Below are 132,363 nucleotides of genomic sequence, written 5' to 3' on the forward strand. Positions count from 1 at the left end.
GTCTACAGAATGAGTACCAGGACAGCCAGGACTACACAGAGAAACCCTGTCTTGAAAAACAAAACAAAAAGACAGAGTTTCTCTGTGTACCCCTGGCTATTCTGGAACTTTGTGCAGACCAGGCTATGCTCAAACTCACAAGGATTCATGAGCCTCTGCCTTTTGAGTGCTGGGTTTAAAGGCACGTGTCACCACTACTCTGCTAAAACTATTTACTTTGATTTCACTTACATTTTTGTTCAACCGGGGGACAAAAGCAGAGAAGACAGGTGTATGGTGGGATTTGTGTGCCTGTCTCTTGAAAGGATCCCCGTGGCTAGCCCACAGACTCTTTGGGAATGCTTAGCTATCAGAACTGCTTGACTCTATGACCTTCAGTGCCTGTTCCCTCTGTACTTCTGGGAACAGGAGAGGTTATTTAAAAGCCAGCAGAGGCTGAGAGGGTATTTGGATTTAGTAGGGTCTAGTTGGTGTAAGGGTAGGGTCAGAGAGTAAGGTTAAGGAAGACCGTTGTTGCAGGAAGAAGGAGGGTTGTATAGGGCTAGAGAAGAAAAGAGATTGAGAAAACAAAACAGTTGAAAGTGAATTAAGCTAGCAGTGAGAAGACAGTTGGTGTCCATTAAGCCATGAGAAACTGAGCTGAGCCAGAGAAGATATTTTTAGAAGACAGTTAGGAAAATAACCCACAAAGAACCCACACAAACTGGCAAGAAGTTAAGAATAAAGTATGCTACACAGGTACAAAAATAAATTCTGTTTTGCAACTCAGAACTCATTGCTCAGTGTGAGTTTTGATACATTCAAGAAAAATTATGGCATACAAGACAGCTCAGTGGGATGATGGATTGCTGATGCTTGTCTTGAAAACGAGGTCATAGTTGAAGATGCCTGTCAGTGGACGTTTGCTTCAGTGTATACATTCCTGGCATATCCTACCTACAGATAAGTATTCTGAGTGAACTAGGAGAGAATATGAACGGAACTCTTTAAAAAAAAAGATTTATTTATTTATTTATTTATTTATTTATTTATTTATTATATGTAAGTACACGGTAGCTGTCTTCAGACACACCAGAAGAGGGAGTCAGATCTCATTAAAGATGGTTGTAAGCCACCATGTGGTTCCTGGGATTTGAACTCAAGAGCTTCAGAAGAGCAGTCAGTGCTCTTAACCACTGAGCCATCTCTCCAGTCCCCATGAACTGAACTCTTAAGAGATGTGGAGTATAGCCGGGTGTGGTGGCGCACGCCTTTAATCCCAGCACTTGGGAGGTAGAGGCAGGTGGATTTCTGAGTTCGAGGCCAGCCTGGTCTACAAAGTGAGTTCCAGGACAGCCAGGGCTATAACAGAGAAACCCTGTCTCGAAAAACCAAAAAAAAAAAAAAAAAAAAAGAAATGTGGAGTATATAAAAAAAAAAAAAAAATCAAGAGGAAGATTTAGTTTAAAATGATTCCTAGAGTAAATTGAAAAAAAAGAGCAAGAGATTTTTCAGTGGGGAGATTCAAAAGTTGTCATAATTATGTCTTTATTGCAAAGAGAGATAAAATAATAAAGGGTCCATAAGACAATTAAATTAGGGCTGGAGAGATGGCTCAGTGATTAATTGCACTGACTGCTCTTCAGAGGTCCTGAGCTCAATTCCCAGCAACCACATGGTGGTTCAGAACCATTTGTAATGGGATCTGATGCCCTCTTCTGGTGTGTGTTTGAGGACAGCTACAGTCTACTCATATAAATAATAATAAATAATATTTAAAGATAACCGAATTAAGTATCTTTCTTTGAGAAAGGGTTATTTTCAGGAATCCTTCTGTTTGCTTTTGTTTTTTGAGTCTGGGTTTCCCTGTGTAGCCCTAGCTGTTCGAGAACTTTCTCTTTAGATCAGACTGGTCTCCAACTCAGAGATCTGCCTGCCTCTGCCTCCCAAGTGCTGAGATTACCCCAGTTTATTTCCAGAAATCTTATATGTGACATGAGTGATCTTTATAGACCACAAAGAAATCACATGTGAAATTCTTTAAATAAAAATTTATGGACTTAAAACAAAAATTGCTTTTAGGTTGTTCCAATTTTCTGTTTTATTTTTTTCTCTTTTTACTACTTTGTTTGTGGGTTCTTCTCCTAACAATATCTTCTCTGGCTCAGGACAGCTTTTCCAGGCTAAACTGTTCGCCAATTGTCTTCTTTTCTAACTCTACTTTCTGATCCTACTCTTGTGTTTCCTGGAACCTCCCCAGTCCTACTCTTGTGGCACTCCCTCTTTGCCAGCTTCTGAGGTCTTTTTATATTCCTTCCTGTTCCCAGAATTCCTAGAGGCAACAGGCATTAAAGGACATCGTGTCCTTTAAAGAGCCAGACGCATAAATTGTACTACTTTTTCTTTCATTCATTTTGTATAACCCATTTAAAGTGGCCATTCTGAACGCCAAGGTTACTGTGAAATAGTTACATCAGCTCCTGTAGCCACCAAACCTATTTCAATGTCATTCACTTGCAACTTTAATTTTGGCCTCTGATACATAACAACACGTTTTCCAGTTCTTTCAAACCCTTCTGTTCTTTTTACTGGAGCAGTATGAAATGAATTATAAATTCTTGCTATCTCGCATAGGAGACACCCAGTCCTGGTATTTTATTTACAAGCTGTAAGCCTAGATTGGGCAGGTTTTGGGGCTGTTCTAACTTATATCCCAGCCATATGACCCTTGTTACTTGTTGTTCCTCCTGGCCACCTGCTCATGATCTATCTCCTCTCATGACAGCCTTCTCTTCCCTCCATCTCCTTTCTCCTTCTCATCTGGTCAGAGACCCCTTCACTCAATCCTCAAGTCCTGTCTTTCTCTCCCTATTGCCCAATTACAGGCTCTTACCTTTTATTAATCAGTTAACTTTAAATTGGGGAGCAGGGTTTACATAGCATCACTTGGTATATGTGAAGATCTCCTCCTCAGGGGCAACCAGATCTTGGGGTACAAAATTTAGCATATGAATATGTAGCAGCGCCAGACCCTAACCCCCCCCCCCCAACCCAAAGAGCAGCTTTGCTGTTGATATGCTGGGGGGATGGTTCTGTGCACCGTGCATTCAGATGCCGATTACTGTGCCCAGAGATCTGGTTTTCGTCTGGACATTGGTATTGTCAAGCATCTCCTGTCTCGATGCTGTGCGGGAAAATTGTTTTCACTCATCTCTGATTGGTTAATAGAGAGATGCTCAGCCAATAGCTGGGCAGGAAAGGAGGAGGCGGGACTTCTGATCCCAGTGAAAGGAGAAGATTCACAGTGAGCATGCAGCATGAGCAGGTCACCAGAGGAGCTGCCATGAGGATATATTAATGGAGCAGCAGTAGCCAGGGAAGACTAAGATGGCAAGTAACGAGACATGTGGCTGGGTAGGCAGCCATAGATGGATTAGAATAGATAGTTAGCTGCCCAGCTCTAGTGCAAGAAGCCTTTTGATAAATATAAAGTCTTGTATCTATTTGGGAGCTAGAGTGGGCATAGAAAATCCAGAATTAATTTTATTTATTTAATTTTTTTTTAGATTTATTTATTTATTATATGTAAGTACACTGTAGCTGTCTTCAGACACTCCAGAAGAGGGAGTCAGATCTCCTTATGGATGGTTGTGAGCCACCATGTGGTTGCTGGGATTTGAACTCCGAACCTTCGGAAGAGCAGTCGGGTGCTCTTACCCACTGAGCCATCTCACCAGCCCCAGAATTAATTTTATATTTGATGCCCCCCCAATATGGGGCAAACTTCCCCACTATTCCCTATACCCCACCCCACTGTGACCCCCAATATGCGGCTAGCCACAGCTGCAATAAAAGACTATGCAACAGTAGGAAAGATTTGGCGTGAGCTGGAAAACAGCAGCCCAGCCCAGGGTGTCAGGTGGGTCCTGGAAAACCAGGGGAACACAGATCAGACTTAGATGCCGGGCTAGACTGCCTCTTCCCTGTGAGTGAAAGGACAGGGTCACAGGAAGCACAAGCTAGGCACGCACACAGAGAACATGCAGAAAAAAATCTGAGCCGAACTTCTGCTCAGGTAAAAAATGTTCACATTTGTGATTAAATCATAAGAAAGAGTCTGGGTATAAAACATCACAGGCTGATATAGTTTGAAATTAATAAAATAAAAGTAAACAAAGAGTTAAATAATATTAAAAAGGATTCCCCAGAGGAAAAAGTTTAGAAAAAAATCAAATACAGAAGTATTAAGTTTAGAAAGCGGTAAGAGAGAAATAGATAAATGCACATAAAAAAAAAAGTCTTCAAAGGAAGAAGAAAGAAAATGAAAGTCTCTAAAGAAAAAAGATAAAATAGAAATGTTTTTAAAGATGCCTAGGTGCTAAAACAAACAAACAAAACTGAACATAGAAATACTGAATTTAGGCTGGGCGTGGTGGCGCACACCTTTTATCCCAGCACTCGGGAGGCAGAGGCAGGCAGATTTCTGAGTTCAAGGCCAACCTGGTCTACAGAGTGAGTTCCAGGACAGCCAGGGCTACACAGAGAAACCCTGTCTCGAAAAACCAAAAAAAAAAAAAAAAAAAAACCCAAACCAAAACAAAAATAAAACCTAAAACTTTCCATGGTAAAAAAAATGAAGAAACACAACAGAAGAGGGCACATGGATGCCACATAATTTTGTTTTGACTGTCAACCTAAAAATAATTATGTGTGCAGTGTGCCCTCCCTCAGCCTTGAGTGGGCTGAGTCAGACCTGTTTCTGCCACAATCCTTGCTCATCTAGGGTGGAGTCTTCTGACCTAGGTAAAGTCTATTGTGTGCCACATCTGCAGCTTCCTGCAAGAAGCTACCTGCTGAGCAGCTGAGCTTGTTTTCCTGATGAGATCCTGGCATAGTGGGGGATGTGTTCCCCTCCTTTAAAAATCAGACCCAGAATTAAAGTTGAGCCTTGATCAGAGAACTTTGTCTTGGCTCATTATTTCTCTCACCGTCCTTCCCATCCATCCCCAGCTTTCCTTTCAAGAACCCAGGAACCTGTGGCCGCTGGTGGCTACAGTACAGGAATGACTGCAATTTTATACATCCTCTTTGAGATAGATCAAAATAAAACAGACTTGGCAAAAGAGAAGACTGAAAATTGAATGCTAGAATTGAGGTAATAAAAAAGAAAGTAGAGGATTCTTTAAATCAGAATAAAGTATCTTGGAAGAATCGAAATAGGAACCCACAATGACAGGAAAAAAAAAAAAGGCGGGAGAGGATGGGGGTAGTTCCAGATGAGAAAAATCCACAAAGGCCCGAAGAATTGGAATGTTAACCAAGAGATACAATATACTGAGTTTTAAAAAAATGTGGATTCTGCCTAATGAAGTCACCTTAGCACAATGTCATACAATAGCATATGTTTCATTTTGTAGAGTTTGAAATTTTTAAATATGTACCCGTGTTACTATATGATACAATTGATATTCAAGATTTTGATAGGTTTTTGCCTTGAGTTCTGAAAAGACTGATTCTGAGACTGTACGTTTATTAGAGGTGATGGTTATCTTGGAAATGCCTTTACAGACTGAAGTGGATAATGCTTCGACATGAGTCCATTAGAATACAACAATATTTTAGACATTATGACATAAAGTATGTTACAGATATAACTTACAGTCCTACAGGTAAAGCAATTGTAAAGAGATCTAACAGAACTTTAAAGGAAATAGTCATAGAACAGAAGGGGGTATGGGATCTCCCAGTGATAGGTTAAATAAAATTTTATTGACTTTAAATGTTTAAATGTCACTAAGACAGATATCACAGTTGCTGAAAAACACTGAATTTTAGAAAGTATTGATGAATTAAATCAGCCTATATATACCTTAACTTCAGAATAGCGGGAAGGAAATATGTTGCATTGGGGAAGAGGTTTTGTCTTTGTTTCAACAGGAGAAAAAAAAGAAATGCATCCCATCAAAATTAGATTTGACTAGGGGGAGACCTCTGAAAATCCTGGCTACAGATATGAAGGAAGAATCCAAGAACAACAAGAAGTAACATGAATGCTGACCTAAAGTGGAAACTTCTAGTTTCTTTGGAAAGTCAGTTATGTCAAATGATGTTGTGCTGGGGCACACAGGTGAGAGGATATTTTGCTATAATAGACAAGTGAAAGGACATTTGATGAAGGGGTATAAATGTGACCCCACAGACAGTGGGAGACGGGCATCGGTTTGGTTTGCTCCACTTAACTATTCTTCACTAACAACAGGCATGTATTGGTTTGCCTTAGAGAACATTGTTGAGCTCCATTTGTGGTAATGCCACCATTGAGAGAGACTCACCAAAGAACTGCTAATGTGGGGATTGGGGGCTGGAGAGATGGCTCAGTGGTTAAGAGCACTGATTGCTCTTCTGAAGGTCCTGAGTTCAAATCCCAACAACCACGTGGTGGCTCACAACCATCAGTAACGAGATCTGGTGCCCTCTTCTGGAGTGTATAAAGACAGCTACAGTGTACTTACATATAATTAATAAATAAGTCTTTAAAACAAAACAAAACAAAACCCTGCTAATGTGGTTCCTGAGGCAGCTTGCTGCTGCTAAGGCCTCAGGCTGGTTGGTGAGCCTTGCAATTTCTTCAGGATTGATCTACAGCTGCTGGTTCATGCGTGGTGTCTGCCTTCCAAGAGGACAGCACTGCAGCTGCTGAGTCATAGTTGGTGTTTGCTACAGGACTGAATTGCTGAAAAAGATGGAGCTCGTCCCCAAAAAACTATTGCTAAACACGTCCAGTTCCCCCATATCCTAATAACTTTTCTCTTCTATTGCAGTTGGTGGGTGGTGGGCAAGAGGAGAGGTTGAACATTTAATAGGCTGCAAAAAAATTTATGCCTGCACGAATCCCTCTAGGGAACAGCTCTAGGGAGATCTGAAAATGTCTCCAGCCAGGACTTCAGCTAAGCATAGCCAGTAAATCTTGTTGGCTACAGATTCCTCAGGACTTATCAATGTCATTCTTTCAAATGGCATGAATAATCATTTATATTAGTTTGGCTCTACAGTCCAAACCAACTTGTAAAAAAAAAAAAAAAAAAAAGACAGACGCTTTATCTGCTCAAAGAGCAGAGAATCTCCTTTAGCTGATCTGTGCACACTGCATTTCATACACATGTTAATACAGCAATGTATATTACCTTTGAAAATTTAAATGTGCAGTCTCAGAGTCATCCTTTTCAGAATTCAAGGCAAAAGTCCATTGGAATTCTGAATATGTATCAATAGTATGATGTATCAATGTGTGTACACGTTTTAAATTTCCAATTACAAAATTTAAACATATAAGCTTTCATATGACATTGTTCTAAGGTGGTATCAAATATAATTTATACTCTTAATTTAGCATATAGACCTTCATTTAGACTGAAGCTTGATAACATTAATATAATATCTCGTCTATTAAGTAGGTTTATAGCTGCAGCCTCTTTGTCTAGCGTTTGAATAGGCTGCCATTCTGCAGTCTTGTCACAAGATAGTGCCGTAGGCTTTAGATTGACTTGGAGAGCTTTTATTTTGAACCAAAGGGTTCTCTGATCACTTTTCTTTTCTTTTTTTTTTTAAGATTCATTTATTTTATTTATATGAGTACACTGTAGCTTTCTTCAGACACACCAGAAGAAGGCATCAGATCCCATTACAGATAGTTGTGAGCCACCATGTGGTTGCTGGGAATTGAACTCAGGACCTCTGGGAGAGCAGTTGGTGCTCTTCACCACTGAGCCATCACTCCAGCCCCTCCGATCACTTTTCTATTGTCTCCACATTAACATTTATTTTTCCAGTCTATTCCTTCTCCAAGTCTATTATATCCTGATCTCTCTTTAAAAAGGATAAAAAAATTGTAATCATTACTGAAAATATAATTATTTGAATGCTGATAATTGTAACAAAATTATACAGTGTCCAAGTACCCTCTTCTAGTTTTCCTTATTAAAAATGTATTGATTTGGGCTGGTGAGATGGCTCAGTGGGTAAGAGCACCCGACTGCTCTTCCGAAGGTCAGGAGTTCAAATCCCAGCAACCACATGGTGGCTCACAACCATCTGTAACAAGATCTGACTCCCTCTTCTGGAGTGTCTGAGGACAGCTACAGTGTACTTACATATAGTAAATAAATAAATAAATCTTTAAAAAAAATGTATTGATTTGATGTATATGAGTATACTGAAGCTGTCTTCAGACACACCAGAAGAGGGCATTGGATTCCATTACAGTTGGTTGTGAGCCACCATGCAGTTGCTGGGAATTGAACTCAGGACCTCTGGAAGAGCAGTCAGTGCTCTTAACCACTGACCAATCAATCTCTCCAGCCCTGTTTTTTTTTTTTTTTTAAACATGGAAAATATTCCTTTTTAATCTTGCTCTTCTTATTTATTATTATATGTAAGTACACTGTAGTTTTCTTCAGATACACCAGAAGACAGTGTCAGATCTCATTAAGGATGGTTGTGAGCCACCACATGGTTGCTGGGATTTGAACTCAGGACCTTTGGAAGAGTCAGTGCTCTTAACCGCTGAGCCATCTCTCCAGCCCTAACCTCTCTCTCTTTTACAGAGATTTTATTATGCTCATTTATAGAACATTTTAACTTATTTTTTTCTCCTACCTTTCTAGATTCTATTTTATTTCTCTTCCATTTCCAAACTTAATATTTATCTCTGTATGTAAGCTTATACAAACTCTTACATTTTGGAATTGCTGTTCCACACCAGAGGCTGCCTGTGCTTGGGACTTCTGGATCTCAGCTTCCTGCACTGTTGCTCAGCAGCAGTGAGCACCATGCAGCCCCATCCTCTGACTCAAGCATGGCAGTTGGTGGCAGCTTCGGTCACTGCCAGCCTTGTACTCCACCTGGCTCCATGGTTGCACTTGCTGCATTCAGCCCGCTCACATTGGCTGGCAGCTCTGAGAAGTTTCTGGACTCAAGGCATTCCTTGGGCGGGCAGTGCTCCCCACTCACTGTGCCAGGCTGCCAGGCTATACCACAGGGTAGTCTCTTAAAGGAGCTGTGAGCACCAGGTCTTCATAAGAAACTGTGGTTGCTGTTGGGCGTGGTGGTGCATGCCTTTAATCTCAGCACTTGGAAGGCAGAGGCAGGCGGATTTCTGAGTTTGAGGCCAGCAGCCTGGTCTACAAAATGAGTTCCAGAACAGCCAGGGCTATACAGAGAAACCCTGTCTCAAAAAACCAAAAAATAAAAATTAAAAAAAAAAAAAGAAAGAAAAAAGAAACTGTAGTTGTTAGGGAAACATTTTTCCTGCCTTCCACCTTGGACTTCTAATACCTGAATTTTTAAAGTTTGGACTCTGTGCCAAATATTGGGCAGTAAATGTAATGGTGAACTGTTGGGCGTTGGTCTAGAACTGCTATGTATTCAAATGCTAGATAATGGCCCCCAAGATCTGATTGCCCCTGACAAGCAGAACCTTATATACAACAAGTGATACTACTTAAAAATATTGGTTAAGGGCTGGTGAGATGGCTCAGTGGGTAAGAGCACCCGACTGCTCTTCCGAAGGTCCAGTTTTGTTTTTTTTTTTTTTGGGTTTTTTTTTTTTTTTTTTGGTTTTTCGAGACAGGGTTTCTCTGTGTAGCCCTGGCTGTCCTGGCACTCACTTTGTAGACCAGGCTGGCCTCGAACTCAGAAATCCACCTGCCTCTGCCTCCCGAGTGCTGGGACTAAAGGCGTGCGCCACCACGCCCGGCTTAGGTCCAGAGTTCAAATCCCAGCAACCACATGGTGGCTCACAACCATCCATAACGAGATCTGACTCTCTCTTCTGGAGTGTCTGAAGACAGCTACAGTGTACTTACAGATAATAATAAATAAATAAATCTTTAAAAAAAATATTGGTTAAAATAAAGTGGCAAAATAGAAATAGGTGGTGTTTCATTTACTGGGCTGGGAGTTGAAGGTAGGGACCATGAGTGGAGGAGAGTGAAGGCGGTAAACAAGGAAGAAGATGGAGAAAACAGATCGCTATTAGATGTGCTGGACAGGGAGCACGTGCATTAGTAAAATGCCCCAGGCTGAAACAGCAAGTTTTGGGTCACTAAGTTGGGAAGTAGACAGTCTATGGAAAGGAATATAGTGTAGGGGCAATCCCCAGTGTGATGGATTGTGTATGACTGGCCAGGGAATGGCAGGACTAGAAAGTGTGTCACTGCTGGTGTGGGTTATAAGTTTCTCATTCTAGCTGCCTGGAGTCAGTGTTCTGCTAACAGCCTCCAGATGAGGAACTCTCAGCTTTTCCTGAACCATGCCTGCCTAGATGCTGCCATGTTCCTGCCTTGATGGTAACTTACTGAACCTATAAGCCAGTCCCAATTAAAAGTTCTTTTTAAGAGTTGCTCTGGTCATGGTATCTGTTCACAGCAGTAAAACCCTAAGACACCCAGTAATTGTGCAAAGCTAAACAAGTAAATCATAGTCTCAGTCTCAATCATTTGGCAGCTAGACAAGTGTTGCGGCCTGCCCGCAGTCCACAACACGAACGGTTCAACTGAGAATGGCAGTTCGAACTGAAAAGAGAGGAATCTAGACGGGGCGGAAGAAACAATGGAGCCAAGACAACAAACATTCTGATCAAGGCTCAATTTTACTATTTCCAGACACTCAGTTATAAAGGAAGGGGGAGGGAACCCAATATCCCGCCAAGTAACTCAGGGTCCAGTAGCAGGACGAACACGTGTGTGCCTCCAGGCAGCAAAGGCAGGTTCCAGCAGTAGGCGTGGCAGGACGAATGAGCAGTTAGCTCCACCCTTGAGCAAGCAAGTTCCAGGCTGGGGGAAGGGAGGCCACAGACAAGGATAGAGATAATTAATTTACAATGGGCCTTTTTATGTCCATGCTTGCTCCCAAATAATGACACGGAGTCCTTGGAGTCCTTTTTATTTATTAATGAATGTCGAGGTCTTAAGCTAGGCTTGTTCCCAACTAACTCATAACTCACTTATCTCATTCATACTAATCTAAGGTTTTCCATGTGGCTGGTTACCTCTCCTCAGTTTCATTACATTCGATCTTTTCCTCATCTTGATGGCAAATTTCACATGTCAATCCCTTTTCCAGAGTTCCTTTCTCTGTCCAAAAGGCTGACCTTATCATTCTGCCTTGTGCTACAGGTCTATATATTGCGTAGGCATATATTGTGTACTATGTAAAGATCATCTTTGCATTATTAAAATGCTGATTTCTCTGTCCCCCTATCTGGTTGCCATCCTTATTCTAAGAATCTCCTGTCTCATTGTTTTGTAAACATTACTCTCAATTATTCCCTTATTGGTCAATAAAGCTAGCTGATCAGGCAATGACTGAGCAGGGGAGATAATAGAGCTGGATTTCCTTCCTTCCAGGTGAGGGAGAAGGGAAAGGAAATGGGGAAGTCATGGGAGAGTCCAGGAGAGACCAGCAGAGAAAGCCATAAAATGCAGGTATCTCAGTGTTGTGGATGGCCTTGGTGGTTGATGCCTGTATTTTGATGTTAATTCCTAATTCCCAGGAAGGGTTGTTCCAGGAATGAGTACTACACTCAGGTGACTTCTTGTGAACCTTTCACCAATGAATAAAGGGACCAATCACTGGCCGAGCAGGCAGGACTTTCCGGTTGGACAAAGGAAGAGAGGAACAGGAGGGAGTTAGGGCTTTTTGGATGGGGATAGCGAGAGGGCAAGATGTAGCTACTAGTGTCTCCTGGCTTATACCAGAGGACTTAGATTTAATAAGGCTTAAAAGGTTAGGATTCTAGTTGTTGCGCCCAGCTATTGAGTTACCATTGATTCTGAACTAAGTTTGTGTGGCATTTTCCTTCACACTGGTTTGACTGGGTTCAAGAGAGAAAGGTAAGGCAGCAAAGTGTGAGTTTGCCCGATGTGCACCACAAAGGCTGTGGGGGTTTTGAAGCATGGGCTGGCATGGTAGTGACCAGCTAGTGGGAACTTACTGAACTGGGTGGAGATATTTCAGGAGCTCCGGGCCAGAGAATCTGCCAAGATGAGAACACCCCACTGGTGCCATGTGGCCTGCCAGTGCCCAGCATAGCACAGGTTATTATTAGTCTTTTTTAATATTTCCCCCAACATCTCAGGGATTTTGGCTAGGAGGTAGCCAGATTAACATAGAAGTTTAAAATAGATTAATACTGCTCAGTTGTGTTCTTAAAGTTTGTTAAATATAATGCCAGTCTCAATATTTGGAGGCTAACTGGGTTAAGATAAAAACTGCGACACTTACTTTTAAAGTCACATGGTTTTTATTTTAACCAATCAGAAGGTGCTTTAGGTATGCAAGGAATACAGAGCCCTATCTTTACACAGTATATAAAATCAGGACACTAACAGGTACCCAACAAGATTATTGGCTACAAAAAGGCATTCCTGGGGGGGGGGGATGGGGGACTTTTGGCATAGCATTGGAAATGTAAATGAAGAAAATACCTAATAAAAAAATTAAAAAAAAAAAGATAACAACAACAAAAGGCATTCCTATCTCAGCCCGTCTCAGAGCTGTCCCTATGTAGAGGGATCCGCATACATCTCACATGTTTTGTTGTTGTGCTTGGCTTGGTTCTTCATGTCTGCAGCCAAGATTTTCAGGAGGTCTTCCCTGGTCAAATTTAATCTTTATTAACTTTGAAGGAATCCACAGCATTTCATCTCATACACATGAAACACAGACATAACCTCTCCCCAGTGCAATACATTTCCTGACCTCCATTCGGAGATTACGACATTCATAGCCTGATAACTCAGCAGTACTTTCTAAAATCCAGGTTTTTTTCCCCCCCCTGCAGCTGTGCTACCTGATTGGCATTTAAAAGTTTTACCTCTTCTGTTCTATGAGCATTTCCTTTAAAGTGTAGTTATATCTTTTTACAATCACTTGACCTGCATGATTGTAAGTTATATCTGTAACATGTTTTATGCCATAATGTCTAAAAAATTGTTTTATTCTACTGGATACACATGGAGTATCATTAGTTTCAATCTACTAAGGCATCCCCAAGATAGCTATTATCTCTAATAAATGTGCAGTTTTGGAATAATCCTTTTCACAATTTAGGAAAGCCCCTTGAAGTCCTGAATACAAACCAACTGTATGCTGTGTTACCACATGTACATACTTTAAAACTTCAAACTCACAAAATGAGACATAACTTATTGTATGACATTGCTCTAATATGGCACTAAACATACTCTGTAGTCTTAATGTAGAATATTGCATCTCTATGAGCTGCCATTCTGCAGTCTCATCACAAGGTGGCACCACAGGTTTTAGATTGGATTCCTGACAATTTTTTTTATTCTGATCCAAAGGATTGTCTAATCTGTTCTATCCCTAGTGCTCAATTTTTCAGTCTCCTTATTTAATATGATCTTTCTTAAAACAATATATAAACATATAAAGAATATATAAAATTGCAATCATTACTAAAAAGGTAAGTATTTGTTTTTTGTTTTTTGGTTTGTTTTTTTTTTTTTTTTTTTCGAGACAGGGTTTCTCTGTATAGCCCTGGCTGTCCTGGAACTCACTCTGTAGACCAGGCTGGCCTCGAACTCAGAAATCCGCCTGCCTCTGCCTCCCGAGTGCTGGGATTAAAGGAGTGCGCCACCACACCCGGCTGAAGGTAAGTATTTGTATGATGATGATCAAAATAAAATAAAATGGAATCCAAGTGTCTTGTCATGGTAGTCATTTTTTAAAACAGAACATACATTTTTTAAAATCTCTGTAACTCTCTTCTTCCTTCATAGACGTCACTTCATGATTTTCAGACTTATACATTAATTGTTCAGAAAGTAGGGGCTTTTCAGTCCCACTGTGGATCTGTGAAATGTCCCATCTGCCCTTTTGTCACCTGGTTCTGCCTGGCTCTGCTTGGTCTAGCAGGCTTCCCTTGCCAGTTTTCCTGGACAACAGTTGGGAGCCACACCTACCTCCCCCACCTCAGGGTCACAGAGGTGCTGTTCTGTGGTTCACCAGCAGGCACTGGCCAGCTCTGGATGCTCTGACCCAGCTCTGCGCAGTTGCTTACCTGAGAGGTCTTGCACGGAGGCTCTGGTTCCCCACTTCTTTACCTCCTGCTCACAGGCTTCTACTAGTGACTTAGTGGCCCTCCCCTCTTAGGAAACTGCTTCTTCCCCACCTTCCCTCCAGAACTCTTCTCAGGCCCTAAGCTTGGATTTCTAGCCCCACATTCGATGCACCAGACTGTCTTGAACCACCACCAGCTTCCAATAATGACACAGAGAATTATTTTTATTTATGAAAACTTAGGCCTTATAGCTTAGTCTTGTTCCCAATTAGGTTGTACTAACCCACCTTTGCCATGTGGCTCATTATGTCTACTTCATTCTGGACAACTGTTCCTTCCTCCACGCCTGGCTGGCAAAACCTCCCACCCGATTCTTTCCCTGTCCCCCCTCTCTGCCCACTTTCCTCTCCTGCCTCAGCCATAGTCAGATCTTTATTAAATCAATCGATGAGAGGGTGCCTTAGACAGGAAAGGACGGACCCCACACACAAGTATACAAAAAGATTATTCCAACTACTATTGGAAATGCTGTTGATTTTGTGACTGAGTGCTGTGGGTTTAACTCTATCTGACCATCCTCCTGTTTTTCTTTCTTTTCCTTTTTGACTTGACTGCCTTTTGATACAGTTCTTTCCCTTCCTTCTACCTGGGGGAAACTTCCTCTCTCTGGTTCAGTCACTGGGAATGAATCTATTTGTTGTTTTCCTTATTTTTTTTTTTTTAAATACCGAGCTTCTTTAATTTCACCTTAATTTTTCCCCAGTTGCTCAGCTAGTATTTTATAAACAAAATATCCCGAAATGAGGAAAAACAGCAGCAGCAACATAAAAAGAGGATGGGGAGAGGGGAGGAGGAGATGATGACTAGGGCCTGCTGCAAAAAACCATGGGAAGGAAGCATGTCCCAGAAACAGCCCCAGCAAACCCCGTTGGCTTCTGAAACAAAGCATCTATCCGTTCCTCCTTTTCCCGGCTTCTGCTTTACTGTACTTGAAACCAAGCCTCCCATGCTGCCCTGCCACATTGGTGGCACTTGTCTCTTAATGTTTCTTTTTCCTACAAATTGCCCCACTTTGGTCACCAACTGTAGCTTTTATTGTTACTTTTTCTTTATTTACTACTTTGTGGGTTCTTCTGTCTCCTAACAATATCTTCTCTGTCTCAGCTATCATCAACTGTCTTCTTTTCTAACCCTACTCTCTGACCCTCTTCTTTTGTCTCCTGGAACCTCCTCAGCCCCACACCTGAATCTCACTCCCTTTCTGCCAGTCTCTGCAGGCTTTTTTTGTTATTTTTTTATGCCCTCCTGTTCCCAGAATTCCAAGATGCAACCAACACTAAAGGGCCAGACAAATAAAATGTTAAGCTACAAGACAGGGCTTGACCATCACAGACCTTTAATCCAGCCCTCAGCTGAAGGCAGGCAGGAGGCCAGGCTGGTTTAAATAGTTAATTCAAGGCCATCCAGGGTTACATACTGAGACCCTGTCTCAAGGGGGAAAAGTACTTTTGAGGAACACAGGCCAGATTAAAATTTAAAAGGTATAAAGAGAAACTCTACAAACCATATGGCTCCATTTCTTGGCAACCTAGCTCAGGTCTTTAGTTAGCATTGTTTTGTTTTCACTGAGCTGTGTGGGAACTGAACCTGATGAAGAGCCATTGCTCCAATGCTGTGTGCTCCAGCCCCAGGCCTTGCTTGTTGTAATTTCTGAGTAGGCCTCACCAAGTTGCCCAGACCTTGAGATTCTCCCATCTCAGCTTCTTGAGTATGGGGGATGCGGCCTGTTCCATCAGGACCTGTACACTAATTATTTTATTGAGACAAGGTGTATGTCTTGAACCTTAGCTTGCCCCAAACTATGTACAAAAAAACTTTAACTTCTGATTCTCTTTCCCCAACCTCCCAAGACAATGTGCCTTTATTTCTTCTGTTTCATTTATTTTTGACTCAAGCCAACTATATCTAATACTAATTTTCTTTTGGTGTATCAAGGTGACACATACCCTTTAATCTCAGAAATAGAGAGCCAGAGTCAGGCGGAACTCTTTGGAATTTGGGGTCAACCTGGTACACATATTGAGTTCCAGGCAGCCAGGGACACATAGAAAGACCTTGTCTCAAAACTTACAAATAAACAAAATTAAAACTTTCTTTGGTTTGTTTCACAGTCTCTTTTCTCACACTGGGAAATGCTCCAGCAACTGAGCTCTGTCCTCTGTCCTCTCCTGTGGCCGGCATAATGCTCCTGTGCAGTGTTTGAGGTTAGACCTGCATTATTCAAACGCTGATTTCTGTGCTCCCATATCTGCTTACAATCCTTATTCTGAGAATATCTTGTTTCAATGTTGTAAACCTAACTATTACTCCCCAGTTATTCCCTCACTGGTCAATAAAAAAGCTGATCAGCCAATGATTGAGCAGAGAAGAGGATAGGGCTGGCCTTTTTTTTTTTTTTTTTGAGTTTTTCAAGACAGGGCTTCTCTGTATAGCTCTGGCTGTCCTGGAACTCACTTTGTAGACCAGGCTGTCCTCAAACTCAGAAATCCGCCTGCCTCTGCGTCCCGAGTGCTGGGAGTAAAGCGTGCACCACCACGCCCGGCTTGGACTGGACTATTAAAATAAAAAATCTGTTGTCCCCTTAGCCCCTGCTCCCAGGATGATGACTAGAGACTTTTTTTTTTTAAAAAGATTTATTTATTGATTATATGTAAGTACACTGTAGCTGTCTTCAGACACACCAGAAGAGGGAGTCAGATCTCTTTAAGGATGGTTGTGAGCCACCATGTGGTTGCTGGGATTTGATCTCCGGACCTTTGGAAGAACAGTCGGGTGCTCTTACCCACTGAGCCATCTCACCAGCCCCGAGACTTATATTAATAAATGCCTTGAGCACAGGCTTTGGCTCATGCCCTGACTAGCTTGTAACTAATTTAATCCATTTAAACTATTCTATGTCTACCCTTTGGTTAGTTACCTCTTCAGTCCTGGCTTGCTTTTCTTCCAGTCTCCTCAGTGTCTCTCTCAAATGTCTTTAATGTCTCTGTGTCTCCTTTTATTCTCCATTTTTCTAGAATATTCTCTCTTCCTGCCATTGTCCTACCTTTTATTTTCTGTCTCAGCTCATAGGCCACTGGCTTTTTTATTGACAGGTGATTCTTTTTTTTTTTTTTTTTTTTTTTTTTGGTTTTTTGAGACAGGGTTTCTCTGTGTAACCCTGGCTGTCCTGGAACTCACTTTGTAGACCAGGCTGGCCTCGAACTCAGAAATCCGCCTGCCTCTGCCTCCCGAGTGCTGGGATTAAAGGCGTGCGCCACCACGCCCGGCTCGACAGGTGATTCTTTTAAGAGATTCTTTCCACACTGGACTTCCTCCTAGCCAGGGCAGAGGGTGGAGCAGGGAGAGAGTCCAAGAGAAAGCAGGAGAAAACAGCTTGAGCAGAGAAAGCCATAAAATACAAGTATTTCTGGGATTTTGGCTGGGAGGCAGCAAGATTAGCTTAGAGGATGAAAATAGAGTAAATACCACTCACTTGTTGTGCCATTAAAACTTGATAAATATAATAGTCCAGTATCAGTTATTTGGAAGCTAGCTGGGTAAGAGGAAAACTGTAACACTTATTAAAAAGCCACTAACACTATGTTACTGATTTTTCATTATATTTCGATGTATGCCTATGTACATGTATATGTGTGAGTATGTGTGTACCACGGCATACACAGGGAGATTAGAGGACAATTTTCAGAAGCTGTTGTCTCAGGTGACCAATCTCAGGTCATTAGGCTTGGCAGCAAGTACCTCTGCCCACAGTCATCTTTAAAGCCCTTGTATCTTTGTTACTGACAGCTCCTAGCATCCTTGAGACAAGGTCTCACAGTGTCCCTGACTGGCTTCAGCCTGCCTCTGCCTCTGGAGTGCTTGGATTAAAGGTATGTGTCATTTCACTACTGTAGCACTATGACCTTATGCAACTCCAGTGTCAGGGACACTTGTCTCTGCAGGCTCCAGGCACACATACACAAATGCAGGCAAACATTTTATATTTGCTATATACATAAAGCAAAAATAATTTTAAAAAACTGAAACAACTAGAGTAGGCAAAGTCTTCCCCATGAGGACAGAAGAGTGTCAATGAGGAGAAACCCTCTTGAAAACTGGTACACTAACTGTTGGAGAGAAGGATAGAGACACTTAGTTCTAGAAGCATACATGAGTGACTATGGCCCCGGAGTGTGTGTGAGCCACGTTCATCATATTATAAACTAATGGGTTTCTGCTGGTTGTGGTGCCTCACAGCTTTAATCCCAGCACTGTATAGGCAAAGGCAGGCTGATCTTTTTAGTTCAAGGCCAGGCTGCTCTACATAGTGATTATAGGACAGTTAAGGTTACAGAGTTTCTGAGTACATTTGAAAAAGAAAAAAGGCCCGGCGGAGGTGGCGCACGCCTTTAATCCCAGCACTTGGGAGGCAGAGGCAGGCGGATTTCTGAGTTCGAGGCCAGCCTGGTCTACAAAGTGAGTTCCAGGACAGCCAGGGCTATACAGAGAAACCCTGTCTCGAAAAACCAAAAAAAAAGAAAAAGAAAAAAGATGAGTTTTACCAAGACATACTGTATACTTTGCTCACAGTCATTTTCTCCTCATCCCTCTTCCTCCTCTCTTGTACACCAAAGTTCTATGATCAGGCTGTATTTATACTCAAATCTATATTATATTCAAATATTTGTTTGAATCTGACTTTTACAAAACACAATATTTTCCAGTGCCACTCATCTTCCTGCAAACGAGAGGATTGCATTTTTTTTTTTTGACGGAATAAAATCCCATTCCTGTTAGCCCTTCACCTGTTGATGGGCATTAGGCGAAGTCCAAAACGTAAATATTGTGACTAGTGCTACAACAAATGAACATGGATGCACAGGGATCTCCCTACTTGCTTTGATTCCTTTAGAGATCAGAAGAGACCTAGCTAGATCACTTTTAGATTTAAAAATATTTATGTGCATGTCTGTATGTGTACATATACTCAGGGGCCCTTAGAGGCCAGGAGGGTGCCAGATCCTCTGAAACTAGAACTGATGTCCAAAGTGTTCTAGAATTCAGTCTCTCAACTGCTGAGCCATCCCTTCAGTTCCTCTTAAGACAGTAATACACACACACACACACACACACACACACACACACAGTAGCACCTGAATCCCAGAACTCAGGAGGCTGAGGCAGGTGGATCACAACCTGGTTGTTGTCTCAAAAAACAAAAGCAAAAAAAATCAAACCAAACAATAACAACAACAACAAAAATCCTCTATACGGATTTTTTTTTTGGAGACAAAGATCTCTCCTACTGTAATCGCCATGAACATTCTCTTTCATTATAACATTACTGCACACCTTTAATCCCAGCACTTGGGAGGCAGAGGCAGGTGGATTTCTGAGTTCCAGGCCAGCCTGGTCTACAGAGTGAGTTCCAGGACAGCCAGGGCTACACAGAGAAACCCTTTCTCAACAACCAAAAAAAAAAAAAAAAAAAAAAAAAAAAAACCCCAAGAAACAACCCCTCTGCCCCTAAACCAGGTTTTCTGTGTAGCTTTGGTGGCTCTGAGCATTTCCCCAGCCTGCATGTCAGTTTTCTTGGTAACAGTCATTCTATCTTGGATAAGCTATTGACAAAGGACAAAGGTCTTGCTAATGTACAGCCCAGTCACCTGGAAGGATCAAGTTACCTCAAATTCATTCTTTTCCTTTCCTCTTTCTTTCCTTCTTCCCTCTTGTTTGAGGCAGGGTTTCTCTGTGTAGCCCTGGCTGTCCTGGAACTCATTCTGTAGACCAGGCTGGCCTTGACTCAGAGATCTGCCTGTTTCTGCCTCTGGAATTAAAGGTATGCACTACCACTAACTGGTGAAAACCTTCCTCTTTCTTTTAAATTCTCTTCCACACGACAACTTACTGACAGCTCCCCCACTTTTTTCCCCCACAATAAACAGTGAGAAAAGGGCTTTTTACTTTTGACTTTTTACGACTGGGTCTGGCTGGTCTGTTGCTCATTAAATAGGTCCAGTTTTGCCTCAAATCCCATCCTCCTGCATCTTGAAAGCTGGGATTACAAACCTTAGTGTGAGTAGCCACAAAACTTTTTACACATTGTATCTTTCCACTTGGATCCGGTTGTTACCCTATACCTCTATGTAACAACTTTCTCCAAGTCTTCTTCCACATTCCGAACCACACATTTTAGTCCACATCTTACCTAATCGGTTACACTTGATACTTGTAACAAGTTTCCTTGATACTTTTCTCTGTCTGCCTTCCTGTCTGTGCCTCCTCGCTGTCCTATTTTCTGCTTCCTTCCCTCATCTCACTCCTCGAATGCACACATCCTCCTCTTTAGGCCAGTTTTCTCTCTTATGGCTCCAAGAATATCCATACATGCGCAAGCACACTTTCAACTTTCTTGGTTTCAAACCACACTAATTCATATTTACTTGCCTAAAAGATATCCCGCAGATCTCTCTTGAAACTAAAAATAATGTAACCCAGTTATTCAAGTCAGAACACTCATATTTCCTTATCCAACACATGCCTTCCTACCTACACATCGCCACTGTCTTTTCCTTAGCTTCATAACTGATCTCTCTCCCTACCCAGCTCCACTCCCCAGGGACCGAACGCCAGGCCTAACCGTGCTAAGAACGCATTCTTCCACAGTGCTAACATCCTTGCGGTCTTCTTCGCTTAAATTAAGTCCAAATTGGTCTCCATCTTCAGGGCTCAAGTAATCCTCCTGCCTCAGGCTTCAGGCCGGCACTAACATGCCCAGAGCTGGCAAGCTGTGATCTCTCTACAATACAAATATAACTAACTGTTCACACCTCTGTTTAGACCCTTCAAAGCCTCTTCAACTGCCCTTAGGATAAAATAGATCTGCAAGGTCTTGAGTCATAGCTCCCTATCTCAAAGCCCTTTGTATTACCTCTTCCTTTAGCCACAGCAGGCTCTCGGCAGCTCCAGAACATACTCGAGCCCATCCCACCCCCAATTCAATTCTCAGCCGTCCTTCACCCGTCAGCTGAGGCGACTTTCCCACAGGAAAATGGGAGCTCAAAAGGAAAACACTGAAGGGATGAATTCCGAGAGAGGGTGAGAAGCGAGGCTGCGAGGTCCGGGTTTCAGAACGTCAGAGTGACAGGAAGTTCAAGGCAAAGGTGAACTCCAGATCGTGACCTTTCACCTCAGTTCACCGGGCAGTCCGACCCCGGGCCGATTCCGCCCTTACGTATCATGGCTGCCAGCCCCTCTCTCCCGAGGGCCTTCGAGCCCGATACCAGCCAGCTCGGGCGCCACCAAGGCTTCCACCTTCAAATACGTTCCCTCTCCGCTTCTTAGAACCTCCCCGCCGCCGCCGTTAGGAGAACCCTGCGTTGCCAGCTTGCCCCTAAGCAAGATGGCTGCCAGTCTCCAGCCTCTCTTGCCGACGTGAAGCTACCCACTCCCCGCTTAATGCCGCTGCCAGGCTGCCCTCACCTAGTATGGCTCCTCCGCTCATGCCTCGTTATGGTCTCGAAGCCGACACTAACCGGCCAGGTTCCGGGAGGCGCTGTGCAGGATGCAGCCACCCCCGCCCGGCCCTCCCCTCCCCCACGCCCGCGGCGGCGGCGGCGGCGGAGGCGGCGGCGGCTGGAGCCCGGATGCGGCTCCGTGAGGCGCAGGCCCCGGAGAGCGGCGCGGATGGATCCAACATGGCGGCGCCGAGGCTGAGCCGAGAGTGAGGCGGCGGGGCGGCCGGCCGGCGTGGGGAGGGGGAGTCGAGTGGGACGGGGCGGGGCCGGGCGGGGCCGCCAAGGGCTTGGGGAAGGAAAGTGGAAGGGGGAGGCGGTGGCGACGTCCAGCCCGGAGAACCTCCGGAGAGGGAGGTGACGGGACGCTGCGAGGTGGGGGAAGGGGAGCGGCCGAGGGGGGCGTGCAGGGGAGATGGCAACTGTGGGAGAGGGCAGGGGTCGGGGCGCAGGAGTGCGAGCCTGGGGAGGGGCGTAAACAAGGGCCCAGGCTGGCCCAGGCCAGGGGCAGTAAAGAGGCCGAGGTGGGGAGCGGGGCTGCGAGCCAGCGCTGGGGAAGGGGTAGGAGCCGGAGGGAGAGGCTGAGGGTGTGGAGGGGACGGGGGCTGGTGGCATGTGGCTGCAGGGAGGGCTGGACTCCCGTGAGCGCCGTGGTGAGGACGTGGGAGGTGGCGGGGGTTGGGGGGGGGTTGGATTGGACTTGAGACGTGTGCCGGAGGGAGGTTTTTCCAAAGTGTTCAAATTGGAAGCGGAAGGGCCTAAGGGGAGAATTGGGGTGGAAGAGGAGAAGAGAAGGGGGGCTTGGCGGATGGAGAGAGTGGCGATGTGCCGGGGTAACGTAGAAAGTGAGAGACCCGGAGGAAAGTTTGAAAGGAAGGGGGGAAGATAGGGCAGTGGAGCTGCACCGGTGATAGAGGGTTTGGGGGTTTCCCTTTCCCCCCTGTGGAAGGGCAGCAGAGTTAAGCAGTATCAGTTGCAGCCAATTTTAATTGCCAGGCGCTTAGCTTTTAATAGGGTGGGAAGGGCAGAAAGGAATGGTCATGTGGGTTTGGAGAATTGGGGTTGAATGAGGGTTCAACCGGATTTGCTTTCCAAAACACTCGCTTGCTTACTGCTTCCTTGTTTTTCCTGGTTACAAATAGGGAGATTAGTAAAGCTCTTTCCTAGGTTTCTTTTTTTCTTTTCTTGCAATTAGCATTACAAGAACAGGGAAAGAGACTTTTCTGGAGCCTTATATACCAAGGTGGAGGGAGGCTCTGGAAGCCTGAGGAGGAAATAGAAGAGACAGACTGGCCTCTAGGTAATCAGGCTAATTAAATATGCTTACCTTTACTGACCCTCAAGTTGTAGGAGGGGGAGGAGGTGTCAATATGCGTATTTAGGGAAAAAAAAAAAAAACAAAAAACACCCGTTTCCTACCGGAGTGTAGACGTGAGTGGATGTTGCTTTAGTGGTCATTTTGTTTTCATTGTGTGCTGAGGGAAGAGGTGAAGTTTGATTCTGGCCTCGTGAGTGACCTGATGGGAAGGAAGAGCTTTCTTTGGCTGTAACTTTTCCCCTTCCTTTTCCCCCATCACTCATGTTGTAAGAAACTAGACGGAATAAGGTATTGAGGAAGGCGAGACAGTATCAGGGTGATGGTTCATTCCCAGAAGTGGTTGACTTGGGACCTTTCTTGCTATGAGCCATTGAGACTAGAAATTTTTTTGGGGGGGGGGGCTGATACGATATTGTGGATTTGGTCTGTTTCAGTTCTCTGTAATTTGGAATAGTTCGGTCAATGAAATGACTTTAGGCTTACATGACTTTTTTTTTTTTTTTTTTTTTTTTGGCACTGACACTTAACTGTGGACCTTTGAAGTTTCAAAATAAAACTTGAAATTTTGCTCTTTCCCCCCCCCTTATTTGTTTTTGTTTTTGTTTTTCTGCTGGCTTTGAAACTTGTGCTAGGAAGAGCCCTGGGAATTTAAGTTTCTTGCAAAGGTAAGTCTGGAACTCTTTCTTGTTTGCACACAATGGGATGGAATGGAAACGGTATGATGCACTGGGGTAGAGCCTACGTAAGGAGGTAGATGCTAGGGCAAAGGAGTTCACTCTCTCTGCGAGTTCATTGCTCAGGTAACTGGAGAGATAGGCGGAGGGAAAGGGGATATTAAGTGTCCTGGGACAAGGTCCCAGCTTTGGTTTGTTTTTGTCTACCCTTCTGGTCAGCTCTGAGTGAAACATTTAACATATGGAAAGCTGTGTTCTTGTACATTATGTATGAAATATTTCTCAAGGAAGGTGACTGAGGCTGAGGTACTTCAGTGAGAAGGCTTCCCCCCTCCCTAGTTTACTGTCTCTCCCAGCAGTTTAGAGTTCTTGGTTTTTTGGGGGCGGGAGGGGGGGTTCAAGACAGGGTTTCTCTGTGTAGCCCTGGCTGTCCTGGAACTCACTCTGTAGACCAGGCTGGCCTCAAACTCAGAAATCTGCCTGCCTCTGCCTCCCAAGTGCTGGGATTAAAGGCACCACCACTGCCCAGCTTCTTGGGATTGTTTGAAAACATCACTGTGTAATTCTGCCCTCCAAATATATTTGGTTACACTTTCCTGGTCCCGCCAGCAAGGAAGAGCTTCATGAGCTCTTAGCTTTCTTCAGGATTGCCCAGGTAGTTCTTGCTTCAAAGTTCAAGCTGTCCGTCCTTTCTGTAATCCTGGCTAGCCTATAGTTTGCTATGTAGACCAGGCTGGCCTCAGACTCAGAGATCCATCTGCCTCTGCTGCCCAAGTGTGGGGATGAAAGGGATGCCACTACACCTGGCTGTTGTCATTTTTTTTTTTTTTTAAAGTTCTTCCACATGACTTTCTGGTAAGGGCTTCTGAGAGAGTCAAATATTTCTTTTTTTCTTGTAAAAATATAGATGTAATTCCTCTTAGAAGCTAGACTACCATTTTCATTTAAAGACAATTCTTTTACACATTCTTTGCTTTCATAAGTCAAAGTACTTTCAAAAGTTAGGATTGGCCGGGCGTGGTGGCGCACGCCTTTAATCCCAGCACTTGGGAGGCAGAGGCAGGCAGATTTCTGAGTTCGAGGCCAGCCTGGTCTACAGAGTGAGTTCCAGGACAGCCAGGGCTACACAGAGAAACCCTGTCTTGAAAAACAAAAAACAAAACAAGTTAGGATTGTCATTTCTGGATGGGAGGGTCTAGAGTGCGTAGGCACAGAAACGCAGTAGAGAGTAACTATCAGGAGGAAACTGTCTAGGTACATATAGACTCTTATTGGCTCTTACTACTTCAGACCTCACTAAAGGAAAATGAACTACACCTCCAGGAAATACAGTAATTCATCAGAATCTAGAATTATTCTGTGCTAGGGATGTAACTCAGTGGTGAAGCACTTATCCACTTAAACCCAAGGCCCCTGTGTTTGATCCCTAGTACAAAAAAAAGTGCACTTTAGTATTTGAACTACAGCAAGGACATTCAGTGGGTCAGTATATTTGTTTATAGTTGTGGAGGGTTTGGTTTGGTTTGTAGGGTCTCACTGTGGAGACCAGGTCGGCTTTGAACGCAGAGATCCACCTGCCTATGCCTCCCAAGTGCTGGGATTGAAGAGAGTGCCCCACCCTTCCCTGCCTCCTGCGGTTCTTGCTTCTTGGTGTTTAGCAGTATTTGAGATGACCAACACATGTGTTCTTGTTCATCTGTTTGGAGGAGGGTGTTCTGGCATCTTTCATCTAGGAGTGTGTGTCTAGGCTGGGCTCCCTAGCCACTGAAAGCTGAGTATAATTCACTTTAAGAGAAAGTTGGTGATGTTCTTTTCATCCTGAAGTTAGATTCTTAGACACCCTGGCTGGGTTGCTGAGTTAGCTCACAATCCTGGATGATAATTAAGTGGGGAGAGCTGCCCATCAGCCTGCATGCCAGCCTCTTGACATTATTCTGGGAGACGAGCCTTGGGAAATGCTTGCTTCTGTGTTTTGCTTCATTGGCTAGTGTAAGTCTGGTTAGTGACCTAACAAGGAAGGGCCTGCTCGCTAGCCTTGTTTTGGGATTTTATAAATGGCACTGAAGAGCATTTGTGTTTGTCTTGAAGTTGGCATTTTTCTTATTCCCACAAAACTCCAGATTGAACTGGGTCAAAGTAGACCTCCGGGGATGGACAGGAGGGGGTATGTCTGCCACCTGCTATTCACCTGAATGGCAACGGCAGGTGATGGAGGAGGCATTGCTGGGGTGAGGTGATTGCCATAGTGGGATTCATGACTTAAGTGAGCCCTCCTTTGCTTCTAGAATAATAAGATTGGATTGTTTCAGGGTGAAGACACCTCACAGTTTCCTTCTGTAGATCTAATAAGGAAAGTGACATGCACCCTTTTGAGCCTTCATCATGGTTCTCGTAAAATAGGATTCCTCAACCTTAACTACTTTAGGCATTTTGGTCCTGGTATCTTTGTTGTTAGTAATTACCCTGTGCTTTATATGGTGTGTAGCAGTACCTTGGCCTTGTTATATGCTGGTAGTGTAACTCCCTCTCCACAAATCTTGACAATCAAAACTGTTTGCAGTCCTTGCCAAATGTCCCCTGGCAGAGCAAACTGGTGGAGAACCACTGACCTAGAAGCTCTGTGATTTCTAGCACCTTGGATGGTCTGGCCTGGGACCTGGGACTTAACAGTCACTCTCCCCCTGTCTAGTGAGGGGAGGGATTTCTCAGGATTGAGATCCATTGCAGGATTACATTGATTATATAATTAGAAATATAGTGTTTTCTTTTATTTTGCCTCATTTTCTAGGGACAGAGTATGTGTATGTGGGGGTGGTTTTTCTTAATTGCTTGGGTTTTAAGGACACTTTGAATTAGGGAAACCAAGCAACAGTCTGCTCTTCCGATTGGTTGGATATGAAACCTGCCCATCTGTTTTCTCTGGGATCCTTATAATCAGCAGCTGGCCAAAGGGAACAGGTGGGGTCGGGACGATGGAAGAGTCGCAGGGGTTTGAAGGGATCTCAGTTTTCCCCGACTGCCTACTTGAGTAAGAAGGTATTTTTCCTCAGCAGCCCCATTTGTGCTGAGTGACAGCAGGTGAAATGAGAGGCAGAGATAAGACTAACCAGTGTCTGAATAATGATTTCCTCAGCTGTTTCCCATACTTTGGGTGAAGTACCTAGGCTTTCAAAACTACATGTGGGTCATATTTATTTTTTCCTTGGGATTCTCCTCCCTGTCCCCAGAGGAGAATTAGTGTGTCTCTGTGCATTCCTGGTTGCCTTACTGTGGGAGAAAGGTCCAGGCTCCATCGTGGCCTTCTGAAGGAGCCTACCATTCTGTTCTTCTTCTCTCTTTGGTACTAGAAATGGAATCCAAGGCCTGTCTTCTAGCGTGGCCAGTATCTTCCACGTGTTAAGTGGTCTTGTTGAATAGGGTGGTTTGGTGTGAGTAGTTTTCTGTGGTATGGAGACAGCTCTGACTAGACAGAATATGTGCATGGTTACTGAATACTGTGTGTCTCTGTGTGCACTCCCCTCTCCCCCATTCTGAGACAGGTGTCACTGTATAACTCCGACTGGCCTTGTGTTTGTAGTCTGTCCCAGCCTTCCTCATTCTGGGATGATAGACATGCATGAACACCACCATGCCTGGCTTACATGGTTCTTTCGGGTATGGTCCGCTTGTACTCTTGGGCTCTGATAGGTTTTGTTTTCAACTGGTGTTGCTTGTATTAACCTCCTGGAAATTAAGTTCAGTTCTCAACAACAGACTGCTGCTACAGCTGCCTACTGCTAAGTATTATGAAGATGACTTTGATTTAGCACTACTTCATAAACTGTGCAGGATCAAAATAATTTTAATACACTAATGTAAAAGAAATGTTCAGTTTTCTATACGAGCACAGAAGAAGACCACTGAAGTCATCCTTGGAGATAGAAAGTTGACCCCCCCCATCCCACCCCTTTCTAAGATAGTCTTAGTCTTAGTAGCTGGCCTCAAACTCATTGAGATATGCTTGCCTCTGATTTTGCATTAGTGGGATAAAAAGCAAGAAGCTGCCATGCCCAGCTAAATTGTTGGGTTTTCTTTGTCTGCTTGCTTTTTTTTTATTATTTTTATTTTTGGATACAGGGTTTCTTTGTGTAGTCCTGGCTCTCCTAGAACTCTCTCTGTAGACTAGGCTGGCCTTGAACTCATAGAAGGCATGTACTACCACCATGCAGCGTGAGTTGGGTCTTCTGAGTTAGCCATCTAAAAAAGAGGGGCTTATAGGGTTGTGAGCTACAGGAGAAAGGGAACTCAGGCCAAGGGAGTAGCCTGGAGAAAAGTATAGAGGAGTGAATGAATTACATAGTATATGTACACTCTAACCAAATGGATAACGTTGGCAAATTAACGGTTAATAAAAGCTAAGCTGTGTGGTAGGTGAGGAAGATAAGCAGGCTGCTCTGGAAAGCTGGGTAAACTGTATACAGAACTTGAAGTCTTCTTAGACTTCTCCTCCCTTGTATCCTCCTCCTCCCTTGTATCCTCAGCTCAGTTTTTCATTTTAGATGTTAGCAGTTAAATGTGGGGATAGATTTTGGTCGGTTAGGACCGATGGTGACAGGGTAGGTGTGATGGTGCCCACCTTTAATCTCAGTGCTCAGGATATAGAGGCAGGCAGTTGGAGCCAGCCTGGTTTACATAGAGTGGTCCAGGACAGCCAGGGATACATAGAGAAACCCTGTCAAAAAACCAGTGTTCCCCCAAAAGTTTTGATGGTGGTAGTGCATGCCTGTAATTGTGTCGTTCAGGAGGCTTAGGCAGGGTGACTGAAAGTTCAGTGCCTACTTAGGTTATATAGCAAGTTGAAGGCCAGTCTGAGCTACATCTTGAGATCTTGTGTCAAAAATGAAAAGTTAAAGGTTTTGGAGATCAGAGACTTGTTGAAAGTCATTTTCAGGAGCTGGTGAGATGGCTCAGCAGGCTTAGGCACTTGTTACCAAGCCTGATAACCTGACCTCCATCCTTGGGACTCATTCATTGGGAAGAGAGGACTGACCCCTAAAAGTGTCCTGTGACCTCCACACGTGCACTGTGGTACATATTTCCACACACACATATATATGAACACACACAAAGTAAATAAATGTAATAAAAATGTTACAAATAGAAGAAAGCAAGTTGCAGTAGTAGAGTTGAGACAGTGAGACACTCTGAATCATGGCAATGACAGTAAAGTGAAAGGAAGGGCACATTTAAGAAATAGTATGTGTGCTACAGTAGGAATTAAGATCTGACTGAATGGCTGGAGTTGTGGTCAGGGCGGAATGGTAACTCGGTACACTACTGTCTTGAAAGACAGTAGGTATGAATGACTGTAAAGTGGAGGTGAAAACTGTTCCCTCTAGATGATTGGTTGATGACATGACACAAGGTGAATTTGTGAATCAAGCACAGAGCTGTGATTGATCTTTGACAAGGGTTTGTTATATGCCATCTATAAGGGACTGTTAGGTTTTGTTTTGTGTTTATATTCTGTTTTTGAGACCCTAAAGCCCAGACTGGACTCAGACTCCCAACCTTCCAATTTGTTTCTTTCTTTCTTTCTTTCTTTCTTTCTTTCTTTCTTTCTTTTTTTCTTTTTCTTTTTCTTTTCTTTTTTTCTTTTTTCTTTTTTTTTTTTTTTTTTTTTTTTTTTTTTTCGTGACAGGGTTTCTCTGTATAGCCCTGGCTGTCCTGGAATTTACTCTGTAGACCAGGCTGGCCTCAAACTCAGAGATCTGCTTGCCTCTGCCTCCCATTGACTTTAAAAAGCATGTGCCGGGGGCTGGTGAGATGGCTCAGTGGGTAAGAGCACCCGACTGCTCTTCCAAAGGTCAGGAGTTCAAATCCCAGCAACCACATGGTGGCTCACAACCATCCGTAACAAGATCTGACTCCCTCTTCTGGAGTGTCTGAAGACAGCTACAGTGTACTTACATATAATAAATAAATAAATCTTTAAAAAAAAAAAAAAAAAGCATGTGCCACCACTGCCTGGCTCAACCTTTCTGTTTTATGAGCTAAGATTATGGCATGTGCCACTATAATCACTTGCCACTGAACCTTTGAAGTTAAAGGACATGCTTAAAGTCACATTAAACTAGTTCTAACTAGTGACTTATATCATCTAATTCAGCTTCTGTAGCAAAGATTGAATTGTCTACTTTTCAGTTTTGCCTATATTTAAGAAATGAGCCTGGAAGGTGGTAGCACATGCTTTTTTAATCCCAGCTCTAAGGAGGCAGAGACCAGTGGATCTCTGGGAGTTCATGGCCAGCCAGGTCTACAGAGTGAGTTCCAGGACAGCCAGGGCTACACAGAGAAACCCTGTATTGAAAAGCAAAACAAAGCCGGGCGTGGTGGCGCACGCCTTTAATCCCAGCACTTGGGAGGCAGAGGCAGGCGGATTTCTGAGTTCGAGGCCAGCCTGGTCTACAAAGTGAGTGCCAGGACAGCCAAGGCTACACAGAGAAACCCTGTCTCGAAAAAACCAAAAAAAAAAAAAAAAAAAAAAAAAAGAAAAGCAAAACAAACCAAAGAAAGAAAGAAAAGGAAGAAAGAGAGAAAGTCAGCCAGCCAGTCAGCCACGTGTGGTGGTGTATGCCTTTAATCCCAGCACTCAGAAGGCAGAAGCAAGTAGATCTCTTGAGTTTAAGGCCATCGTGGACATAGTTCTAGGACAGCCAGATTTACATAGTGAAATCATGTCTTAAAAAATAAAATAAGCCAGGTGGTGGTGGCACATGCCTTTAATCCCAGCATTTGGGAGGCAGAGGAAGGCGGATTTCTGAGTTCAAGGCCAGCCTGGTCTACAAAGTGAGTCCCAGGACAGCCAGGGCTATATAGAGAAACCCTGTCTCGAAAAACCAAAAATAAAATAAATTAATTAAATAAAATAAAAAAAAATAGAAAACGAAAATAAACGAACTGCTTGGGAGTGGGAAAAAGTAATTTCTTTTTTTAAATGTATATATATATTTTTACGTAATGTATGAGTACATTGTCACTGCCTTCAGACACACCAGAAGAGGTCATTGTATCCCATTACAGATGGTTTTTCAGCCACCATGTGATTGTTGGGAATTGAACTCAGCCCCTCTTTTGTTAGTTTTTTTAAAAAAAAAAGATTTAAAATGGTTTGAGACAAGGTCTCACTGTGTAGTTTTGGTTGGCCTGGAACCTCATAGAGATATACCTTCCTCTGTTTACTGGGATTAAAGCTGTATACCACCATTCCAAAAAACAGAATTTTAATTTTTATTTAGTTATTTGTGTGACTGAAGGTGCCTATTGAGGTCTCAGGCCAGAGCTGGAGTTAGAGGTGGATGAAGCCCATCCCTGCGGGTGCTGGGAATTGAACTTGGGTCTTCTGGAGGAGCAGCTGGAGCTCTTAACCATTGACACCTCTAACCCCTTTTGAGACAGGGTTATGTTATTTAACCCTGGCAGGCACAGAGAGCCTCCTGAATTCTAGGTTCAAAGGGGTACACTGCTACACTTAGTTATTGTTCTGTTACTATGTATATTTTGTTGTTGTTTCTGTAAGACCGTTTGAGAATATAGACCAGGTTCACCTGGAATCCGATCCTCCTACCTTAATCTCCTGAATGCTAGCTACAGGCATTGTACCTCCATGCCCAGCAAATCGGTGTTTCAGGGGACTAAAAGCAGTGTTTTGGAGACAAGAGGAACATTTGGATAACATTTAAAAACCAACCAACTAACTTTGAGACAGTTTCATGTAGCCCAGGCTGGCTTTGATCTTGCCCTGTAGCTGAGGATAGCCTTAAACTCATGAGCCTCCTTGTGTCTACCTCTCAAGTGCTGGGGCTTTAGGCAGCTTTACCAGACTAGCTTATTTTGCTTTTGAGATAGGGTCTACCTTATATCTCTGACAGGACGAAACTTGCTGTGCAGATCAGAATGGCTTCAAACTTAAGGGTAATTCTCCTGCCTCTGGCTCCTGAGTGCTGTAATTATAGGTGTATTCTCTCATGCCTAGCTGCAACAGAAACGTCTGACCTATGCAGTACTAAAATCACACAAAGCATTCTCACTCCAGGATCTGACTGTATCCCTTGTAGGATCTTGACTCAGGGCATTGTCTGTTGAGTATGAAAAGCATTTAACATTGCTTTTTTTGTTTGTTTTGCTTTTTTGTTGTTGTTGGTTTTTGCTTTTTTGAGACAGGGTCTCTGTAGCCCTGACTGTTCTGCCACTCTGATCTACTTGCCCCTGCCTCCTGAGATGAAAGGCGTATACCGCCACATCTAGCATAAACACTTTATGATATTTAATAAACATATTAAGCTGAGCTTCATTAGTAGCATGTTAAGATAATACAGATAAATAAAATTGGTGGCTACCAGTGCATGGCTCATGGGATCTTGTCTTATCTTACAGATCACTGGAGATTGCGGCTGCTGAGCAGAGATTCTGGAAAGCATTCTATTTCTGAGCCTCTAGCATGGCGGGCCTAAAGAGGCGGGCAAGCCAGGTGTGGCCCGAAGAGCGTGGGGAGCAAGAACATGGGCTCTACAGCCTCCACCGCATGTTCGACATCGTGGGCACCCACCTAACACACAGAGATGTCCGCGTGCTTTCCTTCCTTTTTGTTGATGTTATTGATGACCATGAACGTGGACTCATCCGAAATGGACGTGACTTCTTATTGGCACTGGAGCGCCAGGGCCGCTGCGACGAGAGTAACTTTCGCCAGGTGCTGCAGCTGCTGCGCATCATCACTCGCCATGACTTGCTGCCCTATGTTACTCTCAAGAAGAGACGAGCTGGTGAGGCCTTACGGGGTCTGGGGACACATGACTAAGAGAAGCTTTGTGGGAGGCCAGGAGTGAGGAGTACAGGAGTCTACAGGGCGGGGCGGTCTTGACCTGGGGAATACCTAGGAGAATGGAGATCCTTTGGGAGAAGAAAGATATGTACTTTTTCTTGAGTGACTCCTTCTCCTCCTGCAGTGTGCCCTGATCTTGTAGACAAGTATCTGGAGGAAACATCAATTCGCTATGTGACCCCCAGAGCCCTCAGTGACCCAGAACCGAGGCCTCCCCAGCCCTCTAAAACAGGTGAGAGGATACTACATGTAATTTTCATAAGCAGGAGAACATTGCTCCCTTCACATGTGTGGCTGCGCCAACATCAATGACAGGATACAGCCCCTCTCCACCCACCCCATTAAAGACATTAAAGTCCCTGTCCATTAAAGACAATCAGAAGCTGGGGAAATGGCTCACTCGGTAAAGTGCCAGCTGCATATGCATGAAGACCTGAGTTCAGGTTCCCAGCACCCACACAGAAAAAGCTGGGTAATAAAGTGTCTGCAGCCTCAGTGTTGGAGGCAGAGACAGGTGGATCCCTGGAGCTCATAGAGGCAGCCAGTCTCGGCACACTGCTGAACTCAAGGCTCAGTGAAAGCCCTGGTCTAAAAAAAGATGGGGAGAGGATTGAGGAAGACACCTAATGCTGACCTCTGACCTTCACATGAGGCACACTCACATAGGAACACATCTATGTGAACATGTACACACACAAAGCAGGTGAAGTATACTTTGTCTAGGTCTAGTGTTTGCTCTCCTTTTAGATTACTTTTTAAAAATCAATTTATGTGTATAAGTATACTGTCTGCATGTAGGTTAAGCCATCACTCCAGACCTTAGGTCAGTTTTTAAAAATTTTTTTCTGTATGAATGTTTGCCTGCATATTTACATGTGTGCTTTGTGTCTACCTGGTGCCTGTGGAGGTGAATCTGGGTCCTCTGCAAGAACTACAAGTGCTCCTAACCACTGAGCCATCTCTGCAGCCCCAACTTTTATTTTTGGGACTTCCTATTTAGCTTGGGTAGATGCAGAACCCTGTGCAGGCCAAGATGGCCTTCCTTCCTTAGCCTTTTTTGTTTCTCTGTTTTTGTTTTGTTTTTTTGAGACAGGGTTTCTTTGTGAAGCCTTGGCTGTCCTAGAACTTACTCTGTAGACCATACTGGCCTTGAACTCAAGAGATTCCATTTCCTCTGCCTCTGCCTCCCAAGTGCTGGAATTAAAGGTGTGCACCACCACCTGGCTTCCTTTCTTCACCCTTAAGTGCTCAGATGATAGATGTCTTCCACCATACTTAGTGCGTGCCACCTGCCACCCCATTGCTAGGGCTGAGTCCAGATATTCATGAATATTTGACAGACATTGATCACTGGGCTATACCCCTCAGCCTTCAGGTTATATCACCAATACTTTCATTCTCAAGTCTAGATGGTTCCTTTGTCTATTCCAAATGAAAGATTTGAAGTTCTACTTGTCAAACCGTGTTTTCCCACTTACTTTCTGCTCAGTGCCTCCCCACTATCCTGTGGTGTGCTGCCCCACTTCGGGTTCTCAAATGTGTAGTAAGCGGCCAGCCCGAGGGAGAACCACACTTGGGAGCCAGCGAAAACGCCGGAAGTCGGTGACACCAGACCCGAAGGAAAAGCAGACATGTGGTAAGGAAATTCAGGGACTTTAGAGATGTAGACTTGAGGGAAAATATAAAGAACTCCTGGGATAATGGGCAGTCTGTAGTTCAGTGCAAGGCAATCTTTGCTGTTTTCAGGTCAGGGTTAGTCTTCATGAGAACTGTCTTTTCAGCAATGGTATAATAGAAATCTTTTTAGTTACTATTAAATCAAAGGAATGCCTGCATCATTCGTATATAGGATGAACCAAGTCAAGACAGAATTAATTCTAAGACAGGTCTTCTAACAAGGTGCTGTTTGTGAGTGGCCTGAGCAGAGTCATTGTAGGGCAGCTCCAGCATTGAAGCCAGGGCTTCAAGGACACAGTGAAGAACTAGTTCTGGGAAGAGGGAAAGAAGCTGCGAGAAGAGGGAGGGTTTCAGCCTTTCTTGCTTGCTTGCTTTTCTAGCTTCGGTTGTAAATACAATCCGTTATAAACCATGCTCCTTAAATTTCTCCCAGACATCAGGCTCCGAGTTCGGGCGGAATACTGCCAGCACGAGACGGCTCTGCAAGGCAATGTCTTCTCCAATAAGCAGGACCCACTTGAGCGCCAGTTTGAGCGCTTTAACCAGGCCAACACTATCCTCAAGTCCCGGGACCTGGGCTCCATCATCTGTGACATCAAGTTCTCTGAGCTCACCTACCTCGACGCATTCTGGCGAGACTACATTAATGGCTCATTATTAGAGGCACTGAAAGGTGTCTTCATCACAGACTCTCTCAAGCAAGCTGTGGGCCATGAAGCCATCAAGCTGCTGGTGAACGTGGATGAGGAGGACTATGAGCTGGGCCGACAGAAACTCCTGAGGAACTTGATGCTGCAGGCATTACCCTGACCTTTCCCCTTCTCACCTTTCTGGGGACTGTTCGCTCCGTCACCTCTGGAGCTGACATACTGTTCTGGGGTTTGTTCTCTACCCTTTCCAACCAATCACACCGCCTTTTTTTTTTTTTAAAGGAAAAGACAAAGGAAGGTGGAAGTGGTGTCCCTGCCCTCCCTGCACCCATGTGCCTGGGCTTCCCCGTTTCTTGTTGCCACTTACCCTATTGTGTGTCTACAGCCACCTTACCACTGAGCCGTAAGACAAGTGTATAGGGACAGGGTCTCTGGAACACAGCCTTTGTAAGGGATTGAACACTGCTTTCAGGTGCATTGAGGGGTAATCAATACTTATGGCTTTATGAGGGCTCTTAAATTTTGTCTGAAAAACCAAAGGGCTGTGAGTAAAGGAGCTATGTGGAAGGTGGGACTCTGAAGTGTATTTTGGAAATTAATTACCACCTCCTTCCAAATTATAGAATTTTTTAAAAACAGAGAAGCTGTGGCCCTTTGCAGTCTCTCCTGGCCTTGGTGCTGCTTCTCTCTGCCTTCCCTTCATTCCACAGCTGGAAACTGCTGTCGTACGGATCCCTCCTTGTCCCCTGTCAAATGTTCAGCAAACTTACAGAGGACTGGGCCAGCCTGATCACCCTCCCAACTGTGATGTGTGTGAACACCAGTACACGGGACGGGTGGAGTAGAGGCTGCTAGTTGGAACACACTTTCTCTGAAGAGGAGGAGGGGGTGGAGGGTATGACATTTTCCTTCCCTTTTCCAGTGAAAATAACTCTTACCCCACCCCAAGGCCCTTTCCCTTTGCTTCCTTCTGTCTTAAGAGAAAGTGGGATATTTAGTATCAGCTCCTCCTCCTGTTCTTCTGCCCTCCCTTCTCCCATCCTTTGGAGAACAGGACTAGTACATGCACTGAGCACCGCACTTTCTTAGGTAAGGAGGCATGTTTGAGGCAGGAGGCTGAGGAGTATAAAGTCCAGTCAAGCAGGTACAATTCCACCTCCCCTTCTAGCTCCCAAAAGACATGTCCAGACATTATGATGATTATATTTTTTTCAATGCCAGTGCTGCTCAGCCCTCAGCATAACTTCAGTTTTCATGAAATAAACAGTGACTATATAAAATTCCACTTTTCTGAAACTGAAATCTGAGGTCAGGTCAAAGTCTCTTCTTTCCCATGGACTTGATTAGGCCTGTGTTCCATTAAGAGAGGTTAAAGTTCTGCAAGGGAAGGGAACCGTGCTTGTGTCCTGCCTACAAGTCACAGTAACATCACCTCACAGTTGGCATGTGTCTGTGTGTCTTAACCAACAGAAGTTAAAAGCATTAAGAGAGTGGATGACCCAGACTGCCATAGAGGTCAGGTCTGCGGTGCTGGAACACAGGCAGGTGTTGGCGCATCTGTTGTAGAAAGTGGAGATCAATTCGAGCAAGGCAGAGGCCTGGTCCCTCGGAGCAGCGGGCCACCACTGTGCCCCACGGGTCAACCACCATGCTATGGCCATAACTTGCTCTTGTTTCATGGTGGCGTCCACATTGCGCTGCTGCTATTACATAGCACTGAGATTCAATGGCGCGGGCCCGCAGCAGCACCTGAGGATGAGACGTGCGTTGACTCAAGAACATACAGCGTTTAATAGGCAAGTGACAAGAAGCGGGCACTGTGGGCCCAATCTTCTCACTAACCAACTAGAGTTAATAACTAACTCTAACATGACTCACACCTAGCTAAGAAATGAATTTCCTCACTAGATAAAAAGGAAGAAAATGAGGTAGAAAGGAGGAGTGTTTGTGTTCTGTACTTTTGAGGTAAGGTCTCCCTGTGTAGCCCTGGCTGGCCTAGATCCACAGAGATCCGCCTGCCTTTGCCTCACAGTGCTGGGATAAAGAGCGTGCACCACCATGCCCCGCTCTTTGAAGGTGTGGGTTGCTTTTTTGTTTTTGAGACAGGGTTTCTCTGTGTAGCCCTGGCTGTCCTGGAACCCACTCTGTAGACCAGGCTGGTCTCAAACTTGGAGATCCACCTGCTTCTGCCTCCCCAGTGCTGGGATTAAAGGTGTGCGCCACCACTGCCCAGCTTCTATTTTCTTTTTTGGTCAAGGCATGCTGGCTTTGAACTTGTGGCTATCCACTGAAGTGCTTGGATTTAGGTTTGTACCACTCTGCTCCCACTACTAAAAATAGGGTTAAAGGAGGCCTATATGTTATGAAGAGGCATTCTCTTACCTCCCAGTGGGCTGGACCTGTAACAGATCCAAAGGCTGAAGGATAAGTAAGTATTTCTGCCCCAGCTTGAGCCAATTTCAAAGAAAGTTCAGGGAACCGCATGTCATAACAGATTGCTAGACCAACCTGAAATGAGAAACAACCCACTCATCTTCCCTGTCCCATTCAACATAACACTGAGTGCCTTTATTAGCCTACACCAACAGGGGATGTTACCACTTTTCAACATAGTCCTATTTCCTTTTCAAACTCCCACCTTGCCAGCCGGTGTCTTGACAGGTGGTTCAAGAGTGCCTCCAGGCTTGGTATAGTTGCTTTCTCTCATCGGCCCCTGACCTGGGATCTCTACATCGCACAGATGTGTCTTCCTGTAACTGGCCACTATTGATCCTAGAGTGAGAAAAAGAGAGAAAAAATACTCAGTACAGACACTCTACAAGTCCAGCTTAGCTCTTCTCCTAAAGAGGAATTTGTAGGCTGAGAACAGAAGCATAAAACCCCAAGGCCAAGCAGTTGAGAAAGAAATGCTGAAGATCTGAGTTGAAAGGTAGAGAAGCCCGGGAAGAGGCAAACTAAAGGGCTATGATGTCTCACCCTTGCTGTTCAAAAGCACATGACAATTGTAAATTTTCTGATTCTGCTCCCAGTCTTGGCCACGCTCGTGGAAACCGCCCAAGGACAGCCAGATTCCACATTCCCTGGGGAGGGGGGAGGGACACTCACAACTCTACCCCCTCTATGTGTCAATCCAGGAACACTGCTCAACAGGGAGTCCTACCCCCCCCCCAAAAAAAAAAAACCCTACCCTTGTACCTGGCAAGCTGGCTATATTGGCCCAAAAGATCCCCATTCAGTGGTTCGGACAGGAGTAATGTCTCGGCAGGGTTTCGTGCAATAAAGTCAAATGCCTCAGGCAGAAAGGCCAGGCAAGCACCCAGTCTGGCAGCCTCTTGAACCAGCTCAGCACATGTTTTAAAGTTCTCTTGCTTGTTTGGTGTTGATGTTACCTGGCACACAGCCACCAGGGGCAGCTCCCAGGATGAGGACATGGTTCTGGGCCTGTGAATGACACAGGCAGTGGCCTCAGATTTTCTATCTCGGAGAAACTCAGAGGCTCAAGTGGGGGTGGAGCCAGAAACTTTCTTTTCTTTTGACTTTTTTTCTTTTTTGAGACGCGGTCTTTTGTAGCCCAGACAGGCCTTTCTAGGTAGCTGGGGATGACCTTAAACTCCTGGTTGATCCTCCTGTTTCTCGAGTGCTGGCATTACAAGTGTCCCCAGCGACTTGTTTTCATTCTTACAGAGCATAATAACCCTAGAGCTACTGGAGTTCACTCATTACATGTTTGGAGGGTGGCAGATATCTTTGTCTCCCACTATGAAGTTAATAAACATGGACTAAGCAGCTATGTGCCAGAGAGAGAACATTACAATCTATGTTACCTGGGCTGAGTACAAAGTACTGGGGTTCGAAGTAATCGGTATCCGGTACACAGAAGAGACAGGAGTTGGTGAGGAGGCCTGGTGATGAAGCCCAGCCTGAAGAAGGTGAGAAATCAGGACACCTAACCCTCTTTCAAGCCGTAAGTTTCTAGAATTCTCTGCCATTTCCAGGCCTGGCCAGTAATTCCCTCCCCCAAGGCCTCGAAAATACTTTTTACTACTAGTAGCTATGAAAAGATACAAAATGGGAAAATGGGAGAGGCGACTATGATCGGTGCCTTAATACCTCAACTTCCAGTGATCTCACATTAAAACTGAAGCCCTTTTCCTTTGCCAAACGTCTCCGCAGTTCAAGTCATCTCATGGAACCTTCCTCGTTTCCCCAATTCTCTCTTCTCGGCTGTGCCACCTGCACAGCTTTATAGACTCAACACGTACCTTTCCCCTTATACCCGAATCTCAGAAGGAAAGTTCACCCTCCCTAGATCTCCACCATCTCATGGTGGGTAGATGGGTACAGGACCAGATCCCAACCCGAGCCCCCGCCCTCTGATTAGCGCGTCCTTCCCCGCCTCTCCCCCCGGGGCAAGAATCTCTGTTGCACAAGTTAAAGCATCGCAGGTGGAATTCACCGCAGCGGGCAGGGTTTGGGAGTAGGTCCTACATGAAGACACAGCCAAAACCATTCACGGGGTCGGATCTCACGAGCTGCCAGGAGCCAGAAGCGCAGGATCAAGTGGGCGGTAACCCCCGGCCGGATGTGACGCAGTGAGAGTGCGCAGGCCGGAAAGCTTGCAGGTGGGGAAGATGGCGGACAGCAGCGGTCGTGTGGGCAAGAGCGGCGGGAGCGGCGCGGGGAAGGGGGCGGTGTCGGCGGAACAGGTGAGGAGCCGCGAGCGCACAAGGCACCCGGGGCGGTGTCGAATTCGTGCAGAAGATAAGATTTGTGGCTCCGAAGGGCCTTTAGTCCTTTCCACGGTCGCCATGAGCACGCACGGGGGAGGGGGGGGTCTCTGGAGGTGATCACGAACCTTTCTAGGGCCTGGGTAGGTAGGGGAGAGGCACGCCCGCGGTGTGGGTGGGTAGTTGAGGGAGAAAGCCCTGAGCTGCAGGGTCTGGGAGGGTTGGCCAGGTCCCTGAGGAGATGGATCGTCGTTTGCCCCCTCTCCGAGGTACCCTAAAGAGCATATGATGTTTGGCGTGGTATCTAGTAACGAATTCCAGGCTGTTAGTTAGTGAGTGGCTTATTTAGTTCATGACTCTAAAACCGTGTTCACCATCACCAACACGCTGCAGAGCCACGTGACTCGGACTCAGAACAGTTTAGTGTTCCGTAAATATTTTGACTAAAGAGTCTGTGGTTTTGGTTTGTTTGTTTGTTTGTTTGTTTGTTTTGTCTGGGGGTGGGGACGAGGGTTGCTATAGGGTCGGGTTGGGCCTTGGCTTTTCCGGAATTCACTATGGAGACCAAACTGGCCTAGAACTCACAGAGATCCGCTTGCCTCTGCCTCCCATATACTGCGATTAAAGGCTCGGATTATTTCGTCTTTTGAGACACGGTCTTACTAAGTGTCCTACACTGGCCTCGAGCTTGCTCGATGTGCCCTCTTTGCAAAAATTGACTTTTCGGAAGAGGGCAGAAACCGCTTTTTTTCTTTCTTTTCTTACATTTATTTATTTATTATGTGTGAGTACACTGTAGCTGTCTTCAGACACTCCAGAAGATGGAGTCCGATTTCATTACTGATGGTTGTGAGCCACCATGTGGTTGCTGGGATTTGAACTCAGGACCTTTGGAAGAGCAGTCGGTGCTCTTAACAGCTGAGCCATCTCACCCGCCCCTGAAGAGTTATTTTAATCATAGGTACATTTGTCAGTTGGTTGTTGAACAATTCCTACAGGTAAAAGCATCAGCATAAAAAGTTTAAAACCCACACTGTCAAAGAGCATAGTCAGCTGGGTGGTTACAGTTCTACTGTGAGTTAGAAAGTAAGTGTTTGGGCGAAGTGAAGTGCAGGGAAATTCTGGAGATGGAAGAGGGTGTAGCCTCTGACATAGTGGGAAGGAAAAAATGGTAATGCTTTGCCAGAGGAACGGGTAAATGAAATAGACCTTGTCTTAAACTTGGTCACAGCCAAGTGTGGTGGCCCATACCCATAATCCCCCTGGATTACCCTGTCAGTTCCAGGCTAGCCTGGGTTACAGAGTAAAACACAGTCTCAAAAACAAAACAATGAGACTTTATGTGTGTTTGCATGTGTATGTGTATATACCACATGTGTGCAGGAGCCCTCGGAAGCCAGAAAAGTGGTCAAAACCTCTGATGACTGCCTATTAGCTACCATGTGGGTGCTGAGAACCAAACCCAGGTCCTCCACTATAAAAGTAATCATTCTTCTACCGAGCCATTTCTCCAATCCTACACTGAAAACTTCTGCACATAATGAACTTTCTTGCACAGTTTGGAGAGAGAGTCCAAAGTAGTGTAGATTTAGGATATGGCAGGTAAGTAGGCAAGGGAACATCGGGTAGTGGAATGGTTAGGAGGGTTTCCTGGCCTAGAATCAGAACGACCTGTGTTTGCTTTGTATTTCTTATTTATATATGATTTCTCTTGTTACCTTTTACCCTCATCTATCTGTAAAAGCACAGTAGTTTCCATTTCGTAACTAGATTACTAGGCAAGAAAATCCATTTAGGTTTTGTTTTGTTTTGTTTTGTTTTGTTTTTTTCCTCCATGACTAAATACAGAGACTACAGAGTGTGTTTAACAAATGCTACTTAAAGCTGGAGAGATGGCCTCTGCACTTGCACCTGATCTCACACAGACACACTTACACACACATAATCTGAACAATCTTTCTAAATGCTAATTTCCTTTTATTTTCTAGATTCTTTGGCTTAATTCTAAAGGCTGGGAAAAGTTAGTCATGTGAAGATTTTTTTTTTTTTCGTTAGAAGTAGTGTGTTCAAAAGCATTGAGCCATGAACTGCCTGGTATTGAAAATGCTGGAGAATTTAAAGAGATATATTGCAAGACCTAAAGAGATACAGTCAACTTTGTTCTTTGACACAGGGTTTTTCATGTGGCCTAGAACTCACCAGGTAGGCTAGGATGGCTGACCAGAGAGTCCGTTGACCCTCCCTTTCCTCAGCACAGGGAGAACACGCCTCAGAATTTAAGTTCACTAGCATTCCATTGCCAGGCAGTTCATGCCTCAATACCATGCCTGCCTGCCTGCCTTCTCTTTCTCTCTCTTCTTCTTTCTCCTCCTCCTCCTCCTCTCCCTCTTTCTCCTCCTTCTCCTCTTCCTTCTTAAAAAGTGTGTTCTGGGGATCAAACCCTGGTTCTTTGGCTCTTTACCTGTGAAATTTTCTTCCCAGCCCAATTTAAGTGTTTATTACTGATGTGTGTGTTAGCCTAGTGTGTCTCTCACAAGGAAAATAGGAGCAGGTACTACTTCGTACTGGGTGCTTGTTTTATTTTCTGTTCTTTATCATTTATTGATTTACTATTGTTGTTTTGTCTGAGATAGGCTCTCCCTCTGGAACTTGCTATGTAAACCATGCTACTTTAGGCCTTGCTACTCTTGGCTTTGTGAGCCTGTGCAATGAAAAGTAGCTATTTACTTCCAGCATGTAATGCAGAGGCAGGCAAAGGGTAGCCATTCCCATTCTAAGAGAGAGGTAAAGAAGCGGAAGGCTTAAGTCTGAATTCCAAGAGGACAAGCATTATCTTACAATAATTTTTCTCTATGTGTGTCATTTGGAAACTCTAGGGCAGGAATTGGGCCTCTAAAATATTGGGCAGCCCCAAATCTGTGTGTTTGCAGGGCTCAGTCCATGCTTCATGCTCTTGGGCTTGGGGGCATACCAATGCCCGCAGCTTGCCCAGTCAGGCAGTGTAAGACAGTTGCTGCACTATTAGAGATCATGGTAGCTGCCTGGCCTTCACTAAGGCTTGTTCCAGTGAGGATTCACTATGACAGCTCCCATTCCTACATCAGGTTTCTCCCTGCACCCCCACTTTTCCTCCCACAGTTCAGTGCATCTTTTGAAGCTTTGGTAGAGGAAGCCGTTTCTCCACAGCTCTTGCATTCTGCATGCCTCCAGAATTAGCACCATGAGGCATAGATACTACCACAGGTTACTGCTAATAATGCTCTCTCCAGCTACAGTACAAGCTGTACTTGGATAAATCACTGGAGCATGCTGGGATGTGAGAAGCATAGGCTGGGTAGACTGGCTATGAGTTCTTTCTGCCCTTAAGATCCGCTTTTGGTTCCATGATCGGAAGGACAGTGAAGATTTCCAAAATGCCTTCAGAACATTCTTGTCATTGTATGGTAAATAATAACACTCGGCTTTCTCTATCAGTGCTAATTTCTTCACTTACTTGGTAACCCTCTTGGGGGGGGGGGGGTTTGCATTTATTTATTTTGTGTTTGTGGAAATGCCACAGCGCTCATGTGGTGGCCAGAGAATAATTTGCAGCAACTGTTCTCTCTTTCCACCTTGTCCATCCTGGGACAAACTCCTGTAGCCAGGCTTGGCTGCAAAGTCCCTTTGCCAGCTGAGTCATTTACTGGCTTGGCCACTGTCTTGACCTAGTTCCACTGTGTACATAGCCAGGCTGTGAATCGTCTAAGCTTTTAGGCTCTGTTTTCTTTCCTTTAAAATTTTATTATTTTATATACATTAGTGTTTTGCTTGCAAGTATGCCTGTGTGTGTGTGTCAGATCCCCTGGGACTGGAGTTACAGACAGGTGTGAGCTTCCATGTGGTGCTGGGAATTGAACCCGGGTTCTCTTGAAGAGCAGCCAGTGCTCTTAACTGCTGAGCCATCGTTCTTATTTTCTTTTAATTATGAATTCTGTCTTTAAGTTGGGTGATGTATTCTCAGAAAGAACAGATGTGGATCTTGTTTTATGTTTTTTTTTTTTTTTTTTTTTTTTTTGGTTTTTCGAGACAGGGTTTCTCTGTGTAGCCCTGGCTGTCCTGGAACTCACTTTGTAGACCAGGCTGGCCTCGAACTTAGAAATCCGCCTGCCTCTGCCTCCACCTCCCGAATGCTGGGATTAAAGGCGTGTGCCACCACACCCGACTGTTAAATGTATTTCTGGTTGATTCTCCATTCTTTATATTTGGGGTTTGGACTGTGTTGGACGTGGGTGTGTGTGTGTGTGTGTGTGTGTGTGTGTGTGTGTGTGTGTGTGTGTGTTCGAGCCTCTGCCTGTCCCTTATAAAGTCCAGTCTGGCCTTGAACTCACTATGTAACTAGGGCAGACCTGATCCGGTGCCGGGATTACCGGCATGTACCAGCAGTCTCTATTTAAGGAATAGTAGTCTTTCTTAGTTCTTCTGTTCCTGTCTTTCTTGTGCTTGCATGGTTCCATCTTTGTCCTCTGTGTGTAGGATTCCTCCCTCGTTGGCTTGGTGGACATGAACTGACTTGGTGCTTCTCTGGCAGTGCCCTGTTTCTTAGTCTGGTTAAATGTCTTAATATACTTTTATTGTGTGTGCTTGCATGCTTGTACAGGCCACAGCACTGGTGTGGCAGCCAGAGGGTAATTCTCTGCAGTTAGGTCTTTCCTTCTACTGTGTGGCTCCTGCCAATCAAACTTAGTCAGGCTTAGCAGCAAGTGCTTATACCTCTTGAGCCATCATGCTAGCTCAAAACTGGTTCTCTCTATCCACCTTTGCATGGACTCTGGGAATTTCATTCTGGTTATCGGGCTTAGGCAGCAAGAGCATTTACCTGGCCTGAAAAGAAAGTTTTAAAATCTCATGCAATTAATGGAAGTTTGGGCAAAGGCTTGGGCTCAAAAACTATAGAGATAGTGTAGGTAATGAAATGAAGAAATAGTGTGAACAGACTCTTTAATCATATTCCCACTGTAGAAATGAGGGGGGAAGGACTTTCTAAAAGAAGAAAGAGGGGTTAAAAGGGAGAGGAGAGCAGATCTCAGCTTCTCTGTTGTCCTGTGGTGTTGGTTCTCAGCCTAGTGACTTGTTCCTAGGAAACAGTTGGCAGTGCCTGAAAAGCATTTCTGTTTTATTGGGTAGAGTGCAGTTATGTTGCTGAGTACTGTAAAATGTTCAAAATTGCCAGCATGAGAAAAACTGGTTCATGGTCTCAATAGTACTAGTGCTAAGAGACTGTCCTATTATGTGTTATTTATATTTTATAGAAACAAAAGGAAAAAAAGACAAGTAGCTTAGTCATGTACAATGTATTTTGTGTTATGTGCGTGAGTGCCTACATGTATGTATGTGCACCGTATGTATTCCTCCTGCCACAGAGGCCAGAAAAGGGGACCAGCTCCTCTGGAACTGGAGTTAGAGGCAGTTGGATTATGAAGTCAGTTATATAGGAGTTGATTGAAGATCTTTGAGAGGATAGTTTGGTAAGCAATAATAATACCACAGAGAAGACAGAAGGAGATTTAAAGTAACTTACAGGCAGTGGTTATAGTTTGGTTCTCAAAGTGTGAAGAGAAGGGATGCGTACCCTTCTGTAATAGAGTAGTAAGATCAGAGCGCTTAGAGGGCACTAAGATGGGGAAGCCGGCACTCGGGAAGTGGAGGTGGGACGACCAGGAGTTAAGGTCATCTTTTCAGTAGATGATCATAGTAGGCCAGCTTGGGCACCTGAGACTTTGTCTCAAAGAACAGTAAACACCAGGGGAGGATAGATGCTGAAAGGGAAAGGAGGCAACTAATGAAGCAGTGTCTCAGGAAATGCACTTTGGAAGTATTCAGTCAGAACTCTCCACCTATTCTGTTCTCCCAGTAGTCAATTAAGAAATCATGGCATGTAACACAGCCAAAGACATTTTTGAGGAAAGGTAATATGGGTGAGAACAGAGATGGCTTAGTGGGTGCAGGGTTTTTGTTGTTGTTGTTGTTCTTGTTCTTTTTGTCAGGTCTGACAACTTCCATTCACTCAGAAAGACCCACAGGGTGGAAGGATAAAACTGAATTCCACAAGTTGTCTTTGACATGTGTGTCCACCTGTGCACTTCTCCCAACTCCCATAATTTTTGTTGTTGTTTGAGTTGGGGTTTCTCTGCTTATAGCCCTGGCTGTCCTGGAACTCCCTCTGTGTGGATCAGGCTGGCTTTGAACTCACATAGATCTGTTTGCCTCTGCCTCCTAAGTGCTAGTTCATAAATTTAACTTAAAAAGGGAATGTCCCTTGTCCTTTTTAAAAAGCTTTTTTTTTTTTTTTTTAAAGATTTATTTATTTATTATGTGTAAGTACACTGTAGCTGTCTTCAGACACTCCAGAAGAGGGCGCCAGATCTTGTTACGGATGGTTGTTAGCCACCATGTGGTTGCTGGGATTTGAACTCTGGACCTTTGGAAGAGCAGTCGGGTGCTCTTACCCACTGAGCCATCTCACCAGCTCCTTATTTACGTATCTTATGTGTATGAGTGTTTTGTATGCATGTGCACTCTAGGTGTGCCTGGTGCAATCAGGTCAGAAGTGGGGGTTGGGGATTGGATCCTTTGGAACTGGAGTTACACATGGTTGTAAGTCACCATGTAGGTGCTGGGCATGCTTGGCTTTGAATCCACCCTCCTTCCCTTTGTTTCTTCCCTGGCCACAACTATTAACAACCAACCACCAGCCCCCTAAACTGACAACATCCATACTGAATACCACTAACCGCCCACTCCACCTCTCAGGAACGAGGCATTGTGTTCTTTAGATTGCTTCCTGTCCGGGGGCAGTGGCATCTTTGGGGACCCTAAGAAAATTGGAATGGTAGCCAATCCCTGAGAAGCCTGGCTGTTCCCCTCACTGTCCAGGAAGGTGCAGGCCTAGTTGAGGCAGACTGTGAGGCTACGCCACTTGAGGCTAGCTGCTCTGAAGCTGTGTCCTGGATTTTGAGGAAACAACGGTTGAGGCGGCCTGTGAGTCTGGATCACCTGGGGCTAGCTCTTTGATTTCACTGGTGTCTGATTGTTTTGTTTTGAAAACACAAACTTTTAATAGTGACATTGTAGGGACATTTTTATATTAATGTATGAAATATGTGTGTGGAAGGAAACAGGACAGGGCCTTACAGATTATCAGTGTGGTGAGAAATTTTGGTTGTATTCTGGGGACAGAGGCAGGAAGATCTCATGATCAAGCCAGCTCAGTCAGTCAACAGGGTCTCGAGGGAGGGAGGGAGGGAGGGAGGGAGGGAGGGAGGGAGGGAGGGAGGATCGAAAAGAAAAAGACAATTAGACAACATTATAGCATGACTCCAGCCAGTGCTGAGGCTGCAGCAGGTTTATTTTTTTCCCCCATTCAGCTTTTATACCATTCTAAGTACTTGCAGAGAATAGGGTCAGTTCTTAGATCAATGACAAAGTAGTCAGACAAGGCAGTAAGCAAAGCCCCCTGGTCACTGTTTCTAGGGGCTTATCAGGATGACCAAGATAAAAGGAATGCCACACATTGAGCTTTGTATTAGCCCAAATGTAAATACTCCTATCTGAGCCTACTTCCTTGAGCCCAGTGGTACGCGCTTGCCAAATTTCTACAGGGTTCCAAAAGCTCTCCACAATCTCAGGTTGGAAGCCAGACTGGTAATCTGTATTCAGAGACCTTGTCTCAAAACAAGCAGAAAACCATGCACACAAACAACCACATCTCCCAACATAGGGATCAATAGGGAACAAATTCTATGTCACACTTAAAAAGAAATCTGGGGCTAGAGAAATGGCTCAGTGGTTAAGAGCTAGAGAATCCCGGGGCAGTGGTGGCGCACGCCTTTAGTCCCAGCACTTGGGAAGCAGAGGCAGGCAGATTTCTTGAGTTCAAGGCCTGCCTGGTCTACAGAGTGAGTTCCAGGACAGCCAGAGCTATACAGAGAAACCCTGTCTCAAAAACAAAAAAACAAAGATCTAGAGAATCTGGGTTTAATTTCCAGCTCATTACTGGTATGGTAGCTCATGCTTTGGGGGATCTGATGCCTTCTTCTAGCCTCTTTGGGTCCCAGGCATGCACATAGCAGACATACACATACAGGTAAGACACATAAAAATAAACCTTAGGGGGAAAATCTTTATAAAAATAAGTTTTTGAAAGATCTCATATGTGTAAATAATAAGAATATAAAGAGCTCTATGTAGTAATAAGAAGTGATGTTGATTTAGAAACGAATACATAGTATTTTAATTAAATGGGGCTATTTCAGAGGGGAACTTTACATACACTATGATTTAATAGGGTAAAGAGACTCTCGACATTGACTAGTCTATCCCTGTTTGCATGAGACTATTGAGGTTTGGTCTGTTGCTGTGTATTGCAATGCTTAAATACTGGCCCCCAAGGTCTGGCTGCCCACAGGAATAAAAGGAGATCCTCATATACACCAAATGATTCTATGTAATCTTGTTCCTTAATGTAAAACTATTGGTTGAATAAAGATGCCTATAGCCTGTAGCTCTGGGCAGAAGACAAGTAGGCGGGCCTTCAGTTTTCAGGCTTGTGGTCTTGGGGCAGGGACCACAAGAGGAGAGAAGAGGAAGAAGACACCATGGGAAAGGTGGATCATGTGAAGATGTCCATGAGGGCCAGCCAATTGGAGAAGGGACAGCCCAGGCAGAACATGGCAGGTCATATCTCATGGTTAGTGACAGGGAAGTAGACTAAAAGAGTATAGAGGGTTGATAACTGCACAGCTCTAGTGCTGTTAAGGGGGTAATTGTAAATATAAAGGTTTTATGTCTTTTATTTGGGAACTGAATGATCAAAGGTGAGGTAGAAACCTCCAATTAATTTTTACAACATTTTGGTACCCGTTGTGGGGCGCCGTTAGTGAATATTTTCCTGACTCTTCCTCCCAGCTCTATGCTCCCAGAGATAAGATTCAGACTCAGAATATATTTACAAATACCTTGATTATATAGCTAGGCTCTTCTCTGACTAGATCATAACTTAAAATAACCCAATTTATTTTAACATGTATTCTGCCATGTGGCTGGTTACAATGTGCTCAGGTACCAAACAGCTGTCTTGTCACGTCTTCCCTGGTGACTCTCCCAAGCCTGGCACTATCCCAGAATCCTTTCTCCTCCTCTTTTCCCATCTCCTGTTTCTTGCCTAACCTATAGGCCATCAGACTTTTATTCACAGGTGCCATATCCAGACAGACACAAGATGCTCTCTCTAGCTTTGTTATTGGTAGTAGTGCTGGGAGTTGAGCCCCAGTGCCTTCTGCATGCTGAGGCCATTCTCACTGAGTTGTACCTCAAGCCCTGAGCTAATATGATAAAGCTTATGTGGCGTAGTGGGAAAGCACACGCCGCACAGGTGTGCCCGCCTGAGCATGGTCCTGGGAACTCACAGCTTCTAACTGAAGGTCCAAGTGAATCTGATACCCTCTTCTTCCTCCACACTTGTTTATATACACACAGGCACACACACATACATATAAAAAAAAGTCTTGGGGCTGGAGAAATGGCATAGCGTTTAAGAGCACTGACTGCTCTTCCCAAAGTCCTGAGTTCGAATCCCAGCAACCACATGGTGGCTCACAACCATCCATAATGAGATCTGATGCCCTCTTCTGGTGTGTCTGAAAACAGTTAAAGTGTACTCACATATAATAAATAAATAAATCTTTTTTAAAAAGTCTTTAAGTCTTAAAAAAAAAAAAGGACTAAAGATGATGACTCAATGATTAAGATTTCACACTGTGCATCTAGAGAGATGGCTCTGCAGGTAAGAGGACTGACTACTTTTCCAGAAGTCCTGAGTTCAATTCCCAGCAACCACATGGTGGTTCACAGGCATCTGTAATGGGATCTGATGCCCTTCTTTTGGTCTGTCTGAAGACAGCTACAGTATACTCATATACATAAAATAATTAAATCTTTTTTTAAAAAGTACACACTGCTCTTCTAGAAGACCCAGGTTTGATTTCCAGTACCTATATCAAGCCTATAACTCTATCACCTTCTTGGTCTCTGATTAGTGACAAACTGGCAAGCTAGCTCAGTAGTTAAAAGAACTTAAAAGAAAAGTGGTTAAAACATTTTGATGAGACCCAGGTTCAGTTTCCAGCACACACACGGTGCTCACCACCATTTGTGACTCCAGTTTCAGGGACTCTGTCGCCCTCTTCTGGCCCCTGGGCACCAGGCCAACACATGGTGCACATGTATACATACTTCCAGGTATAACAGCACTCATGAACATAGAGTAAAAATTAATAAGTTGGGGAGGGAGACATAAAAAAGCCCTCTTCACCTGCAAGTCTCTTGTAGGTGTTCCAGTGGCTCCTCACCCCCCCCATCTCTCACATTCAAATCTATTGTTAAATCCCCCTGTGCCTAGTAAATATCTCAGACATATAGGCACTCAGTAAGAATGTAGTCTATGCCCTTCCCTAGATAGCTATCCACTACTGCGCCTTTGTAACTTGCCATCCTATGGCTGCCTTTACTTTCTGGTGTTTTCACGGTCTCATCTCTCATCTCTTAGGTAATTGCTGGCTTTAATCGCCTTCGGCAGGAACAGAGGGGCTTGGCGTCCAAAGCAGCTGAGCTGGAGATGGAATTGAATGAGCACAGGTAGGAAGGCAGCAGAGAAACAGAATGATTGGATGGAGGCTTGTGGGGATCTGGTCGGATTCTGAGGTCTTGTCTTGTTCTCCTACCCTAGCCTGGTGATCGATACACTGAAGGAAGTGGATGAGACCCGCAAGTGCTACCGCATGGTTGGAGGTGTGCTGGTGGAGCGGACTGTCAAAGAAGTGCTTCCTGCCTTGGAGGGCAACAAGGAGCAGGTGAGCAAGAATTCCTCTATAGGCGTTTGGGCAGCCAAGAGGTTAAATGTAGGTGACTAGGGATTTAGGGAATTCATGTTGATGGTAGCATGCAGCCTGTTAGCTATCTACTGTGCCCTTTATACTATTACGAAGTTGAAGTCCAACTCCTTAAGTGAGGAGTTGTTGGCTGTGTGCCCTTTCCATGGGCTCTTTGATGTGGCTGAGTGGGGAGGGAATGGGTAGAGCAGTGTTCTTCACAATATAGTCTGTGGATCCCTGAGTCCGAATCTCCTGAAGAACTTGTTTAGCAGTGTTGGGCATCAAACCCAGGGCCTCATGCGCAGTAGGCTAAATACTCTTATCATTGAGCTACACCTCCAGCCAAGGACCAGTTTAAAATGCAGCTTCTTAAGAGCTCTTGATCCACCGAACCAGACCCTTGAAGAAACCATAAGAGACCTTTTAAAGGGAGAAAGAATCCTGACTGGGGTGGCATACATTGGTGTTTAACTTGCTGAGATGATGAGGCAGAGGAATTGGGTTTGAAGCCTGCTTGGGCTAACTAAAAATCAATCACTTAAAAAAAGAAAAAAATGAATGTGACCTAAGAGAAGAAACCAAAGCATGACAAATGCTCTTTTAAGAGCAAGCAGCCCATCCTCCCTGGGGAGGGACTGAGGATGGAAAGTTGCTGGAGAGGGGACAGTAACTGTCTTAAGAGATGTAGCTGCTGGTGAGCCACTAGTGCTCCTGTGGATAGCTCCATCCATGCCCACAAGGGTGCTTCAGGTTAGACTCATGGGCCACAAAACAAAATGGAGAAATACGATTATGAGGTGGGATGGGTTGGTGGCAAGTAGATGAGAGTGGGCTGTTTGATCATACACTTTTATAACATTATCAAAGAATAACGAAAATAAGTAGCTCAGATGGTTCCCCTTTATAAGCCACTGTGTTCTTGTCTCACTGCCTCCAACTGTAGTACAGTCCAGGGCAGAGGAGGGAGACCTGCAGTCCTTCTCCATCCTCTCTTTTGCCTTTTAGATACAGAAGATCATTGAGACACTGTCACAGCAGCTTCAGGCAAAGGGCAAAGAACTGAACGAATTCCGGGAAAAGCACAACATTCGTCTCATGGGGGAAGATGAGAAGCCAGCGGCCAAGGAAAATTCAGAAGGGGCTGGGGCCAAGGCCAGCTCAGCAGGGGTGTTGGTCTCTTAGGAGCTAAGGCCTCTGCGGGGTTGTTTTTTTTTTTTTAACCCTGATTCCCATTTGTAATTTCTTTTTATTGTTGTTATTATTATTTCTCTGCTATTGTAAATTTTGTTTTTGTTGTTGTTGATTAAATGTTTTGGTCAAATACTTAGCTATAGCCTGAACCTTTATCTCATTTAGGGCTACACCGACCTCATAGAGCTGAGTGTGGTGCCACACAAGCCTTTAATAATCTTAGTGCTTGGGCGACAACAAGAGGCAGATCTCGGAGTTCCAGGCCAGCATGGTCTACAAATCGAGTTCCCAGTCATCCAAGGCTATATATAGACACAGTGAGACCCTGTCTCAAACAAAACAAAGAATATGATTTGCATGGTTTCTACCAGGTTAATAGCTCACTATCAGAAAGGAACCTCAGTTCGGCCTTTCCTTTGCAAATAAAGACATCTGCTTATTTGATGCTCTTCTAAAAGGGATTCAGAGGGCTGGAGAGATGGCTCAACAGTGAAGAGCTCTGTCTGCTCTTCCAGGGGGCATCTGTTTTATTATCCCCAACAACCACATGGTGGCTCAAAACCATCTATAATGGGGTCTGATGCCCTCTTCTGGCATGAAGGTGTACATGCAAATAGGGCACTTATATAAGTAAAATGTATAAATCTTTTAAAGGATTCAGACACAAAACTCTCAGATTGAAATTTAATAAGTATTTGAAGTAGGGCAATAGCTCTGATGAGACCGCTTTGTAGGTTTGCCACAACACAGAGGGGTGGCCATGTGTCTCCCTGCTGTTCTTTAGATGAAGAATTCCAGGATGCAAACCTGTGGGCTAGCTGTCCTGCCGTCCTCACCAAAACCCCCAACCAAATAAAGCTGGTCATTCCAAAGGCAAGTCCGATGGCCCACGCGCTTCAGTCCACGGTCTGTACTGGGGAAGTGGAACCACAGAGGCGGAGACTTGCCTGTGGGTTGAGAGCAGAAGGTGGTTACTGCGGCATTCTGCTCCAGCCTTACCCAGTACGCATGCCTGTTATCGTTCCCGTTTGGTTTGTCAGCCTTTTCAGATGTTCAGTATTCTATTTATATTGTCTATTTTGTTTTTGAAACAGGGTCTCGCTCTGTCACCCTGGCTAGTTTCACACTCTAGATCAAGCTGGCTGGCCTCAAAAACTCCCAGAGATCTGCCTGCCTCTGCCTCCCAAGTGCTGGAATTAAAGGTGTGAACCACTATGCCTGGCTCTATTTTTTTTGTTTGTTTTTCAGCGGTCCACCCACTTTTGCCTCCTGAGTGGCATGCATCACCACAACCGGACTGCATTCCTTTAACTCATCAACTGATTTCTCCTTTCTATCCTACCACCCCTGTTTTGTAATTTTTAGCTGTGTCTTTCTCTCCTCCCTTTCAAATGATAGCTTGGCGCTCACGGGTATCGTAGATGTAGAGATCATTGCAGATCGTATCTCTAGCTCTGGTCAGAGTTTCTCCACCAAATAGTACAGCGAAGGGTCCCACCACTGAACAGGAATGATGGCGCAGGCTCTGCGGTCCTTGCTGCAGTCCCTGCCCACTGTTCACAAGCCTTGCAAGCTGTTCCCTCAAACGAGGGGCAACTGGTTGTTCCTCCTTGGGCGAGAAAAACAAGAAGGGGTTGTCTGAAGGGTTTGCTTATCGAAGTTTTAGTCCTTTTCTACTTTATGTGAGTAGCTAATACCTTGATTTTTCCAGGGCTCCATTGCCCTGCTACCTCTGGTCCAACTGAGTTGCAACCCCCAAAGAGCAAAAGCTGATGACCCGGGTGCGGTCCAGCAGTTGGCAGCAGGGCAGCACAGTGGCCTGATCGTGAGGTTGTGTGGCAGTCTTCTTCTTTGTAGCTGTTGGTACACAGAAATTCGGGCCTGAGTTTGGTTTTCTGAAAAAGATTCAAGTGTTCTTTGCCAGAGAGCTCTTAGTGAAAAAGAAAATCAGGCTTGGGACAGATAGAGTTAAGCCATCTTGGATTCCAAGACAGAAGGTGCTATGGATAGACTACCAATAAGTTTATTTAGGTTTTGTTTTTTCTAGAGTATAGAGAAACCAAACGAACGTTTGGGGACAAAAGTTGCAGTACCAATAAGTTCGGGTCCTGTGGTCCAACTTTAACGTGTAGATGCTTCCATAGCGTCGCTGAGTGTGGGTACCACCCTCTCTGCCAGACACTCGCAGCTCCCCGTCTGAGAGGCGAGTGCAGGTGTGGCTGCTGAGGCCAGCAGGAGGGCAGTTGCCAGGGTTCGCAGCCCATGCTTCCCACACGCCTCTCTCCGTGTCCAGCGCGGCCACCGTGGATAAGCGGCGTGACCCGTCCCAGCCACCCACCACGCAGAGCCAACGTCCTCCCACCAGTGCCGCGTCGTGGTGGCTGCGAAGGGGACTACCTCGGGCTACCAGTCGCACCGCTTGGCCCACAGCTGGGTCAAAGATCACAGTGTCGTTGCTGGGCACTCTTGCACCACCTTCTAGGAGACCCCCTACCAGATAGAACCGTCCTTCCAGTTCCGTGCATGAATGGAAGGCACGAGCCAGAAGCACGTCTCGCGCTACTGGCCTCCAGGTCCAGGTTGAGCCTCTTGCTCGACCGAGGGACTGCACCCCAGCCATGGGCCAAGGGAAGGGGAGAGCAGCTCGGTCGCTTCGGGTCGCACTCCTTCACGAAGGGCCCAGCACTTCCTCCAAGCATAGACTAGCTGCCCCTCCAATAACAGCACAGGTCTTCACCCCCTTCTCTCCACCGCCGTCGCCCAGCAACCACTACAGGGACTACAGTGCGACCGCTGCAAACTGAAGGTCGCAAAGCGCCTGTTACCTTGGAAACAAGAGACCTGGTTAAGCTACCGCGATCTTACAGTGATGTCGTCAGGGGAGCGAGATGTGGGGAAGCTAGTAAATATCCTAAAGGATTTGGGCTCCGAAAGGCTAGAAACCGACAGTTCGTTAGACGAACCCAATAGCTGCTAACTAGCCTGTAATTATGACGTTTGAGGCAGGTGTTGGTGGTAGGATGCGTGGAGGCCGTGTCTTTTTATTTTTTGCTGCAGGGTTTCCAACTTGGAATCTTCTCTAGGGATGAGGTAGGAAGGAAACAACTCACAAATCAGAGGTTGAACTTGGACTACGTTGCTTGGGATTCAGAGACTTGAGTAGACTTATTCCGCGATCCCATTTATAAAATGGGTTGTTAGTGGTAAAAATTCTTGAAGGTGCTGAGTGGATGGGAGAGTTCTCTCTGCTCTAGCCACTGGAGGGCAGTAGAGTCCAGTCTCAGAGAGAAGCGCCAGGACAGAAAGGTGCTAAGAAGGGACAAGGGAGAAAGATGAGTTAGGGTGGATGAAGTGGGAGAGGAAAAATAGGTTAGGCATATCTTGGACAATTTTTCACTACTTAGTCCTAGGATGAATAATTATTTCATCTTGACTCATTAGAATAATATAACACATTAAATGGAGGCACCGTGGAACTCAGGATTAAGGGCAGGGAGTTTCCCCTGATAAGATCCTGGGCAGAAGCTGCCCAGCCTTAGAAGGTGGGTGGGGGTGAGATGGGGAGGAGAGAGACACGGACTCCTGCCCCTCCCTACTCTCTTCCTTTTAGTCAAGCTGGGTTACTGAAGGCCTAACTCTGTCCTCACAGGACTCAATGCAGAACGAAGAGGCTCGGATCAAGGCAGGCTGACTGGTTTCTGCTGTAGGAGGAAATGCAGATTTCTACTTGTCGCTCCAGCTGGGGTGGAGCAGAAATAGGATCTTTGTCCCCCAGGCTGGGCTTTGAGTGGGAAGGATGGCTGTGACTTGGGCCTTTGGTTTCTAAACATGAACTTGCTCCCAACCAGACCACGGATAATGTCTGTTTCAGTGGGAATGATCACGTGATTCTGAGGAGCAGGCTCTCACTGGGCTTTTTCCCTCCTGGTCCCAATTAGATCTTGAGCGAGAACTACGTGGGGAGGGTGTGCACACATGGAGTAAAGAATTGAGGGCTGGTGAGATGGCTCAGTGGTTAAGAGCGCCGACTGCTCTTCCAAAGGTCCTGAGTTCAAATCCCAGCAACCACATGGTGGCTCACAGCCATCCGTAACAAAAATCTGATGCCCTCTTCTGGAGTGTCTGAAGACAGTTACAGTGTACACACATATAATAAATAAATAAATCTAAAAAAAAATCACATTTAAAAAAAAAAAGAATTGAGCCTGGGGGGTGGAGAGAAGGTTCAGTGGTTAAGAGCACTGGCTGCTCTTCCAAAGGACCCAGGTTCAACTCCCAGCACAGCAGCTCCCAACTGTCTATAATTCTAGTTCCAGGGAATCTGACACCCTCATACCAATGCACATAAAATAAATTAAAAACAAACACACACAAAGGCTCGGACAGCATCTCAGTGATGCAAGTCCGGGGACCTGAGTTCCAGTTCCAGAACTCACACAAAAATAGCTGGACACAGCCGGGCGGTGGTGGCACACGCCTTTAATCCCAGCACTCGGGAGGCAGAGGCAGGTGGATTTCTGAGTTTGAGGCCAGTCTGGTCTACAGAGTGAGTGCCAGGACAGCCAGGGCTACACAGAGAAACCCTGTCTCAAAACAAACAAACAAACAAACAAAAGCTGGACACAGCATCCCAGTACTGGCAAGGAAGAGATGGTGAATCCCTGGGGCTTGGTGGCCAGTTACCCTAGCCTATTAGGTGAGTTCCAGGTCACTGAGAGACCCTGTCTCAAAGTAGTAAGTGGACAACATCAGTGGAACAATAGCGGAAGTTGTCCTCTGGCTTCTTGTGAACATGAATACACAGCGCCTTTGATTTCACCACTTGGGACCCTGATGCAGGAGAATGGCTAGTCTAGGGTGCCCAGATCAAAGCCAACCATCTTAACTTTAAAAGTTAAATAATAACCCCAACAAAAACAAAGACCCGCCCCCAAATTCTTGTATCTGTAGCTAAAAGCTCATCTCCCCAAGGTTTCTTAACTGGCTCACTTCCCAACAACTGGACTGGGATCTGATGCACTCCTTGGATTAGATAAGGTACTGACTAGAGGGGCTGGGATCATTTTGCTTAAACTTCATTTTGCTTAAACTCCATTGGTCTTCTAACCATTTTAAGCTCTTGCATTTGCCTGTCTTTGGCTGAGCTGCAGGTCTTTCATGTGTTCTCCCTGCCCTACCCTCACATTCTTTTCTTTTCTGACACAGGGTATTGCTAAGTACCCCAGGCAGACCTGTCAGGATCTACCTAGGATAGACTAAAGGCTAGCAGATGACTCTCCTGGAGATGCCCCACCGTTATTTGTTTGTTTGTTTGTTTTTATTTTTGTATGGTCTGTGATGGGTGAGCTGTGACAGGCAAGACCCCAAAAGACTTCATTCCAGGATTACTTCTTGCTATTGATATGCCTCTCCTATCACTATTAATATAATCTAAGGCCAGGTGTGGTGGCACATGCCTTTAATCCCAGCACTTGGGAGGCAGAGGCAGGCAGATTTCTGACTTCGAGGCCAGCCTGGTCTGCAAAGTGAGTTCCAGGACAGGCAGAGCTATACAGAGAAATCCTGTTTCAAAAAACAAAAAAATAAAAAATAAAATAAAATAATTTTAAAATTAAACAAATAAAAAATATATAATCTAATATAATCTCTGTGCATCAGCCTACCCTTCTGGGCAAATTTCCTGCAGATCAACATAAAAATGAACTTTCACGAATTAATGCTGTTTAGATGAGTTTATGATTTTATAGGATTCCTGATTTGATTCAAATAATTTTAGGAAGGAAACTTTAGGAGATGGCTTTATAATAAATTTAGAATCAAGATTCAAAAAATTTTAGGAAGAAAGTTTTTTGTTTTTTTTTTTTTTTTTTTTTTTTTGGTTTTTCGAGACAGGGTTTCTCTGTGTAGCCCTGGCTGTCCTGGAACTCACTTTGTAGACCAGGCTGGCCTCGAACTCAGAAATCCGCCTGCCTCTGCCTCCCGAGTGCTGGGATTAAAGGCGTGCGCCACCACGCCCGGCAGGAAGAAAGTTTTAAGAGATGGCTTTATAACAAAGTCATCAAGAGTAGAATGTGCTCGCTCCTCGCAATAGCAAGTAAAGGCTGCATAACAAGGAATACAGTGAGCTTTCATAATCACACTAAAAAGAGAAATAGGCTTAGGACAAATCTGTGTTCAAGGAAAAGCATTTGGGTCCAAGGATGAAGCCACAGGTGTACACCATGATAAGGTAAGGCCATGTAAAAACTGCTGCTTTGAGCTTATAATGAGCTTACAGTGTGAAACACTGCTTTGAACTTGTGATTGACACTCTTCTGTAGCTCCCCTTTTAACGTTTTTATCTATGAGGTCATCTTACTTACAGAGAGAACATTTTTAACCTGTAAGAAGGATGAAAGCAATAAAGGTGGTGTAGCTATTTTCCATTTCATCTGGTAAATGTGGTGTCTCTGTGAGTGGCTTCTTTCCTTTCTTTTCTCTCTGGTTCAAAGCGTTAATGAGCTCCAAGCCTCTCACCTGGCCAGCGAGGGGCTCCTGGCTGACTCCAGAGAAAGGAGCTCTAGTGATAAATTCTTAATTCCCTGAAGCTAAACAGCATGTACTAACCATTGGATATTAATGCTTATTTAAGCACAAATAATAAAAGAGATAAATAGTTAAGTTTCCTTAGCACTTATTTAAGAATAAAGACTTGAGTGTTTTTAGTGCTTATTTAAGCACAGAACAGTAATAAAGAGTCAATAAAGAATTAAATTTTTGGGCTGGTGAGATGGCTCAGCGGGTAAGAGCACTGACTGCTCTTCCTGAGTTCAAATCCCAGCAACCATATGGTGGCTCACAACCACCTGTAATGAGATCTGACGCCCTCTTCTGGCACATCTGAAGATAGTTACAGTGTATTTATAAATAATAATAAATAAATCATTGGGCCAGAGCCAGCAAAGGTCCTAAAAATTCAATTCCCAACAACCACATGAAGGTTCACAACCATCTGTACAACTACAGTGTACTCACATACATAAAATAAATAAATAAATCTTTAAAAAAAAAAAAGAATTAAATGTTAGCTTTTCCAACTTGGGCTGGTGGAATGGCTCCAGCAGAGAAGGGTGGCAAGAAGAAGGACCGTTTGGCCATCAACAAGGTGGTGACCCGAGAATACCATGGAATGGGCTTCAAGAAGTGTGCTCCTGGAGCACTCAAAGAAATCCAGAAATTTGCCATAAAGGCAAATGGGACTTTTATGGGCATAAAGGAACACCAGATGTACACATTGACACCAGGCTCAATCAAGCTGCCTGGGCCAAGGGAATAAGGAGTGTTCCGTATGGCATCTAAGTATGTTTGTCCAGAAAACAAGCTCTCTGCATTGGCAACTTATGTGCCTGTTACCACATTCAAAAATCTATAGATGGTTACTGTGGATCAGAGTTAACCTGCTGCGTGTCAAACAAAGTTGCAGACCTGAAAATAAAACAATTAAATTTTAGTGCTTATTGAAGCACAGACAGTAATAAAGACGTACTAAGAGTCAAGTTTCCAGCACTTATTAAAACACAGAACAGTAAAGAAAGTTAAGTCTCCAGCGTTAAATAAAGAACAGTTATGCAGTTTAATAGTGCACAGAGAATTATAAAAATAAAAATGAAGCACAGAGTTGAAGAGAAAAGAAGCCAGCGGTTTTCAGCCACAGAACGAGTGAGAGAGTGTTGTTTCCAGGTGCCATCAGCTTCCAGCATCCAGTACAGCTAGAGAGAGTTAAAAGGCCTGAGATCAGGCTGGAGAGATGGCACAGAGGTTAAGAGCACTGACTGCTCTTCCAGAGGTCCTGAGTTCAATTCCCAGCACCCACATGGTGGCTCACAACCATCTGTAATGGGATCTGATGCCGCCTTCTGGTGTGTCTGAAGACAGCTACAGTGTACTCATATAAATAAAAATAAATCTTTCAAAAAAATAAAATAAAGCTGGGCGGTGGTGGTGCATGCCTTTAATCCCAGCACTTGGGAGGCAGACGGATTTCTGAGTTGGAGGCCAGCATGGTCTACAGAATGAGTTCCAGGACAGCCAGAGCTCTACAGAGAAACCCTATCTCAAAAATAAATAAATAAATAAATAAATAAATAAATAAGGCCCGAGATCATCAGTCTTCCTTCGTCCAAAGACTAAACCCACATGATAAAAGGAGAGAAATTGTTTCTGCAAATTGTCCTTTGATCTGTACATGAGGGCCATTGTATTCCTTGCCCACGTACCCACCACAATCCTCACAGTGAATAAATGTAATTCATGTTCTCTAGGGATTGTTCGTCTATCTTTTGCTCTTTTGTTTGTTCTTGGTTTTTGTTTGTTTGTTTGTTTTAAAGATTTATTTATTTATTATATGTAAGTACACTGTAGCTGTCTTCAGACACTCCAGAAGAGGGAGTCAGATCTTGTTACAGATGGTTGTGAGCCACCATGTGGTTGCTGGGATTTGAACTCCGGACCTTCGGAAGAGCAGTCGGGTGCTCTTACCCACTGAGCCATCTCACCAGCCCCTGTTCTTGGTTTTTTAAAAAAGATTTATTTATTTTATGTATACGAGTATAATTATAACTGTCTTCAGACACACCAAAAGAGGGCATCAGATCCCATTACAGATGGTTGTGAGCCACTATGTGGTTGCTGGGAAATGAACTCACCTCTGGAAGAGCTGACAGTGCTCTTAACCGCTGAGCCATCTCTCCAGCCCTTTTTTGTTTTTGTTTTTGTTCTTGTTTTTGCTTTTTTGGGGCAGGGTTTCTCTGTGTAGCTCTGGCTGTCCTGGAACTCTCTTTGTAGACCAGCCTGGCCTCAGATTCTGTGAGGCCTCCCAAGTACTGGGATTAAAGTTGTTTGCCACCATGCCTGGCTATCCTCTGGTGTTAAAAATTCTTTTGGGGAGAAAGGGGCTGTCAAGTTGGCTCATTAGATAAAGAGGCCTGTCACTAAACCTGACAGCTGAGTTCAATCTCTGGGGCATACATGGAGGGAAGGAGAGAGAGAGATGACGCTTGTCCTCTAGCCTCCCCTTACACACATTTGCATACATATACACCCCTCTCTCTTCAATAATGTAGAAAAATATTTTTTAAATACCAAGAATAGACTCTAGGTCCTAGACAAGCACTCTATTTCTTGAACTCCATTGCTAGAAACTGCTTCCCATTGCCAGAGATTCTTGCATTGTAACTGGCTGGCTGGAAACTCATTGTGTAGACCAGGGTTGCCTTGAAATTAGAGTATTTTCCTGCCTTTGCTAAGATTGCAGACATGTGCCACCATTCCTGGCCTGTGCCAGCCCTTGAAAATTATTACTGTTGTTGTTTATATGTGTCCCTGACTTCTGAAACTAGCTCTGTAGACCAGATTGGCCTCAAACTCACAGAGATCTGCTTGCCTCTGCCTTGAGAATGCTGGGACTAAAGACATGTACCAGAACTGTCCGGTGAAAAAATATTTTGAGACATGATCCAGCCTTGAGTTTGGGTCTCCCATACAGAATACAGGCACTCCAGAAGGCTTCCCTTCCACTGGGGGAAAGAAAACTGCCCCAGCCTCCTACCTGTCCTGGACTGTAATCCCTGCTCACTTTCTTTTTCTTCCCCATGTAATTTTTTTCCCGATAGTTTGCATCTATCTCTGTTTTCACTTTAGGATTCTGCCCTCTCCTCTCTGCTGAATGGAGCCACCACCTGACTTACCCAGGAGTGGCTAGACATCTTCCTTTCAGCTGTATCTTAGAACCACACCCCAGTATGGAGCCCTGGGGCACAGTCGTAAGGCCTTGGGTAACTGATGAGGACCTGAGAGAGCACCCTGGAGGACTTCTCCAGGCATTTCCCCAGGTAAGACCTCAGTGAGTGTGCAAACCTAGGTGCAGGGAGAGAAGCATTGGCAAGGTAGGTTAGATGCCAGTCCTTGTTCCTCTATCCTTTCCTTAGAGCCCGTAGACTGAGGCTCCTGACCTTGCTACTTATCAGTGGCAGTGGACATTCTTCATGCCTAATCCTTTAATATTTGTGCTGGTTCTATAACTGAAGGAGAAACCACTTCACAAAGACTTCGAGATAAAGCTGGAAGGGTAGTCTCACCTCTGGCGGCTGTCTTGATATACAGGTGGGCTCCCTGGGAAGAACTTAGGTCTTTCTATGATTGACGGTAAGGACAGGAAGAACACAGCCAAGGTCCTCACTAGAATCCATTTTCCCACCAAATTCTCAGGCTCCCCCCTTACCCTAGCTCTTGCTCCCTGAACCATGCTACATCTTCTGCTGCTTCTGTCTCGATTCAGAAGACTGATTTCCAGGGAGTTCCTATTCTCATCCAGTGCCAGCTAGAGCCTATCCCAACAGCCTTCTAAAAGTAGTCAGCCCATCCATAAACACGGGGTAAAATAATAAAGGCTTTTGTCTCTTAACCCATGTTCTAGTCACCGATGTTGCGGAAGTGTGTTTATAGAGGACTGAGTGAGCAAAGAGGAGGGGCTCTGTGTTCAACCAGGGCCTGTTGAGAAACAGGACCCAAATATGCCGCGTGTTCAGCCCTCTCTTTTCCTGGGTGGCTTGTTCCAGCTTCAGAACCCTTGAGGAACAAGCAGGCCCAGCCCCCTGAGCTCTAAGGGATGTTGTTAGGCAACCAGGAAATGTGATTGTCATTAAGAGATGGGCTGGGTATTGAGACTGCATGATTGGCAGATAAGAACAGCTCAGCACAGAGCAACATTTAGATGGGATCTCTCAGAATACACGATGCCACCATCCCAGTGTTGGGCATAGTGAGGTTTAAGCTGGGGAGGCAGGAAGCAAGGGCATTTTTTCAGTGTAGGAAGGACTTCTGGAGACCCTGTGTCATTGTATGGGGAGAATCTCTCTCCACATCTCCATAAATGGGGAGGCATCCTATGGAAGAACAGTAGAAGCACACACAGCCACCTTCGGTAGCCTCAGTCCTGAGGATGGAACCAAGCCCAACCTTGTCAGTCAGCAGGACACAGCCTCTGTGCAAACTCTGCGGGATGCAGGAGGATGAACAGCTGAGGAAGAACTTATCAAGGCTTCGTAGAAACAGCACCAGCATTCCATCCACACCCAGACACCCAGGCTTCTGCCTGGCTGCACTCGGATTTATCTTTCACCCTCCCCTCTCTCAATGCCAGAGTCTCCTTTAAGCTTCTGTCTGTTCCCTGACCTGGAATCTCACTGCAGACAAACAGGATGTCACTAACTAAGGTGCTCTCTCCTATTTACTCCTACCCCAGGCCCATTCTCCTGGTACTCCACCCCGTGTCCCTCCCCCACTTGGACCCACCCCCTCCCACCCCTGATCACTCAATCTGACCCTCACTCTCACTCTTCTTCCCCCACACCACTCCACCCAGCCTTGTCCCTCCCTGACTCACCTCAGGTCCCATTGTCACAAACAAAAATTTCAGCACAACCCTCTCCAACCGGTTTGGCTTAGGTGTGCAGCCTTCCGTGGGGACTGAGACCAGTTTAAGGGGATGCCTGGACCCATGCAGATAGCATCCACATGGATATGGGCAGAGGCAGCCCCGCGTGTGTTAGTGACGCTTACTCACAGACACACAAAGGAAACCCGTGACGGTGGGACGTGATTTGTTGCAGATATCTATATGCCTGTCTTCTCCTGATTGAGGGACCCTTGGGGACAGGGATCATGTGTCCCATGTCTCTGTCACCTCCCTTGAGTCTGACACGGTGATTTTCATTAAATGTCTGTGGAATGAATGTGCACTCACAGGCATGCACGATGATGCCACACAGACAAACGCATGTACTAAAGATGCCACCCGTCATGGCTTGAATTGTTCCCATTCTTAGGGCTCGGAACGTAGGTGGGAAGAGGGTAGGTAGTGAGGCATGAGGGGAATGGGGAGTCACTGTAGAAGAAAGAACTGAGCTCTGAGTATAGACATTGGTCTTGAATGGCTTCCATAACCGTGCTTATCAATAGCCCCTGACCTAAGTCAGGGCATATTCCTCAGGACTATGGTCCATGTGAAACATCACTGGATTAAGGGAAGAAAGAGGACCTGAAGGTAAATATTTGTTAGCTGAGGAAAGAAAGATTCTTACTTCAGAGGCATTGTCTTATTCTCTCTGGCCAGTGGCACCTGCAGACCCCACACTGCAACCCCCATTTTAAAATTGTTTACTAGGGTCTGACCGTAACCACGGAGACGTGGGTGTGTTTGCTCCCTTAATAACTACCTCAGAGAAGTTCTATTTCCTGTCATCGTTCCCTCTGCCTAAAGCTGGGGTGAGTAATGAGGGTCCCACCATCTACAGGCTCAGTGTTTCTTGGCTGGAAGCACTTTGGGCGGAAGAGTGTATCGTGAACGGAAAAGTCAAAGCGGACTGGATCCTCCATTTGTGATCTAGCTGCTTTCCCACCCCAATGCCTTGGTTTCTCTGGCCACTTCCTGTACCTAGAGGGATGAGTCCGTGGGAAGGAAAAGGCTCCTCTCAGAGCCTGTGATAGGATCCAAGGTGTGATAATTATAATTATAATACAGGATGCTCCCCCTCCCATCCCCCCTGGCCCTACCCCACCCCTACCACACGGGATCTCAAAGCAGCATCGGGGTGGGGCTGTTCTCCTGGCATAGGTGGGGACCTGAGTCCTGAAGAGGGGAAGGGGTTTGCCAAGGTGGAGGTGGACAGAAACTAAGGAGTTTTGGCACCCAGCCTGGCCCTTGAATCTGCCTCTGACCTGCAGGGAGTAGCCCTCAGAGACGAGGTCACTCTCATGGCCAGGGCTGAGGGGTAGGATCCAGAGACAGGTCTACTCTAAGGGCAGCGTTAGAGTCCAGATTACAACCCAGGTTTGGTATGGTAATTTATGACCGGTTGAGATCTCTGCTGACTCCACCCACCACCTTCTCCAGACTGACACCGGTTGATTCAGAAACGAAGGCCTTCGTCAAAAATGCACTTAGTTCCCACTGGGGGTTGTGAACTGCCCTGGCACGGCTGACTGGACACAATTATAAACCAAGCCCAGCTTTGAAGGACTTCACAGAGGATAGCTGTCAATCTTCCCCACGGCTTAACACCTTTACCCAATCTCTGTCCTACAACAGGCCTCAATCCATGGCTCTTGCATTAAAGCTTACAATTTAGTTAAGGAGATAAGATGAGCACAAATTATGGGCACATAAGCTATAATAAAGAGACTGGCAGAAGCTGAGGAAGAAGAGAAGAGAGGAAGGAGCTGGGAAGGCTTCGTGGGAGATCTGGCATTTGGGGTCAGTTTTGAGGGATGAGTAAAATTTGTGAGGAAGGGGGCGGAGTGAGGAAGTGGCCCAGTCGTTGGGAGCTTGTATGCTCAAAGCCCAGGTTCAAAGCCTCCACCTCAAAAACAAACAAACAGAAACCTGAACAGGTAGAGCTGGGGAAGTATCTTATTGATAATTCACTCTTCCTTTCTGTTTCCGGATGAAAAACCTATCTAACAGATATTTTCTTTCTCTGGTTGTCTTTCCATATTTATGGGTATTTTAAAAATTATTTTTGTTCACCATGGGCAGTGGTTGCACACGCCTTTAATCCTAGCACTTGGGAGGCAGAGGCAGGTGGATCTCTGAGTTCTGAGTTCGAGGCCAGCCTGGTCTACAGAGCAAGCTCTGGGACAATAGGGCTACACAAAGAAACCATGTCTCAAAAAGGAAAAAAAAATATTATTGTTCTTGTTGTTTGAGGTAGAGCCTCATATAGCTCAGGATAGCCCAAGACTCTATGTAGCCAAAGCTATCTGAGAAATCTTGATCTTTGAGCCTTCACCTCCCAAGTGCTGGGACTGCATGCAGGTCTGTACCAGCCTGCCTGGCTTCTACCTGTCTTTGAAATTCTAGTGTGCCAGGGATTTTGCCTCTCTCTTTCAGGAGGTAAAGATTCTCCCCTTCTTGTGGCTCCCCAGCTGTCTCTTGGTGGTTACTCTTATTCGGCCAACCTGAGTCTGAGTGTTACTGGAGTACATACAGGGGTAGAGTGAAATTAATACCAGCCCCGCAAAGTCCAGACATGCTGTCCTCCCCATGACCATGGAGGGGCCATGCCACAGAGAAGGAGTAGAAGCCCCCTCTTCCTTTTCAAACTCCGGGCCAGGTGTCAAGCTGTGGAGAGATAGTTCTGAGAAGAAACCAAGAATCCACAGAACTAATTCCTTGGTCAGTCCCTCCACCTTTCCCATGCAGAGAGTCGGCCAAAGGAATGCAATGAAGTTCTTTCTCAGGGGTCTCTGAACTGGCTTCCTGCTTCCAGAAAACCACTAGACTAAGCTTGACCATCCTCTGCAAAGTCCACTCTCCGATTTTGGCCTTCTAAAGGATGAGGGGCCAGCAGACCAGGGACATCCTCAGTTCTCCCCTGCTTCTGAGCCACTAAAGCTGAGCTTTTCGGGAGTTTGAGGAACTTGTCAAGGACTTCAAGAAACAGCTGACCTGGCTGGCATATGAGACCGAGACCGTTGGTTTCCTTTCCTCACACAAGGGCCTTGCCCTTGTTCATCTTGGTGCCTTTCTCTTTAAGGCACTCAGCCCTCCTTCTTGCACCCCCCCCCGCACCTCCCCAATTAGGGGCTCACAGTTGGGTCCATACTCTTCCAGGTAAAGCCCCTGTTGAGGATGAAATCCCACTGCCCGCACTCAGATCCTTTCCTTCTCCCCTCCCTCCCTGGCGCCCATTAGCTAGCCCAGGCCGTGGGGGCGGTGGCTGCGGAGTCTCCTCTCTGTGCCAGGCCCGGCCCCCGGAGACGCACCTGTTCTGACCTGCTTAGCAGGTTCCCAGGTTTCTGCCTTCGTTGTTGGCCACGGCGTGGGAAGCAGCTCTGGGGGAGCTCAGGGCTCCCGAGCACGGCTTCTTGGGGGTAGCCACGGCTGGGTGGGTAGAACTGGGGCCTGGGTCCCCTAGTGGAGACCCCAAGTGGCATAGGCAGGTACGGGGCCGTGTCTGGGGACTCCCTGACTTCCTGACTTCTGGGTCAGAGCCTTACCCAGCTCCAGAACCGGCTCCCAGGGAGAACTCCGTGGAACTCCAGAGTCACTGGGCAGGTCTACCTTTCAGCCAATGCCCCTGTCCCTGGGAGCCGAGATGTGGGGCCCTGAAGCTTGGCTGCGGCTGTTGTTCCTGGCATCGTTTACAGGTAGGACTTGCCTGAACCGTCAGGACTCTTGCTTCTGAGCGCTACCTGGCAGAGACAGACAGTCAGACAGACAGATAGACACACACATCCACACAAACTCTCACACAAACACACCACATACACAAACATTCCCTATCCTTGGACTCTGGGTGAAGGAAACCATCTCTTTATATCACTCCACTACACAGCAGTGTCCCAGGAAGAACCAGTGTAGCTCTTCCTTCTCAAGTCCCCTCTGAGCCCCAAAGCCAGGCCACTTAATGTCTGCAGTCCTCAACTATCTCTGCCAAAGCCTTGCTTGCCAAGGTCTCAGTGGAGACATACATACATACACACACACATGCACACACATACACATATATATATACACGCATACACATGTATATGTATATATATCTTGAGCAGGTGGGCTGAAAGGTTGTAAGGTGAGAGCCAAGGACCCTGCCCACCCCACGGCTTCCTGGAGGCTTTATGGCCTACCCACTACTCACCAGGTGCAGGCTACCTGATGTCTAGGGAGTGGGTGGACATTTCTGTGCCCTTCTTCTCTCATGACAATAGTCTGAGCAGGACTCGGGTGCTTGTTGAAGGACTACAGGAAAGCCAAGAGACTCCTCGCCCTCCTTCCCTGGCACACACACTAATAGGTGGGGAACGATAGGGGTTTCTTACATGATTCGGGAGCTTAGAAGATAAAAGGCCTTCTAAATGGAGTCTCTCCATTTTTATTCCTTTATTATCTCGCCGTTTCCTCTGTTGGATGCCTTGGATCATACCTTCTGCCTGCCTAATATACAGAGAAGAGACATAAACTGTAGGACTGTATCATTTTCAGAGAGGGAGAGTGTGAACACAGGGCGGGGGTGGAGGGTGAGGGGCACAGTGTAGGAATGCCATTGGCTGTTTCTGGGGACTGAGTAGCAGAGAACTCGTTCTCCTTAGAAAGACAAGGCTCTGTCTGCAGAGGATGGCAGGATCCTCAGCCCAAGAGGCAGCAGCGCCAGGGAATGTCAGTAGTCTAGCAGCACCTGGCGATGCCCTCCCAACCCCCATTCTTTCTCAGCTGAAGCTCAAGAAAACAGGGTGTAAATGCCTGGACTGGCGTTCTGGTCTTCTAACTAAGGGTCAGTGATTCACTCTCTAATCTCAGGATTTTAAGCTCCAGCCTTTGCCACCGGCCCGTACCCCCAGCCCCTGCTCTTAATTCCCATCTTCCAGATAGCCCTTTTCAACTTGTTTAAGGCCAGAGGGTGGGGCCCTCTGCTGGGCCGGGGAGCCCAACAGTCGCTTTGCTGTAGAATCTACCCACACTTGAGGAATGGAGCCCTGCTGTCGCCAGGACTTGGGTGGGATCAAAGAGATCGGCACTTCAACCTCTCCATTTTACAGATGGGAAAACCAAGAGAAACAGGTCAGTGAGACCTGCAAGATTACTCAGTATAAACACCCTTGGCGTAGTTGAGAGTGTACTGGGTTCAGCCAGGATACTAGATGCTGGCAATGGAACAATAAGGATACTATCCCTGCCTTCCCTTTCCATGCTCCAAAGCTGTCCTTTCTAATAGAAGAAGCTCGGTAGAGAGGGAAAGAACTCCTGGCTAGAAAAATCACCCCAGACTTCACCAGATCTGACAGAAGCTATTCGGAAGAGAAAGGCTGGCTCCAGGATTGCCCAGGAAGCTAGAAAATAATCACACCTCACTGTGCTTCTGCCGCGATGACCTACACAGAGATGAAGGCCACTCCCAGGGATCCTGGAAACTTGGAGAGTCCTCTCATCTCCATCCTGGCTTCTCTATGTGTGGGCATGTCTTTAATGGCCCTACGAACCTAGACTAAAATTTATGTCTCTGAACATCTTTTGAATTTGGAAATCAGGAGCCTTGAGTTCTGATTCCATTTCTTCCGTTAATTTGTTAGGTGTTTCTAAACAGCTAAGAAACTCTTCTTCAGGAGGAGGAGGAGGACTAGATGGTCTCTGTGCAGACCCTTTGACTCTGAGATGCTAAGCTTCTGTGACTGTCCAGCTCCTGGCTTGAAGTGGAGCATTTGTGGTGGTTGAAGAACTGATCAGTCTCCCTGTGGCTGAGAGGACCCTTCCCAAGGACTTGGCCTTCCTGGCTCTATTGCAAAGTGACACTTGCCCCCCAACTCCAGGGACATTAGAGCTCTGAGCCCTAGGGCCCTGCCCCACCCCTGTCAGGGAGAGGAGCCCAGGCTTGGGAGGCGCCTCCAACACCACAGCTCTTTGTTTCTCCTTAATGGGATGAGTTTCCGGGTGAGGTCCTATCCCTCCTCCCTCTTCCATCTCTTGCCCTGGGGCTGAGGGGCCTGAATCTGCAAACTACTTCCCAACAGGATCCTAGTCCCTAACTCTGGGTCCTGTATGACCTGGGAGTGAGCTGTTCTATGAATTCTGAATTCTGTCTTCTGGGGGTTAGGATCAACTTTCTGTGGAGATTAATTTCCTAGAAAGGGAGGGGCCCCATCCCTGCTTTTCTACTCCTGATGACAGAGGTGGGCAGGCCCTTTCCTGTAGGACCTACCCAAACCCAGAGAAGCCAGAAAGGGAGGTTTGCCTCCCCGCCCAAGTGTGGAGAACGAGGAGAATCCCAGGGAAGCCGTTGGCCCCAGTGACCCTGTTTCCATCCTAGTATTTTGTTGTGATGGGGCCATGGTGAAAGACCCCAGCTACAGAGATGGCAGTGAGGAGTTTAGGGTCCACAGCTTCATCGTCTAGATCAAGGGTTCAGGATACAGGGGTCCTCCGGGAAAGTGAATGGCTGCTAACCACGGAGGGGAGCAAGCCCTGTAAGAAGAGAATGCCTGCATAATTCAGCCTCCAAAACTTACACTGATGATAAAGATTAGGCAAAGAAGGGGTGGGAATGAAAAGTGGGAAACTGAGTCAGGAGTGCAGAGAGTAGAGAAACCCTGGGGTCTAGATCTGGGAACAGAATCTCAAGCAATTAAGTTCTGGGTGAGGAGTCACACCCCTGTTTTCTGGAGGATACTGGGAGGACCGCACTCCCGCTAGAACAGAAACAAGCATGGTACCTGCTGCCCGAGGAGCCGTTCCCAGGGCTTTCTGCGCCCCTCCCCCCACGTCTCTAAAACTGTTCTGAAAGCTGAAGTTGAGGCTGGGATGTGGCATGAGGCAGAGCTGGCCACATTGGGGGGGGGGGGGTCTGAATTCGGAGGGGTGGCTGGATCTCAGGAGTTTGAGAGAAGTTGAATTCTGGGTCTCCCACCCACTGTGGTGACTCAGCAGGGCTCAGACTCTGGCTCCTGGGGGTTTAGGGGACTTATCTGGGCTGAGGGCTGTGTCTAAGGCAGAGCTGACTGCCTCTCTCATTGTTCTTCTTTCTTTTCCCTCCGTTAGTTATGTGTCCCCCCAACCCCCAACATTAATCTGTGGGTGGGCACTTTGCCTGGCTTGGGAAGCTCTTGCTAAGCTTGGGAGCTTAGGAAAAGTGGGGGGTAAGGGAGAGAGGAGGGTAAAGGCGAAGGGAAAGTTTTTGGTTTTCAGAGTTCCTCAGTTCCAAGGCCAAGGTTATGGGCAGGGGAAGGGCCAAAGTGGCTTTTCTTTGTTTATGGCTTCTTGGTTGATTGGGGGTTTAGATGGTTCTCTCTCACGACTTTTCTTACCTCATACTAACATGCCTATGCCAATCTTCTCTGGGGAAGCTGGTGAAGGGAGGCAAGAGTTAATAAAAAAGAATGAGACCCTAGAAAACTTGGACCCCTCCCCCTAGCCTCAGGCAGACACCCCCCCCCCTTGCTTCCCACCAAACCTGCACCAGACAGCTCTTACCCCAGGCCTAGAGCCAGAGCTGGTTTTTCTGGTGGTGGCAAGCAGCAAAGCCCTGACAGAGATTCCCAGAGAAGAAACTCTGCTTGGGGGGCCAGAAGTACTTTGGGGGAGGGGGGGGCTTGGGGTGTGGCCATAGGGGCTAAAAAGGGTGGGAGTTCCTTTGTAGAAACCCAGAGAGCAGGAGAGAGGGAGTCTTTGTTTTGTTGTCAGGGAGGCTTGGTGGCAATTTCCCATCACCTGGAGGGACAGTGACCTCATCTCTGGTTACCTCCACCTTGGGCCTGAGATGAATCTGCCCTGAAGTCTTGGGGTGAGCTGGGGAGGGATGCCAGGGGCAACATTAGAATGGGCAGAAGCCCAGAGCCACACACTGACCAAAAGAGGCTGAGCCACACATGCGGAAGCCAAGATAAACGACATCAAAATATTTACTATGTGCACAGAGTTGTGCAGGACAGGAATGTGTGCCGTGCTTTCAGAGGGTGAGCTGTCCGTGTAATGGTTCATATGCGAGCACATGGCTCTTCCCTCTGGGTAGAGAAAGGGAAGGATGTGTATCTCCCTGAAGAGAAATGTGCACACATATATGTATGAAATATACCCAAGTTCTTGCAAGAAAATAGCTTCACGTGCACGTGAACTAGAAAAACTGGCTTAGCCCTCATCCAAAGATACTACAAACATTCAGACACAAAAGACTGTTATTCCCTTTGACACACAGATGAACCTGAAAGACACCTATATGTATGTATGTAGTGTGTGTGTGTCCTTTTATGAACCAGTAGAAGATGCTGATGGGTAAAAGTCCCTCAAAAGATCTTCCCAAAGATGAATATCTGCAAAAGCCAGCCTCAGTTTCCCCTTTTGAGCTCAGAGGCCAAGCCTTACACAGAAAGGAAAATTGGAGCCAAAGAACAGGGTAGGGTGTAGCCAGCTAGCCTAAGCCAGGAATGGAGGACCTGTCTGGGAGCGGGCGGGGTACACAAAGGGCAGGGCCCCAGAGAGGCCTGAGGGGGCCTGGCCAGGGGTGGGGGAGGCTGAGGGCAGGGATCCCGTTTGGCCAGTCAGGCCTGTTCTCTCCCTTGCGCAAGGTAGTGGTGGCTGTGGCTAGCCCTGCTGCTGCTGCGCAGCTTCTGAGTCACTAAGGCCCCTGACCAGCGTCCTGGTGCTCCTTGAGAGAAGGGGTGGGAAGAGTCAGGAGGAGGAGCGCCCAAGAAGCCAGAGGCCACCAGCCTCAGCAAGCAACATGCAACAGAAGGGTCTGTGGGCTTGGCCTGGCCTGGCTACTACATGCCCATAAGGTGACCTCACCAGGCAGGCGGTGTGTCTCCTTCAGTCTGGTGACATCATCATGCTGACGCCAGACAAGCACTGGGTGGAGGAGAGGAGGAGGAGGAGGAGGCAGTTCTGGCCGCTCTGGCTTGGAAGCCCGGGCTTCTGGTCCATTTAGCCCAGGACAAGGATCCGTGGGCTCCAGTTGTCTTAATTTGTATCTTTTGATTTAGACGATGAACTGAAGGCCATTGAGCGTGTCTCAGCCTGAGATGCTTCCAGTCATCGATGGCTTTAGGACAGAGTAGGGTTTTTTAGGAGCAATTCCAAAGGAACGTCCTGTTGCCGTGGGTCTCTTGGTCTGCAAAACTGGGGCTTATACCTTTAGGATGAGGATCTTGCATTCACAGGTTAGGGACATTGAAGAGGAAGACTCAGGCATGGGATGGGTACCCGATTCTCGCTGTGCCCTAGAGAGATATGAGGGGGCAGAATATGGGTGATTTGTGGTGAGAGTGGGGACCAGAGCCAGGATAAGAATAGAAATATATAGGCTGGAGAGATGGCTCAGCAGTTAGGAGCATTTGTTCTTGCAGAGGATTTAGGTGCAGTTCCCCTGATCCACATGGCAGTTTATAGCCCTGTGTAACTCCAGTTCCGGGACATCTGATGCTCTCTTCATGACCTTCAGGCACATGGTATACATATATGCAGGCAAAGCATGCGTACACATAAAATAAAAATAAACAATAAATAAAGCTTTAAGGGTGAAAATATTGAATCTGACAGTGTTACAGAAATAGTCTTTGGAAGGATTTGAGTCTTCTAGTGGAGTCCCTGTGCCCTGCATCCACATTATTGTGACTTAAATCCACAAGAGCGTTTTGCAGCAGAGTGAGCTGTGCAGCCCCTAGCCCACCCCACCCCCAGCCCTTCTCTGACAGTCTTACTCCCCTTAGTGCCAGGAGGAGGTACCTGGGAGGGGTGCAGGTGGTTAGCTGGACTCCCAGGCTGGGCTGGGTGGGACCAGTGTCAGCTTAGGCAGGTCAGGGCCCAGGTATCTGGCCCTGCAGGTCTGTCCCGTCCAGTCTGGGGCCCTCCCAACTCCCAACAGCATCCTCCTCCCCTCTGCTCCTTCTATTGGAGCCACAAGACTCATTCATTTGTCTCACAAAAACCCTCTGCCCGACTCCATGCTTCAGCTCCTTGATGCATGTCTGTCTCCATCCCCTTCTTCCTTTGTCCAGAGATGCTCCCTTTGGCAATGAACCCAAGATAGCCAGGCTCTCTCACCTCCACTCCAAAGTTGCTGTAACAGCACTTTTCCTGCCTAGTCCCACTAAGGGACTGTGCCTTCCTCTTGATGCTACTTTATTTCTGCTTCTTACCTCTTTCACTTGCTCATTCCTTTGTATATTCTTTTTGTTTCTGAGGTGTGGGGAATTGAGACATTGTCTCCCTGTTGCCCAGGGTGGCCTTGAACCAGGCCTTCTTGATTGAATCTTCCCAAGTATTAGGATTACAGGTATGGGCTACCATGTCTGGCTTCATCCATCCATCCATTTATTCTGTCAGTCAATAAACATTCATCAAGGCCCACTTATGTGACAGGAGGGAGGCCACACACCACTGACTGAGCATGAAATAAAAAACCATGGTTTTCATATGCGATAGATGACCCTGTTCTGACTCTTATGGAGGAGTGCAATGCCTTGGGGAGGGAGAACAAGAAAACAGAGAGCCTAGTGTATACGTTAAGATGCCATGGCTGGGGTTGACACAGAACACTGGGAAAGCACAGGGGTTGAGTGCCTGAAGCTGCCTGAGGTGGGGGGAGGGAGGGAGGGAGGACTGGAGAGGAAGTGATGCCTAAGCAGAGTCCTAAGGCATGAGTAGGAGCTCTCCAGACAGTGATGAGTAGGAGCGACCAGACACAGGGAGGAGAGCATTCCAGGCAGGGGCACACTGTGAGTAAAGGTGACAGGCAGCAGGGTGTGTGGGGTGCCGGTTAGAGGCAGGGACGACGAACAGTCGTAAGTATAAAGGGAAGGAGCTCTTGCCACCTCAGAGCACTGACCCAGCCCCTGGCCCTGGGTCTTGTTTGTTTTTTTTTCATAACCATAGGCATTCCCAGGCCCAGCCCCCTTTATCAGTCACTCAGCCTGAACATCCAGTTATCTTTCAGCCTTCCCTGTTCCTCACCTCTCTTTCTAGTCAGTGACCAAATGTCCCCCTTTATCCACCCGGGACCGCCTTGCCAGGAAGGTGGCTACAGCTTCGTTATGTCTGCCGCAGGCTCCTTCCATGACCTGATTTCTGGTCAGACTGCGCTCTGCCATCGGCTTCATGGCACTTGCTGGCCAGGACAGTCAGTGACTCTCCATTTCCTCTTGACCAAATCTGAATTCCTTTTCCTGGCATGGGCGGTCTTGGGCTATTGGGACCCACCCTACCCCGGCTATATTTTCCACAGCTGCTCAACACACACAGCCTACCTTAGGTTGGGTTCTCTTCTCTTTGCTTCCTGAACCAGCAGCCAGCCTCTCCGCCTCCTACTGTTTGCTTACCTTGATGATGTATCTGCGGTGCCTTTCTAGGTCTCCTGGGCCTCCCGATCCCACCCAAAGCATGAATGAAGCCCTCCCTCATGACTCCCACATCCCTCAAAACAACCTACGACAAACCACCAATGACAGACGCCGCCACTGCAAGTCATGTGCAGTGGGTGGTACTTCCTATAATCCAAGTACTCTGGAGGCTGAGGCAGGAGAATAATGTGTTTGAAGCCAGTCCAAGAGGCTACATAGTTAGGCTCGGCCTTAAAAAAGAAAAAAGAGGAAGAAGAGGAGGAAAGAAATAATCATTGGTTGATTTCATATATATGTATATCGAGAGATAGATGGATAGATAGAGATAGATAGAGATAGATAGATAGATAGATAGATAATCTGTCTGTCTGCCATTTGCATTTTTCCCTCCTAAACAGACCTCAGGTTCCACGAGGGCAGAAAAATGGATCTTTATTTGCCAATAAGGTTATATAATGAACACATCTAATTTCAAAATCTTCAAATACAGCTAGTTGCTTATCGATCACCAACACACCAATCCTTCCTTCCTGGTTCTCTGAATCTGGCTCAACATAATGACACCATTGCTGTGCCTGCCCTGACCTCATCTCTCCAGGCCCCTGACCTGGGGGCTCTTTCTGTCTTTAGTGACTTGCTGGTTCCTGCCCCCAGACCTCAGTTCATGCCATTCCTCCCACATGGAATACCTCCTTCTCTCTGGGAATCCAGGTCTCTCATCTTCAAGCCATGTGAAAAATGTTCCCAAGGATGGACCTTACCCTCCCAACGTGCCTCATCCCAGGCACCCAATATTTTGAACCTTTCCCACAACTCTACCATACTTTCCAAAAGCATTCACTTTTACCCTCTTGGTAGGCTGAGCTGCCTGTGAAATTTGTCCTTGGTTTCCTGGTTCTGTGCACAGAGATTCTATTTCCTTGAAGCCTGTGAGCTCCTTCAGGGCAGGAGCTGGGTCCCTGGCCCTGTTATAGTTTCTCACTTTGCTCAAATAGCATCCTAGGCTGCAAAAGAGTGAGTCTCCTGTAAACCATCTGTGTGGCCTTAGGCAAGCCACTTCCCTTCTCTGGATCTCAGTTTCCTCCTCTGTTAAATGGCGATAATAACGCCTACCTCTTGGGAATGCAGTGTGGATCTAATGAGGTAATGGACTGAATGCGCTTTGCAAGCACAAATCGCTCCAGAAGTTCCGGCCGCCTTTGCTGTCATTAGCATTCTGGATGCGTTCCATTGGTTCTGACTGTCCCCCTCAGCCTGACTGCTTCTGTCTGCCCCCTGCAGGCCGATACTCCGCGGGTGAGCTGGAGACCTCGGACTTAGTGACAGTGGTGCTGGGTCAGGATGCAAAACTGCCCTGCTTCTACCGAGGGGATCCGGATGAGCAGGTGGGGCAGGTGGCATGGGCTCGAGTGGACCCAAACGAGGGTACCCGGGAGCTGGCCCTACTGCACTCCAAATACGGGCTTCATGTGAACCCTGCTTATGAGGACCGCGTGGAGCAACCACCGCCCCCACGAGACCCTCTAGACGGCTCGGTCCTCCTGCGCAACGCTGTGCAAGCTGATGAGGGCGAGTACGAATGCAGAGTCAGCACCTTCCCAGCCGGTAGCTTTCAGGCACGGATGCGGCTTCGTGTTCTGGGTGAGTGGGGCCAGCTGGGCATGATCCGTATTGCTGAGTGGGTGGAAGAGGGAGACAGAACGAGACTGCAGAGATGGCTGAAACAGAAGCAGTACAGGCAGACATAAAAGATAAGGTCCTATAGGGGTGAGAGAGGATTACCCAGCCCCTCCCACCCAATCCAGAAATTCTCTCCAAAAGCCGCCGAAGCTGTGTAATAATCCATATATTAAGAAGTTTATCCTTCCCCGATGGCCCGCATTTCCCTCCGTACCCTTGTCCGGCTGGAGCAGCATAGCTCCAGCGTGTTCTGTCTTCTGCACAGCTTTTCATAGAGATGAGGACCTCTGCCAGACTCCACTTACAGCTCCTCTTTTCCAAACTGCACTTACTGGCTCCTGCCACAGCTCTTCAAAAGACACCAACACAAAGCCTTCTTCACCATCCTAGGCTCTGTGGTTTTAAATGTGTGTAGGCATTTTTTTCCCCTTTTCTTTTTCAAGATAGGGTTTCTCTGTGTATGTAGCTCTGGCTGTTTTGGAGTCCCTCTGTAAGCCAAGCTGGCCTCAAACATAGGTCATTTTAAAACCTTTGAAAACGAGAGTCCCAGATGTGGACATGAGGCACTGCTATGATGTAATATGTGAGTTGGGGGAGGGAGGGGGATACAGTCCTTGATTGGGCCTTCAGTGAGTGTGGTGCAAGACCACAATCATTTTTCAAACCACTTTCTTGGCCCGTGGACACTTGTGCTAGTCAGCCTGGACCTGGGTTCAAGTTGCCTTTTCAATTTTGTGCTTGGGCAATTTTGAAGCTAGAAATAAAAACCTTAGTGGTTTTGCTTTGAGTGGAAGTTAGCAACATAAGTTTTGGAGGGAAAAATCAAACAAAATAAAGCTTGATTTAAAAAGAAGATGATGAAGAAGAAGGAGGAAGAGGAGAAGAAGAAGAAGAGGAGGAAGAAGAAGAAGAAGAAGAAGAAGAAGAAGAAGAAGAAGAAGAAGAAGAAGAAGAAGAAGAAGAAGAAGAAGAAGAAGAAGAAGGCGGCAGAAGAAGTAGCTGAGCATAGTGGTACATATCTGTGCTTACACTGTTCCAGAAGCTGAGTCAAGAGGATGGAGAATTTGAGGCACACACATACTCCAAAACAAAATCTGTGACTCTAGGCTTTGTCACGTAAGAAGTGATGACCTGCAACAAACCACTGAATCTCTGTGAGCTTTGGCTTCCTCACCTGAAGAACAGACATAACAATACCCACCTCACTAGTTTGTTAGCAAAGTTAAATGAAATAATGTATGTAAAGCTTTAACATAATAGTTGGCACATAGTTAGCAGTGGTTATTATTGTTATTATTACATAGATAGTATCTAATTAGTTTTTAAATTATTTTTGTTTTGTTTTGTTTTTAAATGACCTATGTTTGAGGCCAGCCTGGTTTACAGAGGGATTCCAGAACAGCCAGGGCTACATACACAGAGAAACCCTGTCTTGAAAAAGAAAAGAAAAGAAAAGAAAAGAAAATTACCTACACACATTGTAAAATACAAACAAACAAAGCTAACAGTGAAGAAAGATGTAAAGTCATTTGAAATGATACCACTGATCTGGCACATTTACTGGTGAGATGAGGAGATGGGGACTAGGAACTGGAGAGATGGCTCAGCGGTTAAGCACACTACTGCTCTTCCAGAGGTCCTGAGTGCAATTCTCAGCAACCACATGGTGGCTCACAACCATCTGTAATGGGATCCGATGCCCTCTTCTGGTGTGTCTGAGGAGTGACAGTTTGCTCATATACATAAAAATAAATAAATAAATAAATCTCTTTTTTAAAAAGGGAGAAAAAGGGGAACTGAAGTTTGCAGCTGGGTAAGACTGACAGGATGGGATCTGACTGCGACTGTGCAGATCTTTCACCCTCCCCTCCCCCCACAGTGCCTCCTCTGCCTTCACTGAATCCTGGTCCACCACTAGAAGAGGGCCAGGGCCTGACGTTGGCAGCCTCTTGCACTGCTGAGGGCAGCCCAGCTCCCAGCGTGACCTGGGACACAGAGGTCAAGGGCACACAGTCGAGCCGCTCTTTCACACACCCCCGCTCAGCTGCCGTCACTTCAGAGTTTCATCTGGTGCCCAGCCGAAGTATGAATGGGCAGCCGCTGACCTGTGTGGTGTCTCACCCTGGCCTGCTCCAGGACCGAAGAATCACCCACACCCTCCAAGTGGCCTGTGAGTATTGCGATGTGCAAGTAAGATGTCCCTATGTTCTGAAAATAATGCTAAGACACCATGATCCTGGACCATGGCAGAACGGTCACCCTGAGTCTGGAGTCTAAGTCTAATCCTGAGGTGGAAGACCTGGGGGTCAAGATAGATGTCCTAGGAAAATCGCTGTGGTCTTTGTGAGAGTTTTGTTTTGTTTTGTATTTGAAAGAGGGTTTCTCTGTGTAGCACTGGCTGTCTTGGAACTCACTCTGTAGACCAGGCTGGCCTAAAACTCAGAGATCCACCTGCCTCCCGAGTGCTGGGATTGAAGGTGTGCACCACCACCACCCCGAGTCTCTGTGGACTTTATAGGAGAGACTGCCTTGTTTCTACAGTGTAGATGGGAGATTAAAATATAAATATAGAATCGAAAGTGTTTGCAAAACATACAGTTTAGGGCTTGGAGGCAGACTTGGGACGAGCCCCCATTCTGCTATTTACCAGCAGTTATTTAATCTGGTTAGACTTCATTTCCTTCACCAGCAAATGAGTGTAATTATACCAACTTTTATGGGATTCTGATGAGAATTAGCATCTGTGAATGCAAAGCAGCTCGCAAAGCCTACAAGATAGCGTGTTCCCAGCAATAGACTTCACACCCAAATTACACTATCATTTGGCACAAAGTAAGAAATCAGCAAGCGCTTGCTGGTGGGGTTTCAGGCAGCTGCTGAGTGCCCGCTTGTGACAGCACTGTGATGCCACAGGAGGTCCAGAGTGTGAAACTCCATCACCCCAGGGGTCTTATGGGATCAGGACACAGGTCAACCAAAATGGACTCTGAGCTTGGGCTGGAGGATCAGTGTGGCCAGGCGCTGTGCATGGGTAGAGGGAGGCTGGTCCAGCAGAGGGAGAAGAGGGGTTTAGAGGAATCATGGATTAAGGAATCTTCCCATTCTTCCTCTTCCCGTCTCCCACTCCAGTCCTTGCGGAGGCCTCTGTGAGGGGCCTTGAGGACCAAAACTTGTGGCAAGTCGGCCGAGAAGGAGCCACACTCAAATGCCTGAGTGAAGGACAGCCCCCTCCCAAATACAACTGGACACGGTAAGGGTCTGTGCCTGGAGGAGGGGGGCCTAGCGTTCTGGCCTTCTCAGGGCCAGGATGAACTCGTTGTGAGCAAGGACCACATATTCCGAACCCTAGCTAAGTCGGGGCATAGATTCAGACCAATAGAAAACTATGCATAATCAGCAAATGTTACTGGCTTGTTCCAGCAAATATGTGGTTATGGCCCGTAGGGAATATGAAGGTATCTTCTTGGCTTTTTGCCCTAACTTTAAATGATGAAATATAACTATATTAAACATTCATCTTTTATGAATTTGTGAGGGCTAAAAGTGCATGTGACACAAAGAAAGCTATCACTGCCGTTACACCCACCCCACGCTCCTTATAACCATAATGTTGCCAGCACCACAGAAACACTGACCCACTTCCAGCAGCTCCTTCAAGAGTCCTTGCCCTTCTTTTCAGAAAGGGGTAGGATAACCATGTGTATGAACCTATGACAGGCATGTTCTTACATGTGGACACATGAACGATACTTATGGCCTTGTCCCTGAGGCTAGGTTTGTTTACTCCACCATGCAATATCATAGGTGTTGGAGCATGCAGTCACAGGTTCCCAGTACCTCCAAGCCCAGCTAGGAGTGGAGTGTCCTGTTGTGTGGACTTTATATAGCATGTATACCTGTTACCTGGTGCTGGATGACCGGGATGCCTGTGGAATCATGTGGGATGGCATGCGTGTGGATCTTCCCCCAAGTGTGTGTGGGGGTGCCCGGGTCAGGCTGGGCGGCAGGGAGAAAGGGCCTCTGCCTAGACCTGTCTGGGGTAGGGAGGGGCACCGTGGGAACAGCCTGAGGCTCTGGGTGACGTCATGGGGGAGGGGGATGAAGAGCTGCCTGGGCACGTTGGGTGGTGGCAGCCTTAGCCTGCCCCAGCCAGCACCCTTCAGCTTCCCTGTCCTTCAGGTTGGATGGACCTCTGCCTAGTGGGGTACGAGTGAAAGGAGACACTCTGGGCTTTCCCCCACTGACTACTGAGCACAGTGGCGTCTATGTCTGTCACGTCAGCAATGAGCTTTCTTCGAGGGATTCTCAGGTCACTGTAGAAGTTCTTGGTAAGCCCAGTGGCTGGAGAACAAAGACAGGGATTCTGAGTCCAGAGCTGGGCGGTGGGGAGTGGGGGTCGGGAGAAGGAGAAAGGAATGGGAAATGATGTCTTTGGGAATGATGGATGATATGTTTTGGAAAGGATTAAGCTGAGTGGGTAGCTGTGGATGTGTCCCATGATGATGATACGTGGGGTAGCAATGGGGTCTGGGGAGGATCAGGGAAGGATTTGGACGTGTATCTCAAGACACTGGCCTGTCTCCAACAGACCCCGAAGATCCAGGAAAGCAGGTGGACCTGGTGTCCGCCTCAGTGATCATAGTGGGCGTGATTGCTGCTCTCCTGTTCTGCCTCCTGGTGGTGGTGGTGGTTCTCATGTCCCGATATCATCGCCGCAAAGCCCAGCAGATGACCCAGAAATAGTGAGTCCTGGCTCCTCTGAGTGGGTGGCCCTGAGCTGAGAACAAAGAGGAATGAAGCAGGAGGTGAGCCAGAACCGAGGAGAAAGGAGGCCGTGTGGTCTAGTGAGGTGGGCAGAGTCTTTTGGGGAAGTGAGAAAGGCCTGGCACCTGGAGCACAGCCGGCTGAGATGTCTGCCTGAGAGAAGCACAGATCCACACTCCCCAGGCATCACCTACCATGCACACTTTAGCACTACATAGCAACTCAAGCCACCCAGCCACACTGTCATCTACAGTGACATATGCTCACCTTCGAGGGTGTAGTTTGGCAATCATACCCTTCAGCGGTCTCACACAGGCTCAGCCAAGGCTAGACTCACTTCAGGAGGCTGTCACTGCTGTCCACTCCTGACAAGGGGTTGTCTTTCCCAGTGAGGAGGAACTGACTTTGACCAGGGAGAACTCCATCCGGAGGCTGCACTCTCACCACTCGGACCCTAGGAGCCAGGTGTGTGCTACGGTTGGGTGCATGGGGGTGGGGTGGGGGGGCATGGGCACACAGGGTTGCTTGAGTTTGGACTCCTCTGTAGATATACCAGGTCTGGCTGCTTACTGAGGCTGGGATACTGGCTGGGGGTGGGAGGTGGGGGCAGGTAGATGCTCTGCGGCTGCTCTTGCACTCCTGCTTGCAAGGCCTTCTTAGCACTGGGTTGGGGGGCTGCTCTAGGAATTCACCACCAGTGCTGGTGCCAGGGTGGGTTTCGGGAGTGAGGGATGAAGGATGCTTGTGTCGGACATGAAGCCATGGGTTGGGGGAAAGGTGATCAGGGAGGAGGCTGCTAGGGGAGAAGAGAGGTGAGAAAGCTGAGGGGAGGAGGCTGAGCTCCTTTCTAACTCCTCCCCTATGTCTGGGCCCCTGCAGCCGGAGGAGAGTGTAGGGCTGAGAGCGGAGGGCCACCCTGATAGTCTCAAGGACAACAGTAGCTGCTCTGTGATGGTGAGGCCCCCCCGGCCCCACCGGTGTCCCAACACTCTCCTCAGGCCCCTCTCCTGGCCCCAGATGTGGTGTGACAGCAGCCCCCCCCCCAGCCTCCCATCGCATCCCTGGCTCACATGCGAACCCTGCCCCCCATTTCTGCTATGCCTTTGTTCTCTGTACCCCCATCCTTACGTGTAACACTTGTTCTTGCCCTCCCCGGCCCCCAAGTTTCCAAGCCCCTAGGCCTCTGGAACTACCATTACCCTTGCTTCACCTGACCTCTGACCCTATCACAACCCAGCCCTACCCTGCTGCGCCTGCCTGTTTGGTCTTGATTCCTGACCTCTCTTCTGCCCATGGTCTCCAGAGTGAAGAGCCAGAAGGCCGCAGCTACTCCACGTTAACCACAGTGAGAGAGATCGAGACACAGACCGAACTGCTATCTCCAGGCTCTGGGCGGACAGAGGACGACGATGATCAGGATGAAGGCATCAAACAGGCCATGAACCATTTTGTGCAGGAAAATGGGACCCTGAGGGCCAAACCTACAGGCAATGGTATCTACATCAACGGGCGAGGGCACCTGGTCTGACCCAGGCCTGCCTCCCTCCCCGAGGCCTGGCTTCTTCTGCTTCCATGGGGGAACTTCGGCTCTTCTTAGGGGAAACCCCCTTAAATGCCTGCATTTCTTTAGGAAGGTACTTCCCACCCTACTGACTGCTCTACTTTGACCTCCAATCCTTCTGTTCATCAGGAGAGCTCCGCTGGTTGAGTGCCTCCCACCATTGCGTGTAGGTCATCCTGTGTGTGTGTGTGTGTGTTTGTGTCCGCACTGTCACGTTGAAAGCCCAAGTGAATGATCTGTGTGCCACAGGATTTGTGGCTGTGTGCAGAGCATTCCCAGGGTGTGGTGTGTGAGTAGAGTGCCTTATGTGTGACCTCTGCCTACAAAGGCAGGGATTTTCCTCAGACCCCAGAGCAGTATTAGTGATGCAGAGGTTAGAAGTGAGAGGCGGAGACTGTGGCCAGATCCAGGTGTGCGGGCACAGCTGGAGCTAGAATCTGACCTCCAAAGTGGGGGAGCTGTGTTCCCACCCCTTGGGAGCAAGTAAGAAGCAGAAACCCCGGGGTCTGCCAGAGGCCGGAACTGTTACAGAAGCCCTCTGCCCTCTGGTGGCCTGTGGGCCTGCTGCATGTACGTACCTTCTGTAAATTAAACTCCAAGGGAGCTAGCTTCCTGAGTTCTGCTCAGACTCCCTTAATAAGAGAAAAAGAAAATTTAAAAGCAAAGAAAGAAAGAAGAAACTTTATTGATGTGTGTGCGTGTGCTTTACTGGGCTTGTTTAAGCCAGGCCAGGCCACATAGGCATTCAACCAAACTATCTAGCCGACCACGGCAGGGATTAGTGCCTGTGGTTCTGGAAAGTCCTCTTCCTAGGATGCTTTCACCCAGAGAGGTTCTGGGGAGGGGGCTGACAGCTGGAGGAGTCTGGAACCTGGCGTGTGAGGTCTGAACACTGGATAAGAGACTAGGGATGTGGGGGGGGGCTTGGCTCCCATGGCCCCTCGAATCTTGTCCTCACTGTGTCTACCGTGGTTTGTGCCTTCACGGCGTTGGGACTTGTTGTCAAGGACTCCTGGTTCAGTTGTGTTGAGGGCAGAGGGTAGGTAGCGGGGAAGGTGGAAGTTCAGGTGAAGAGAAAGGGGTGTTGTGGGTGAGGGTGAGAACAGGCCCTTCCCCAGGGGTTTCTGAGTCATTAATCTGGGGCTCTCTGGCACTTTGTATGTGTGGAGCCTGGGGTAAGATGTTTGTTTTTCTTTAGCCTGCCCGACTTATGCAGTCAGAATCCTGAGATTTAGTACCCAACCCGTGTGTGGCCTGAAATCTGCTGGTCTAAGGGAGAAACTCTCATTTCATTCCCAAGCAGCCCAGGACTTATGGACCCCAAGGATCTGGGGTCTTAGTATGTATATTTCATGTAAATATATGTATATTTGTACATAAAATGATATTCTGTTTTTAAATAAACAGATAAAACCTGTTTTGTCTGATTCCTGTCTTGCCCCTTGAACTGGGTAAGTCACAAGTGCTACGTACTGAGTCTCTATGTGATTCCCTCCCAGGGAAAGGACCCAGAGACAGCTAAGAAAGGAGCAAGTGGCTTTCAAAAGACATGGTAACCATTTCTGAGAGCCCTCAGATAGGGCTGTGTGGACATAACCTCCTTTTGGGGAAGCCAGTGCCTTAGTTTGTGAAGAGGTTCTAATCTGACTGTACTGGAAACTTCCAGCAGCTGTGTGGGGTGGTCAGCCGTGTACCCTTTACAGACAAAGAAACTGAAACTCAAAAGTCACCTGGTCTGTGTCCTCATTTTCAAATGTACAGCGACTGGAGGCTCAGTGAAGTAATGTGACCTGATCAAGATGGCAGGGTCATCAAAGACATCCCCCACCCTGGGTATGTTCTGCGTGGTCCTTTCCTGCCGTGCTCACAGGCAAAGCCTCGGACCTCTGTCCCACCTAGAGATTTCGGTCTCTAGAAATGGCAGCCACCTGCTCACACCCCAGGCACCCTTACTCCACCCCGAAATTCTGACATCACCTTCTGCTGTGACCAATGGATGGAGTCCCAGCAATGATGAGGATGTGAATGCCAGCTACCTCCCCCACCCGAGGCCTGTGGTTGCAAAGATGCTCTAACAGGAAGCGGGTTTGAGGAGCTGCACAGCTTCCTGCTCCCCCTTGAGCTGCACAGGACGAGAAGGGCTAGTGCTCAGCTTGGCCACGAGACACAGCTTCATGCCAGGGTTCTGGTAGCTTCCTCTTCCATATCTACTTCCGTGTGGCCTCAGGGGCCCCCCAGAGGCAAGCGCTGCTGTCCCTTGCCCAGGCCACCCTCCACCTCCAATTTGGAGCCCTGCCCCCCTGGGGCTGGGCCAAACCCAACTACTGACTGGGATTCCATGGGGGACTGGTAGGTCAAAGGTCTTTGGGGGCAGAGATCCTGGGGGCTCTGGCCATGAAGTCTCGGCAGAAAGGAAAGAAGAAGGGCAGCTCTAAGGAACGGGTGTTTGGGTGTGACCTACGTGAGCATCTACAGCACTCGGGCCAGGAAGGTAAGGAGGTCAATTGGAACGGGGCAGCTGGGTGGCTGGATTGCCATGCAGACGCCAAGCTTGTCTTCTCCGTTGGGCAGAATGAGCTCTTAGGGAATGGGCAGTGACCCAGGATCACCACACCTGAGATCTAGGCAAAGGCAAGACAGGAAATGTGGCTCAGAGAAGAAGGTGGAGAGGTGCCTGTCTGCGATAGTTAGGGACCCGGTAGCTGAGAACTCGATGGGTGGGGTGGGGGATGAGATTTGGAAAATCTGGAGAGGTGGATGAATCAGATGAGAGAATGGAGACTGGGGACAGGGTGGAGGGAATGGAGGTCAGATGTCAGAAAAATGGCTGAAGGGATAGTTGGTAGAACACTAAGTGGAGATACAGGTAAGAAAGGGCCCAACGAGTCTGAAGATAGAACTTGGGGAGGGGAGAGGGAGGCATCCTAACTGGAGAACAGCACCAAGGGACAAGGACCTAGCCCTTCTGCACCTTTGCTGGGCCACAGGAGGGGTGGGGGGCAGGGAGGAGTGACACTCTTCTTTAAGTTGCTTGCAAAGAAGAAACCCGTTGATGGTAGACTGCACCGGGAATGTGGGAAAAGTGAACCAGACTGCTTCAGCCCTGGTTTGAAGTGGGGAGTGGAAACTACAGTAAAGAGGGGTGTGCACCCAGTCTGGAGCTCCCTCTGCAGTGGGCCTGGGAGCCCGCAGGCCCAGGTACAACTGCAGGCTCATCACTGTGCGGGACATGCAGTCACCACTCAGAACCAGGCCTTAATTTGTTCTGAAATTGATCAGTACCGACCTGACTACACTGCCCAGCTTGTTTTCAGCATGCAGAGAAACTTAACAAAAAAAGGGGCACAATTCTGCCCCCCCTCCACTCCACCCCACCCCAATCTGTCATTTCCTCTTTGTCCCCCTTCTCTGGTTGCCTGCAGTGAAGGGAGGGTGGTGGTGGTTCCCAGCTCATTTCCTGCTCTTGGCCCCGCCCTTGTGTCCCCAGACACCTCCTTCCCCTTTTCTCCTCCATCAGAGGGCCCCAACCCTACCAGCCTCCATTAAGGGAAAGCCCAGGCCCTAAGAAATAGTTAAACAGATGAGGTAGGCTTTTCTGTGCCTTCTTCTCTGTGAGCAGGCCTGGCTCCTTTATAATTGTTCCACTCTAGACAATTAATCTCTCTTTTTTAAAGTTATTGCTCACCTTATTTAGGTATTTTGTGTACATACTGGGGAGGGGCACATTCGTTCCAGGGCAGGTGGGAGGTCAGAGGACAACTTGAGAGGATCAGTTTTCTCTTCCTAGCCTGTGGGTCCCAGAGGTGAACCTGGGGTCATCGGGTTTGACAGCAAGCACCTTTACCCACTGAACCATCTCACAGGTGATATTTATTTTTGTCCTGTGTGAGTGTGTGGCTGCATGTATCACGGGGCATGTGTGAAGGTTGGAGGACACAGTTTGGAAGCTTGTTCTCTCATCATGTGGGTTCCGGGGATTGAACTGTCTTCAGGCTTGATCGAAGGCATCTTTTACCCTCTGACATGGATGATGAAAACATTTTTTTTGAGATTTATTTACTTTTAATATATATATGATACATATATACATACACACACACACACACACACACACACACACACACACACACATATATATATATATATATATATATATATATATATATATATATATATGAATGTTTTTGCCTGCTTGAATGTCTGTGATGCACTGGTGTGACATGCCCATGGAGGATAGGAGAGGGTGTCAGATTCTCTTTGGAACTGGAGTTATAGACAATTGTTAGCTGTCGTGTGGGTGTTGGGAACTGAACCCAGGTCCTCTGGAACAATAGTCAGTTATCTTACCTGTTGATCCATGTAGCCAGCACTAGACAAATGACTTTTGACAGAGAACCATATGACCTAATTGGGGATGATATTCTTTTTGTTGTTTGTTTGTTTGTTTGTTTGTTTTTCGAGGCAGGGTTTTTTCTGTGTAGCCCTGGCTGTCCTGGAACTCACTCTATAGACCAGGCTGGCCTCAAACTCAGAAATCTGCCTGCCTCTGCCTCCCAAGTGCTGGGATTAAAGACATGTGCCACCACTGCTGGGCGGGGATGATATTCTTGTAGCTCTGGGTTCTCAGTTCAGCCTCCTTACACTGGTTTTCCCCTTTCCTGTGATTCCTAGCACCAACTCTGTCTTGAAACGTAAAACCCATAGACAGCCAGATTCTACTTCTGTGATCCTCAGGCCCACCATTCCCAACAGGTGTAGGGCATTCTCTCTAGAGATTCGGGGATAGTGAAAGGTGGCTGGGCTCCTGGTTGTAAGTGAACCCCAGAGCATGAGAGGAACACCTTCTGTCCCTCACCAGAACCTCACCCGTGTCCACGGCTCCAGAGATGAATGTTGGCTGCCAGAGCATCATAGAGGCTTCCCCTGAGCAAAACATCCCTGGTACAGACAGGGTTTGGATGAATGAAGCTGATTGATAACAGTTTCTCTCATTAGCCAAAGGCCCAGTAAGTGAATGAAAAAGGCTCAGACCAGGCAGGTCATCTGCTTCCGGTGAACTGATATTCACAGATGTATCATTTTGGTTTTCTCTATCTTTACATTCTCGTTCAACCTCAGACCTCTTCCCCAACTCTTTTTCCCCTAAATGGATCTCTTTCTTCCCCTAAGCCCTACTACACATGCTTGGATATCTTGTTTAGGTTTCTAATTTGCTGTAGCTCCTTCTCCCTTGACTCCATCCATATTCTTCTAGGCATTTTGACTCTATCACCCCAATCTTGTGTCTAGACTGTATCTCTGACTGGATTCCTCTGATTCATATATGCAGTTCCACAATCTCTGTGACCCTGCTTTCTCTTAGCCCACTTCCTTTATGGCTCGGGCTCCTTGAGATCTTCCCTCTCTGTACAGACCTACTCCAGGGATTCAAAAATCAACTGAAAAGAAAAGGAGAAGAGCACCTAGTTTGGATGGAACTAGGAGTTTAGATGAGCTGGGGCTATTGATGTTAATATATTTATTTTGAGATGCAGTCTTGCTGTGCAGCTCTGAGTCCTGGGATGACCAGTGTGCAGTATCTAGGCCCAGACTAGCAGACTATTGATGAATCAGCAGAGTAATGTGGTGGCTAACAGAGTCAATGTACCACTAGGTACTCAAAGGCAGAACAGTAACTTCAACACTCCAGTTGGCCTCATCTCTGCATTCATTGCAGAGAGGTAGGAACAGGGGGATCATGGGAAAATGCAAACGGTCTTAAGGCATGAACCTTAATCCACAAGCTTGGGACTGGAGTGAGGTGAGAAAGGATGACAAGGGCCCCAAATTTCAGGAACCACTCAGTCTTGGGACATTGTGGAAATGTCTTTGGTCCCTCGTTCTAAGGATGGTGCACATTAACATAAGCACTGCCCGAACATGAAGCCGTCCGTCAGTGTCCTTTACCTTCCACGGTTCTTTTCTCGGCTTTCCCAAGTTCCAGTTATGAGCAAAAAAGAGAAAGGATCTGAAAACCAGGTCACAGGAAGAGAACTGAAAGCCGGAGACTGGTCTCTATCCTTCACCGTTTCTCTGCTGTACTTTGTTCCACAAAAAGCTTGGGATGGCTTCTGAGACCCCACGCAATGAACAGCACAAATGACGGAAGAAGCTGATGCAAAGGGAAAGGAAGAAGGCAGCAGCCAGAAATGCGCATCCGGTCGTTCTGTGTGGCTTCTAGGGGTGGGCCTTGAACTGCCTAGTAGTTAAAGTCATGTGAGACTCAGAGGCCTTTGGGAAACAAAGCACAGGTAGCTTAGAAGAAACACAGCTTTCTCTAACAGTGACATTGGAGGAATCTCTCTAGTGAGTCCCAGCGAACAGTACCCAGCGTTTCGTCAAAGGCAATGTCCTTTATCTGGTCTCATCAATGATTCAGATGTAAATTCTGATTTATTCTCTATATAAGCTAACAAAGACTTGATGTTTCACCTCAGTGAGAGTTAGGATTCTCTGATGCGATAGTACCTTTTATCGGGAGGTATAGACACAACACACTTATAATAAAGTATGGCAAGTATACTGGGCTAAAGAGATGGCTCAACAGTTAAAAGCGACCTGGAGAGATGGCTCAGCGGTTAAGAGCATTAAGACACTGCTCTTCCAAAGGTCTTGAGTTCAATTCCCAGCAACCACATGGTGGCTTAAAACCATCTGTTAATGGGATTTGATGCCCTCTTCTGGTGTGTCTGAAGACAGCCTACAGTGTACTCATAAATAAAATAAATAAATAATTCTTAAAAACAAACAAACAAACAGTTAAGAGCATCTTGCAGAGGACCTGGGATTAGTCCCCAGAACCCACAGTGTGGCTCCCAACCACCCGTATCTCCAGTTCCACCTTAAACTGACACCCTCTTCTGGATACCTCAGGTACCTGCATGTACCATACAAATTAAATCCGTCTTTTTAAAAATACCATAATGAGCAAAGAAAGCACTATGGGATCTGTACCATAGATATCTGCAATGGGTTCAGAATCCACAGCAGTGTTTTTACTTACCTTTGTCTTACTCACACGTGTGTATGTGGGTGTACTTGTGTATGTGGAGATTTGAGACTGGTGTTTTGCATCTTCCTCCGTCACTCTGCACCATATTATTTTGGGGAGGGTCTCAGTCAAACCCACAGTTTGCTGATGTTGCTAGTATCACAAGCCTGATTGCTCTGGGGCATCCCCACTCTCCACCTTCCGAGGTTGGACTTGCAACCCATTTACATGGACTCTGGGGCTATGAACTCCAGTTCTCTTGATTTCCAGACAAGCTCTCGTGTAACTGCCTGGCCACCTCCCTAGCCCTTGTTTACTTTTTTGTTTCCAGGTGGTCTCACTATGTTGTAGGCTGTCCCTGAATCCCTGGGCTTAAGTGCCCCAGCCTTCCAAGGAGCACAGACTGTAGACATGAGCCGCTTAGCCCAGCTAAGAGGTGATGCTTGAGATACGTTTTTCAGGAATAATTTGCCAGGCAACTGGAGGGGAAGGTATTTCCCGACAGGAGAAGAAAGTGAGTGCCTTAATTTTGTGCTACAGTGAACCTCCCAAAACCAAAACAGAGAAATTCTAAAGAGGTTGATCTGGTTCATCACTGCAGTAGCTCGGTTTCAGAGAGCGTATATTGGCATCCTGGCAAGGGACCCCACACAATATGGTGAGGTGGAAAGAAAATTGTCCATATACAGAAGGGAACAGGAGCGTGCAGTGGGATTGCTTATGACAACACACTCTCTGATCCAGGCACACAGAGCCCATCCCACCCTGAAGAGGTAGCACTGGGAGGCTTGTTGGAACACAGTTATAATCCCAGAACCTGAAAAGTATAGGAGCATCTTGAAAGGCCGGCCTGAGCCCCTGACCTAATCATCAGTCACTAGGTTCCACCTTCTTAACTGTCTCCCCATCTCAAATCTCCACACTGGGAGCCAGGCTTCTAACACAGGGATCTTTGAGGGGGAAAATCATATCCAAACTGCATCAGTGAGGGATGGTGCCCTGACTTGTTTATGAACTTGCAAAGGGCCCAGTTATGGAATTTGTCAGGATCTAGTCTGTGAAGGTCTTATATCCCAGGCTGAAGAGTTCATATTTTATTCCTTAGTCTGTGTTCTCCCATTTTAAGATAAGCAATGAGGCCGGGTGGTGGTGGTGGCACACTCCTTTAATTCTAGGACTCGGGAGGCAGAGGCAGGTGATCTCTGAGTCCAAGGTCTACAAAGTGAGTTCCAGGATAGCCAGGACTACACAGAGAAATCCTATGGGGAAATGAATAAACAAACCAAAAAACCAAAAGCCAACCAAGCAACTGGACATAAAACAAATCAAAACAAAAACCAAAGGAAAAGATAAGCAGTGGGTACTTGGGTGGAGTTGGCTGGGTGCTTATATAGCCAAGAATTTCAAGGGCGGAAAGAACCTCGTTGTACAGTTTTGTGTTAGGTTGCATGCATAGCTCTCCTTAGCTTTCTAGGTGGGATTCAAAACTTGTTCTTGAGACTCTATCCCAGCTGATACTATGCCAAGATAACAGGAGAAATAGCACATATTATCCTTAAGGAGGTTACATAGTGGTAGCCCAGGGCCAGAGAGGTAACATAACTTCTCTTGCACTTTAAAAAAGTGTTTATTATTTATTTTATGTGTGGGTGGGCGGGCGGGTGCACATGTGCCACAGAGGACATGTAGAGCAAAAAGGACAACTTGTGGAAGTCAGCTTTCTTGTCTCATGCTTTACCATGTGATTAGAAGTGGTACTTTCCAATGCCAAACCGAGTAACTGCAAACTCTCTTACCGGAGAAAGTCCCTCAAACTAACTGCCTTCGGCTGCCTTCCATGTCAGTTGGGTAAGCATCGTTCTTTTTTTTTTTTTTCATGGATGGTAGAGAATTACATAAAAGCAATTTGGGGAGCAGACTTTGGCTTTGTCTCCCCTGCAGCACAAGACTGCTGCCCCTTTTACAACTTCTGGGGTGACAGTGAGAAGTTTCAGTTCTGAAGCGGCAGACCTGTGTTTCCCATGCCTCCTGTAATGAAAGCTGAGTTCGAGGCTGGAAAGATGGTCCAGCAATTGAGCGCACATGCTACTCTTGCAGAGGACCAGGTTTCAGTTCCCAGCGCTCCTCTTGGGCAATCCTGTGTGGGCGAGTACATATGCAGAACTAAAAAAATTTTTAAAAATGAAAGCTGAATATAAGATACCTGTTAGGCTTTTTGTTTTTCAAAATTTTTATTTATTTGGATAGCTTTTGAGAGTTGGTCCTTGCTTTCCATCTTGTGAGGAGGGTCTCTCTTGTTTCTGCTACTACACAGTGCACTCCAGGCTAGCTGGCCCACCAACTTACAGGTGACTCCTCTGTCATCATGCTGTAGGAGTGCTGGGATTATAGGTTCAAGTCACTGCATCCAGCTCTTATATGAGTGATCAGCAAAGACATATCTCCCTGACCTTGCTTTTCATTGTTGTCTCCCGGTGTATTCGGAGAGTTTCTATGAAGGATAAAAGTCAAATAAGACTGATTTGGTGATGATGATGATTGTGATGATAATGATTGTGATGATGATGATGATTGCTTTTATTGAGACAAGGTCTTCCTGTGTAGCCCTGGCTGTCCTGGAACTCACTTTGTAGACCAGGCTGGCCTCAAACTAAGAGATCCAGCTGTCTCTGCCTCCCAAGTGCTAGGATTAAAGGCATGCACCACCACACCCAGCGTAATTATTTATCTTTAAGCTAACTAATTTTTATGGTTTTGTTGTCTGAATCTATATATATAAGCTGTGAAATATATTAACTGTTAAACTAGAATGCAAGGTTATTGTAGAAAAATGGTTTATCATTCTACAGCTCTAACCCATCATTTCCTTTAAATCATACATAATAAACGGGATATACTACTGAGTATATAATCACAAAAGGAGGGACTGAGGTGCTTGGTTTGGCAGAGTGCTTGCCTCGCGTGCACAGACCCAAGGTTTGATTCCCCAGTAGCACATTAACTAAATATGGGGCATAAACTCATAAGCTCAGCATTCAGGAAACGGAAGCAGTAGGATCAGGAATTCAAAGTCACAAGTTCAAGGCCATCCTTATCCATATCACAAGTTGAAGGCCAGATCCAGATTGAGTCCCTGTCTCAAAAGAAAACAAACGAGTTAGGCAGTGGTGGCTCATTCCTGAGAGGCAGAGGCAGGCGGATCTCTGTAAGTTCGAGACGAGCCTGGTCTACAGAGGGGGTTCCAGGACAGCCTCGACTACACAGAGAAACCCTTTCTCAGGGGGAAAAACAAAAAAGGGCCGGGCGTGGTGGCACACTCCTTTAATCCCAGCACTTGGGAGGCAGAGGCAGGCAGATTTCTGAGTTCAAGGCCAGCCTGGTCTACAAAGTGAGTGCCAGGACAGCCAGGGCTACACAGAGAAACCCTGTCTCGAAAACAAAACAAAACAAAACAAAACAAAACAAAAAGAGGTGAAGTTTTGGAAAGAGAATGGAGAGGGTTAATACTGAGGAGCAGTCAGTTCCTCTTCAGGACAGGGCTTTATGCTGGTACTCCAGGACCAACGGATAGAAAGATTGTACAGATAGGTTCATCTGTAAGAACCTTTCTAGTGAGGGTTGGATGTTTTACGTTTTGCCCTTAATCTTAGTGAACCCTTTCTCGTGATGCTGCCATTTCTCAGACCCCTTAGCTGAGAAGCTAGAAACGTTTTCTTTCTTTTCTCTGCCTTCTGTGTCCCCCCAGTGCCCCAGGTGCTACGGAGCTGTGCCGAGTTTGTGCAAGAGTATGGAGTGGTGGATGGGATCTACCGCCTCTCAGGGGTCTCCTCTAACATCCAGAAGCTCCGGTGAGTCAGATAGCGCAGGCAGACTCTGTGGGTAGGAGGCCAGGGAGCCATGGGAAAGCGGCTGGAGAGAGCTGGAGGAGGGGTGAGGGGAAGTGGGAGGAGGAAGCAGAGGTGTTAGATACTATCCTGTGGAGAGGACCTAAAGTCTGGTCAGGTGAAGTGGGGACCCCAAGCTCACTCCCAACACACACACACTCTCCATTCCCAGATATACACACACAGTCTACTACTTTTAACACACCCACACACACAGAGGTAAGCAGGTACCCATGATTTGCATACTATAAAATTTGCCATTAAAAATCTCTAAGTCAGCCGTTTCAGTATGTCCCCAACACTGTAGCTATCACTATGACGCATCCAGAACATGTCACCACCCTTCAAAGAAACTCTACATTTCCCCTGCACCCATCCCCAAACGGACTTTCTGTCTGTATGGATCTGTCTGCCCTGGACATCTCAAATAAACCAATGAAATGATACGTGTTTTTCTAAGTCTGCTCTTCCCTCTGAGTTCTTTCAAAGTTCACGCATTCTGTGGCATGTACTAGTATTTTACTGCTTTCTATAGATGAATACAATTCCCTGGCATAGCTACATAAGTATTTTTTTGTTTTTTTATTTTACTCATTCCTCAGTTGGTGGCTGTCCAGGTTTCCACCGTTTGGTTATTCCAAAGGACTCTGCTACAAATGTGTGCAAATTTTTGTGGATGTAGTTTCAGTTATTATGAGTGTATACCTGAGCGGAATTGCTGGGCCATATGGTAACTTCGTGTTGAACTTTTAATAGTAACTACCCAACTGTTTTCCTTAGCAGCTGTATCATTTACACCCCTGCCAGCAATGGATGAAGGTTCCAATTTCTCCATGTCCCTGCCAGCTTTTGTTACTGGGTCTTTTTTGGTTGTTGCCACTGTGGTGGGTGTGTACGGATGTGTCATTGTGACTTATGTATGTGTCTCTCCAGCTGCAGATGAGGCTGAATGGCCTTCATGCACTTCTGAGCTGTGCCTGTTCAAATCTTATGTTTGCGCTTAAGTTTGTTTGTTTGTTTGTTTGTTTGTTGAATCACTGTGTTGTGACAAGATTGTTTGTATGTTCTGAATCCTGGATTGTAATCAGTGTGTGCTGAGCTGTATTTCCCTTCCCCATCTGTGGGCTGTGGGTTGTCCTCCCCTCCCCCTTCCCATCCTTTTCTTCCTCTTCCTCCTCCTCTTCTTCTTTGTGGTAGTGGGGATTTTGAACCCAGGGTTCATTTTATTGATTGTGTCCTTTGACATGTAAATGTTTCTTTTCTTCTTTCATGTATGTTATGTGTACATGTGTGTTGGTGTAGTTGTGTGCATTTATGTGGAGGTCAGAGGTCAGTGTTGCTTCTCTTCCACAACCATTCTTCACTTTATTTTTCAAATCCATATGTTTTTAATATTTATTTATTTATTTATTTATTTATTTATTTATTTTGCATATGAGTGATCTGTCTTCACACATCCAGAAAAGGGCACTGGATTGCATTACAGATGGTTGTGAGCTACCATGTGGTTGCTGGGAATTGAACTCAGGACCTCTGGAAGAGCAGGCAGTACTATTAACTGCTGAGCCATTTCTCCAGCCCCCTAAATTCATGTATTTTTTATTTTATGTGTATAGGTGTTCTGCCTGCTTGTATGTCTATGCATCATGTGTGTGCCTGGTACCCACAGAGGTCAGATGAGACCCAGAACTGGAGTTACAAATGGTTGTGAGGAACCACGTAGATGCTAGGAATGGAACCTGGATCTTCTGGAAGAGCAGCCAGTGCTCTTAACCGTTGAACATCTCTTCAGTCCCCTCTATATTATTACTATTATTGTTGTTGTTTGAAGATGGGGTATCATCCGTAACAAGATCTGATGCCCTCTTCTGGAGTGTCTGAAGACAGCTACAGTGTACTTACATATAATAAATAAATAAATCTTTAAAAAAAAAAGAAGAAGAAGAAGATGGGGTATCATGCAGAACTTGAAGCCTGCAGAGTTGAAGACAGGGTATCTTGTTGAACTTGAAACTTGCAGATTTGGCTAGACAGACTGGCCAGCAAGCTCCCGGATCCCCTAGTATGTTTTCCCACTGCTGAGCTTACAGGCTTCTTCTGTTGCTGTGCCTGACATTTTATATAGGTGCTGGGAATCTGAACACAGATTCATATGCTTGTGTAGTGAGCACTTTATCAACTGAGATAGCTCCCTAGCCTCTTGTCTGGATCTCACTTTCTTCTTCTTCTTCATTATTACTCTGTAACTCAAACTGGCCTAGAACTCATTCTATAGCATAAGCTAATCTCAAATTCGAGGAAATCCTCCTCTCAGGAGAATCTGTGTTTCCGCTTTGTCTATTTTTCTTTCCTTTGGTTGTTGATATGTTGGGTATCATACTGAGCAACTCTTGGCTAATCTAATCAAGACCATGAAGACTTAACATGTTTGTTTTAAGCATTATACCCAAGCTAGGCATAGTGGTACACAACGTGAATGCCAGCATTCAGGGGGGCAGAGGCAGATGGATCTCTGGGTGTCAGAGGTTAGCTTGGTTTATATATTGAGTTCCAGGCCACCCAGAGTTATATAGTGGAGTCCTTTCTTTAGAAAGGAAGGAAGGAAGAAAGGAAGGAAGGAAGGAAGGAAGGAAGGAAGGAAGGAAGGAAGGAAGGAAGAAAGGAAGATGGGAAAGACACATTTACGTCCATTCCCCATGTTTATTGATTCCTACATACCCCTTTGTTGCTAATCATATATCCCTTATTAGTCATGCACAGATCCACTTAGCATTCTTATAGTCACATCTACATAACCACATATGCAATTCCTAATACTTGTTTATATATATAGGAAATATATGTAAATATGCCTGTATGTATATATATGTGCATATATATTTATTTATATATAGTGTATATACATATGTATATATGTACATTCCAACATTCTCCTTTCAAGTCTCACACATGTTGGCCCACGGTCCTATCTGACCTCTCTAGCTCCTGCTTCTCCCTCCACATCCTCTGTCTGACCTTTCCTACTCCTGAGCACCCTGTACCTCCCCAGGCAGGAGTTTGAGACGGAGCGGAAGCCAGACCTGCGCCGGGACGTTTATCTCCAGGACATTCACTGTGTCTCTTCCTTGTGCAAGGCCTACTTCAGAGAACTCCCAGATCCCCTCCTCACTTACCGGCTCTATGACAAGTTTGCTGTGAGTTGAGAGGCAGAAGGGTGGAAGACAGGGTTCTAGGGCAAACACTTCAATTTTGACATCCCAGGTGTGCCCCATGGCAGCCACAATCCTTGTGGAATGGCTACCTTGGAAATGCCTTTATGGGTTGAAGCTGATGATGCAAAGCCCGTTGGAATTCTGGACATGCATCAATAGTGTGATGCTCTAACACTCGTGATAGTGAGTGACTGGAAAGAAGATTTCTCCTCCTCAAACCTCCTAGTCCCTGTAACCTCTGCCAACCCCCGTCCTTCTTGTCCTCATTTTCTCCCTATTGGTGTGTTTCCCGGAAGGCCTGCAGACCACACACAGCACAGTGGTAAGACTTGGAAGATAAAGGGCAGGTTGTCATAACCAAGTGGCTTTGGAAAACACCTAGACCAGAGTTTCCCTACACTTAAGAGAACAAGAAAGCTACTCACATAGCAAAAATATTTTCAGGAATGTCCCTCCATCCGCTGTAAAGCTGTTAAATAGCTTTGGAGAAGAAGACATATTGCAAAAATGGTATCCTAATTTGAGTAACATTTTAAAAATGAAGTTCTAGCTGCTTGGGGAGTTGAGGCAGAAGGCTTGCTGGAGCATAGAGTTTGAGCCCAGGTTGGGCAACATAGCAGACTCTTATCTACTTGCCAAAAGGGCTTGTATTTTATTGAGCCAACAATGGGGAGACTCTGAATAGCAACTACATCCTTCTCAATCCATCCAGCCTAGCCCGGAGGGGTCAACTCCCTAGACACCTTTAAACATCTCTGCAGTCTAGTTCCAGAGCTGTACCAAAGCAGACAAGGGAAGGATAGTGAGTAGTTCAAGGTCACGAGACAGACTATTAAGTGTCAGATCCAGCAGTCATTTGTTGTTCTGAAGGCCCTAGGTTTTCTTCCTGTGGTTCTAGGAATCAAACCTGTGGTCTTGGGCATGCAAAGCAAGCCCTCTCCCATGGGGCTAAATCCTTGCCCTTGTTTTCTGGCTTTTGCATCTACCTCTAGAGTGTTGGGGTCATAGGCGTGTGCTACCATACTCAGCTGGAGGTGTTTTTAACTTTACTATTTTATGGTGCCTTGAAGATTTAGGTGGGACCATTGTGGAACATAGCACAGATCATTCCCAAGAGTTTAATTTGGAGCTCTGAGAAGCACATGGGGTCAAATCTGAGTCAATGTCTCCTACTTATGCCTCTGTTCCCAATAGGAGGCAGTGGCCGTGCAGCTAGAGCCAGAGCGATTGGTCAAGATCCTAGAAGTGCTTCAAGAACTCCCTATCCAAAACTACAGGTGTGTGAGGCTCCACCCCCTATACTGCAGAGCCATCTCTGTCCCCTCCTCCTGTGCCCTAAGGGCCCAGCCTTGCTTGTCCCTCCCAACTTTCAAGTCTCAGCCCAACCATGCTCAAAGTATATTTTAGATGATCTCTTTCTTCCTTCCTGCAGGACCCTGGAGTTCCTTATGCGCCACTTGGTCCACATGGCCTCATTTAGTGCCCAAACCAACATGCATGCTCGCAATCTGGCAATTGTGTGGGCCCCCAACCTGCTGAGGTGGGTGCATGTATGAGCAGTGTGAAGCTCCTGGGAGGCTAAATTTACACAGATGGGTGTGGTTGTGTGGGTGCACTGGAGAAGGGTTTTTGAGGAGGGTCTCATAAACCCAGCAAGGCAGGAAAGATCAGCAGCAGCCAAGTAGCACACAGCCCACTGACTTGGGCCTTCTCTGAGACTGAGTGAGGTTGTTAAGAGCAAGGCCTCTGTCTCTTTCCACTGGGCTGTGGAGTTCAGGGGCTAGAATCTTGGTTTTTGCCAACCAGTTGTTGAGCAAACATCCTTGAAATCTATTCAAGACCTGGCCTGTATTTCAGTATGGCACAAAGCAGTATCAATTATAACAATTTCCATAGCCCGCCTTTTGTGCTACAGTGCAAGAAGTGTGAAAGGAAGGCACCTATTATGTGAAGGTGTCTAAGGTGGCTTTCCTGGAGGAAGTGACATCCGAGCTTGAATCATACATGTATGTGGCTTAAGAGGTAGAACTGGGGGCCTGGAGTGATGGCGCAGAGGTTAAGAGCACTGGCTGCTCTTCCAGAGGTTCTGAGTTCAATTCCCAGCGTGGCTCACAACCATCTATAATGAGATCTGATGCCCTCTTCTGGTGTGTCTGAAGACAGCGACTGTGTACTTAAGTAAAATAAATCTTTAAAAAAAAAAAAAAAGAGGTAGAACTGGAGGTAAGGACAAGGAGGGGAGAGCATAGGGCATAGGGTATTTCAGAGGCAGGGCATTTTGCAACACTTTAACACTAACACTCAGGAGACAGAGGTAGGAGCTTGGTGTGTAGAGAGAGTCCCAGGTCACAGTAATATAACGAGATCCTGTCCTGTCTATCTTGTGTGTTTGTGTGTGTGCGCGTGCGTGTGAGTGTATCTCGCACATGCGCCTGTTTTGAGCTGTGGGAGGGGCCAACTCCATGTCTTTACAGGTCTAAGGACATAGAGGCCTCAGGCTTCAATGGGACAGCAGCGTTCATGGAGGTTCGAGTGCAGTCCATTGTTGTGGAGTTCATCCTTACCCATGTGGACCAGCTCTTTAGGGGTGACTCCCTCTCTGGTTAGTATCCTTTCTGCCCATTACATATCACCACTCTGCCAGGGGAATCATGTTACAGAGAGCTTAATTGTTTCCTGGTCTTTTAACTAAGATGGAGTGTGAGGAGTCTCAAAGTCATTTACTTCACTTTTCTCATACTGTAGGTAGGAAGTGTCTCTCATAGAGAGAAGTAGGTGATGGTCATATACAGAGACTACTGGAGAGATAGTAATACAGCTAGGGCTTGAGCAGGCACTTTCTACTGTCATTGTAGCACACAGATCGGCTTCTGCATCACCTCTTGGAGTCTCCTGGTCCCCTTTGTTACGATACAGAGGGTCTATCTCCAAGAGCCTCAGAATAGATCTTTACCTTGGTAGTTGGTGAGGTAGGGATGGATTGGGGACATGAGGTTCCTTTCTTGGCTCTGCTTTTGGCTGGACATTTCCTTTGTTTTCCTAGCTGGTGTAGACTTGGAGAGTGGATGGAAATCACTTCCAGGAGCCCGGGCATCAGGCAGCTCCGAGGACCTCATGCCCACCTCTCTTCCCTACCACTTGCCCAGCATCTTGCAGGCTGGGGATGGACCTCCACAGATCCGACCCTACCATACTATTATTGAGATTGCAGAACACAAGTAAGGTCTCCTTCCTGGGACTCCTTCCCTTCACTGATCATCAGGTTGCTCTCCTAATTGCATCCCCATTAATCTGCAGAAGAAAGGGGTCATTGAAGGTCAGGAAATGGCGCTCTATCTTCAATTTGGGTCGATCTGGACACGAGACAAAACGTAAACTTCCACTGAGGGCTGAGGACAGGGGTAAGTCTGGGACAGTGGGGGGGATAGGACTCTGCTGAATCTGTGCAGGGTCCTGGTGCTATCTATGTATGTCTGTATTTTCAGAAGAAAAATCCAGTAAGGGGACACTGCGGCCTGCCAAAAGCATGGACTCGCTGAGTGCTGCCGCTGGGGTCAGTGACGGTGAGTAGAGGTCTCAGTGGCTATGTGTATATGTGTATGTGCAGTGACAACAGCAGCAAAGGCCTGTGGGTTTATAAGTATAGCCAACTATGCCCACTAATTAATAAAAATTAATGAGTTCCTATTAATGTACCAGTCTTGGAGTTAGATGCCAAGTTTTACTGAGATGAACCTATTGTCTGTATTCATGAGTATCTGTATGTGAAGGAGACTCTGAGTATGTATATAGGAGGGTGTCAACACATGCACTCGTGTGTGTGGTAGTGATAGCTGGTGACGGTATCTACAGAGAGGAAGAAGATCCATCAGGTAGGCGTGTCTTTTGATCTTCTGACCGGATGGATGGATAAGTTGCAGTGGTGGCTAAAGGAAGCTGGGTCTGGTATGTTCCACTTATCCTGCCTCTAGAATCTAAGAAAACAGAGGCAATGAGGTCTTGCATGAGCTGGCAGGACCCCTTGAAGCTGAGGCTAATGACTACCTGACTCTCTCTCTTCTCTCTCTCCTGCAGAGCCGGAGGGGCTGGTGGGGTCCAGCAGTTCTCAGCCAAGCTCACTGATGCCTGAGAGCTTGGAGAGTAATTCTATGGAAGGAGAACAGGAGCCCGAAGCAGAGGCACCGGGCAGTGCCAATTCTGAGCCGGGAACTCCACGAGCCGGGCGGTCAGCTGTTCGGGCCTTAGGGAGCAGTAGAGCAGAGCGTTGTGCTGGTGTCCACATCTCAGACCCTTACAACGTCAACCTCCCTCTGCACATAACCTCCATCCTCAGTGTTCCTCCAAACATCATCTCTAATGTCTCCTTGGTCAGGCTCACCCGAGGCCTTGAGTGCCCTGCCCTACAACCCCGGCCAAGCCCTGCCTCGGGTCCTGGCCCTGGCCCAGGCCTTGGCCCTGGCCCCCCAGGTGAGAACTTGGAGATTTCCTAGGGGTCTAGAAATTTAGGTTGATGTTCTGGGATGAGGATGTAGGCTTGGAAGGTCAGAGGCCTCAGTCCTTAGGCTTTCTGTTGTCTGATATTGCCTGTTTACATCTGGAGTATGGGAATCCATGATATTATCATGTTATATAAAGTTCATGGAGAGGGAAATCTCTGCCAGGCTTCAAATCCACTGATTTAATCCCAAGATTAGGGCTGTATGCCAGACATGTAAAGGGGTTGAGTAAGTAAAAAGCTAGTGTTTAGAGTTACTGCCAAGCTGGGCCATGGTGGCGCAGGCCTGTAGTCTCAGCACCCGGAGGGCAGAGGCTACAGAGTGAGTTCCAGGGCAGTCGGGGTTATTGAGCTAGCCGACACTTCTCAGCACACGCTGAGCATCAGGAGGCATTGGCTCACTTCATTTTTTCATAGTATGAAGATACAAGTATTGTTATTCTCACATTACCACAGTAGAGCCTGAGAGTCATCTCAAACAGCTTACTACTGAGTTAGGTAGGAAGAAGCGAAGCTAGGATCTGACCCATGCTCCCATTCCACCTTCCCAAAGCATCACTGATGAGAAACCCTGAGGTTGTCTAGGGCAGACATAACTGGGACAGTTAAGTACACAGAGGTGCAGGTTTTGTCTGTACCACATGTTCACTGTGTGACCTTGGACAAATTGCTTTGAGTTTGGGTTGTTGTTGTTGTTTAAGATTTTTTTTTTAATTTATATGAGTACACTGCAGCTGTCTTCAGACACAAACTAGAAGGTACATAGGACCCCATTACAGATGGTTGTGAGCTACCATATGGTTGCTGGGAATTTAACTCAGAACCTCTGGAAGAGCAGTCAATGCTCTTAACCACTGAGTCATCTCTCCCACTCTTTGGTTTTATTACATGCAAAACAGGGATAAGGAGCAGACGGTATGTATGCTCCATTGGTAGAGTGCTTGCCTGGGATGCACAGAGCCCCTGGTGTGATCTCCAGCACCATATAAACCTGGCCCGGAAGCTAACCTCTGTAATCCAGCACTTAGGAGATGGAGATGGGAACAATGGAAGCTTGAGGTCAAGCCCCAGCTCTGTGGTTTGAGACTGGCCTTTGGTACAAGAGACACGTCCCGACAAAGGGTGTAGTGTAGCATCCTCCATAACAGATCTTTTATTTTTGGAGTGTGTGTGTGTGTGGAGGGGAGTTGCATGTGCTGTGTGCATATGAATGGAGAGCCCAGAGAACCACTTTAGGTGTTTGTTGTTCTTCAGATGCTGTCTTTGTTTTTTAAACATTTTTATATGACAGAGTATTTCACTGGCCTGGAACTTGCCAAGTAGGCTAGGGTGGTTGGACAACTAACTGCATGGACCCACCTATCCCCCATGTCTGCCCAGTGCTAGGATCATAAGAGCACACCACCATACTTAGACTAATTTTACATGAATTTTGGGGGTCAAACTCAGGTCCTCATGTTTGCATACCATGAATTTATTAACAAAACCATCTCTCCAACCCCTCTATGTAATATTTTATTCTGCAGAGAAAATAGAGAAAATCATTATAAAAATACAAAACACAATGCTTAGGGCTGGTCATGGTGGTGCGTGTGTTTAATCCCGACACGTAGGACAATGCTTGCCACTTCAGTGAGAATTAACCAAGAGAGCTCTATAAGTAGTTAGTCATTCTGATCTGAGAGAATGTGCTATGTGGACTATCTGTTAAATACTGGGCGTGTTGGGCCCCTAGCATGTCAATATGAGGAATACCATATTGGAAGGGGTTGGGGCTGACTTTGACTTTTTGATTCCTGGAACTATCTTTCTCTCAACAGATGAGAAATCAGAGGCAAGATCAGTCCCAGGTCCCCTGGATGACTCGAGCCCTACAGCCATGACTCCTGCCCTGGAGGACTCCCTGTCCCAGGAAGTGCAGGACTCCTTCTCCTTCCTAGAGGATTTGAGCAGCTCAGAGCCTGAGTGGGTGGGGGTGGAGGAGAGGGAGGTGGCCAAGGCAGAAGCCGCAGGAGCAGCAGGAGCAGCAGGAGCAGCAGCTTTCTCCCTTGGGGAGGACGACCCTGGGATGGGCTACCTGGAGGAGCTGCTGAGAGTTGGGCCTCAGGTAAGGAGGAGATTCGCTGGGTATATAAGTAGTGTGTAGCCCAGAGAGTGGATAGGGCTACCTGGTCCTTAGCCACAATGTTACGCCTACAGGTAGAAGAGTTCTCTGTGGAGCCACCCCTGGATGACCTGTCTCTGGATGATACTCAGTATGTCCTGGCTCCTAACTGCTGCTCCCTTGATTCTGCTGTTTCCACACCTGACGTAGAAGAGGACTATGGGGAAGAAGTCTTCTTGAGTGCCTATGATGATCTGAGTCCCCTTCTGGGGCCTAAACCCATCAACTGGGAAGGTGTAGGGAGTCTGGAGGAAGAGGCAGCAGGGTGTGGGAAACAACCTCCAACACAGGATGAAGAAGAACAGGCCTGCTCAGAAACCAGGCAGGAAAAGGAGGCTAAGCCCCGGAGCACATCAGATAACCGGGAAGAAGCAGAGGCAACTCCAGAGACTGAGATGGAGGCTGGAAAGGCTGATGCGGAAGGAGGGGAGGCTGAGAGGAGCCAAAAGGTGATGGATAGTTTTAAAGAAGGGAGTAGGGAAGAGCTAGAGACTAAGGAAGAAAATTCCGAAGGTCGAGAGGTTGAAAGTATAACGGAGACTAAGGATGTGGAAAAAATAATAGGAGAACCGGGTAAAGATGAGAAGGAGAGAGAGATTGGGAGAGAAGAAGGAGCTGAGAAAGGAGATGACACCCCAGTAGACTCTAATATGGATCCAGAGCATGTGTTTCAAGAAGACCTGGTTCTTGAGGAGAGCTGGGAAGTTGTCCACAAACATGAGGCTGAGAAAGGCAGAGAGGGTGAGATCAAAGAACCGAAGAGGAAAAGTGACCTTAAGTCAAGAGAAGACCAAGGACACAGTGAAGACAGTGGAAGTCAAGAAGAAGGTGATGATAGGAAGGAAGGGGGTTTCAGCAAGGAACAAAGAAGTATAGATGTAGAAACTGAAGTCATGAGAGGTGTTGGTGACCACTTAGAAGAGGGGGCCCTCTCTGAAGGGCCAGGTGTCGAGTTACTGAGGGTTGACAGTACAGAAGAAATCAATGAACAGACCTCTGAGATGAAACAAGCCCCGCTACAGCCATCTGAACCAGAGGGCATGGAGGCTGAGGGACAGCTTAATCCTGAGACATGTGACCTGTATTCTTGTCCCTGTGGGTTAGCTGGTGGTGTGGGCATGCGTCTGGCTTCCACCCTAGTTCAGGTCCGACAGGTCCGCTCTGTTCCTGTAGTGCCCCCCAAACCACAGTTTGCCAAGATGCCCAGTGCAATGTGTAGCAAGATCCATGTAGCACCTGCAAGCCCATGTCCAAGGCCTGGTAGGCTTGATGGGACTCCTGGAGAAAAAGCTTGGGGTTCTCGAGCTTCCTGGAGGAATGGGGGCAGTCTTTCTTTTGATGCTGCTGTGGCCCTGGCCCGGGAACGCCAGAGGACCGAGTCTCAGGGAGTTCGGCGGACCCAGACCTGTACTGGAGGTGGGGATTATAGTCTCAGCTCCAGAACCCCTCCTTGTAGCATGATCCTTGCCCATTCTTCCCGGCCCCTTAGCTGTTTGGAACGCCCACCTGAAGGCACAGAGGGGTCTGAGCCCAGGAGTCGGCTTAGTCTGCCCCCTAGAGAGCTTCACCCTGTTGTCCCTCTTGTGGCCCCTCAGCGCCAGACATATGCTTTTGAAACACAGACTAATCATGAGAAAGATGAAGGGGTATGATTAGGACAGGACAAGAGGAACCAAGAAATCATCGCCAATCTCTGGAGCACTTGCCTAGCTGTCTTTGCTGCCTCGGCAGCTGAGATGTCTAATTCCATAGGCTTGGGTCCTCCAGGTACTTGTTTTGACCACGAGAGGTACAGACTTGGTGGATTTACTTGAGTTTGTGTTAGACAAAAGCACTTATGTTTTAGCAGAGTCTTAAGAAACATAGAAAGATCTTGTTTCCAGGGAGTTAACAAAAACATAGGGTATGTAAAAGCTTTTTTTTTTTCTTCTTAAATTTAAATACAGAGGGGGAATTCTAGCCAAACTCTTGCCCTATTCTGAGCTGTGAATATCTCTTCACAGAAGCCTACTGTAGATGTGGGAGATATAGGACCAGATATAGAATAGCTCACCCCTGATTTGTTCCTAGATTTTTGGCTGTCTTCTGACCCTCTTTAGTTTCAGAGTAGGAGAAACATCCAAGAAGCTCTTTAAAGTCCTCAGTGTTTGCTGAAGGAAATGGGTGGCATCCTCTACCTTCAATTATATTGTAGAAGAGGTCCTCCCATTTTAGGAAAAGGGAATGTTGGGCTGAAGAGATAGCTCAGTGGTTAAGAGCACCTACTGTTCTTCCAGAGGTCCTGAGTTCAATTCCTAGCAATCACATGGTGGCTCACAACCATCTGTAACAGAATCTGATGCCCTCTTCGGGCGAGTCTGAAGAGAGCAATGATGTACTCATTCATATACATAAAATAAGTAAAGAAAGGGACTGGTGAGATGGCTCAGTGGGTAAGAGCACCCGACTGCTCTTCCGAAGGTCCAGAGTTCAAATCCCAGCAACCACATGGTGGCTCACAACCATCCGTAATGAGACCTGGCGCCCTCTTCTGGAGTGTCTAAAGACAGCTACAGTGTACTTACATATAATAAATAAATAAATAAATAAATAAATAAGTAAAGAAAGAAAAGAAAAAGGAAAAGAAAAGAAAAGAAGAGGGAATGTTACTCACTTTGGCTCTAGCACTGTCTCTGCACAGGCTGGGGCTACAGGCCACCATTTAGCAATGGTGAGTATTTGATAATAAAAGCTGAATTTTTTTTTTTTTTTTTTTTTTTTTTACATTTAAACAGTGTATGTACTTTGTCTTATTAAAGTCTTGGGTGAATGGTATCACATTCCAATGTTGCCAAAATGTATATATCTTGTTTTTTTCTTATTTAAATATTCTTCCTCAGTTGTCATGGGAACCTGTAGCTAGAAAGTAGAACTGGGTTCATGGTGGTCAAGAAATGAGGAAGAGAAACCTGTACTTACATAATGTTCATCTTATGCCAGGAATTGGGCCAGATTTGTGTGCATAAAAACTTTGCTCTTGAATTTATTTAATCCACTTATTTTGGTGAAGTTGGTATTGGTATTTCCGTTTTACAGTGAAATTGAGCTGTAGTTAAGTAAAAATGCCCATCAAAGATCTCAGAGTTAAGAAGTGGCAGTTTCTAGGTGTGGTGGCACGTCTTTAATCCTAGCACTTGGGGGTGGGGAGATCTATGTGTATTCGAGTCCAGCATAGTTTATGTAGGACTACATAGAAATGCCCTATCGCAAAAAAAAAAAAGTGTCAGTTCAGAGTCTGAATAGCTTCAGAATCTGAATTCTAGTTATTATACTTCACTATTCCAAAATCATTCTGGGTACACCCAGAATGAGGACAATGGTAATCAAAATCGTCCCCACACGTATTTAAGAGCCTGAGGAAAAGCTATGAGGTCTTTGGAATATTGCTGACGCTAATACAAAGGTATATACCCAGGTCCACGTACACTCAGAAATGTCCCAAAGTCCACTTGGAACCCCTCAAAGTGATGCCCTAATCCAAGATGGCGTCCCACATTGCCCTTATGAAAGATGGCGCCTAAGAATGCCGTTTCTCCCTCTACTTCCTTTTACTGGAAGTAAAAGGGCTCCGCCTACCACAAAGATGGAAGTGCAATCTAGTCGGTTTTTTTTTTTCCTGGTTCTTGCCGAAAACAAAGGCCTCTAGCGAGGTCCCCAAGGATACCGTCTGTTTCCCTTCGGCGCCTGCGACCACTCACGTACCCACATCCGCTCTAACGGGCATCAGGTTTGAAGCGAGCGGAAGTGCGGCAGCTCGGGAGGCCGTCCGTCGGCTGGGCGGGTCGAGGGCACACTTCCGCCCCTCACCAATATGGCCGCAGGCTGGGACTGCGCATGAGCAGCTGTCTATGGAGAGACCTAGATCCAAAGACAGAGAAGGCTGCCGGGGGAAATCGGCGACTGAAGAAGCGGCCTGGCCCGGTGAGTGCGTCGGAGCCGGCCGGAGTCCGGACGCCGGTGGATCAGCATGGCGGGGCACCTTTGCTTTGGCTGGCGTTTCCCAGGCCAGGCCACGCCTGGGCACGGAGCCTTTGTTTTGGGGGAGGGGGCCGTGCCCGGCTCTTTCTCTCCTCTGCTTTGTGGGCCGAGCTCGCTCCCCGCCCCGGAGTGCACACGTCCCAGCCGCCTGCGGTGGGTGTCCAGCTGCGAGCCGCAGGCCCGGGAAGGTCCCCGGCGTCCTTTCCCCGTCTCCTCCGCGGAGCAGCTGGGGCGCAGGCGAGCGGGGCTGGTGCCGGCGGAGTCACCGCGCGGGCTGCGGGGCTGCGGGGCTGCGGGGCTCGCGCCTGCCGGGTGCTCAGGTCCCCAAGCGCCTACTACTAGTCGGTGGGCCTGCAGGGAGATCCGTCGTTCTCGGGCAAGGTCCGGGCGCCTGAAGTCTTTGGGAACTTGATCTGGTTTTTGTGGGTGGGTGGGGGGTGTTTTGTTTTTTAAATTTCTGCCTTTGCGTCTGTGCTTGGTGAGGACGTTTGCTGGGCTCTCTTTTTGAGCATGCAAAACCACAACATCCTAGGCTGATTTCCGTGTCACGTATTATTAATGCTCAGGATGCTTCCGGATGTACAACCAAGGTTTGAGTAAGGAGCCTACCGCCGTTTCTGGGTAGTCTCAGAAGTTGCGCTGACAGCTGTTGGCTATACGGTTGTCTCCTGCGCCTTGCTGTCTCTTTCATTGCCTCCTCCTGCAGGCCGTGCCACGAGCTTCAGAGGAGCTCTTCCTCCTGTTTGAGGATGGAGACCCCCTAGGTGGTCCGTACATCCGGACGCTGCCTCCCTTTGCAGCCTTACTTTCTACGGACAGTTTCACTTTCAGTTCCCTTTTGTTGTTATTGTTAACGTTCTTCTTTGCACACGGTCTTTCCAAGGCGCATTATCCGCTAAACTAAGGTTTTTCTTTGATTAGAAAGGTTTGGAAGATCTTGCGGGTATCGCGTTTAAAAAAATCTTGTCCTTTCTTGTTGAGATTATTTTATTGCTTTGTCCTATGCAGCTGTTTCTTTCTGGTGGCATCTGTCTGTACAGTTCTTTGTTTTTTTCCCATTCTCTGGCTGGTTGTCAAAAGTCCTAAGGCAGGAACATTGTAGATGGATTCCTCCCCCATTGTCTTTTCTCCTGCAGAACCCTGAGCCTGGAGGTTTTCTTCCCCCCCACCCCTCCTCCTGAGGCTTAGTTGATTTGGAGTTGTCATGGCAACATTTTAGCAACTGTGTTGCTCTACAGGAAGCCTCGCTGAATAAAATAAAGAAGCCTTGAACATGATGCACTTGGGCACTGGTGTTTGTAACAGATGCTGTAAATCTGGACTCTCTCAAAACAAGAGCCCGGACAGCGGAGTGGTACCCAAGAGCCCCGACAGCGGAGTGGTACCCAAGAGCCAAACCTGGGTTTTATGCTTAGTGATGGTTTCCCAATAGCAAAAAAGGTTTCAGTTTTTCCCTTCTTAGATTTGAGGACTGGAATTTGTTTCTTGTTATTCTTATTTGATTTTGAAACAGGACCTCTCTATATACATAGCCTTGGCTGTCCTGGAACTCACTCTGTAGACCAGGCTAGCATTGAACTCAGAGATCTGCCTGCCTCTGCCTTCTTAGTGCTGGGATCAAAGGCTGGCACCGCCCCCTCCCAGCTTCAGATTTCTTTTCGTACAGTTTGTGTTGGAGAAGCTGGAAGAAGAATCAGGGAGTGTGGGGGTGGGGTGGGGGGGTGGGGTGTTAGTTACTGGTTTTGATAGTGGTGGTCTAAACTTTGCCCTAGCTATTCCTGTGAAGCTGCTGACATAGAGTATAATAGATTTAGTAACAATCCATGGTAGCTTCAGCAATGCACCCCAGACATTGTTTCTCAGTCTTCTAGGTTGATTATCTCCCCCCCCCCCCCCCCCGCCCCCAGGAGTTGGAATGAAAATGGAGGAGCAGCTGGGTGGTGGTGACCCATGCCTTTAATCCTAGCACGAGGTGTGCAGAAGCAGGCAGGATCTCTGAGAGTTCAGAGGCCAGCCTGGCCTACAGAGTGAGTTCCTGGATGGCCGGGCTACAAGAGAAACCCTGTCTCAGAAAGAGAGAAGCGGGATTTGGGGGGGGGGGGCGGGGCGGCGCGAGGAAGGAAGAGAGAAAAGTTTTGGTGTGTGTGTGCACATGCATGTGTGTGGTGGGCTGGACACCTGTGATAAACAGCTTTCGCAAGTTAGTTTTTGCCTCTTTTAGGGGAGGAGGTTGGTTTTTTGTTTTGTTTTTTGAGATATGGATTCTCTATGTTGCCCTGGCCATCCTAGAACTCTGTAGCCATGGCTGGCCTTGAACTCAGAGATCCATGTGCCTGTCTCCCAAGTGCTTGAATCAGGCGCTGCCACCACGCCCTGCTTGCTGAGCCCTCCTAGCTTTTCTTTTGGTCAGAGGAGAGCCGAAGGGGGTCTGTTGTTGTCTTTCCCTGTTGCTGGAGACTGTGGCAGACACCACGCTTGTAGAGCTTGTAGAGATTCTCTCCGCTCCAGCTCTCCATCAGGCGCCCTGTGATTACACATGCTCTTAATGCTGCCTCCCTCTCTTCTGTAGGTTTTAGGATTCAGGTGTTAGACTTTCATTCCGAGTGAGACTTTTATTGCGAGTGCTCTTTGAGCCAATCTCCCAGTTTTGTTTTATTTTAATTTGAGACAAGTTCTTTTGTAGCCCAGCCTAGCGTTAACACTAGCTTTGCACCCAAGGATGGCCTTGAACTCCTAAATCTTTTGCCCCTACCTCCTAAGTATTGGTATTACAGGCATGAGCAAGCACGCCTGGTTCTTTTCCTCCTCAACCTCGCACCGTTCGTGTCTCCTTCCCCTGAGTGTTAGGATCCCAGGAGTAAGCCACCGTGTCCCTTGTCCTGTCTCCTTCCCCTGAGTGTTAGGGTCCCAGGAGTAAGCCACCGTGTCCCTTGAAGAGTTGCTTCTTCAGTCACTGCACACTAGCCCATGCCATCAGAATTGGGGGAGTTGACTGTCCTTTGCAAATGATTGGTTTATCTTCCTGGCTGTGTCCTCTTGGAACCTAGGTTCTAGAACCTGGAAAGCTGTTCAGTTGCCTGGCCTCACTGCAAACTCTGTGGTTTCCACCAGGACTTAGCATTCAGGCCTTTGAGTTGGGAGATACGAAGTCCTCCGAAAAAAGACCGGTGCCTCGGATGAGCCCCCTCACAGAGAGATGAAGGGGTAAGTGAAGAGGGATGTCTGGGCAGAAGAGGGGTGGCCTGGAGAATGCAGCATTAATGCAGAATGACTAAGAACATTAGATTCGGGGAGATCTGGGTTCAGGTACCCAGCTCCAGCACTCACCAGCTCTGTGATTTGGTTTCCCTATCTATAAAACTGTAGCGCTATTCACTGTTATTAGCATCAAGATGGTATGCTGGGGGGGGGGGTGGATGCCTTTAATCTCTGCGCTCAGGAGACAGAGGCAGTCTTACCTCTGGATCCAAGGTTAGCCTGCTCCACACAAGTTCCAGGACAGCCAGAGCTACCCAGAGAAAAACACTTTCTTTCTTTCTTTCTTTCTTTCTTTCTTTCTTTCTTTCTTTCTTTCTTTCAAAAAGATGTAGAAATGGTTCTTTTTTGCTTTGTTTTGTTTGTTTGTTTGTTTGTTTGTTTATTATATGTAAGTACACTGTAGCTGTCTTGAGACACTCCAGAAGAGGGCATTTATTTATTTATTTATTTATTTATTTATTTATTTATTATATGTAAGTACACTGTAGTTGTCTTGAGACACTCCAGAAGAGAGCATCAGATTTTGTTATGGATGGTTGTGAGCCACCATATGGTTGCTGGCATTTGAACTTGGGACCTTTGGAAGAGCAGTCGGTGCTCTTAACCACTGAGCCATCTCGCCAGCTCCAACACTTTCTTGAAAAACAAAACCAAACCAACCAATCAACAAACAAAAAAGCGCTTATAGCCTGGTGTCTATGTGCATGGTAGATACTTAGTTATTACTTTTTAAATTTATTTTGTTTTATTTTTTTGAGACAGAATAATATTTACATAGTCCCGGGTCTATCGTAGTCCTGGCTGCCCTGGAACTCACTCTGTCGACCAGGCTGGCTTCAAACTCACAGATATCCACCTGCCTGTCTCCTGAGTGCCAGGTTTAAAGGAATGTGCCACCTTGAGCCAGCAGTAATACTGTCATGGTCTAACCTAGCCTAACATCTGTTGTGGATGCCAGTGAGTTTGGGAACCATGCTACTAGGTCAGTGAACGTCTCACGTCTTCCGTTTGTTTCTTGTTTTTTGTTTCACCACAAATAGGCAGCAGAAAACAGCTGAAACCGAAGAGGGGACAGTGCAGATTCAGGAAGGTGAATGTTGACAGTCAAGACTTACAGCTCATCTCATCCTCGCCTCCCCCTCTTCAGATGATGGTCCATCTCCTACATACCGTGCGTCTTAAACGCCATGCAAGTAGGACAGGGAGAAGGTAGCTGACTTCTAGATCTTTCTTTGCCTCTTGCTCTAGGCGCAGTGGCTACTGGAGAGGACCCAACCACCGTGGCCATCGCCAGCATCCAGTCAGCCGCCACCTTCCCTGACCCCAACGTCAAGTACGTCTTCCGAACTGAGAATGGGGGCCAGGTAAGGGAGGGGCCAGGTGGCTGCAGATGCCGCCTGGGGTTGGGGTTAGGGGAGGGGCATGAACATGTTTTGGGGAGCTGTGGCTTGGAGGAGATGAAGCTGTGTACTATTGGGGTGATCATTGGAAGCTTCGAGATTGGTGTGAGGCTGGATATGCTAAACCCTGGGGGTGGGGGCGGAAGGGACAAGGGACAGTTGCTGGGTCTCTCTGAAAGACTCGTGGGACTTTATATGTACAAATACAAGAGGCTGTTCTGAGAGGGTCTGTGATTCTAGACACTTACTCTTCTCTTCCCTGCTTCCAGGTGATGTACAGGGTGATCCAGGTGTCTGAGGGGCAGCTGGATGGCCAGACAGAGGGCTCTGGCGCCATCAGTGGTTACCCTGCCACTCAGTCTATGACCCAGGTACTGGGGGAGAGACTGTGAGAGGACTAGAGAGTTTTTAGCAATAAATGGGGAGCCAGCAGGAAGGAGGGGTAGAATTGGGGACAGTGGGGTGCATCTCAGGCCACTTTAACCCAAAGCACCAGGTCCAGATGTGTTCAACCTTCTGTCATTGAGACATTACCCTGTCATCCTAACGAGAATCTGGAAAGGTGGCTCAGCACTTTTTTTTTTTTTTTAAAAAGAATTATTTATTTATTTATTTATTATATGTAAGTACACTGTAGCTGTCTTCAGACACTCCAGAAGAGCGAGTCAGATCTCATTACGGATGGTTGTGAGCCACCATGTGGTTGCTGGGATTTGAACTCCAGACCTTCAGAAGAGCAGTCGGGTGCTCTTACCCACTGAGCCATCTCACCAGCCCGTGGCTCAGCACTTAAGAGCACTTCTTGCTCTTACAGAGGACCTGAGTTCAGTTCCCAACAACTGCACAGTGGCTTGTAACCATCTGGTTTCAGGGGATCAAGTGTCCTTCTCTGACCTCCATAGGTGCCCCCCCCCACACACACACACCATATACATACATTCAAGATGTGTACAACTCATACACATAAAAATCTTGAATACTTGAAGTTAAAAAAAAAGCACCTCATATTTTAAGAAACTTCAGTTAAGCGTTAGGTTGCTTTTGAGCTATCTTTGGCCACATGGCGTTCTGCTACTCCCGTAGAGCCTTGAAGGGAGATAGAGTGGGAATGAGTCCCCACTGACTGAACTCTGCCCGCTCTCATTTCCCTCCTCAGGCAGTGATCCAAGGAGCTTTCACCAGTGACGATGCCGTTGACACGGAGGGAGCAGCTGCTGAGACACATTATACATATTTCCCTAGCACCGCAGTGGGAGATGGGTCAGGGGGTACCACATCTGGGAGTACAACAGCTGTTGTTACCACCCAGGGCTCAGAGGCACTACTGGGGCAGGCAACCCCGCCCAGCACAGGTGAGACTGTTGCACAAGGATGGTAGCCTGAGGGGCTAGGCTGTGGGATGTGGCTGGGGGCGCTGGGCTTTAGCACGTGACTTTCAGTAATTATTCCAATCAGAACACTGGTGTGTCTGGGCTGCTTTACGAACTGGTGGGAGCATGTTCTCAAAAAGGTCCCAAGGTCTAGGTGAGGTTCCTAGGCCCGGATCCTGATAAAACCTACCTCATGTCGTCACAGGTCAATTCTTTGTGATGATGTCACCACAAGAAGTATTGCAGGGAGGGAGCCAGCGATCAATTGCCCCCAGGACCCACCCTTATTCCCCGTGAGTGACCTTATCTGTTGTTAAGAGTGGTTTCAGTGCCTGCCAAACCTTCTGTAATTCCTCACCCTAAACACTGGTCTTGGTTTCGTTTGCTTCTTTGCCTTTTCCTTGGTCTGGCCGCCACCCTGGACTTGGACTCTATTATCAGGAAGTCAGAGGCTCCCAGGACAACTCGAGATGAGAAACGGAGGGCTCAACATAATGAAGGTAGGTGGCATCCAGGTGTGAAGCCAGGAACAGCCTAAGTAGATTGGGGAACTGCAGCGTGAGGAGGGGAAGGCTGGCGGATCACTCTGTCCTTCGCTCTGCCCCACAGTGGAGCGCCGCCGCCGGGACAAGATCAACAACTGGATTGTACAGCTGTCCAAAATCATCCCAGACTGCTCTATGGAGAGCACCAAGTCTGGCCAGAGTAAAGGTGGAATCCTGTCCAAAGCCTGTGATTATATCCAGGAGCTGCGGCAGAGCAACCACCGGCTGTCTGAAGAGCTGCAGGGATTAGATCAGTTGCAGCTGGACAACGATGTGCTCCGGCAACAGGTCAGACCAACTCCAGGATGGCCCCTTTAGCAGTTTGGAGTCCCTGGAAAACGCTTGCCATGGTCCCTCTCGGCTGTGGCTGTGGGGCTGAGTTCATGGCTTAGCAGTGTCAGTCTTGTTTTTCCTCATCATTTCCTCTCTGTGCAGGTGGAAGATCTCAAGAACAAGAACCTGCTCCTGCGAGCTCAGCTACGGCACCACGGACTCGAGGTCGTCATCAAGAATGACAGCAACTAACTCTGGGGACTCAGGGGCTTTGGGCCGAGGACTGTAGACGGCCCAGGAGCAACAGGCTAACCCCATGCCCCTCTCCTTCACTGCCTCCTCTGGCATGGGACTCGGGGGAGTTTGGCAAGTGTGTTTTTGAACTGAGGCCCTGTGGCGTGGCAGTCTGCAGTGAGTGGTGTGAAACAAACAGTGTGGACGTGCACTGACAGCCTGGCCTGCTCCCTCCGTGCAGTCCCCGGGCACGCAGTCCCCGGGCCTGGTGCGCCTTCGGCACACTGCATGTGCTGTCTCCTTGGTGGACACTGGACACTGAATCTGGGCTTGCCGTGTGCTCGCTTGGAGTGCCTGAGAGAGGGTCTGCGGGCCTAGTGCTTCCACTGGCTCTTCCTTTCTCTGGAGCAGAAGTTAAGATGTGTACCTGAGTACTCTGGGGAGCAGGCTTACTCAAGAGGTGGGAAAGGATGCTAGCTGGCTGCTATCCCAGGAGTAGTAGGGGGCCCAGTGAGCAGCTGAGGCCGCTACAGAAGGCTCTGGAGCCAGGGAGAACTGTAGGCAGGGGCGGGTTCACTGAGAGCCTTCCCTGTTCCAGGGATGGGTCTTTTTATTTTTCCTTTTTTTTTTTTTTAAAGATAAAATTGTTTAGAGCCACGGTTGTCTGTCTGTCTTCCTTTTTGGGGCCCTGGGGGAAGGGAGAGTGCATATTACTCTTTGACCGGTAAGGGCTGGGTCAACCTTTGAGTGGGGTGCTGCTGTTCCTATACTCATTACCCAGAGTCCTGGTGCCTGTGCCAAACCTGGGTGAAATTTCCGGCCTAACCTGGGCAGTCTATAAAGGTTTCAACTGTGAGCGAGTATTACAGGTATCACCAACTGGTGCTATTGGATCTGTGTGTGTATACTCCAGGGGCCATGCCCTTGCTTCCGGTTCCGGTCTCTGGTTGGGCTCTGGGAGGGTGAGGGAGATGCTTCGGCTTGCAGTTCTGCGTCACCCTCACACAAGTGCTGCTGCAGGAACCATGGCTGGAGGTACCTGAGAACCCCCGGGATGTGAGGCTGAGGATGCTGGTCCCCTGGGAAGGGCTGTTTGTGGAGAGAGGAGAATGAGGTGTGGCTGCGGGTCTCAAACAGCTCCACTGGGCTGGGAAGCTGCCGCCGGGGGCGTGGGGGGTCGGGTAGGGGTGTAGCAGCCACAAGTGTCTTGTGGTCCCGCGGCCCTCAAGACTTTCATGCCCTCTTCCCCAGTGCCTACAGTCTCCTTCTCTGAGCTCCGTTCACTCGTAGCCTCAGGCAGGGCCAGGCTCTTCGACGTTCGATCTGCAGAGGAGGCAGCAGCTGGTACCATTCCTGGGGCACTCAACATCCCTGGTATAAGATTTCCCTTGTTGGCAAAGGAACAGTCCATGGTGGTCTTAACTAAAGGAGCCTCATTTAGTATGCCGTGGGGATGGTGCTGCTAGACATAGGGCCTTATATTTGCTTAAGCCAGCCCTCAGGTTCCCTAGAGAAAGGCTAAATGGAGATAGGCTGGCAGCGGAACTAGCTTATCCAGTTTGAGGGGATAGCAGGTGGCCAGAGGGGCAGATCCCCATCTGAATGCCGACTTCCCTGAAGCTGGATGCTTTAATCCACCTATCCTCCACTGCCTGCTTAAGTCTCAGCAAGTGGCAGTGTTTGCTGGCCTGACTTTGCACTGGTACGCCCGTTCCTTGTCTTTGAGGATGGCGTGGGGTGGGGGCAGCCAACATATGTTATTCGGACAGTCTATGCAAATTTGCCTGCCGTCAGGATTCAGCTCTTTTAGCCCCACCTTGTGAACCTCGGTGTACCCCAGGCTTTCCGTTTTGTCCCCTCTCAGTGTCTGAATTGGAAATCGCCTTCAACATGGACCCAACTGCTTTTCAGACTCTGTACCGTGCTGAGAAGCCAAAGCTAGAAGACAAGAATCTTATTTTCTTCTGTCAGATGGGCAGGCGGGGTCTCCAGGCCACACAACTGGCACAAGGTCTTGGCTACACAGGGTATGACAAGCAGAAGGCTTGCTAGCTGGGAGCTGCCCTGGGACTGCCTCCTGGACCGGTCCTTCTCTCAACACTTCTTTTTCTCCACAGGGCTCGGAACTATGCTGGGGCCTATAAGGAGTGGCTGGAGAAACAGGGCTAGATAAAAGGCTCACCAGTTGGTGGCTGTTCTCAGACCACCTTGCTGGGCTAGGCAAATCCTTGTAGCGCTTCACACACGAAAAACTCAAATAAAAAGTGCACTTAATGAAGTATGAGATGTATTTAATTTGTCACGTGGACAAAAAAAAATGGTTCTAGTATTAATCTAGTGCTGTTTATCTCACGATCTTTTTCCATTCCTCTGGTCCCTACCACCCAATTAAAGCAGTCCCCTGAATAACTCAACCTGACTTTGAACAGCAGTTTCCAGCCCAGAATGCACATCAAATAATTACCTAATAGTCTTAAAAAAAAAAAATCTTGGAGCTAGGTTGTGGGGCAGAGGACTGTGCTGCCAGACTGAAAACCTGGTAAGGTTGAATGGATTCAGGAACCAGGTTCCTGCACTGGAACCCATGACCAGGACACCCCATTGAGAGGACTGTGACAATCACACAGTCAGGTGTAACAACACCTAAAGTCTTCCCGCATGCAGATGAGGCATTCTTTTTTATTTTTTTAGATTTATTTATTTATTTATTATATATAAGTACACTGTAGCTGTCTTCAGACACTCCAGAAGAGGGCATCAGATTTCGTTACGGATGGTTGTGAGTCACCATGTGGTTGCTGGGATTTGAACTCGGGACCTTCAGAAGAGCAATCGGCGCTCTTAACCACTGAGCCATCTCGCCAGCCCGAGGCATTCTTAACATCTTAGACCAAGCCAATGGGAAGCATCTGCCTCTAGATTCCAACCCACCCCAAATGTTTACAAGGTCCTATCTATCCACAAGGCATAGAGTGCATGAGGTATTTCACCAAAGGTCAGTCTGAGAATGCCTGTCTGACTGAACTGTAACACTCCGGGGAAGAGCTTTCTCTCCCGAAGCTTTTGTTGCTGGTCCTCAACTTGGCCCAAGGAGCCTGATGTGCTAGGCTGACCACAGCCACTTCCTGCTCCTTGGTCCCCAGCTGCCCCCTGTGTCTCACCGCCCTCTTTTTCATTTTTCAAGACAGGGCTTCTCTGTGTAGCCCTGGCTGTCCTGGAACTCACTCTGTAGACCAGGCTGTCCTCGAACTCAGAAATTCGCCTCCCTCTGCCTCCCAAGTGCTGGGATTAAAGGCAAGTGCCACCACCGCCCAGCTCAAGCTGTAACTCTTTGGCCACTCTGGCTAAGCCAGAGCCCCAGATCCCATTGTGCAGAGGCAGTGGTACCAGCATTACTTTAGGTTCTAATCTGGCCTGGGCTACATTGTGAATTCTGGGCTAGCCTAGGTACCGGGTAAGTTCTATGCAGCCATGGCAATAAAGCAAAACCCCTGTATCAAAAGGGGAAACAAACAAACCAACCAATAAAACCAACAAACCACTGTGCTTGATGGCCCATGATTTTAGGTACAGCACTTGGAGGCAGAGGCAGTTGAATGTGAGTTTGAGGCCAGCTTGGTCTACATGGTGAGTTCTAGGCCAGCCTGGGCTACATTGTTAGAGGAAAAAAAAATCAGAAAATGAACAAAAAACTCCCCTACCTATGCACTGGTGAGATGGGCCAACAAGTAAAGGCAAGTGCTGCCAAGCTTTATGACCTGAATTCAATCCTTAGGACCTACAAGGTGGAAAGACAGACTAACTCAACAGATGAAGTGGAAACGAATAATTCTTTGGAAAGATGTTTTGCAGGGGCACACAGGTGAAAGGATGTCTTGCTAAAGCAAACACATGAAAGAATGTTTTCCTGAAGCAGACATAGGTGAGAGTATGTTTGGCTATAGCAAACACATGAAAGGATGCTTGATAAAGGAGTATAACTATGACCCCATGGACAGTGAGAGACAAGCACTGAGCCTCGGTTTGCTCTGCCTCGCTGTTCTTCGCTAAAGACACCCATGTATTGGTTTGCCTTACATAGCGTTGTTGAGCTCAACTTGTGATAACTGACATTGAGAGAAACTCACTCCGGTGCAGCTTGCTGATTCTGCAGCCTTGCCTCAGGCCAGTTGGGGAGCATGGCAGTTTCTGCTGAATTGAGCTGCAGCTGCCTGGTGTCTGCTTGCTGAAAGGACTGGACTGTAACTTCGGGCTCCTGCCTGGTGTCTGCAGCTGCTGAATCATATCTGGTGTTTGTTCTGGGACTGAGCTGCTGCCCCAGAAGATCGAGCTCACCCCAAAGAACTATTGCTGAGCAGGTCCACTTCCCCCACATCCTAATAACTTTCCTCCTCCACTACCTCTGCTGGGTGGTGGCCTAGAGGGGAGATTGAACCCTTATTAAAAGTAGGTTACAAAAAAATTTATGCCTACTTACAGGTTGTCCTCTGACCTCATGTATGCAGCATATGCTCATATACAACACACACAAAATAAATAGTATGTATTTTTATAAAACCACATTCCTTGGGGTTAGAGAGATCGTTCAGCAATTAAGAGTACTGAGCATTGTCTGTTCTTCCAGAAGACCTAGGTTCGATTCCCAGCACCCACAAGGGAACTTAGGACCATCTGTCACTTCAGTTCCACTTCCATGGGACCTGATACTCGCCTCTGGTCTCCTCAGTCACACATTCACTGGTGCGCTTGTGCACACACACACACACACACACAAACACAAATAGAATAAAATTAAAAGTTTAAAATTTTATTCCTTTAGCTAGAATTGCAGGCTGGCTCAGTAATCTAACTTTCTGACTTTTCAAGGGCTTGAAACAATGTTATCAGACAGGTCCTCGGGTCCTGTTTTTACTTTTTTTTTTTTTTTCTCCTTACTTCCTTCTCTGCCTCCAGCTTTGGGCAGCAGCCAGCAGCCCTCTTGCATCATCAGCCCCACCATCTACATTCTGTAAGGGTTTTCAGCTTCAGTCACTGTCCCAGCTCACTTTCTCCTGGGCTTCTGGAGTTTAGCCAGACACTGATGCTTTTAGTTTTTGTTTGCTCAAGCTCTGAGGTGCTCCACTAGGCGCCTGCGTCTGCAGATAAGAGTGGAATTAACCTCACAGTCCAGTAAATGGCAGGTGTCAGGTTTTCTCCCCAAACCTAATCTCTGACTGAAATAGATTGGGAAATCTCTCCCATTGTGAGTCTATAACACTCCTCCCATCATCTCTGTTATGGATCATAGTATTTCTTTATGGTTTTATAATCATGAGACAACAAAAAAAAAACAGCTTAGTTCACAGAAGGATTTTGTTTTTGACAAACCAAGCAGAGTCTTATGCACTTTAAACTTTTTAATTTGGTTTTTGGAGACAGGGTCTCATGTAGTTGAGTTGAACCCCTGACACTTCTGTTGCTGCTTTCTGAGTGCTCAAACTACAGGTGTATGACATTTTAGGCAGTGCCAGGGATTGAACCCAGTCCTAAGACTGTTTTATTACAGGTAAGATGGTTCAGCCAATAAAGGTACTTACTGCTAAGACAACCATAGGGCGGAAGAAGAGAATCAGCTCTGGTGAGTGTCCTCTGACCCACACACACACACATAAATAAATAAAATTTCCAAAAGCATTTACTGGGGGATGAAGAGAGAGCTTAATGGTCAAGAACGTTTCTCGCAGAGGACCTGGTTTGGTTCCCAGCACCTACATGGCCCATCACATCTATTAGTAACTCCAGTTCCAGGGGATCTAATGCCCTCTTCTTACCTCCCCAGACTTCAGGCACATACACGGTGCACAGATATAAACAGTCATACACATAAAGAAATAATAAAAATTTATTAAAATAAAATGAATTCCTCTTTTAAAACAGAAATTTTAGAGGGCTAGGTGGGGTCTTGCTATGTAGTCCTGGCTGGCCTCCAGCTCACAGTAATCCTCCTGTGCTCTGTTCCCAATGCTGGGATTCCAAGTGTGAGTCGGGATGGCCTGAGTTTTGTTTGTTTGTTCCTATGCTGCTGAGGCTTGAACCCAGGACTTCATGCGTGCTAGGCAAGCACTCTATCAACAACTACATTTTCAGCCTTGAACCAGTGACTCTCCTGCCTCAGACTGCTCAAAGCGCTGGATTTACAGACAGTGACGTTCCACTGTGTGTTCATTCCTTCTGCGTTGAGTATGTTCTTTTGTAACCGCTTCCCTAAACTAAGACGAACAGGGAAACATCAAAACCTCTTCTGGTGACTCTTCGTGGTTTGTTCCATTTACACTCTATACTTTCTTTCTAGTTTCCAACTTGTAATCCTTCTCTCTCTCTCTCTCTCTCTCTCTCTCTCTCTCTCTCTCTCTCTCTCTCTCTCTCTCTCTCTCTCTCTCTTTTCCCCGAGACAGGGTGTCTTTGTATAGCCCTGGCTGTCCTGGAACTCACTCTGTAGACCAGGCTGGCCTCGAACTCAGAAATTCGCCTGCCTCTGCCTCCCAGGTGCTGGGATTAAAGGCCTTCTCCATTTGCCTGAAATTACAGGATGCACTGGCATGCTTGGTTTCTAGGCAACACCTTCCTATCTTCAATCAGCATGAATTAGTTTCTAGCCGCCCTCCTGGCCTGCCAATATCACTCCTTGGTTTCCTGTGGCTCTAAAGCTGAGGGTTAAAGAGAACTTTAGAAGTATACTGACAATGCCCTCTACATTGTTGATCACTGAGAAAAAATTCCTTCTTCCTCATTAAGTAGGTGGTTCATAACCCTGATAGGCTGTTCCGATCCATTACCCCACCCTATAAAATGTTCTTTTCCTTTCCTCATAGCTATTGTATCAGAACACTGGGGCTAGCCAGCTAGACAGAGTTCCCTTGGAATTTTCTGCTTTCCTTTTCATTTAGAGTGGACACCCACACACTTTCATCCTGCTTTTTCATCCGGTTATGTTTACCTAGTGTTTGACTCATTGTATCCATCGTACTATCCATCACACTACATTGTTGTTGTTGTTGCTGTTTCTGTTGCTGCTGTTCTTGTTGCTCAAATCTCTCTCCTAAATGGGTGCCTTAAAGGCAGAAACCTTTCTTTACCTCCAACTAAGCTCTCGGTAGGTGTTGAGCCCTGCTAATCTTCTGACCTTCAGAATCTTCTAATTTCAGCCCTTCTGAAGTATGGCTGTCTGCCTAACCTTGAAGTAACACTTGTTATCAGTCAGCGAGTTGATAATTTACAGCAGGTCTCTGTTGCCTAATGGCTAGAACATGTCTCATCCTGACTCTGAGAAACCTGTGGTTGAGATTTGCCTTCACCCTGCCGTACCCAAACCATCCTGCCAAGGCTTGCTTCCACCAGCCTGATGTCCTTAGTGACCCAAACACACTATATTTCTTCCTGACCTTGGTCTTCACTCATCATCCCTCTCCTGCTTGGAATGCGTCCAGCGCTTCAAACCCTCTGCATTTCATAAGAATTAGGAGAATGTATTTGGCAGGAGTTCTGGTACTCTCCCCAAGAGTTTTGTTTAGTTTTAACATGGGAAAGAGAAAAATTAGCAGATGAATATGTATAATTGGATTCCGTGAGGGACGCAGATGCAAAGCAATGTAGCTCCAGCATAGACCTGTATCCCTTGTCATACTGTATGGCCACTTGCTTTCTCCTTTCTTCTCTTTAGGCTTAGCTTTTTAAAGGGAGGGGTTGTTATTTCGTTGTTATAAACTAACCATGAAACATAAACTAACACGATATCTGTTCAGTAAATGAGCTTAGTAAATTTTTTTTTTTTTTTTTTTTTTTGAGACAGGGTTTCTCTGTGTAGCCCTGGCTGTCCTGGAACTCACTCTGTAGACCAGGCTGGTCTCAAACTCAGAAATCTGCCTGCCTCTGCCTCCCAAGTACTGGGATTAAAGGCATGTGCCACCCCTGCCCGGCTGAGTTTAGTAATTTTAAAGGGGGGAAGTTAGAAATACTACTAAGGAGGGGATAGTAGTTTATTATGGGAAGGGAATGTTGGGTTCTAGGTTTGGCTTACAGTAACTGAGTAGTTACCACAAGGCACTTTTAACTAGTCCATCTCTTTCATTCTTTGTCAACTAGGACTTAGAAGATTGACATCCATACCAGGTATGGTGGCTCGTGTCTATAATCCTAGCACTTGAGAGACCGAGGCAGGAATATTGCCATGAGTTCAAGGCCAGCTTCAATTATAGCAGACTATTCTCTGTGGATTTCTATGAGAATTTAATACCCATGAAGCACCTGTCACCTAGAACACATGGATTTGTGTACATGTATACATACCAGTGTAAACAGTAATTGTGAGGTAAATACAGAGATAAGGGTATCATTGGAAGAAGCAGCCAGCATACCGGAGGCTGAGAAAAGAGGACCAGGAATTTGAGGCTAGCCTAGGCTACATAGTAAAATGCTGTTTAAAGTACTCTGGAGGCAGAGGCAGGTGGATCCTTCATTCAAGGATAGCCTGGTCTAAAGAATGAATTTCAGGACAACCATGGCTGCCCTGTCTGGAAAAACAACAACCACAAAAACCCAAACAACAACAACAAAGCCAGGTGGTCACAGCACACGTGTGGGCAGAGGCAGACAGATTCCTGAGTTCAAGGCCAGCCTGGTCTACAGATCAAGTTTCAGGACAGCCAGAGCTACACGGGGAAACCTTATCTTGAAAAGGAAAACAAAACAAAAGACTTCATACTCATGCAGATGATAAAATGTTACAAATGAGTGAACTCATTTGACCAGTACTGTGTGGAACATAAAATATACACTATATGGGTTAAGAAAACATGTCGAGCTGGGCAGTGCCTTTAATCCCAGAACTTGGGAGGCAGGTGGATTTTTGAGTTCGAGGCCAGCCTGGTCTACAAAGTGAGTTCCAGGACAGCCAGGGCTATACAGAGAAACCCTGTCTCGAAAAACTAAAAAAATAAAATAAGATATCTATATATAGATATATAGTATATCTATATATATATTTTTTTGTTTCCACTGGGATACCCCACCACCATCACCACCACTTTATTCCCAGAGGGAATTTTCTTCTCCTCCTTTTCTTCTTCTTTTTCCTCCTCCTCCTCCTCCTCCTCGTCTTTCTATATTCTGTTTCAGAAAAAGGTTGGAAGAACAGCTAGGCAGTAGGAAAGTTATGAGTGGAAATGGAGAAAGGACAAAAGGCTGAAATGGGAAAACAAAAGTGGTCGCTCTGCTCTCTTTTCTGAAAGGACTGCAGAAATGGCGGTGAACCTGGAGAGGTTGTGTGTGGAGGTGGTGGAGGTGGTAGCACTTGGGAAGTGAAGGGCACTGGAGAAGAGAAGACAATAAGGCTCAGCCCTGGTGACTGAGCCAGAAAGCAGGAGTTCCCTGCAGGAAGAAAGAGGGAAAGAAGCTGTGCAGGAGGGCAGCTGGGCCAGAGAAAAGCTGCGAGGGTAAATCTCAGGAAGCAGCCATTTTAAAAGAAGGGGCTGCGGGGTGTGGTGGCTCACGCCTTTAATCCCAGCACTTGGGAGGCAGAGGCAGTCGGATTTCTGAGTTCGAGGCCAGCCTGGTCTACAAAGTGAGTTCCAGGACAGCCAGGGCTATACAGAGAAACCCTGTCTCGAAAAACCAAAAAAAAAAAAAAAAAAAAAAAAGAAGAAGAAGGGGCTAATCAGGAACTGTGAAGCCGGAATTAGAGAGGGGTAGCCTGGGGTTACTAGAGACAGGATGGCATCCTATAGGAATGATAGATCCAGGGTGTTTTAAAAAGGATATGATTCCTTCCTTCCTTTTATTAATTATTCTATTCATTTACATCTCAAATGATATCCTACTTCCCTGTTAACCCCTCTACAAGCCCTCCTTCCTACAACCTCCCTCTCACCCCTCCCCCCTTTGCCTCTGAGTGTGCTCCCCCACGCACTCACCCTCTCCGGCCCCACCGCTCCATCATCCCCCTAGGCTGGGGCATCAAACCTCCACAGGACCAGGGCCTCCCCTCCCATTAATGTTAGACAGGGCCATTCTCTGCTACCTATGTATCTGGAGCCATGGATCCCTTCCTGCACACTCCTTGGTTGGTGGTCCCTGGGTGCACTGGGTGGTCTAGCCAGCTGATGTTGTTCTTCCTGTGGGGTTGCAATCTCCTCAGCTCCTCCAGTCCTTCTGCCAGCTCCTTCATGGGGTCCCTGAGCTCAGTATGATGGTTGGCTCCAAGCATCCATATCTGCATTCGTCAGTTGCTGGCTGAACCTCCCAAGGAGCATTCACCCCCAAGTTCCTGTCAGCAAGTGTCTCTTGGGCAACAGCAACAGTGTCTGGTTTAGTGTCTGCAGACAGGACGGATCCCCCGGGGGGGTCAGTGGTTCTTCCTTCAGTCTCTGCTCCATTTTTTTGTCCCTGTTCTTCCTTTGGACAGGAACATTTCTGGGTTAAAAACTTTGAGATGGGTGGGTGGCCCCATCTCTCAACTGGGGGACATGCCTATCTACTGGAGGTGGTCTCTACAGGTCCTATCTCTCCTTCTCTGCTAAAATCATTCCCGTGGGGTCCTGGGAGCCTCTTGTTTCCCTGTCATCTGGGACCCTCCAGTGGCTATCCCCATTTCTTCATCCCCCTGCTATTTTATTCGATGTCCCCCTATTTCCTCCCCCTCCTCTCTCCCTCCCTCCACCTCCCGTGATCATCTTGTTACCCCCTCAGTGCAGGACTGAAGCAGAGGATATGATTTCATATGAGATTCACTCCCCTTATGTGAAACAAATTCTAAATAGCTGTGCTACTCTAAATAGAATTATTCCTCTCAAGACTGGAAGGGATTGGTAGCAGCTATACTAGAGGCTGATCTGCAGTTGTAATGGTAAACCTGGTAGGTGGAAGAAGCCTGGAATATTTAACAGGAAATTGAAGAAAGACCAGTTGCCTGGTGAAGGGCCGTCCTCTGATGTACAAGAACAGGGTCAATTTGATGATGTTACTCTAGAGCAATGTTGATTAGTGGCTTTGAGAGCTTGGGACAAAGTTGAAGAGCCTGGGGGGAAATCCATTTACAAAGATTATACATGGCTCTGAAGAAGCTGCCACTTATTTATTTGCAAAGATTAGTGGCTGAGAGGGTAAGAGCACTGACTGCTCTTCCGAAGGTCCCAAGTTCAAATCCCAGCAACCACGTGGTGGCTCACAACCACCAGTAATGAGATCTGATACCCTTTTCTGCTGTGTCTGAAGAGAGCACTAGTATACTTATGTATAATAATAAACCTCTGGGCCAGAGTTAGCAGTGACTGAGTGAGCAGGGCCGACCAGAGTGAGTGGGATGCGGGGTTGACCGGAGCAAGCAGAGGTCCTAAATTTCAATTCCCAACAGCTACAGTATATTCACATACATAAAATAAATAAAGAAATCTTTAAAAAGCAAACAAACAAACAAAACCAAAGATTAGTAGTGTCAGCTGTGGACAAAGCTGTACCAGACCCTGACACAAGGAGATGTTGATAGAAACACTGGTGTATAACAATGTGAATACTGATTGTAAAAAAGTTATTAGACCATTAAAGGTATGGGCAGCATTCCATGCTAATATAATAGGTCAAGCTATAGCTAGAGGTCTCTGATATCAAAGTACTTCAACTGCCAGAGGTACGGTCATTTGCAAAGAACCTGTGACCAAGCTGCTAAAGGTCTCAGATCGCACAATGCCCAGTGCTTTAACTGTGGTCATTTGCAACAAAACTGTGAACAAGGCATCTCTAAGCGTGATGTTCAAAGAAGGCCTAGGTTTCCAGACTACTTCAGGCAGCATAGGTCTAGACTTGGCCACAGGTTAATCTCTTACTCTATCTCCAAAAATCACGGTTATAAAATAAACTACTGGGGTTTATGTTTCTTTGCAGTTGGAGACAGCAGGGATGATCTGGGGAAGGAGTGGATTAGCTTCCCAAAGAGTCATTGTGCATCCAGGAATTGTAGATGAAGATTACAAAGGAGAAATTAAAAATATAGCCTCTGTAAAAAGAGAATTGCAGTTGAGCACAGGTGACTGACGGGGTGCTCAGCTGCTGTTGTTCCCTACATCAAAGGCAAAGCTGCTCCAGTGGAAAGAATGAGGGTCTGGAAAACATGCGCAAACAGTTGTTAATGATCAGAGACGAAAATGTAAAATTGCAAGTAAAATGAAATAGAAGTTTTGGTGGATACAGAAGCTGATGTAACCATCATCTCACGAAAATCTTGGAATTCAGCTGGGCGTGGTGGCGCACGCCTTTAATCCCAGCACTCGGGAGGCAGAGGCAGGCGGATTTCTGAATTCGAGGCCAGCCTGGTCTACAAAGTGAGTTCCAGGACAGCCAGGGCTATACAGAGAAACCCTGTCTCGAAAAACCAAAAAAAAAAAAAAAAAAAAAAAAGAAAATCTTGGAATTCAGAATGGCCATTCAAAAGGTTTATACCCAGTTTCTTTTTATTTATTTATTTATTTAATTTATATGAGTAGATGGTTGTGAGCCACCATGTGGTTGCTGGGAATTGAACTCAGGACCTCTGGAAGAGCAGTCAGTGCTCTTAATCCTTGAGCCATCTCTCCAGGCCTTAGACCCAGTTTCTAAGGATTGGAAAGTTATCTCAGATAAAACAGTGTGCGATGGGTTAAATGTGTGGGACCAGAAGGTCAAAAAGCCTTATGTGGCTGATATACACATAGATTTTGGAGGAAGACATCTTTTACAACAGTGGGGTACTCATATTAATATTCCTGAAATCCCAGAAACAGCCCACATGATCCCATAATGAAATAAAGGGTCGGAAAAAGAAGAACCCAAAAAGTAGGAAAGACCAGCTATAGGCAAAGAAGAAACAAGGAGACATTAGATTCAAGGCTCTCTTGCTCGTTCTCGCTCTCGCTCTCTCTCTCTCTCTCTCTCTCTCTCCCTCTCCTTGTTTCTTTCCCAGGGGTGAAACAAGGTGGGAGAGATAAAGGGTAGGAAAAAGAAGAACCCCAAAAAAGTAACAAAGACTGGGTACAGGTTAATCTTGACTGTCAACTTAGAATTATCTAGAAGCCATAACTCTGGCTTCATCTGTGAGACTTAATTTTTTTTAACAATTTATTTTATTTATGTGAGTACACTGTAGCTGTCTTTAGACACACCAGAAAAGCGCATCGGATCCCACGTTGCAAGTCACCAAGTGGTTGCTGGGAATTGAACTTGGGACCTCTGGGAAGAACAGTCAGTGCTCCTAACCACTGAGCCGTCTCTCCAGCTCCTGTGAGACTTAACTGATGTTCCTGAATGTGGACCCCTGGGCTGAGGTCCAGGGCACCGGACAAGGAGAAGGCAAGCTGTGAGTATTGGCATCTGTCTCTCTCTGGTTGCCAACTTCAGAGGCAACGTGAGCCCTTGCCTTACACTCCTGCGGCTGTGGCTGGAGCTGTTCTCTCTGCTGTGCCTTCCCCCCACAGGCTGACTCAACTGCATGCCAAAGCAAAGCCTTCCTACCTTAAACTGCTCTTGTTGGGCATTTTGTCCCACAATGGGAAAGGCACTCGGCACAGGATGAACAGACGAGTTCCACACGAGATACAAGTCTATGGATCAAAGGTTGAAAATGTGGAAACTACAGAGAACAGTTCATCATCGAAAAGTGGTAAAGACATCTCTAACTATGAAGCAAAACTAGAAGCCATAGAAGTTGAGGATGCCAGGTGTGGTGGTGAACACCTTTAATCCCAGGACTCAGTAAGCAGAGGCAGGAGAATGAGTTTGAGGTCAACCTGGTCTATGTAGTAAGACTCTATCAAAACCAAAACCAAAAATCTAATGAAGTAAAATCTAAACAATCAAGCCAAACCTTCTACATGATACGTGGATACACTGGTGCACATGTACATAGACACGACACACATGTGCACAGACACAGCACACATGTGCATAGACACAGCACACATGTGCATAGATATGGCACACAAACCAGAAGGCACAGAACACTGGGGACATTTTCAACTGATAGCACACATAAAAGAGCTAATATATTTAATATATAAAGAACACTTAACAAATGAGTAAGAAAAATACAATTACCCTGCTATAGTTTGTAGAAGGTTTTGGTGTCCCCTGAAGGGCCACGAGTTGGAGGGTCGCCGAGCTGAAAGGTTCTAGAGTCCTTTAAGAATCAGCACAGGGTTGGACAATGGCCTTGCTTTTGTCTCTAAGGATTGGGCAGGCACAAAACGCCCCACTGGGCTTGGTCCTGAACCATTTTAAGGACTCTGCCAAGTTGCAGAAGACTCCAGTCTTTTTTGTTGTTGTTGTTTTGTTTTTTTGGGTTTTTTTGTTGTTGTTGTTTTGTTTTTCGAGACAGGGTTTCTCTGTGTAGCCCTGGCTGTCCTGGAACTCACTCTGTAGACCAGGCTGGCCTCGAATTTAGAAATTCGCCTGCCTCTGCCTCCCAAAGTGCTGGGATTAAAGGCGTGTGCCACCACACCTGGCTGACTCCAGTCTTTTTGTTTGTTCCCACAAACTAACCATCTTTTTGAAGGAATGAATGGCTCACCTATAAAGTAGGAGAGTGTGAGGAGGGGACGTTCCATCTCCCATTATTTACAGGGTGAAGGTTTGCCGGGCGTGGTGGCGCACGCCTTTAATCCCAGCACTTGGGAGGCAGAGGCAGGCGGATTTCTGAGTTCGAGGCCAGCCTGGTCTACAAAGTGAGTGCCAGGACAGCCAGGGCTACACAGAGAAACCCTGTCTCGAAAAACAAACAAACAAAAAAAACCAGGGTGAAGGTTTAGTTTATGTGGCATTGGGCCACACAAGCTAAGTGCTATGGGACTCGACACTTCCCACTCTTCTTCCTCTAAAGGAGGGTGAGAAAGCCCTGACTTGGAACTTCCCACTGGGCCTTAGGGAAAATCCCTGAGTCCTACTCCCTGCCCAGCCAATTAATGAAAAGATCACCAGAACCACCAATCATTACATGCCTAGTTGCCCTTGCTATAATTTACCCTCAAAAATTGTAGAAAAAGCTTATGAAAGAAAGAGAAGGGGTCACCTCTCTTCTGGGTGCAGGATGACTTCAGCGCCATGGGAAAATAAACCTCTTGCTTTGCATTGAAAAAAAAAAAAGAATCAGCACAGGGTGTAGGTGGCACACACCTTTGATCCTAGCACTCAGAAGCAAAGGCAGGTGGACCTCTGAGTTCGAGGCCAACCTGGTCTACAGAGTGAGTTCCAGAACAGCCAGGGCTACACAGAGAAACCCTGTCTCAAAAAACCAAACCAAACCAAACCAAAAGAATTAATCAGGGTGTGGCGGCATTCGCCTTTCATCTTAGTACTTGAGAACTGGAGTCGGGTGGATCTCTGAGTTTAAGGCCAGACTAGTCTACAGAGCCAGGCCAGCCAGGGCTAAATAGTGAGATTGTTTGTTTATTTATGTATGTATTAATTTTTTTTTTTTTTTTTGTATTTTGTTTTCAAGACAGGAATTCACCACCATGCTCTGCATGCCTTTAAGGAAAGAAAAGAAAAGAAAGTGAGCCTAGGGCTCGAGATGGCTCTGTTGGTAAGGTGAAGCACTTGCGCGCAAGCCCTACAACCTGGACCACCTCAGAATCCAGGTAAAGATGGAAGGAGAGAATGAACTCTAAAGAGTTGTCCTCTGGTTGCCACCCACCAACAATGGTGCAGGTAACTGCGCTCACACATCAGATACACAAAGAAGAAACACATTTTCTTTTAAGAAGGGGAGTTTGGGCTGGGCAGATGGCTCAGTAGTTAAAAGATCAAGGTACCACTCAGAGGATCTGAGTTGTTCAAGCTCCCAGAACACAGGTTAAAAAGCCAGGATCCAGTGCTGGGCAGGCTGGAGACTGGGATTCTGGGGCTGGCTACAGTCTAGCTGTAAGGTCAGTGAGAGACCCTGATTCAAGGCAAAAGGTCAAGAGTGGCAGAGCAGGATACCCGGCATCTTCCTCTGCCTCTGTACATTAGTGGGCATGCATACCTGCACACATACAAGCATTCATATAACACACACACACACACACACACACACACACACACACACACACAGGGCAAGGGGAGAAACACAGAGAGTGAGACAGATAGAGGCAGAGGGAAGGGGGGGGGGGTGTTGGTGACAGGAGATCCTTGGGTCACTGGAAACCCTCAAAGGAGATTAAGGAATTTCTTCTAGGACAGCTTAGTAGTTCTTGGAAGGCTGTCACAGAGGAAGCCTAGATGCACCCATTGTCTGCATCCTGGCCTGAGATGTGGCTGTTTGCTTTTGCATGCATTTCTGCCATGGCAAACTGTCCATTCAAGGGGTGGTGGCGGTGGAGAACAAAACAAAAACAAGAACTCAAAACAAACAACCCTACAAGAATTGAGCTGATGGACTGGAGAGATGGCTCAGCTGTTAATTTCAGCTTACAGCTTGTGGTCCATACCAAGGATGTCAGGGTGAGAATTCAAGGCAGAAACCTGAAGATAGATTGATGCAGAAGCCATGGAGGAGTGTTGCTTACTGGACTGCCTAGCTTGCTTTCTTATATCATACAGGACGATCAGCCCAGGGATGGCACTGCCTACTGTGAGTCAGTCTGGTGGGGACATTTTCTCAGTTTAGATCCTTTCTTTCCAAAGGCTCTACCTTGTGTAAAGTTGACGTACAACTAGCCAGCATACTAGTATATGCCAATATATATATATATATATAAAAAATCAAGCAAGGCGTGGTAGCTTATTGCTTGTATACAGGGAGTGCCGAGAGTTCAAGGCTAAGCTAGACCACACAGTAAGAGCTCAGGACACCCTGGACAATGTAGTAAGTCCATACTTCACCCTGTTTCCCAAATAAAATAAAAATAAATAAATAGAATGGGTCTATAATTCTGTGATGGACTATAAGTCTATTATTAAAAGGGCCCTGGGTTCAAATCCTCAGTGCTACTAAAAAATTATATATATGCGTGTGTGTGTGTGTGTGTGTGTGTGTAGCAAATTCTGTGGGTCTTCTGGAAGAACGGTGCACAGTCTTTAATCACTGAGCCATCATTCCAGCTCCTAAAACCTTCTTTATTTCCTTTTAATGGAAAGACTATCAGGGAAAAATAATGATTTAGCATTTTGTGTAATGCCAGAGCACAGTGGTTGGGAACTAAAAAAACATTTGTACATATTAGGTATGTAAGAGGAGAGCCGCTAGAACCTAGCCCGTCTCTGAGGCAACTCTCCCATTTTTGCTCTTACATTTTGTTAACAGGGTCAAGCCAGGTTCACATTCCCGGGGTGGGGGACACTCCTACCCTGACCCTCCAAATGTTCACTTAATTGTCTGGTAAACTGGGAAAAGAATGTAAAACTTGCTGTTATCTTAACTGAGGTGCCTAAGTTGTAAAAATCTATAGCCAAAGCCTGCCAAGCCCTCATTAACTGCATGCAGCTGACCAGCTCCTTTGTTCCTTATCACTTTGAGCTCCCGACCAAATGTCCAGGAGGATGAACTGAGAGCCATGGATTCTGGACCCAGCGTCCTAAAGGATGAATTAAAGGCCTGTAAGCCAGGTGTCCTGGAGGAAGCCCAGTCTTCAACAAACACTGCCTTGCGTGCTTAACCATTAATGTAAAAATATGCTCGATGACCCTGCAGCTCACCCAAGCCCCTCCTCCTTTTGCAGTTTTACCCTTTAAAAACGCAACACAGCTTCTTTGGGATGTGGTTCAGATCCCCAACTTGGCCACCTCCTGATCGCTCAGAGAATAAAGCAGCTTCTGTTTTGACGTTTCTGTCTCTGAAGTGAGCGTTCTCAGCTTCCATCCAGAACCCAACAGGTATAGTGAGTGGGTCACACTATAATCTTGGTATTCAGGGGGGCTGAGACGTCCTAAGTTCAAGGATACTTTGGGCCATATGTGAGTTGCAGAGCAGTCTGGGCTAAAGCAAGATCAGGCCAAACAAACGCCAAAACTGTGTAT

General features: G+C 46.7%; 8 protein-coding genes and 1 pseudogene across 20 annotated transcripts; 7 read left to right on the forward strand and 2 right to left on the reverse strand.

Moving 5' to 3' along the window:
* The first annotated feature begins 724 nt into the window (after nucleotides 1–724).
* On the forward strand, nucleotides 725–815 carry LOC115032513 (small nucleolar RNA SNORA40; annotated as a pseudogene).
* Nucleotides 816–21,688: 20,873 nt separating this feature from the next.
* Nucleotides 21,689–35,440, forward strand: Dedd (death effector domain containing). 7 transcript variants are annotated; one of them, XM_021175475.2, is made up of 6 exons: nucleotides 21,690–21,824; nucleotides 23,566–23,598; nucleotides 32,023–32,411; nucleotides 32,595–32,702; nucleotides 33,960–34,106; nucleotides 34,581–35,440. In XM_021175475.2, exons 3-6 carry the CDS (start codon nucleotides 32,087–32,089, stop codon nucleotides 34,955–34,957), a joined length of 957 nt encoding a protein of 318 aa, XP_021031134.1. In that variant the 5' UTR covers nucleotides 21,690–21,824; nucleotides 23,566–23,598; nucleotides 32,023–32,086; the 3' UTR covers nucleotides 34,958–35,440. The 7 variants fall into 7 exon arrangements, with proteins under 7 accessions (XP_021031154.1, XP_021031134.1, XP_021031147.1 ...); XM_021175488.3 differs by lacking the exon at nucleotides 21,690–21,824 and adding an exon at nucleotides 21,905–21,990; XM_085842912.1 differs by lacking the exon at nucleotides 21,690–21,824 and adding an exon at nucleotides 21,925–21,990 and having other exon boundaries at nucleotides 23,570–23,598.
* Nucleotides 35,441–35,984: 544 nt separating this feature from the next.
* Nit1 (nitrilase 1) lies at nucleotides 35,985–39,376 on the reverse strand. 3 transcript variants are annotated; one of them, XM_021175455.3, is made up of 7 exons: nucleotides 39,286–39,376; nucleotides 38,622–38,717; nucleotides 37,993–38,238; nucleotides 37,774–37,877; nucleotides 37,436–37,569; nucleotides 37,180–37,305; nucleotides 35,985–36,546 (listed from the first exon to the last, which is right to left on the reverse strand). In XM_021175455.3, coding segments are annotated over exons 1-7 (975 nt in total). In that variant the 5' UTR covers nucleotides 39,288–39,376; the 3' UTR covers nucleotides 35,985–36,279. The 3 variants fall into 3 exon arrangements, with proteins under 3 accessions (XP_021031114.1, XP_021031120.1, XP_029332730.1); XM_021175461.3 differs by having other exon boundaries at nucleotides 39,254–39,359; XM_029476870.2 differs by lacking the exon at nucleotides 39,286–39,376 and adding an exon at nucleotides 38,908–39,192.
* Nucleotides 39,377–39,382: 6 nt separating this feature from the next.
* Nucleotides 39,383–51,758, forward strand: Pfdn2 (prefoldin subunit 2). Its single transcript, XM_021175522.3, has 4 exons — nucleotides 39,383–39,503; nucleotides 50,107–50,195; nucleotides 50,287–50,410; nucleotides 51,437–51,758. The coding sequence occupies exons 1-4, from the start codon at nucleotides 39,429–39,431 to the stop codon at nucleotides 51,611–51,613; spliced, it is 465 nt and encodes a 154-aa protein (XP_021031181.1). The 5' UTR covers nucleotides 39,383–39,428; the 3' UTR covers nucleotides 51,614–51,758.
* Nucleotides 51,759–52,292: 534 nt separating this feature from the next.
* Klhdc9 (kelch domain containing 9) lies at nucleotides 52,293–54,403 on the reverse strand. Its single transcript, XM_021175444.2, has 4 exons — nucleotides 53,716–54,403; nucleotides 53,320–53,479; nucleotides 53,033–53,231; nucleotides 52,293–52,569 (listed from the first exon to the last, which is right to left on the reverse strand). The coding sequence occupies exons 1-4, from the start codon at nucleotides 54,240–54,242 to the stop codon at nucleotides 52,403–52,405; spliced, it is 1,053 nt and encodes a 350-aa protein (XP_021031103.1). The 5' UTR covers nucleotides 54,243–54,403; the 3' UTR covers nucleotides 52,293–52,402.
* A 12,075-nt stretch (nucleotides 54,404–66,478) lies between these two features.
* Nectin4 (nectin cell adhesion molecule 4) lies at nucleotides 66,479–83,861 on the forward strand. Of its 2 annotated transcripts, XM_021173156.3 has the most exons (9): nucleotides 66,479–66,808; nucleotides 75,764–76,123; nucleotides 78,042–78,332; nucleotides 79,292–79,412; nucleotides 80,342–80,490; nucleotides 80,751–80,904; nucleotides 81,316–81,391; nucleotides 81,806–81,880; nucleotides 82,230–83,861. In XM_021173156.3, exons 1-9 carry the CDS (start codon nucleotides 66,733–66,735, stop codon nucleotides 82,452–82,454), a joined length of 1,527 nt encoding a protein of 508 aa, XP_021028815.1. In that variant the 5' UTR covers nucleotides 66,479–66,732; the 3' UTR covers nucleotides 82,455–83,861. The 2 variants fall into 2 exon arrangements, with proteins under 2 accessions (XP_021028815.1, XP_021028822.1); XM_021173163.3 differs by lacking the exon at nucleotides 81,806–81,880.
* A 792-nt stretch (nucleotides 83,862–84,653) lies between these two features.
* Nucleotides 84,654–105,998, forward strand: Arhgap30 (Rho GTPase activating protein 30). Its single transcript, XM_021170400.3, has 12 exons — nucleotides 84,654–84,978; nucleotides 93,263–93,365; nucleotides 96,451–96,595; nucleotides 97,808–97,890; nucleotides 98,046–98,153; nucleotides 99,088–99,215; nucleotides 99,657–99,831; nucleotides 99,911–100,014; nucleotides 100,099–100,176; nucleotides 100,688–101,080; nucleotides 102,929–103,215; nucleotides 103,308–105,998. The coding sequence occupies exons 1-12, from the start codon at nucleotides 84,882–84,884 to the stop codon at nucleotides 104,922–104,924; spliced, it is 3,318 nt and encodes a 1,105-aa protein (XP_021026059.1). The 5' UTR covers nucleotides 84,654–84,881; the 3' UTR covers nucleotides 104,925–105,998.
* A 1,090-nt stretch (nucleotides 105,999–107,088) lies between these two features.
* Nucleotides 107,089–115,026, forward strand: Usf1 (upstream transcription factor 1). Of its 4 annotated transcripts, none has more exons than XM_021156072.3 (10): nucleotides 107,089–107,232; nucleotides 110,401–110,493; nucleotides 111,588–111,637; nucleotides 111,796–111,911; nucleotides 112,217–112,318; nucleotides 113,104–113,299; nucleotides 113,523–113,610; nucleotides 113,759–113,817; nucleotides 113,927–114,150; nucleotides 114,298–115,026. In XM_021156072.3, the coding sequence occupies exons 2-10, from the start codon at nucleotides 110,486–110,488 to the stop codon at nucleotides 114,385–114,387; spliced, it is 933 nt and encodes a 310-aa protein (XP_021011731.1). In that variant the 5' UTR covers nucleotides 107,089–107,232; nucleotides 110,401–110,485; the 3' UTR covers nucleotides 114,388–115,026. The 4 variants fall into 4 exon arrangements, with proteins under 4 accessions (XP_021011731.1, XP_021011747.1, XP_021011739.1 ...); XM_021156088.3 differs by having other exon boundaries at nucleotides 111,796–111,880; XM_021156080.3 differs by lacking the exon at nucleotides 107,089–107,232 and adding an exon at nucleotides 107,408–107,670.
* A 202-nt stretch (nucleotides 115,027–115,228) lies between these two features.
* Nucleotides 115,229–116,648, forward strand: Tstd1 (thiosulfate sulfurtransferase like domain containing 1). Its single transcript, XM_021171853.3, has 4 exons — nucleotides 115,229–115,404; nucleotides 115,621–115,743; nucleotides 116,234–116,396; nucleotides 116,487–116,648. Exons 1-4 carry the CDS (start codon nucleotides 115,341–115,343, stop codon nucleotides 116,536–116,538), a joined length of 402 nt encoding a protein of 133 aa, XP_021027512.1. The 5' UTR covers nucleotides 115,229–115,340; the 3' UTR covers nucleotides 116,539–116,648.
* Nucleotides 116,649–132,363: the final 15,715 nt, after the last annotated feature.

This window comes from Mus caroli, unplaced genomic scaffold (assembly GCF_978045245.1).
Source record: "Mus caroli unplaced genomic scaffold, Mus_caroli_1 scaffold_1, whole genome shotgun sequence".
Taxonomy (NCBI): Eukaryota; Metazoa; Chordata; class Mammalia; order Rodentia; family Muridae; genus Mus; species Mus caroli.

Coding starts and splice junctions, on each gene's coding strand:
- Nectin4 (XM_021173156.3), top strand. CDS start 66,733: ATGCCCCTGTCCCTGGGAGCCGAGATGTGGGGCCCTGAAGCTTGGCTG. Junction 79,413..80,341: donor CCCAAATACAACTGGACACG/GTAAGGGTCTGT, acceptor CCTGTCCTTCAG/GTTGGATGGACCTCTGCCTA. Junction 81,392..81,805: donor ACTCGGACCCTAGGAGCCAG/GTGTGTGCTACG, acceptor GGGCCCCTGCAG/CCGGAGGAGAGTGTAGGGCT.
- Dedd (XM_021175495.2), top strand. CDS start 32,087: ATGGCGGGCCTAAAGAGGCGGGCAAGCCAGGTGTGGCCCGAAGAGCGT. Junction 32,412..32,594: donor TCTCAAGAAGAGACGAGCTG/GTGAGGCCTTAC, acceptor CTCCTCCTGCAG/TGTGCCCTGATCTTGTAGAC. Junction 32,703..33,959: donor TCCCCAGCCCTCTAAAACAG/GTGAGAGGATAC, acceptor CTTTCTGCTCAG/TGCCTCCCCACTATCCTGTG.
- Pfdn2 (XM_021175522.3), top strand. CDS start 39,429: ATGGCGGACAGCAGCGGTCGTGTGGGCAAGAGCGGCGGGAGCGGCGCG. Junction 39,504..50,106: donor GGGCGGTGTCGGCGGAACAG/GTGAGGAGCCGC, acceptor CTCATCTCTTAG/GTAATTGCTGGCTTTAATCG. Junction 50,411..51,436: donor TGGAGGGCAACAAGGAGCAG/GTGAGCAAGAAT, acceptor TTTGCCTTTTAG/ATACAGAAGATCATTGAGAC.
- Usf1 (XM_021156072.3), top strand. Junction 112,319..113,103: donor CCACTCAGTCTATGACCCAG/GTACTGGGGGAG, acceptor TTCCCTCCTCAG/GCAGTGATCCAAGGAGCTTT. Junction 113,611..113,758: donor AGGACCCACCCTTATTCCCC/GTGAGTGACCTT, acceptor CTCTATTATCAG/GAAGTCAGAGGCTCCCAGGA.
- Nit1 (XM_021175455.3), bottom strand. Junction 38,239..38,621: donor GTACTTTGTACTCAGCCCAG/GTAACATAGATT, acceptor TGTCATTCACAG/GCCCAGAACCATGTCCTCAT. Junction 37,306..37,435: donor TCAAGACACCGGCTGGCAAG/GTGGGAGTTTGA, acceptor TTCTCATTTCAG/GTTGGTCTAGCAATCTGTTA.
- Arhgap30 (XM_021170400.3), top strand. CDS start 84,882: ATGAAGTCTCGGCAGAAAGGAAAGAAGAAGGGCAGCTCTAAGGAACGG. Junction 99,832..99,910: donor ATTGAGATTGCAGAACACAA/GTAAGGTCTCCT, acceptor ATTAATCTGCAG/AAGAAAGGGGTCATTGAAGG. Junction 103,216..103,307: donor TGCTGAGAGTTGGGCCTCAG/GTAAGGAGGAGA, acceptor TTACGCCTACAG/GTAGAAGAGTTCTCTGTGGA.
- Klhdc9 (XM_021175444.2), bottom strand. CDS start 54,242: ATGGCTGGGGTGCAGTCCCTCGGTCGAGCAAGAGGCTCAACCTGGACC. Junction 53,232..53,319: donor GGAGCCCTGGAAAAATCAAG/GTATTAGCTACT, acceptor TTCTCGCCCAAG/GAGGAACAACCAGTTGCCCC. Junction 52,570..53,032: donor TCTCTACATCTACGATACCC/GTGAGCGCCAAG, acceptor CTCAACCCACAG/GCAAGTCTCCGCCTCTGTGG.
- Tstd1 (XM_021171853.3), top strand. CDS start 115,341: ATGCTTCGGCTTGCAGTTCTGCGTCACCCTCACACAAGTGCTGCTGCA. Junction 115,405..115,620: donor TGCAGGAACCATGGCTGGAG/GTACCTGAGAAC, acceptor CCTCTTCCCCAG/TGCCTACAGTCTCCTTCTCT. Junction 115,744..116,233: donor TGGGGCACTCAACATCCCTG/GTATAAGATTTC, acceptor GTCCCCTCTCAG/TGTCTGAATTGGAAATCGCC.